The sequence below is a fragment of the Clinocottus analis genome, unplaced genomic scaffold (genome assembly GCF_023055335.1).
Source record: "Clinocottus analis isolate CAN_PGR_092001 unplaced genomic scaffold, fCliAna1.0.p SCAF_6, whole genome shotgun sequence".
NCBI classification, from domain to species: domain Eukaryota; kingdom Metazoa; phylum Chordata; class Actinopteri; order Perciformes; family Cottidae; genus Clinocottus; species Clinocottus analis.
The window spans coordinates 12914169-13055808 of NW_027176218.1; the positions used below are offsets into that span (position 1 = coordinate 12914169).

General features: G+C 39.8%; 11 protein-coding genes across 25 annotated transcripts in view; 4 read left to right on the plus strand and 7 right to left on the minus strand.

The window, feature by feature from the left end:
- si:dkey-103i16.6 (uncharacterized protein LOC557125 homolog) overlaps window positions 1-6966 on the plus strand; it is an 8965-nt gene extending 1999 nt beyond the window's left edge. The window contains exons 2-8 of the mRNA XM_068602907.1: window positions 2941-3169; window positions 4253-4471; window positions 4642-4874; window positions 5207-5307; window positions 5403-5564; window positions 5673-5885; window positions 6459-6966. Of these exons, the coding sequence (XP_068459008.1) occupies window positions 2949-3169; window positions 4253-4471; window positions 4642-4874; window positions 5207-5307; window positions 5403-5564; window positions 5673-5885; window positions 6459-6644 (1335 nt within the window). The 5' untranslated portion in view covers window positions 2941-2948 and the 3' untranslated portion in view covers window positions 6645-6966. The remainder of the gene's footprint in view (window positions 1-2940; window positions 3170-4252; window positions 4472-4641; window positions 4875-5206; window positions 5308-5402; window positions 5565-5672; window positions 5886-6458) is intronic.
- A 2930-nt stretch (window positions 6967-9896) lies between these two features.
- Window positions 9897-19502, minus strand: ric8b (RIC8 guanine nucleotide exchange factor B). Of its 2 annotated transcripts, none has more exons than XM_068603012.1 (10): window positions 19324-19502; window positions 18944-18991; window positions 18229-18858; window positions 16121-16212; window positions 14054-14204; window positions 13574-13669; window positions 13157-13301; window positions 12832-12976; window positions 12311-12430; window positions 9897-10229 (listed from the first exon to the last, which is right to left on the minus strand). In XM_068603012.1, exons 1-10 carry the CDS (start codon window positions 19405-19407, stop codon window positions 10124-10126), a joined length of 1617 nt encoding a protein of 538 aa, XP_068459113.1. In that variant the 5' UTR covers window positions 19408-19502; the 3' UTR covers window positions 9897-10123. The 2 variants fall into 2 exon arrangements, with proteins under 2 accessions (XP_068459113.1, XP_068459112.1); XM_068603011.1 differs by having other exon boundaries at window positions 13574-13672.
- Window positions 19503-22145: 2643 nt separating this feature from the next.
- rfx4 (regulatory factor X, 4) lies at window positions 22146-39903 on the minus strand. 3 transcript variants are annotated; one of them, XM_068603640.1, is made up of 19 exons: window positions 39642-39903; window positions 38843-39099; window positions 36336-36422; window positions 36029-36089; window positions 33039-33162; window positions 31737-31798; window positions 31067-31280; window positions 30517-30594; window positions 30153-30316; window positions 29305-29405; window positions 29126-29184; window positions 28872-29016; window positions 28421-28515; window positions 27804-27921; window positions 26028-26147; window positions 25672-25839; window positions 25396-25561; window positions 25175-25313; window positions 22146-23152 (listed from the first exon to the last, which is right to left on the minus strand). In XM_068603640.1, the coding sequence occupies exons 2-19, from the start codon at window positions 38883-38885 to the stop codon at window positions 22880-22882; spliced, it is 2217 nt and encodes a 738-aa protein (XP_068459741.1). In that variant the 5' UTR covers window positions 38886-39099; window positions 39642-39903; the 3' UTR covers window positions 22146-22879. The 3 variants fall into 3 exon arrangements, with proteins under 3 accessions (XP_068459741.1, XP_068459742.1, XP_068459743.1); XM_068603641.1 differs by lacking the exon at window positions 39642-39903 and having other exon boundaries at window positions 25672-25836; window positions 38843-39605; XM_068603642.1 differs by lacking the exon at window positions 39642-39903 and having other exon boundaries at window positions 25396-25522; window positions 38843-39602.
- A 2184-nt stretch (window positions 39904-42087) lies between these two features.
- On the minus strand, window positions 42088-64039 carry polr3b (polymerase (RNA) III (DNA directed) polypeptide B). The gene is made up of 28 exons (XM_068602733.1): window positions 63891-64039; window positions 63538-63570; window positions 63309-63365; window positions 63161-63225; window positions 62968-63043; window positions 62374-62474; window positions 61727-61818; window positions 61499-61616; window positions 60309-60417; window positions 59359-59481; window positions 56100-56216; window positions 55879-56013; window positions 54578-54739; window positions 53885-54085; window positions 53181-53343; window positions 52266-52419; window positions 51919-51993; window positions 51682-51780; window positions 51445-51572; window positions 49790-49999; window positions 49478-49636; window positions 48839-48956; window positions 48568-48710; window positions 46190-46293; window positions 44884-45050; window positions 43522-43635; window positions 43229-43402; window positions 42088-42595 (listed from the first exon to the last, which is right to left on the minus strand). The coding sequence occupies exons 1-28, from the start codon at window positions 63960-63962 to the stop codon at window positions 42466-42468; spliced, it is 3399 nt and encodes a 1132-aa protein (XP_068458834.1). The 5' UTR covers window positions 63963-64039; the 3' UTR covers window positions 42088-42465.
- Window positions 64040-65710: 1671 nt separating this feature from the next.
- endouc (endonuclease, polyU-specific C) lies at window positions 65711-68835 on the minus strand. Its single transcript, XM_068602562.1, has 8 exons — window positions 68740-68835; window positions 68456-68512; window positions 68265-68364; window positions 68078-68189; window positions 67863-67984; window positions 66653-66765; window positions 66313-66463; window positions 65711-66201 (listed from the first exon to the last, which is right to left on the minus strand). The coding sequence occupies exons 1-8, from the start codon at window positions 68748-68750 to the stop codon at window positions 65923-65925; spliced, it is 945 nt and encodes a 314-aa protein (XP_068458663.1). The 5' UTR covers window positions 68751-68835; the 3' UTR covers window positions 65711-65922.
- Window positions 68836-69693: 858 nt separating this feature from the next.
- ppfibp1b (PPFIA binding protein 1b) lies at window positions 69694-90461 on the minus strand. 7 transcript variants are annotated; one of them, XM_068602554.1, is made up of 28 exons: window positions 90229-90461; window positions 84753-84834; window positions 84135-84340; window positions 83089-83178; window positions 82866-82979; window positions 82174-82305; window positions 81199-81291; window positions 80588-80680; window positions 79792-79909; window positions 79554-79598; window positions 77939-78000; window positions 77753-77837; window positions 76992-77131; window positions 76427-76524; window positions 75932-75992; window positions 75449-75614; window positions 75001-75033; window positions 74245-74386; window positions 73875-74006; window positions 73492-73642; window positions 73257-73368; window positions 73005-73093; window positions 72589-72711; window positions 72340-72465; window positions 72065-72253; window positions 71121-71285; window positions 70754-70819; window positions 69694-70652 (listed from the first exon to the last, which is right to left on the minus strand). In XM_068602554.1, exons 2-28 carry the CDS (start codon window positions 84814-84816, stop codon window positions 70569-70571), a joined length of 2979 nt encoding a protein of 992 aa, XP_068458655.1. In that variant the 5' UTR covers window positions 84817-84834; window positions 90229-90461; the 3' UTR covers window positions 69694-70568. The 7 variants fall into 7 exon arrangements, with proteins under 7 accessions (XP_068458655.1, XP_068458659.1, XP_068458658.1 ...); XM_068602558.1 differs by lacking the exon at window positions 80588-80680; XM_068602557.1 differs by lacking the exon at window positions 79554-79598.
- A 3454-nt stretch (window positions 90462-93915) lies between these two features.
- Window positions 93916-107242, minus strand: bmal2 (basic helix-loop-helix ARNT like 2). Of its 3 annotated transcripts, none has more exons than XM_068602714.1 (17): window positions 106908-107242; window positions 103181-103307; window positions 103021-103080; window positions 102883-102924; window positions 102511-102668; window positions 101555-101634; window positions 101156-101248; window positions 100047-100164; window positions 99824-99973; window positions 99300-99543; window positions 98964-99070; window positions 98449-98599; window positions 98269-98339; window positions 98028-98142; window positions 97743-97833; window positions 96909-97008; window positions 93916-96808 (listed from the first exon to the last, which is right to left on the minus strand). In XM_068602714.1, the coding sequence occupies exons 1-17, from the start codon at window positions 106963-106965 to the stop codon at window positions 96651-96653; spliced, it is 1923 nt and encodes a 640-aa protein (XP_068458815.1). In that variant the 5' UTR covers window positions 106966-107242; the 3' UTR covers window positions 93916-96650. The 3 variants fall into 3 exon arrangements, with proteins under 3 accessions (XP_068458815.1, XP_068458816.1, XP_068458814.1); XM_068602715.1 differs by having other exon boundaries at window positions 98028-98139; window positions 103181-103310; XM_068602713.1 differs by having other exon boundaries at window positions 103181-103310.
- Window positions 107243-111158: 3916 nt separating this feature from the next.
- On the plus strand, window positions 111159-120399 carry slc17a8 (solute carrier family 17 member 8). Of its 3 annotated transcripts, none has more exons than XM_068603115.1 (12): window positions 111159-111294; window positions 112998-113253; window positions 113566-113684; window positions 114910-115024; window positions 115194-115281; window positions 115925-116011; window positions 116716-116858; window positions 117065-117214; window positions 117331-117463; window positions 117823-117933; window positions 118275-118402; window positions 119746-120399. In XM_068603115.1, the coding sequence occupies exons 1-12, from the start codon at window positions 111194-111196 to the stop codon at window positions 120073-120075; spliced, it is 1761 nt and encodes a 586-aa protein (XP_068459216.1). In that variant the 5' UTR covers window positions 111159-111193; the 3' UTR covers window positions 120076-120399. The 3 variants fall into 3 exon arrangements, with proteins under 3 accessions (XP_068459216.1, XP_068459217.1, XP_068459219.1); XM_068603116.1 differs by having other exon boundaries at window positions 116716-116849; XM_068603118.1 differs by lacking the exon at window positions 117065-117214 and having other exon boundaries at window positions 116716-116849.
- A 4622-nt stretch (window positions 120400-125021) lies between these two features.
- Window positions 125022-135669, plus strand: nr1h4 (nuclear receptor subfamily 1, group H, member 4). 2 transcript variants are annotated; one of them, XM_068603431.1, is made up of 9 exons: window positions 125022-125118; window positions 128166-128543; window positions 130876-131016; window positions 132119-132261; window positions 132378-132476; window positions 132760-132859; window positions 132954-133100; window positions 135201-135314; window positions 135431-135669. In XM_068603431.1, exons 1-9 carry the CDS (start codon window positions 125022-125024, stop codon window positions 135667-135669), a joined length of 1458 nt encoding a protein of 485 aa, XP_068459532.1. The 2 variants fall into 2 exon arrangements, with proteins under 2 accessions (XP_068459532.1, XP_068459533.1); XM_068603432.1 differs by lacking the exon at window positions 125022-125118 and adding an exon at window positions 126934-126964.
- Window positions 135670-137245: 1576 nt separating this feature from the next.
- On the minus strand, window positions 137246-139650 carry c1qtnf13 (C1q and TNF related 13). Its single transcript, XM_068603605.1, has 2 exons — window positions 139620-139650; window positions 137246-138318 (listed from the first exon to the last, which is right to left on the minus strand). Exons 1-2 carry the CDS (start codon window positions 139648-139650, stop codon window positions 137246-137248), a joined length of 1104 nt encoding a protein of 367 aa, XP_068459706.1.
- Window positions 139651-141516: 1866 nt separating this feature from the next.
- The window catches only part of ube2na (ubiquitin-conjugating enzyme E2Na), a 4617-nt gene continuing 4493 nt past the window's right edge, over window positions 141517-141640 (plus strand). The window contains exon 1 of the mRNA XM_068602716.1: window positions 141517-141640. This exon is cut by the window's right edge and continues 35 nt beyond it. The gene's annotated coding sequence lies outside the window, so the exon portion shown is untranslated.

The window sequence follows — 141640 nt, forward strand, 5'->3', positions numbered from 1 at the left end:
GGGAGGGACGACATCGAGCTGTCGGCTCTCCAACTATGAAGAGGTCCCCATGGCGACCGGGCTGCGTGTTGCCATTTCTGTGTCATTGGAGAGGAGAGCGGGATCAAAGTCTGCTGTCCTCAATGTCCCCGAGATGGAGGGTCAAATGCTGCGGCTGCAGGGGGAAAACAGACCGGATATAGACCCGATCTACGATAGACCTGATCTAGAATAGACCTGATCTGGAATAGACCTGATCTACAATGCACATAATCTATAATAGACATAATCTACAATAGACATAATCTATAATATACCTGATCTAGATTGCATTTATAAATCGTGAGAACTGCAAATTTGTCCATTTTTAATGAACATTCCTGAGCAGTTTTTACTGCTTGAATAGTTTTAAGAGATGCATGTTTGATAAATCACAAGCACGTTATTAAAAACATATGCACACGTTAAATACTTTATAAATGAGACCCAATACATGCATTTTGAGTTTTTTCCTCATCAGTTAAACACACAGAATGCATAATTCTTCATATTAGATGACATGTGATCAGAAGGCTACAAGTATCAGAACAATCAAACATTCAGGCTCTCTCACGTTGAATAAAAGACTCTTTTGAGTGTTTCAACTCTTTATTTTAATTTAGTTATACGTTGGATTTATAGCACTGGACCGAAAAGTGTAAACAACTCTCTAAAATATGGCTTTTGGTGTTAACAGAGAAAATTAACTGGATCACTACATTTCAAAATTCATATTTATTTTTAAAAATTTGGACCCAATAAAAAGTTCTTTGGATCATTTATTTAAGCAAAAATGTCAAATGAGCAAGTGGTCTTAATAAATAGACTGTGGGTTGGTACAAAACAAGTCATTTCATAATTTCAAGATGTTGCTTTGGAAAATTGTACAAGGCATTTTAATGGGTGCTGAAATTGAATTGAACTTCTTTTGCTTTGTGTTGAGCGGTGAACGTCAATGAGAAGCTGCTGTTGCTTTCTTGTTGTTTCAACACAAACGTTTCTCCTGCGGCTCCCAGCCTCTAAGGTTGTAAAAGGATTATCCATTAGCCTGACTTTTTGGTGTGGTAATAGCGAGCACCGAGGTGTGCCCAGTGTTGTCGGACTGTCCTAATGAGATAACTGTAACCCTCATATGAGCAGCTACACTCCTGGTGGTCCGGCACTGGGACACACTCATCTTTTCGACTGGGAGAGCTGCGAGACCAAGCGGCGTGAAAGGCCAAATAAAAGGGGCTCTCAAATCCTTTTTAAGCTCCTTGTCATTCATACAGGGATTTATTTGTCATTAAAGAATGACATTAGTATCACATCTAGACTGTTTTTGATCAGATACCAGAAGTGGACATTTAACACAAAAAGTAACATTATCAGCTTTAATTAGTTTTAGGTTGCTGCTGACCGTTTCTTATGACCGGTTGTAACCCGCTGCTTCCTCCACCTCGCTGCAGTTTTCACTGACACACACAGACTGCTGTGTTTTCTCTAGATATCTAAGTTTCTCTTATTTCTCATTTCTTTCCCACGACTCAGGTTTAATTCAGTAAATCCATAATATCCACGGAGGAATGCACCTGTCTTCTATATTTGTTGTTCTAGGTTTGTATTTGTATCTTTTCCTGCATGTGAAACTTTTCCGGATCCGATTAGAGGATCTGCTGCTACACCACAACTTGTGTGCGTGAGACCTTAATAACCGGGCCGGTGATTTATTGCCTGTTCTCAGCAGTCTCTCTTTGAGAGGAGTCCGGACAAAAGCAAAGACCCTCACCCCGCTGTGTTAATGGTTCTTTAGGATGTGCAGGGAGGGGAAAACAGAGGTAAAGTGGGGGCTTCAGCTTTTAAGGAGACAAAGTGAAAGAAGATTGAGTGGCTAAAATAAAAGTAGCCCAGAGAAGTTTAGATTTTTAACATGGTTTAAAGGGTTGTCTGTCGTTAGAAGTTTTAGTCCTGGTCATAACACCTTTTCTTAAAATGTTGATGGAGCAATTCAAGAAAAGCTTTGAGACATCAGCAGCCCAAAGGCTGGACGTTTTCAAAGGCTGGACGTTTTCATGATTGTTTTCTGACTGCTCTGTAAGCCTTCAGTGACCCCTCTCCTCGTCTCTTGTTCCCTCCGGAGGGCGATAAGGTGCTTCGGGAGAAAAGCTTGTCTTATCTCCCCGCTGCCCTCTGAAGCGGTCATGTTTTATGGGTTGTAGCTCTTTTGTTTCCTTGTTCGCGGCCTCGACCTGATCACTCACACTCATTCCTCATGGAAGTTGTTTGAAGGCCTAGAATAGCTTTGGAAAAGCCCCCCCTCCCCCCATCTCCTTTATTGAATCCCGCCTCTGTATCATTTATCTCTAGACCCCCTTCCTCCCCTTTTCCCTCAGTTTGAGGGGGCCGTTAGGGGGCATCCTCTTTTCTCACCCAGCTGGGTTTGTTGACACACAGTCAATCTACGGTTCCCTTTCACCTCTGCCACCACTCTTTTTAACTCCCCACCCCTCCGCTCTACCCTCCGCTTTCCCTCAACAGTAAAGCTGCCACAGCTGTGGACTGTATTAGCATAGCTGCTGAGGGGCACAGGGGGGTTGCTAGATATATTGCAGCCATTACCTTTTGTTCAACAGTTGGCAGTTTTAAAACATTTCAGCTCCTCTCTGTGCAAAGGGAGTGAAGAGAAAAGGATGATTTCAGTGTAACAGCTTTTTAAATACGGAAAGAGGGAGAGGAGGGAGACAAATGGAAAGCAAATCGTTGAAAACAAGTTAATATCTAATTAGTGGAGTAGAAAAAAAGGGTATTTAGAATATTTTTTTAATTTAAAAGACAGTTGGACGAATTTCACTTTGTGCTGGTAACGCAGAGGTAAGACATGTGTATATATGGCTCATAAATAATGTTTAATTTAGGCTGAATAATTTGTCTTGCTGTCAACAGGTGTTGGGATGAACAGGTCCAGATCCAGCTGGGATAAAAAAGCCCCCCAGCCTCCAGTCACTAGGATGACCCGCAGCTCCAGCTCCCAGACCAGGCCCACCGAGCCTGCTGAGACCCGGGACGCCGGGCCCGGTCCCTACGGGAAACAACGAAGGAAGCAGACAGACTCTGCTTTGGCCCAGGACCTCAGTCAGATGAGTGTGAGCAGACAGGACAGTTTACCTCCAAGGTGGGGACATGTTGCAGTAACCTTTACTTAGTTTTCTATTGATGTATAAATGATGAAGTTTAGGAAACATCACAGCAGTCAAATATGAGAACATGCATAAGAGCAGGTGGCCACACTGAATAATAAAGAGACACACATGCGCACTAATAAGCACATGCACATACATGTACATGAATACCCACAAACGTGTACATACATGCAACAAACCACAGGCATCTCGGGTACAAATCCCCAGGTAGAAGTGAAAGCAATGTCTATTCCAATATGTGTTCAAAATGGTCCCAGATGATTTTTAAAAGAACATAAGCTTTTGAACATATGTCAAGAAACCTACAGTATGTTCTCGTAAAACTTTGTGCCAGATAGCTAGACACGTGTTTAGTACATGTCTTCTTGTCCTCCTTAGTGTGACAACATTTGCCAGTTGGCACCAAACACAAAGAGCAGCTGAGACTTATGGGAATATCAATATTTGTGCAGCTATCTTGTTGGAGCCAGAGTATCAGACAAATCAAGTGTTGACCTGATGGTGGCGCTAGAGGGAAAGTCAGGGAACCACATTGGTTGCTAAGATTTATCATCTAGGAACCATGAATGTCTGGACAACATTTCGTCTTAGTTGTTTAGATATTTCACTTTGAATCAAAACGGTGGAAGAAATTTCCAAAACTGACATTCACTCCCTAAAACAACTGGAAATATATATATATATTTTTTTCTCAGCCCAGCATTTAAACCCAGGGTCTTGTTTAGTTCATTTGAGATCTCATGCTAGATTTCTTTGAATATATTTGAAGACAACAAGCAGTGCGTGAGGCTACAACTCTCTACTTCACTTTGAGGTCATTGACCTCGGTCCTATTAGAGACACTTTTATAGAAGTGGATTTCATTCAAGCATCAACAGGAAAAGAATAAAAAGAAATGTTCTACTCTTCTTTTTAACAGTACAATCCCTAATTGTCAAGTATCTGAAAAACAAATATTCCTTTGCCTCCGTTAATACATTAACAATTTAATATATGTCAGGGACTGTCCCATATGGAATCAATATGTCTTCATCTTCTCTTGTTCTTCTGGTCAGTAAAGGAAAGATACCCAAAAGCAGCAGTGACCCGATGCAGGCTGGTCAGTCCTCAGGGTCCAGATCTGGTCGGGGCTGTCCGTCTGCATTAGCTGCCAAGTCCTCATCCCAGGGCGGTCTAGCCTCCGTTGCTCGGCTGGTGAAGCTTGGCCGCTGTAAGAACGTGGTGGTGGTGGCCGGAGCTGGAATCAGCACCGCCAGTGGCATCCCAGACTTCAGGTTGGTCCTCTCTTCAACCGTCATCCTCACATTTCTCTTTCCTATTTAATGAGTCTTTCTACCTAATGTGTACAACCTGTGGATGTAGCGACTGTCCAGGAAAATATATACTGCTCTTTAATAAATACATCATCACAATGCCCAAAATGTCTGTATTTCCACATTTTCAGAACCCCGGGGACAGGTCTTTACGCCAACGTGGAGAAGTACAACATCCCTTACCCAGAAGCTATTTTCAACATTGATTACTTCTCCAACGACCCGCAGCCTTTCTTCTCCCTGGCCAAGGCTCTGTATCCCGGCAGCCACCGACCAAACTACATACACTACTTTGTCCGCATGCTTCATCACAAAGGCCTGCTGCTCCGAATGTACACCCAGAACATCGACGGACTGGAGAAACGTGAGTTTTAGTTTACGAAAACTAAAAACAAATGAAACTCCGGGCTCCTGGAAGTGCTTACGTTTTTCTTTACGGGTACAAACATCCAGAGTACAGTGTCACCGTAGATCAAAAGCATTGCCATCACTTCCTCGTACTTATCTACAGTGACATTGTTAACATACATGTAACCAAACAGAATTATTTACTGGATGTAAGCAATAATTTTCTTGCTCACATCCAGTAGTTGTGTAGTAGTGATAGCTGCTCTATCAGTCGGTTTTGCTTCTCAAAATGGATCTCCTCGTTTGCTCTTAACATCCGTTGTAAAAAATTAATAACTTTGTTCACAGTGTGCGGCATCCCAGATGACAAACTTGTGGAAGCTCATGGTAGTTTTGCTACGGCTGCCTGTCACCTGTGCTACACTACGTTCCCTGCTGAGGAGGCTAAGGTATGTCTGAGCACATTGCCCAACAAACATTCAAATTGAACACCGTAATTCACTGCATTTGATGGCGGAGTAATGCTTTTGTGTTTGTTTCGCAGCGTTCCATAATGAATGACAACATCCCGATATGCACTTTCTGTGCCGCAACAGTCAAACCTGACGTTGTATTTTTTGGAGAGGACCTTCCGCAGAAGTATTTCCTCCACACGGCAGACTTCCCCAAAGCAGACCTGCTAATCATTATGGGCACATCATTACAGGTCAACATTTTCTCATATGTATTTAGTACTTCAGAAGGGTTCTCGTACAATTGCCAAGCAGATAAAGTCTGAGCTCAGACATATCTTTCCAAAATATAATTGTTTCAGATTGAGCCATTTGCCAGCCTGGTGAACACGGTGCGCTCCACAGTGCCACGTCTCCTCCTGAACCGACACGCCGTGGGTCCCTTTGAGAAGGTCCCACTGCGGCGAGGAGACCACATGGAGCTTGGTGACCTGGAGGATACAGTGCGGAGGTTTGCCGAAATGCTCAGCTGGAATAATGAGATTGAGGAGCTGATGAGGAGCCAAGAAACATTGGTGGGTTACAGTTTAAACACATTGTTGCAGGTTTTGCAAGCAGTTAAAAAGTCTGTAGGTTCTTGATTAACCTTCAGCTTTTAGGAAATCCAAAGGACAAGTGGGGACCACAGCGCCCTGGTGATGTTTACATGTATAGAAACTTAAGAGTACCCCACTGATGTAGCATTACAATCCTTTAACATTGTCAGACTCGGTGCAGCAGAAACATTCTCTTTTTCATTCCACACATTTTTCCTTGGTGACGACATCACTCATACAAGTCCAATTTGGTCAGAGAGTCCACTGTGTCATGGTAGGAGTGGCCACTAAAGGCTCAAGCTAAGATGCGTGGGCTATAAAGAGCTTTTTTTTACCCCATTGTCAAACTTGTCGTCTTCAGGCTGAAATGTAAGTTACTGGAGGCAGAGTATGAGATTTGAACCAGATTTCACAGAAAGCGTTATACAACTTTGTTCACATGTGCATCAGTATTACCCAACAGCCTTTGATATGTATACATTTGTGGAGTGTCCCTTCTAATGTTCTCTAAGACAATTTTGCTGACTATGGCACTAATTTAACTTTCTGCAGAGCATCCCTACATTGATTAGCAGCCCGTCAGTGAGCGCACAAAACAGAGAAGCTCCAGAGCTTCCGGGTGAAATGGAAACATCCAAGTCCAGACCAGGAGGTCAACGAGCATCTAACAGCGGTGGCGAGGAGACGGACTCCGAGACGGACAGCAAGAGCTCTGCATCATCCTGCCAGAGCAACTGATGCTGCATGTTGAATAAACAATGGCACTGGAGAGGTTTGAGTTCTTCTCGCCTTAGTTCACACTCAGACCGATCTCCGGTAATTGTATACACACACGTTACTTTTCAATTGGTTATTTCCGGCTTGTGGCAAAATGTTTTTGTTTCGCATTGGAGTGAAAGTGCATCTTACCTCTACATCTGGAAGTGGCAGTGTGTCATGGTTATGTCTGTTCATATGTAGACCAAATAATCTGTTTATCAAGCTACAAATAAACATATTTAAAGCACTTATATTTTATTCTACGTCCCATCTCAGTAAACTTGTTAATGTTTTATATCAGCACAACACTGTATTTTAAACAATGTTTAATAAAAGTATTGTGTAAATTTAATATTATTTTGTCCTTGTTTTAATGAAGTATATGTAGTTTGGGCCCAAAACCATCAACTAATCATCTTCTCCCGTGTATTACAACACAGTTTAGTAGCCCACAAAGAAGTCATTATCATGTTATAAATGTCATACGAGAATAACCACCTCACAGCCTCCAGCAATCTAGTTTCAGGATGCATCTGAATGAATCTGCCCAGAATGTCATCACTTCATCATTTTTATCCTTTTATATATTTGTGTGAAATTGGCATATTCATTCTTGAGTTAAGGCCAAACATCTTTTTTGTTTTGTGACCTAAGCCACAATATTTCTACTCAGTTCACCTTTGAGTGCAAGTGGACAATCATGACTAGTTTTAGAATATTTTCGGAGATATTGCTTCCACAAGATCAGGCCTTGAGGTCACTGACCTTGATATTTGACCTCTGACGTCTAATCAGTTCATTGTTAAAACCAGACATTTGTGCCAAATTTGAAAAAGTTCAGTCCAGACGTTAGTGTCTAAATAAATAAACATATGGAAGTCACAATGGCATAAAAACATTTGAATAGTTGCAGTAAATCCTGAAATTCAAAATATTGCGTCAAAGTCTTTTCGAGAAGTCAACTCCAGATAATTTAAATGTTCCTGTCGTTCTACTGAACTGTGTATTGCATGTGTGAGTAGGTGATAGCTGGGATTCACAGGTCAGCTAATCTCTATTAAACGAATGACGTGGCATAGATTCTTGTAATAATTACACATTCTCTCTGGTAAAAGCAATATTTATTTTCTCTGGATTGTAATCAGCAATTTGTTATAATAGAACAAACTGTGACGTAACAAACATGCAGCTTTTACATTAAATTAAATTTAACCAACAAAAAGAAATATTAATCAGTTTATACAGACAGTGGGTTTGTGTAATATAAATACAGTTTATACCTGTGGATTTGTATAAAATTTGCAAAAAAGAAAATTAATCTAGAAAAAAAACCTGTCACTGAGAACTGATTTAACAGCATGCAGATTTGGCAAAGTTAAAATGGATTGGAAAACAATCATTGCCGTTTTTCGAGTCCACAACAGAAATTCAGCATTTGTGGTGTTTGATTAACAGATTGTTTCTGATCATACACATCACATGCTAAAATCTCTCTGTATATAGTCATCATTTTAAATGACAAAGCAGGAAACCAACAGGCCTGAATTCAGCAGGTTTGCGACTAACTGATAATTACACAACTAAACAACCAAACAACCAGCCCCGTTCCCATTTGCTGTAAAAAATAATAAAAAAAATGTCACAAGAAAGAGAAGAGCAAATCAAGCATTTCCATTACCTGGTTTGGAGCAAATAAACTCAGATACAGCATAGTTTAGTCAGACGTTGGCTGCAGAGGCGACACAAGGCATAACCTGCCAGTGAACTGAGTAGAAGAAGAGTTTTAAGAACCGGAAATCAAACAAGTCTCTTTGGCCATGTAACCCAACCACGAGAGAAAAGGGAGGACGAGAAACCGGAATTTGTTTCAATTGGTTTTTTAATTGTTCCATCATGTCAGCTACTACTGCCATATGTCCATATATAAAAATAAGTATTAACATGTTATGGGAATATCCAAGAAAACGCTGACAGTAGAAACAGCTCATCAGTCAATTGTGTTAAACGTCAATTATGTCCAAATTTATTCAGCAATAGTTTTTCAATGATCCGTTTACCAAATTGATTCTCCTCCGACAAAAAAGGTAGAAACAACCTCATGAAAGTGTAAAACTTGACTTTCCATCAGCTTTTCTAATGTGATAAATCAAGGTGTGCATACAAATATGTGAATGGAGACAAAACTGTGAGCTGTGAGTTCAATCTGTCCACAGGGACTCTGATCTCTAAATAACCTGTCCATCCATCCTTTGGTCCACACTGGACACAGGCCTCGTGACTTCAAAACAATTACTATGTGCGCTGTAAACAGTTTTCAATCATTTCATGTCTAAATGTGTGTGTATAGTGTGCTCTTCGGTCATCTAGATATACAGCGTGAAGAAAATCATCATGTAGCAGAAAGAATGTAACGTAGAAAAAGAAAAACTAAACCACGAGTAAAGGAATGATTTACAGACTGAGTGACACTTACCAACCCATTACAACAGTGCTTTCAGTGAGACGCATACGATCCAGCAAAGAATTATATTATTACCTCTTTTTTTTTTTACTTGGGAAGGTGCATGGAGGCCTCGTGTGCATCATGATGCCACTTTCTGTCACGCATCCAGTCCGCTTCAGACAATCTGTTACTGCTGCAACACGGCCCCTGAAGTGTCCTGGCACATGAGGAGCTGTGTCTCAGTTCAGAGCTGGATCACCAGAGGTTTTTTAGACTGAAGACGGAATAACGGGCCAACATATATTATAATTTTGCTTGAACTAGATCAGACTTAAACTCGCAGATAAATAGAAGTTACATGGACACATTTATCATCAACCTGATACGCTAATTGCTAGTTGTGCCACATTTTGTACACGCAAACTTTAAAATGCTGCATGTAGAATTGACGATGAGCGGCAATTGATAGACAGAGACAGAATTTTCGTTCCTAATTTCTTTTTCTACATTGAGGCAATCCACAGACAGAATTGCGAACACAGGGAAGTGAAGAGACGGTGAGCGAGCGAGAAACACGTACGGCTGTTTCTACAACTCTCATCCAGCTGATTTTAGAGAATTGTTTGTAGGTAATAGTGCTATATTCAGTTTTTTTATGAATGATTCTCTGATTCATTACCACATTTTCCCATCACTACGACGGCTCCAAGCTCCTTAAATCAAACGGTGGACTATTCGGGGTCACGCCTTGGATAGTCACGACTATAGATCCACACATTGAACTGATATTTGCATGTTTAAGTTAATATAAGATTTATTTTTTCCTTGGGAGGCATCGGTACAGCGTGTGGATCTTTTGTCTGACTTCTGCTACTTTTGCACAGTCACAGTAGACTGACCCACCGTCATGGGCACTTTCCTGCAAAAAAGTCCAATCTTGAAATGGGACACAGCTCCAGATGTGTTTGGGCCAAGAGGCTTTGGCCTGGAAAATGTGGCCTACATGTGAAGTGCACTAGTCAGAGTCTGATCCTGAGTCCTCAACGGGATCACAGAGAGTTTCTTCAAGAGGTGCTAACGTCCCGTCGGGCCTGACCCCCATTGGCCGGATCACGTTCTGCCTGTAGACACAAAAAGAAAAACATTGGATGTGCTGGAAAAGAAAAAGGTTGGATAGGAAGGTAAAACGTATAAATTATATATTTCCAACGTAAACAAAGCCCAACTTTGTTCAGGACCCTTTGTATCAACAAAGTTTTAGGAGGGCTTTTACTTTTACATCGAGAACTCAAGGACCACCCTATTCCCCTTCAAGGACACTTGCCCCGGTCTGGCCATCCTCACTGCCTCCCTCCTCCTCTCCAGCAGATTAATTACAGGATCAGCACTCAAACTAATCTCCTCAAAGCCGCAGCTACTCCTTCATCCTAATCCAATTATACCTGTTCTGTGTGTCACCACTTCTTCTAAGATGATTTATCAAAGAATTATTTACCACAAATATAAAAAAAGGACCCATTTACATTCATTTGTAAAGAGATTCAAAAATAAATGGCCATGTAATTCCCACTGATTCCTCCAATTACATTGAACTCATCCTTGGAAAACTGCAGGTTAAGTTCTACATTCTGGAGGAGACTTGTGGTGTGATTAAATCTGAAGATGTTTTAGCATTTAAAAAATAAAAATAATTCTGTGACAACACCTGCAGAGAAGCCCCAACAGTCCACAGCCTCATATGACTGGTTAAAGTCAGCAGGTAAAACAAGGACAAACAAAAACATGTAACTATCTCTCCCAATTAGCGCAAAAATATTCCCTCCTCTCGTACTCAGCAGTGACAGAGGACTGTCAGATGTGAGAGGGGGTGCAGAATATGTGCTAATTGGAGGACCAGTTAAGCAGTTACGGGAGCACATTCTTACAGGGCTCTGGCTGATCTCCTTAGAGCCGGTACTGAGGAAGCACCTCTCAGTCATCATCAGGAAGAGAAGAAAGAAGTTGCAGCCTCAGAAAGGAATCTTCCTCCTCTGGGCACACGTGCCTCATTACAGCTCAACCCTCTATTTGGCTTAACAATAACGAGGTCAGCTTACTTATGTCTGTACATTTGTTCACCCCTGTCCCTTCCTCTTTGTCCACGTTCCACCCAAACTGCTTTGTTGTTAGCTGTACCTCTGTCTCAGCCCACTCCCTGTCTGACTGGCTCCTCAGAAAGACACAATAAAGTCAGGACACGAGTGTCATCCAAAACCTGAACGTGGCAGATAAAGGAACCAGGACCATCAAGCCGACGTTGTGTCCCAATTAGGTGATAATTAACAGAGCTGTGGTAATGATGCTGCGGTGGCGTGCCGGCAGCTTCCATTTACTCCGGCTGAATGCTACGGCGTGCTGGAGGCCCAGGCCTAATTGAAGCTGCCGCTAACGGCAAGAGATTCTTCCTTTGATGAATCGGTTGGCAGGGAGCATGCTCACTGTTACCTTTGTACAGGCATTGTGACGAACGTGCGCCTCTGCTCAGGAAGGAAAGGTCAACACAAATACTGCAGCGCTCTTTGAGGAGGACACAAATAATAATATGAATAATTTGAGCAGAGGAAGTTGCTCAAACTGAAAAAGTTAATAATCTTAGTCGAGCCTCAGACAAATAATGAATTGTGTTTCTTGTCAAAGACTTCTGTGGTGTCTAAAGTTGTAAATACACTTTTTGGTTGTATAGAATGTTCATAAAGGTGTGTGTGTGTACACTTTGAATCCAGATATTCAGGATTGAGAAAATTCAATAAAATTCAGATTAAAATTCAGATTTAATTGAATGGTTAAATACTGTTAAATAGAGCAAAGAGCTGTCAATGTGTTAAACAGATTCAAATAAAAAAAGTAAATGTGTGTGACTCTAGATAAAACTAAACTCTTCCACCATTTTTGTCATAAACTACATTTATGATTTGAATATAAGAGTAGGATACTGGTGGGGGGGTTTAAGACACGGACCATGTTATCAAAACATCCCAGATTCGAGTCCAAGCGGGGAACTTTGTTGCGTTTCGTCCCTCCTTTCATTCTCCTCATTTCCTGTTAATTCTCTACTGTCCTCTCTCATATAATATTTACAAGAAATATTTACAGGATTATGACTGAAATCAATTCAGCAGTCCCTAAATAGGTATTTTCTCCCTTTTCTAGTTTGTTTGTTTACCTTGACAACTTGTCAAACATATTGACAAGTTTCTGGGCTTCGTACTCCTTCTGCTCTTCGGTCATCTCTTCAATGGGGTTTGGCATCGGCTCCTCCACATGACCGGTGATAGGATTGATGCTGGAACAAGCAGATGAGCAAGATTAAAAGGTGCGCAATCTGAGATTAGGAGCATTTTGATTGCCTCTCAACATGCAGCCGGGAGCAAACCAGTGGGGCGGGATCACATGCACTAACATGTACCAAATACACGGGCGACCGACAAAACAAAGAAAAGCTCAGATTACAACACATAGAGGGAGAGCAGCTTCGTTCTCTGCTCAGGTAGACACTACTCAACTATATCTTTACAAAGCAAATAGTTGTTTGCTGCTCTATTAATGTTAAGAATTTTAAATATAGCTCAATAATGAAGAGCTGCAAACAGATTCATACTCAATCAATGTATGCAGATTAATATATTTAACAAGTTGACACTGAATTGTCAATGCTTTATTCTCAGACCGGTGCAGAGCACTCACAATGGTTTAGCAGATTTGTATTCCTCTGTATCGGAGTCTTCATCGTCTGAGTACTGAGTCTCTCCTCTCCCTCCAGCGAGAAGTCCTCGAGCCACCAGGAGTCCTGCTGCGTTTCCATAGCCGGTGTACTTCAACAGGTTGTCCACTACAAGACACCACACCACACTGAAGGTTGTGCAGTTACAAATACATGTTCCTGTGTGATCACTCCATCATCATAAGCATCCAACTGAAGACGTCCTTCCTGCTCTCTCATTCTCTCTTTTTTCTTTTCTCTCTGATGCGCTGAACCCAATGTTCCTCCCATGACCTGACCACTGCTCACCGCTTTCTTTGCAGAGGACAAAGAGAAACTCTGCAGCCGTCTGCTTCACACCCATGTCAACGTGCGTCATGAGGCGAACCAGCTTGTTTCTGGTGGTGGTGCCGATCTCTGGCCTGATCTTTACATCTTTCAGTGGGGGAAGAACCTGTAGGTGTACATCATGAAAAGTTCAGATTATTGGTTTTCTGTCACATTAACCAACCTCTCAAACATAGTAACTGGCTAATGAACACACACATCACTAAATAGCAAGAAAGTAACACAAATCTGGTTAAGATTCCTATGAGCTGTCAGTGCTTTCCTCAAACACTTCAAGGGGGCAGATGCTGGCCTTCCACATCAAAAGAGCAACTCCATAAGAAATGTCAGACATTGTTTGATAATGACCTCTTTTAAATATGTCTGAAGCTACTGTACCTGAGCTTTGATATATCTGCGGATCTCCCTGTGGTGTCTGGATCCTTCAGTCAAAAGGCTGAGCACCGGAGTCAAACCTTCTTTGTAGTTGGAGCCCTGCTTGGAGTGACACAAACCACAAACACTTCACAAGCTGCACAAACTGTGGATAGGTTTTATTCAGCGGAGCACTAATAGGTAACGAATAAGGAGGTAAAGATGAGATGTGAGTGAAAAACTGAATGACATGCAGTAACGCGTTGTGTCATGTTGTGCTATGCTACACTAGTTAGCCAAGCTAGCTAGGCCAAGGAGCCTATATGTCTATGTGTGCATCTTCTTAATTTATATGTACGCTTGTCCTGAAGTGTCAATTACAACAAGTAAATGTACTCCACTTGTATCACTATATTGCAAAATATATCTTTTTTTAAATAATGTAATTTTCAGTGTTTACCAGCCAGCTCTCTCTATGTATTTGCTGCAGAGGATGAACTTTACCTTGTCCATCCTTTTCGCCATGAAGTCTATTAGCATCTGGACTGCATCCATATTTTTCCCACCATATATTTCTAGTCCGCCCTGGACAGGCACGTCGATTAACACATCCAGGCAGGACACAGGCAGATTATTCAGCAGGTTGATGGCATGGCTGGAAATACATTCAGAAAAATTCTAATTATGTAGATCTTTACAAAAATATTCAATATTTAACAGTTGAGTGATTAAAAGGCACTCAGAAATCAGCAGTTACTGAGATGAGAGAAAGGCCAACGTTTAGTGAAGAAGTGGAGATGATGATTTAAAAAATAAGACTTGGAATGTTTTGCTTGCGACAAGTTGTTCCAAAGTCAATAACCCCTAAAGTAAAGGACCAAATTCAAATAAATTCAATCCAGTTTATTTTGTATAGCCCAAAATCACAAATGCAAGATTTGCCTCGGAGGGCTTTATAATCTGTAGACATAACATCCCTGTCCCAGGACCTCACATTGGATCAGTAAAAACTCCCCAAATAAAGATAGTAAACTCCCTCTAACAGGGAAACAAATCTTGTTTGTTTCTTCTTGTTTTTGATCTACATGTTGGAACAGCTGACGGGGAACTATGCGATCTGGCTCACAGCTGGTAAAAGTTGTTTTCAAGTAAAGATTGATTACATTTTACGTCCATCTGTGCCACACTGCTCTCCTGAAAATAGAGATGAGTGTAGTTTTTACAATGTACAGGAAATAAAGGTGTATAATTGAAGTGTTCACCACCACCAAAATCTCCAGCTGTGTTTAGTAACTAGAAATGTCTACCTTCATGAATAAAACTTGCAACAGCCAACTAGCAACAAAGAAAGACAGATTTTAGAGGAGAACTCTGAAACAGTGAATTTGAGAGGACAAAAAGATGGTGTCTGTAAAAGCTGGACGGCACCGATGGAGTAAAAATCTCATATGGTGACTGGTGCCAACGCCAAATATCTTCTAATGCGCATAACTAGAATTGTGAGGAGAACAAAGTGGTGTGTTGCTCCGCCTTAAAAGAAGATCTCAATAATTGGAAACATCTTCTTACTTGTTCAATGCATGCGAACCGATATTAAAGTTAGTTTCTTAATTTTAGGGCGGCACCTACCTATTGATGATTCTTATTTTTTCTTATTTTAATTATTGGTCGATCAAGTCAATATTTTATTTTTATTCCGAAGTAACAGAACAATTAATTTGCCCAAAATAAACATAAAAAAGTTGTCTGATCAATATTTCAATATTGTATTCAATGATATTTTTTATTAAAACAACCAAATGTAACCATACAGAAGGTGTAAGGTTACCTCACCATCACAGCAGCGGTGCAGAAAGTACTACTAAGTACACATGGAGCGATAAAGAAACAGTTTAAAAATCAAGTTTAAAAACACGTGCTGTGTGTTTGTAATCCTAACGCAACAATGTCTGATGAAATTGAGATTGAAATTGAACACCTCAAACCCTCCTTAAAGTGTTTTTTTTTTAATTTTCTCTAAAAATACAACTTTAACCCTTCACACTCCCCTTAAACCGGTTCTGTCAGATCATCACATTCACAGATAACACTAGTTAGGTTGATCAATAGCCCAAATACCCATGACCAGTTTAGCCAGTGACTTGACAGGTCAAGAGAAACATCAGTCTCTTTTAGATAACACTGCATAAATTTCCATCTATGAATTCTTGGCATTCCTGCATTAAATTAACATGAAAAGAAGATACTGCCGCAGTATTGCGACAGCTAAGAGCATCGATCAACCACCCAGAAAGGCTACAGAGGCTCCGTTTTTCCCACGACACCCCGGTCTGCTAACGGACCTAACGAATGTGCTCTCAGTCTTAATTTGCAGGGGCAGCTCTCTCATTCAGTGCTAACATGCAAATCACAGGAGAAACTTGGACACAAGTGATTTGACGGATTGGTGGAAGAACTTTGTCAGTATGTAGAAATGTTCTATGCAATTCACAGGTAGCAGCGCCTTCAATCAATGTTAACGGTGTAGCTTTCTAAAAGAGTTCAAATAAGAGTGAAGGACAGACTTCTCACCTGTGTGCTTCCTCTGTTTTCTCCTCGGTCTCAGTCTTCAGCATCAACAGATGGCGCAAGATGGCAGCGATCAGTCTGAAATGGTGGACATCCTATTTAAATCAAGGACGGACAAAAAGTTAATTCCAATGCAGAACGTTCAATTGTTTAGAGGTAAAGAAAACAATGAGACAGAAAACCTCAAACTACAAGGACAGGGACCTGGAAGCAAAGGCCTACCTGAAAAATTAGCTGCCTTAAAATGTTGTGAGGAATCACAACCAGAGTGTGAAATACTCGATCAAAACCCGACAAACCCCTGAAAGTTACATTTTGGGGGCGTTTCAGGAATAAACTTTTTACAAATATTTGTCATATGCAAGATTGTGACTAAAAATGACTTTTAAAGCAATTCTTTCACAATTATTCATTATTCAAAGGGCTTTCTTATTGTCTCGGTATTGTCTTTGGTAATGTGTGTGCAAAATGTGTACAGCCTAGTTGATCGCCTCGATTTATATCCATGAAATCCTGTAGGTCTATATTGAGTCTGTCTACCAGTTCAGCGTAACCCTGGAACACAACCCCCGATTTCACACACTGGTCACATCCAGTCTGAGCAAAAAGAGGAGAGCTAGATGGAGTGACTTCAACGCTTTAAGTCTAGATTTGAAAAAACAGAGGAGGAGGAGGAAGTTTGGATTTCTAGAGTCAAAGAGGAGAGCAGGGTTTTACTTGAAACTAATAACTAAATATAGTGTCATTAAGACTTACACTTTGTCAGATGCTGTCCTCGCAGTCATGTGTCCCCTTCAGTCAAAATTGCATTAAATGTTTGACAATATCTTTTTAGAATCAGCCTTAGATACAAACTATTACATGATAAGTACATCATGAATGACATCAATCACAACCAAATGTAATACTTGACACATGGTCTAAAAGTGTATGTACCAAATATCTTCCCATTGCATTCACAGCCTAAGATTATACCGTTTTGGCATGTGAGAAGTCGATGAAAGAGATACATGTTGGCACAGTAGGAAAAGAAAAGGTGTGAATACTTAAATTATTAATGGCTCAATGCTGATAGACACTACGCTATGGGTGAAACATATTTTTGCTTAACTAGATTCCTAAGTAAAATGACCCGGAAGAATTAAGTGACAGCAATGATATGTGCTGTTTTAATTATTTAAATGCTAAGGAAAGGTGCTTCAATGCTACATTTCTTATTTTTGCCTTTAGCCTACGGTACACTGGACAGACGTTGACGAAAGGAGATAATGTCGCCTATGCAGCAGCAACATTTAAAGCAATGCGCAATTCAGCTTTCAAAACTTTCACCGTTTAATTGTACACTATGGATACGTTTCAATAAAACATCCTTCTTCAGGAGGTGTGATCCTGTGTTGACAGGAATCCTTCCTTGAGTTGTCCAGCCATGAGTTTGTCACTGTACCCTAGTCATCATCTATGTGTTATACTTAAAGATGCTAGCAAAAAACTAAAATATTAGTCCACCATCATGTAATTGGAGTTGGAGTAGCATTGCGGTTGTCTTTTCCTGAAACCTTATGAATTCTCCTTCACATCTTTATTAACTTCATGATGTTTTCCATCATGGAAAAGTGGTTAGGAACAGATTTGGATGAAATTCTTGACACTTCGATCACAGCCATGGGCGTGGCCAAAACTCAAACGGACATCTTGACTTGTCTTGCGCTGGCCCTTTAAATGCCGCTAGTCACAGGTCATAACAAATTGCATTTGTGTTTCTGATAGTGTAAATTGATGCGGTTGATTTATGTTGACAATCAAGATACTATTTATATTATGTCACATTTACACTGAAATTGTTTATATATATATATATATATAGAGAGAGAGAGAGAGAGAGAGAGAGAGAGAGAGAGAGAGAGAGAGAGAGAGAGAGAGAGAGAGAGAGAGAGAGAGACATAATTTGCCTTTAGTGGAACAGTCTGATCGAAAATTCATCAATTGACCCTAGCTAGAAACATTTTCATCAATGCACAGGTTTCTGCTAATGCAGTTGCAAGATAACAAGAAAGAAAACAAACCAAAATGACTAACTTGCAACAGACAACACATAAGCTGAACACACTCACCTCACCACCAGTGTCAGACAGTGTGAGGTTGAACAGGGCTTTGAGCGCCTCCATTGCTCTCTCATTGTCCTCTGCAGGCATGGGCAGAGCCTGTGGATCTGGACTGGCAGCTTCATACGGACCAACCCAGCTCACATCCAGGGTGTGCTCCAGAACCTCCGTCAGTAGTCTCACAGCATGTCTTTCTCTCCTTAAAACCCCTCTCACATCAGGTCTTAGTGCAGACACCAAGAAGAGAAGGCGCAGTGTGAAGAGGCCCACCTCATGGTGCCATGTACGGGCTGTACGCAGGGTGGCACAAAGGCCATGAACCAGCTGCATGTCTACACTAACCTGCTGAGCAGCAGGACTATTGTACACCACATTGCAAAGGCACTTCAAGGCTTCCACCACCACCCTTTCCTGCTCCTCTGACAGGGTGTCCTCCTGAGAGATGTTTTGGTTGTCATCGCCTTCCTCTCCAGCACTCAGCCTCGCCAGTCCTCCCAGGATCAGCATGCCCTCAGTGGTGGCTACAGGTGCAAGGACACGCTTGTCTCTGGACAGGATGCGCAGTGTCTCGAGACATGTCTTCTGACAGCTAGGCTTCGCCAGCCTCCCGAGGACTGACAACACACTCTGGCACAGCTTCTGAAATGAAACAAGTATTGATAATAACGTAACTAGGCCACCCTGAATGCATGATGACAGGACTGCTCAGGTAACTAGTACTTACACTGCGCAGGGGTTCTTCCTTCTGGTCAAAACTGAAGGTGTGACTGTTCTGAAACAGATAAGATGCTCATTGTGGACACCAAACAACTCAGCCAGACATGTCACACATATACCTCACTATGAATAAACCCCGGTCCTCACTATGAATAAACCCCGGTCTCTTTAAAATGATTTAATTAGTTCCCAAATACCGCCAACAAAAGGCTAAAGTGTGCTTATAGTGTTATTTAAAGTGCAGTCACGTGATTTGTGAGCAGCAGTCGGCTGTCGGATGTTCAGCTAATTCCAACGCTAGTTGTTTAGCTAGCTCGCCAGCTAACTGACGTTAGCATGGCAATTTGTTGTGGGTGACGTAAAAAAACGAGCAGAGCCGCGATTTACCTCTCGAATATATTGCCGCAGAAACCTCTCGACGTCCTCCTCGTCGGCAGTTTCGAGCTGTGGCAACATAGTGTTCAAATCCATGGTGGATATCGGAGGAAAGAGGAGTTAGCTTGGTTGGGACGCGACCAATGGTTGCAGCTATCTAGCTAACAGCTAGTTGGCAGCAGGCAGCAGGCTCAGTGTCAGCGAGCTCTGCTTCTGTCAACAGGGAAACTCCCCTCACTCGCTCACTGGCTCACTGGCTCCATCACTTCAGGGCTGCTCTTCGCTGCGTTTTTGGGACAGTACAAATATACAGTGTTATAATATAGATTTATATATACGCCTGTTGAGGAACTACATGTCAGTTGTGTGTGTGAAACATTTATATTATATTGAATGTGTAGATATGTAATTGTAGCAACATTTTTGAACAATGTATTTGACAGGAAACAAACCTTTAACTTGTATGCGATATATGTATATGAGATTGAAGTAAATTAACATAGTAGTGACTATAATGCTCATTTTTAATACTTTGCAGTCAATAATTGCCAGAAGTTGTACACCCACAATCATCACCACACGCTGAGTTTCCTTTCTTGAGATTCTTTGCCAGGCCTTTACTGCAGCCTCCTTCAGTTGCTGATTGTTTGTTTCTGCTTTCAGTTTTGTCTGAAGGAAATGAAAACCATGCTCTCTTGGGTTGAGATTAGGTGACTGACTTGGCCATTGAAGAATAATCCATGTATTTGCCTTGAGAAGCTAGGGCCATTTTCACATTATGCTTTGGGTCATTATCCATCTGCACTGAGAAGCGCCATCCAGTCAGTTTTGCAGGATTTGGCTGAATCTGAGCAGATAGTATCACCATAAACATCTCAAAACTCCTCCTGGTACTTGACACAGCTGTTACATCATCAATAAACACTAGTGACCCAGTTCCATTGGTAGCCATACAAGTCCAAACTACAGCACGGCCTCCACCATGTTAGACAGATGATGTGGTCTGCTTCGGATCAGGAGCCGTTCCTTTCCTTCTCACCACTTTTCTCTTATCACCATTCTGGTACAAGTTAATCTTGGTTTCATCTTCTAAATAAGATCTAAAAGTGATCAGGCTTATTCAGTTTTCTGGCAGTCTAATCTGACCATCCCGTTCTTCAGTGTTACCAGTAGTTTGCACCTTGTTGTGAACCTTCTGTATTCAAACTCAAGAAGACATTGACAATGACATTCCTTCATTCAGAGTATTCCTGATTTTGTGTGGTTTGTCAGCCTTTTAGTGACCTCCTTCACTTGCATTGCCACTGTTTGCTGAGAGTTCCTTGGATCAGCTACCAAATGCACATTTAAAATGTATAATGACCCCCAGCCCTTTTTATCTGCTTAGTTTGTCATGAAATAAAGAGGGAACAGGCCACACCTGCCATCAAACCATTTGTAAAACGTGTCAAATTACTTTTGAGCCTCTGAAAATGTGGTTGGGTACTGTGTAAAAATGGTTGTGATTCCTAAATAATTGTGATTCGGTTGTGACTCCTAAACAGCTGAAAGTCTACACTTCAACCACATATTGACATAATTTCAAATCTGTGTTAACCGGGTTTGTAAGTTGAAATGTAATTGTTCAATACATTTTTTCTTTCTTAGTTTCATTTATAAACACTTGGATTATTAGTGAATATAGACATATTTTGAAACCCATAATAAGGAGCTACTTGTTGTAACCATTGAGTAGGCAGGTTGGCATACGTTAGTGTAAGCAGTGTGTTGGTTATGTCAGAGATGAGATCTTCAGGTCATGCAGCAGGTTTCTCACAGCAAAAAGGGACTTCCTTGGCCATACACCCAGGATCACCAATCTTCCTCTGAAATATTCAGTAGATATTGGCACTCAGGTGAGATGATTAAACCACTATAGTGGGTTGCCATTATTGTTCTTATTAGGTTTTTATGAATTCCATGTCTCGGTTGTGAGTCTTGCAGGATTTTTTGAGACGTAACTCAAAGGATCTATGTTCCAATAAAAACAAATCTCGGCAGGGGTCAGAGGTCAAAGGTTATTGGACCGAGGTACAATGACCCCAGCCCACCAGGACATTCTCACTATACAAATGCCCTTCTTTCTGCAGTGTGGCTCTTGTGCGACTGGCCCAACCTCCCACTGTGTTGTCACTGCATGCATATAGAAGTAACAATCAGCTTAGACTACTTCAGAAAATGATTTTTCTTTTCCAAAACGTAAACAGGAGATTCGATGGAGTGATGCCTTTTCTGAAAGTACATATATCAGTAGTTATAAAGTCAACCTATTTTTTCCAAATGAATTAAAACATTTTAAAAACTTTTACCACATAGAAAGTAAAGAAAGTGCAGGACTTAATTGATCAATGAGCAGACTTTGCTCCAGTGTGGACACTAATTATAAATATTGAATAGATAGAATAATATGTTAAATTAACTTGTGTTAATATTTAACACATGAAGAAATAAATACTGAGCTGAAAAAGGAAGACAATTTGACAAAGACTTTAAATTGTCACCACAGACGGTTTCCAGTGCTTTTATTTACAGAAAAGTGACTAGACTTCATGTTACTGTACACTTTGATAATTTCCCTTTTTATAAATACCCATAGGGTAATAGGTCCTCAGTAGCTTTGAGTGCATTATAAAACACAACCCTAGGTTAATGCGTGTTTCACTAACCATACAAAACAGAGAACAAAGTACCAATTGTAACATAGAAAATAAAGGATACACCATGTTACAAAGTTACAGAAAATACATCCTATATATATATATATATATATATATATATATATATATATACTCACAGTAAAACAGCAAAACATCTTGCAACAGAATGCACACGCACAGTTGTTTTTGAGTCACTGCATTCAGTCATTAAAAAAACTATCAAGATGGAGACACCTTAACACACCAATCAAGGAGTTTACATTTGACTCGTGTTTTGGCTTTGTGCCACTGTATGCAACTGGTGTCCCAAAAGAACTTTAAGGCAGCACAGTTCATCCATTCCAAATCCTGCAGCAAACAAAGCTGCTGGTTCATGACAAGATGCTGCACAATGCTGAGCAACAAGAGGAGACAGTGGTGTCACTGAGATTGTACTAGTGTCAGTGAAGGCTGACAGCACACTGATCCGTCAGTCACCGACCAAACTGAGGGTTGGTTGGTTGATCTGTGTGCTGACTTGTGAGACTGACAAGGGAAAGAGAGGTGTAGTACATTCCTTAAAACAAAGGCACAGCTTGGCAGCAGCATTGCACTCCTAACATGATTTTGCTGCAAGTTCATTCTATATGATTTGAATTTTTCCCTTCAGCAGTGAGTAAAAACATATATTTTAATAAACCTCTGCACAACTTACATCACATTCATCAGTGATTCAGAGACTTTTCAAATTGTCAGTACGTCCATACCATGATTCCTATTACCATGTACTCTCTGCTCCTCCGTTTCCATGTGCTTGATTGGAAGTGTTCAGACACTTTGCATCCACCAGTTTGGCAGGCTTGGAGCTTTTACCCAGGTGTCCAGAGCATTGTTTATTTTGCCCAGCCTGTGGTGGCCTCTCCGTTGATGTAGGCAAAGCCGGGGAAATGCTGCGAGTGTTCGTACTCTGAGTTCCTGCGGGGGCCTAAGGGAGAGTATAAGTCCCCAGAGGTGGCATAGCGGGATGAATGCATAGGTGGGCTGGTGTAACAGGTGTTAGCTGGCGACACATCTGGCCACCGGGGGGCACCGGGTGCAGGGTGTAACCGGGGAGTGCTGCCCATCAAGCAAGGCTCCATTCGAGACATCTGGCCGTTGAGCTGGTACTGGGGAAGGGAAGAAAAAGAGGAAATAAGTTTTAGTGATGCAGCAATACAAACCATTTAGAGAAATATCATATTTACATATAAAACATTGTTAATTAATCAGCTAATTATTGTCTTTAAATCTAAAATCTTTAAATATATTCAGTTTACTATCATTTAAGTCTTAAGACAAAGTAAACGCATACAATCAGCATTTAGAAGGCAGAACTGATTCATGTATTTTTTTAATTTTATTTTTTTAAAGTGACTCAAACGATGAATCAGGTATCAGTTTTCACAATAGTTTCAGATTATCATAAATACATTATTAAAGAAGAAGGAAAATAATTTGCTTTCTTTTTGAGAATTAGAAGACAGGTTCAAAACCATTCTCAAATCTGTTTGTTAAATATGAGGCTCACTCAGTCAGTTAGCTTAGCTTAGCACAAAGGCTAGAAACAATTATGGTGCAAGTAATGGAGAAAACTGAATAATGTATTGACTAATTGAGCTAAAAGTAATCAAACCCTAACATGCTGATTCTAAAATACTGTTATTGACAGTTCTCAATCAGCGTATATAAAATACCCATGTGTAACTTTTTAACTGTAGTATCTGACTCTAAGAGACTGAACCAAACACATTTCCAGAACACAGACAGAGGACATGACCTTGGTGTCCTCAAAGGTAGTTATAACCCTCCTGATAGCATATTTGATACTGCGTTAGCGGTGTATTGTGTGAACTGACCCTGCCGATGGTAATTTCCTGTCAGGGGATATTGCTTCACAAGTTGAACCACAATGGTCAAAATAGAAAATTAAGTCACTTAAGAAAATTAGACATCAGTGATTTTCTTGTGTTATTTTTGTTGCCTATGGTGACTGAACACAAACCGCTCTGACTAAATCTGCTTGTTGACAGAAATATTTTGGACAGATGGGGATCCGACAATGTTTTGTGTTGGTCTCAGCTCCATCCCCAACCACTCACACGGACAAAGCACAGGCATTGTGCCCAATTTAAGCTCAGACGGGCTTAAAAAAAAGAAGTGGAAGTAGGACCCTATTTCCCTTTTCTCACTAAATATAAACATGACAGTCGATTCCATTATGAGGGACCACGGCATGGAAAAAAACAGTCAGTGCAGGTCAGAGAGCAGAACGGACAGCTCAGCTGCCTCTTGTTCACAAGCAGAAAAGAGACCATTGAAAAACAATATTTTAATAAACGCCCCCTTGCCCTGCTCTGTGGCTACTGGCTCAAACAGATGAAGAGACTATTGAGAGCTGGAAAGAGGAGTAACAGAGCAGGGCCTCTCTTGGCCCCGGCCGAGCCACCTTTCACTGTCTGCTTCCGCTGTGTGGAGAGGGTGATTCTGGGACTTTTAGAAACACAGCGACTGCTGAGGCCCAGCTGATCTCCTCCCACTATAAAGGCAGCAGCGGCTGGAGGGTCCTTGACAGGAAATTACCATCAGAAGAGTAAACTCACACCAGTCGCGACACAAGCTGTAACATCAGTGACTCCGTCTCATCCTCACAATCATGTTTTCCTCAAATTTAAGTCTTTAGACTTATACTTACTTTGCTACAAAGTGCACCAAGACGTGCGTCAAACATCTCACACATAGCCTATTAACTGAGTACTACATATTCATGCTCTTTTTCTGGGCACATTAATGCACACATGCACAGTTGCGCACAGACACAAACACACCCACACTCAGCATAATCTGATCTCTCCAGTGAAAAGTTATTTTGCAGATAAAAATGTTACATACAAAATATATGATTTTATAAACTGTTGTGGATGAAGCTACCCAACAGTATGTCAAGTAGTTCAAACTTAGTCCACCTCGACCAACTGCAACATTAAATTACAATTCATGTTATTTATTTTATGTATCAACAATACTAACACGCATAACGACATTTTATTCTAAAAAGGGCTCATTTTGCGTGAACTTTTGAATGTTAATTTTGAATGATTTTCATCAATTAAAAAAAAGCTATTAAACCTCAGTTCTTGACTGGGACTGACCTGTGCAGACGACCGGTGGTAGGCTGAGTAGTGAAGGGGGGCCGTGATCGACGGATCGTGGGCCAGGCTGGGATACTGGCTCTGGATAGAGTGAGGATGCTGGTTGGCATAGCTGCCATAGTTGTAGCTACCAGTATACCTAGAATGGAGGAGGTAGAAACCCCATCAAAGAAGGTTTCCAACAAAAAGAAAATTAATCTTAATACCAAAATCAGAATTACCCATGCTCCTCTCTGTAGACAGGCAATCGGTGGGTGGAGGACGGTGATGGTGGTGGGACTGGAGCACTGCTCCTCATACAAGACAGCTGCTGTCCGGCCTCTGGAGTGGAGCCGCCGGCTGTTGTCACTGTGTATGTAAGGGACCAGGTATATGACTGAACAGCGCCTGGTAGACACATATATGGACACAAAGAGAATGTGTTGGCTCAAAGAAACTATGTGCAGTGAGAGTTCTGCTTATTTAGGATGTCTGTGTGGCTGTGAGGCATGCCTTACCTGTGGTGGTGGTGGTGGTGGCTCCGGTGTACTCCGGCGACACGGCTGCTGTGGGGGAGCTGGCCGAGGAAACGCCCACAGAGTGGACTGACCGAGCGGGAGAGTAGGATCCTGGAGACGGAGAGGTTGGGATGGTTTCGGTCTGCGTGAATTCCTCCTCTCTCTCTGCTGAAGGTGTAAAAAGAGGACAGATCATCATTATTTATTGAAAAAAAAGAAACAAAATAGCAACTATAGATTATTTCCATCACTGATTATTTTGCTGCTGATGTTCTCAATCAACTGAATACTGACGGTGCAAAGAAAAGAGGTAAAACTACTTATAAAGTTAAATGACCCCCAGGTAGCAGTCTCACCTGTGCTGCCCTCTGCCTTCATGGCCCTCATGAGGTCGTTGGATCTCTCCTGGCAGTGCAGGGACTCCAGCAGGTAAAGCACATAATCATCAAACATGAGGTGGATCAGGTGGAAAGACCCTGCGTACGGATAAGACAGGATGAGTTCTCCTCAGATAAAGAAAACTCAGAGGTGATATGGAAGTTATTGGAAGTAAAAACATAGACAGTGAGACTTGGTTATGTGGAAAATGCCAAAGGGCTATTTAGGTTTGGGGATGAGACATACATAATGATGACATCACATCCTGCAGATTGACAGGAAGGTTGCTGTTATCAAAAAGAAGTGAGTGCGCTTGTTTCCGTGTACCGAGTCAGTGCCAGAAATATGTCAGCTGAACCCGGGGTCGCACGGAAGATGAGACCGTGGCATGTGAGGAAGTGTCACAATTGTGTCATTGTGCGGGTCGCTGTTGCCGCCGTGTGCACAATAAACACTTGTGGCTATTCAAGGGAGCGGGTTGTAACACTGACCGGTTATAAAATGGAAAAGACAGGCAAACGCATGAAGAGAGGGGAGGAGAAGGGAGGGGAGGCTTTTGTTAATTAGCTGTTTGTGCACAGAGACCTGCTTTATCAAAACACTGCAACCAGCTGTGTCTTTGATATTCACAGACAGGGCCAAAGGACACAAGTAGAGGAAAGAGAAGCCATTTTCTTTTCTTTCATTTTTACAACTCTTGCAAACCTTGGGGGTGCACAACAATCTATTAAAGTGGCCATTTTACTTGTTTTTCTGCTCTTTTTAGATATGAGATCAATACTTAAGAGGAATCAATAAATGGTTATTTGATTGCACTAAACCCTGTATTGAGTTTATAAACCAGTTTTCTGTTCAGTGATATGGACATCAATGTCAGATGATTTTATGAACCGGTCTGAATCACACTGCACTAGAATATCTTTAACCTGAACATTTCACATGAACATCTCTGGATTAGCAAATCTTTATTTTGGTATGATTTTATTGATTACCTTAATGTGTGTATTATTCGTTATGCTCAGTGCAAAATATTCCTAAAGTTAAAAACAACTAAATTCTGTCTTTTGTGAAGCAGGAATTAACAAAAAGTTCCAGTGTGCACAGTTACCTATAGCTGTGGCAGTTAAAGAAACAGGCAGATTAAATGATAGATAGATACTTTATTCATCCTCAAGGTGGGCTTTGTTTGTTTATTAATATACAATATTAATAAGTATGAAAAATACTCAATATATACCATACAATAAAATAGCAGAACGTATTGAATTTAAGAAAATTAAATTATAAAGAAAGTGCAAAAAGTATATACAGTGTATGTAGTGAAATAGAAGTATATACAGAAGTATAGCCGGCGAAAGCGGTGCTAGGGTTATTGATGTTTATTCAATTAAAGGAGGATCTGACCAGAGGTGACTTATTATAAAGTCTTATAGAAGTTGATTCACGTTTTTAAAATTGTATTGTTATTTAAGGGCAACATTTGGAAGATGAGTTCATCTGAATGGAGAATAAGAAGTAGCTTGAGTTGCAGGTTATTTTTTTGTTTGCAATGTAAGAAGTTGTGTTTTTATCAAATGTTTCACCACTGCAATGTCATCGGTGGTATCTTAAAAGTCTGTGTGAACCATTGTATGTGCAGGACACAACAAACTACAGTAAATAACTTTTCCTTATACTCATGAATCAATGTGGAAGTTGTGTATTTCCGCCTCTGTGTCGCATTAAGGGATGATGACAAAGCATTAGCAGCTCACCAAAGCTGGGCGCGCTGTGGAGGGTCATATCCCGGATGACTCTGGTCCCAAAACACGACCACATCAGCAGGAACTGTTGGGCCACCTTCTTCAGGCACCCGGGCCTCTTCCCTGCCACCTAGAGAGAACATTTCCATGTGAAAAGAGGGGGAAGGGTTGGGATTCTGGCGTAGAATTAACCCCTGGGTCCACATTGGGGCTTAACCCTCAGGAACGAAAAACATGTCAACAAGTCAACTATTTAATTTGCCCCCAGAGACACGCCCTCCTATTGAACTATTGTCTGGGCAGTCCAAGACGTTGTCAGGGCAACCAAATTTTACAAGCCCATATCTGGCTCATAATGGACGCAAATGGGAAGCTTGAAGACATCATTAACTAAGAGGATTGCACCGTAAGTACCTCTGTGTGAGAAAGACACGCAGAGACCAGCTTTAAGCCGCAGGTGTTTTTATAAGAGAAAAATAACTTGAAACATTTAGTTAAAATCACCTCTAAGCATCAAACATAGAAAATACATAAACTTTATCGGTGCAAAGTCGACAAAGACACAGTTATGCGTCAGATCAGGTTTAAAGACCTATTTTTTCCCGAAATGAGAGTAAATGCTGTCTGACCTTGACGACACAGCGATCCACCATCAAGTCCAGCCACTCGATATACGCCTCGATTGGAGACTGCTCCTCCAACAGACGGTCAAACTCCTGATACACTGCGGCAGGAGGGAGAATGTCAGGTTATCTTGTACTTTGCATCACTTGAAAACAAAGAAACAGAAAATTATCAAGGCGAATGCCGTCTTTGTGTGACGACTGCAACGTATCAGTGACCTCTGATCCTGTCAGGACGGATTCAGAGGAGTGAGAGAGGAGTGAATTGAAGATACACGGCAGGGTGTTTCAGAGGAGTGTGAACTTGTTTAACCTCTTGGTCTGCATCATTAATGCTTTGACTCTGCTGGTCGTGGGAATGATTGTCCCTCGTTGGGTCGTTTGCGTGGCAGTAAAGTGTAATTCTCCCTCTGGCTGGGTGTGTTTGAGTGGAATCAGTGTAAAAGAAAGGACTTACAGTTGATAATAAGCTGCCTATGCTCCTCTTGTGAGTCCTCCATGGTGTAAAGTGTCTGCTTGGTGATGCTGTTCAAGTCCACATTCCTCCAGTCCTCCAGCATTTGAAAGGTGATGTCGGCACTGTTTATCACAGTCCTTGACGCCTAGGGAAAGATAAATTGACAATATTACAAGAGCAAACCCATATCCCTTATCAGCTGTGTTTGTTCATATGGATTTTATTAAAAAAAACATTCAGTCCACGATAGGCACCTGACATAGATGGTTTAATGATGTTTGCCGCTTTAGAATCTGAGAAAATCTTCTGGATACTGGAAACAAAAAAGGAGAATGAATACGGTCAGTCCTGTGAGTGTCATCGTTCAAACTTTGATTAAAGTAGCATTCCCAAGAGGTAAGCTTTTATGGCGGGATATGGATTTTATACTTACATTCGAATTTGATATTCCTAAGGTTTTCAGGAAGATCATGAAGTGCTATTTTGAGCCACTCATCAAGCTGTTTGGCAAATTTTCGAATAACCTGAGTTAAACTGTGTGGGTGAGAGAAAACAGTAGCCTACAGTATCAGTATCAGTAGTAAACAGTTTCCTACTACACAAATACATCTTTTAGTCTATAAAAAATGCCAAGTTCCCAGCAACTACATTTTTAAATTACTAAGCAATTGAGCATTATTGACAAAGCAACCTCAATCTGAAATATGGTCGACAAGTAAGTGGATCAAAAATACTGTTTCCAAGCACAAAAATGAACTTTTACATGAACCAGATATTCATAATGGTGTGTTTGGGAAGCTGGAACCAGATCAATCAATCTGTTTCTGCCCAATAAACTATAGGACGACTAGCTGATTTTTCATCTGACTGAGAAATGGACCTATCATTTCAGTCTTACATTTAAATTACATGAATAAAAGCTACTTTTTAAATTGTGCTTGAAGATCCAGAACACAGCAAATACTTTTACCTATTTTTTAATGCTAATTTAGACTCTATATAGGTAAAATAGGTAAAAGTTAACGTATATTAACGTATATGGTTTTATTAATAAGAAAATAACTTACAAGAGTAGCCTAACGTTTGGTAAACAGCTTAGTTCACTGAACTAAATGATAACTTTGACAGTGTTCATTCACACTGCAAAAATTAACATCTGTTGTAATTTCAATAAAAACAAAACATGTTTTTTTTTTTTCTTTTGTAATTTCATCAACAAAAGAGAAGAAAATGATGTAATTCAATCATTCAGCAAGAGTGAGGGCTACTACAGGTGCTCACCTGTCAGGCAGTGCTTGCAGGACGGTGGGCATCAGCACCCCAGAGATGGCCTTGTAGAGGATGGAGTCGCAAACCCCGACTATGTCTACCACGGTGGAGGAGCCGAGGACAGGCAGCATGTGGGGGGGCATGCCCTGCCAGAAGTGCAGCAAGAAGCTTTGGACCTGAAAACGCACACACCCACACATCCCCCCCCCCCCCCCCCCACACACACACACACACACACACATCAATTAATGTCACAGGAAATGAAATGAATTTGTTTAATATTTTAAAAGCAATAGTAGCTAGTTAGATGCCAAACTTTTTGTTTAGTAAAAGAGGAATTAATCTGTAAAAATGGTCAAAAACAAAAGAAACTTGCCTCATCAAAGTTGGCTCGGATAACAGTGTCCAGTATCCTCTGACAGTGCGTTCTGTACATCATGATGAAGGTTGACACCTGTGGGCAACAACAGTATTAATGTAATTACATCCCAAACGTAACTGTTTTTTTTTCTGTTTTGGGGAAAGTAAAAAACAACTAAGTGGCACAAAAACAAGAGAATAAATCTTGTACAAAGCATGTGAACCAATAAATTCATGTTACAGGTCTAGGCAAGAGCGGAGTAATATAAAACAAGCTTTAGAGATCAGCAAAACACAAACCATTTAAAATCATGGCCCCTCTTTAAGAGCCGGACAGCTAGTGCCTGTCCTTTGTCCATTGCTAGATCTTATTATCTCCCCCAAAAGATTAAGAGTTAGTGAAGAGCCAGCATATAAATCCTCAAGGTCCTTCTCTAAATGCAAACCCAGTGAAGGTCCCAGGCAGATAAAAGGCTGGAGCCAGAGGGGGCGCAGAGATGGTGAGATGGCAGGGAGAGACGGGAGGGGGGTGGCAGTAAGGATGGACTTTTAAAACTTCTGTTTACCCTCTCTTCTGACAGGCTGGCAGGCAAATTTAGGTCTTTGACATTTGGAAACTCTGGCAGGAGCGTTCCCAGTTTGGAGCGCGGTGAATACGCCACTGTCTGTTTCGTGACCTCTTTCTTCCCCGTCTCGTTCACCCACGCCGCTCCCTTTTTGGAGTACATCACATCATAATACTGAGAGGTCTCCTTCACGGCTATGCCGTAGTAGTGGTACCTGAGGAGAGCAAAGGGCAAATGGGTGAATAACGTCTTTTAGGTACAAACACATGAAACTAAAGCTATAGAAAACTGTGAAAGCTAAACTTGGAATGATTAAAAAAATACATATTTTATGAAGACATTGCTTAAAACATTAGTTCAATCAGATTGTAACATGTTTTTCTCTGATTTTGTGTTTTGTTTATATATACTTTTTTGATAAAAACTAAAAAGTCTTAAGAACTCAGGACCACAATAGAATTAAGTATTTTTAACTTTTAGCGTTTTATGCTTCAATCTCTTTGTGATATATTCTGTTTATAGGTTGCTTCATTTAGTGTCATCTTTTTCTGCATGGCCATGCTCAATGTTTGCCTAAATTTCTTTTTTGTTTGGTTTGTTTTGGGGGTTGAGGCTTTGTGAATGTGTGCGCAACATGTAGGTAGTTTACGAAAGAATAAACCAAACTTACTTCGACTGCCCTCTCGTCCCGAGTCTTCTCGTAGTTAACGCTGGAAATTGTTGCCTTATGATCTGTTCATTGTAGGAGAGAAAACATTAGTCCGTATTCTGAAACTTTTGAGGTGTTGTTTCAAATATATATCAGCATTTCATAGCAATTAATTTGAGTAAAGAGGAAAACAAATAAATGTTAACAGGTTACCCCAAGAACCAAATAAGATTTCTGTAAAATATTAACTTGTGTGTACTTTTCAGGGGGAAAAAAGAACAACACAGAAGTCTCACAGCCGTTTTCACAGGGAGGTCTTTGAGGGATAAAAAAAGAAGCTTTGAGAGCCATCCATTTATGACATCCAGTAGTATTACTTTTTTTTTTTTCCTATATCAACAGCCCCCCTCATCTATCCACCCACCCATCCTCTCTCCTTCTCACTCTTTCTCCCCTCCACTCCCTCCTTCTTCCTTTCCTCTCTTTTTGTCCAAAGAGATTGGCTCCTTGGTCCAACTCCTGGTGCAGAAACTTTAGCAAACAGTGTAGCTCTCCATTGTGTGGGATGAAAAAAGAGGCCAAGCTGTGAAGTTTCTGTCAGGCCCCGCTTGATAAATGAGCAGACAGGGAGGCAGTCCGGGCCCTCTCTCGTTTTTTTGTCCTGAATCAATGAAGCCTTCCTAAAGGACACCCCACACTGCTCCAGCCACTGATCTAACATTCCGCAACATCTCACCCTTCCAAATTTCCTTTAATTACACATTAATCCAGGCCCCTTCTCTTTTTCAATATCTTCCGACAGGAGCTGCGGAGGGGTGGGGGTGGGCCGGGTTGGGGGTTGGGGCCGCAGTCCAGGGTACAGGGGATGGCTGGGGGTAGGAAAGCTGACCAACTTCTTGGGGTTGTGGGAACAGACGAAAGCACATCTCCTTTGGCTGTAGATTATGTGTTCAGTGAACGGCCGCAGAGCTTTGCTCGCTTCACACTGAGCTGCAGTTGATATTACTTCAACAGCAGGCAGAGCTGCAGCACAAAAAAAAACTACCCAGGCATGAAATGGTCAGACTAATGCTGATTTAGTGCATGAGATTATTGCTTTCATACAACACCCACATGTTGTTGCATCTTCTTCTGTCGAGTCATTTGGCTTTGGTTACTTTAAACCTACCCTGCATGTATGAACGTAAACTTAAACCCTAAAAATACTACAGATGTAGCATGTGTTTTCAAAACAATTCAAGATTATTTGGAGATAAATTGGATTTTGGAGGGAATGGAAAATTCCCTGTTTAACCTTCACTTCCACTGATGTTTAAATCTTACCTTTCCGAAGCTGGCTGCGTTCACAGGCTGCGTGTCATGCTTTTCACTGAAGTCTAGGTAATGCATGTAGAGGGCACTTCGTGGGATGCACACACCTTCAGCTATCTCATAGTTCTCTTCTAGCCTGCGGGTGATAACAGGAATTATCAGTGTATGTATGGTTGTGATGTATCTGGGGAAAAAACTAAAAGTGAAAAATGAGCAGTAATGAATGGTGTAAATGTTTAGGTAGCCAGATTATATTGATGTCAGATAAATTAATACATTTAGTGAATTCAGACTATTTGATCATATTAAATGATATGATGCTGAAGCGTCCATCAATCAGCAGTTGTACTGCAGCACACAACTTTACATGTGTAATATTTACCCGACACTAAGCGTGACATCACAGATACCACTGTTAATCACGTGTGTAACAGATAAAACATCCAGAAGATCATTTTCCTTATGATAGAAAGCGATCTTGAGAACTGCAACAATCATGACAAACACAAAATGTTTGATGTTATTTGGAATCATCAGTTATATGGATGCACGTCACCATTCGGCTACCAAGTGCTCCACATACCTACATTCTTGTGTAATTTTCCCAACATAAGTGGTTGTATTTCATTAAAGTTATACATTGATTTGTTTAACTTTGATCTGTTTTCAGTTCTAGTGTATAAAGGGTTGCGTTGGTTTTAGTGTAGTCTTGCATGACTGTGTCCTCTTGGTTGAAGTAATTTGAGAGGAAAAACCTGAGTAAATGGTTTCCGATGGACATCATATGTCATGTTGCTGATTTTCATTTAAATACTTAGATTATGGATTATTTAAATTGCAATAAAGCATTTTATTTGAATTTAAAAGGAATCAAATTACTGACTGTGAGTAATGTGATATGATAGCTGGTACTGGAGACCTCACTGAAAATCAAAACACAGCTTTCTATATTTGTCAGTGTTTTAAAATTGCATTTTGCTTTCTCTGCTGGTCGTGTAATGAAGGCTACTGTTTGCTAACACATTAGCTGTCATCAGTTGTCTGAAAGACCATGTTGGCATCAGTGTGGCCAACAGGTCCCTCTATTTAACCTTAGAAAACCCTTTCTCTTTTGTGGGTTGCCCCAGGGGTCTATTCTGGGTCTGTTTTTTTTTTTGTACAATGTGCAAGTCATGCAAATATATATCATTGCTAACTGGAGGATACACAAATATTGTCCCAATAAAGTAATGTAGAATATAGTTTGCTAATACAAATCTACACATTGTAATCACATCGGGTACAACTGATAAACAGCAAAAGGTCAAATGACTAAATAAGAATGGACCTACGACTGAGCCTCGAGGTACACCAGCATCATTTCCAGGTAATGGGAAATATATAGTATTTATATTTAATATATAGTGCCAATAGCCCCATAGGTGTTATTGATGACTATAATGTGGCAGCCATATTGGAAAAATAGTGTATTGACTACTTTCCAAATATTTGGAACAACTCCTTCACTAATTAAATAACAGCAGAAACCATCATGTGCCTTTTGAACGAGGTCTCTTCTCTGATGGTTTGTAAAAACAGACAGATTATAAAAAGGTCCGGATTAATTTCCAGAGTCAACAAACTACATATTGAATCCTGCTGCAACCTGCCCCGCATCATTACTAAAATAAATATATATTTTCTATTCATAAAACACTGACACATTCTCTGTTGATTTCTTCAGTTGTTATCACATAGATTTAGTTTGTACTCACTGCGTCAGTTATAATGTTGACTTATTTACCTTTTGTAACCTTATTTCTCAGTTATAAATTAATGCCTCTTATATTGAACATTATTCTTGAAGAGTGTATGTGGCTACTGTGTGAGCCTGGTCCTGTTGTTTTACGAGCCTGGCTGTATTGTTTCAGTGAGCCGTGGGAGAGGATCTCTATGACCTGACCGACATTTCCTTTCACTCAGAAAGCTGTTGTCTCAATAACATTTATAAAAGAATTGTGGCCATTTCATTTTCAGTGAAATAACAACCATTCAACTTTCTTTAGAAGTAACTGCGTTTTCAAGGCTGTATAGTTCACTACTGGCTGTTCTGTGCCGCTCTGGTTTAAATATAAACATCTAACTAATAAGTAGTAACTTCCCTGAAAATCAAATGCAGATTGTGGCCAAGCAGTGCTATGACCAAATGCCATCTTCCTGGTTTAACAATGAAAAACAAATTATCAATACAAAATGCATAATTATGGTTACTTTTAGTGTCACATTGTGCTTTTTGTAAATTTTCCTGGTAAGAAAAAAGTCTCCATATGCACAGTGAAATTATTACAGAGGCCAATTAGATTATCATTTATGTCTATAATGCTTTTCTTTAAAATAGTACATTGACCCAACTAATGTTCCTCCCACTAGGTTTCAGCCCCCCACAGTGCAGCTTAAATCAGCATAAATATTCATTTAAGATAATGTTGAATGCTATTAAGTGAATGGGGTCATTGGTCATGAGGCGGTGCAATAGGCATGCAATTCATAACTAGAGGTATGTGTGGGGCTGGAATTTTATACATGTGGAGGATATTAAAGATCTGTTGCATGTCGAAGCTGCACCACTTTTTAAATCTGTCTGTGTTGGATGTCTCTATTGTGTGGAGTCCAAATCTAACTTCCCCGTCACTTACATCTGTGTTTGTGGCTCAACGGCAAATAAAGTAAATCTTCCATTTATGTAATAAGAGAAGGAAAGGTAACCAGTGTAGAAACTGCTGTTCATGTAGAACTAATCAAATAAATGCAATTTTTATGTCAAATGTGAACCAATAAAGGAAACTATAGACTTGATATTAATATCAATGTTTTAGGATCCACATGGCGAGTGGGTCAATAATGATTTGGGCTTTTTTTTTTAGATCACTGGCAAAATAGTTTTTTACCTTATTCTCATTCTTGGCATTTGATTAGACTGCAATGAATACAAATAAAAATAAAATATATTTAAGATAACTTACCATTCCAGAGTAGCCGGTGTCGAATGTGGTTTAGAGGCTCTGTTGTTTTCTTTTTCTTCATCTGTAACATACAACACATTTTGGATTTTAGGGGGAAAAACTATGTGATTCAGCTAAAATGACACATCCAAATGTGGAACCACTGAAAGTTGATACAATCGACACAATAATGGGCAAACCCTTTTTTGAAAAACTGCCACCATTAAATTACATTTATTAAACTAAAGCCATTGACTATAAGATTGCTAAATGATGTTCAACAACAGTTAGGTCAGTAGGTTTAGTGTAACAGTGCTCGCCTGCTTACGTTCATCGTTGGACATGTTCCCCAGAGACGTGTGACTGGAATATCGCTTGCTCTCACTCTCGTTGAGGCATCTTTCAATCCAACTCTCTAAAAAAGACATGATGGACCACAGATCACAGAGCTGGACAAACCCTTTTAGTACAATTCAGAAAAAAATATAGATTTATGTCGGACAGAAGTGATTATGAAAGAATCTGATTCTTAAATATGTAACCTGGGCCTTTTAATTGTCCTTTAGGAAACGTAGTTTGTAACATTTTGGGTCCATTTCTTTGTATTCACTTTCATTGAAACAGAATCTGTGGATTTAAAAACTCACTTTCTGAAGTGAACTCATTATGTTCTGCAGCATAAGCTGTATTTACATAAACAGTGAAAATCACCGCCTATACAGGGCACATTAAATGTCACTAATGTGACAAGGCGAGCGGATTACAATCGATTGTGCGGGCAGCGATGCAGCCATGGCTCTATTTGAGATGTTTTCACCAGGACGGCAGGAATCCAGCATTGGAGGAGACTACAAGCGTACACACTCGCTTAAAAGAGCCTGTGCACATTACTGAAGCATTCTGGTGGAATAGAGGCCATTGTCCTGCTGTAATTTCTACTTAGAAATAGCTCAACATGTGTGCTTTCTGTGACCGAGCAGCAGCAAAGCAGCAAAGCTTTCATGTAGAAACAGCCTGATACGTAGAGTGGAGATCCATTTAAAATGCTTGTATTTCTTTCAAGAAAGGTATTCAGTATTTGATGAATGTAATTAAGAAAGATGTTGCACATTATTGATGTTTATCTTATTTGTTTTCTAAATTTTAATAACAAGCTACATCTTCTATAGCCACTAAATGTCCTTAGCAGAGCAACTGAATATAAAGTTAAATATTTTCCTAGAAATCTGGTGAATAAAAACTTTGTGGAACCTCAAATAGAAATGAGCAGTCAAAAGTAAGTCTGAGAAGTCCACACAGTATGAAGGTAAAACTTCTTAACCAGTTACTTTTAAACAAAAAAAAAAACTCAACTAAATATTTATTTAAAATGTGTAAATCTTTATTTTCCTGCATGAGAACTGACAACAATCAGCAGCCATAGCAGCTGTTCGGACAGACTGCTGGCAGGACGACCTGTTGGTGCAGCTCATGAGGGGATTGAGAGGAGGTCACAGATAATCAAAAGTTTTAAAAGTCTTCAGGCGATGAGGAATCTACACCTCCGCGTTCGTCACATGATCATGATAGTGAACGTCCGACTGGAGTCCCATCATGGCTGCAGACTCACGGCCCTCCGAATGGACGAGGAAGGACTTTTATTTTCTACGCTGGAGAATATCATCGTCAGAAGCTCTTTAATGGTCTCAACTGCTGTGATTATAATTAGCATCGCCTTTAAGAATACCAACTGAGGAATAACACTCCACATGTCAATTATTATGCTTGTTACATAATAAAAACATTGCCTGTAAATTTTGATTTCAACTCTGAATAAAATAATCCCGGTGTCACTAACGGCTTTCTGACGTGACTCATTATTTATGAGACAGGTATCTAGTTTTTATTTAACTAAAAAACAAACAAAAAAACAGGAAATGAAAAAGTGAATCCACTGAAGTGAAGATAATTCTCCACAGAGGCTCAGATCTCAAGCTTCATTTGCCACAGGGACAGATAAATTGGGGCTCTAAATAATTGGATTAAATTTGATCAACACTCATTTATTTACACACACGCAGGGCCAAACTAGTCTGCAGTCCACAAATACATATATATAGAATTCTTTAACCAATGATTTGAGTCTATTAATCAGATTTACTTATTTTAATAACTTAAGATAAAAAGAACTGTCGCACAATTTGTTTTTTTTTAATCTTTTAATCAGATTAGACTGTAATCATTTGTTTTGGAAAAACAAATAAAGCTACGCTCACCAGAAAAAAATAGTAATATTTTACTTAGTAAAGTCTCAGTAAAGTTCGGTTTTGAAGTTAAATAAAAGCTTTAGTTTTCCAATTTTATACTAAAAACAAACAGAAAAGATGCATTGCGGGCTGCAAGAGCAGATACACAATACTTTAAAGGCCACCAAGATGCACTTTGTTATTTCTACTCTCCGAAAGATAAATCCAGAATTTTGCAATTTGTTTATCTGAAAACAGCACGAAGCTACTTGACCGAGCCAATCATGAAACGTGTGACTTTTCTTAAATCAGTAAATATGTGACACAGTTGTGACATAACAGCACTCCTCATACATGTGCATGACCAAAAACATACATTCATAAGCATGACTTCATGAATAAAAGAAGAAAAAAAAATTGATGAAAAGGTTAAAAAAAATAAAAAATGAACGGCCGAGCATCCAGACACTTCCTCTGTATGACCCAAGAGAAAGTTTGGGGCTTCCTGAGCAGCAGCAGAATCAGAAGCTCACACAGTGTTTGTGACCAGAAGCTGGTTTTCTCAACACATCCAGACAAAGCAAAGAGAGCAGAGATTAACAGGACTGACCTGTGGAATCCATATCAGGCTCCTCCAGCAGCCCGCAATGCATCCTCTTCCCATCAACGACACTGGTTCCTCCAAGAAAATGGCTTAGTGCACGTTTCCCCCTCCTCGGCGGCTCTCCCCTTGTCTCGCTCAGTGTTTCCGTGACCACTGCCCGTCACAGGAGATGTTGAGGATCTGAGGTTCGCCCAGAGAGGGGTGGTGTTGGCGGAGGAGGAGAAGGGGGGAGGTGGGAATAAGGGAGGAAAGGGGGGTAGAGACTCCAGAAATCCAGCGGGGGGAAAGCCAGACCCGTCAAAATGTTTGCTGATGTTTCATGGGAAAGGGGCTGATTTTATAGGAGCCCTGATGGGGACATGTCATTGATAGGCTTGGAAGGCTGATGAATGGCCCCAAGTCAGATGGGGATGTGGCAAGGCTCACTGGAAGTCTTTTGTGGGGCTGTTTTGAATAAGAAAAGCTCCCTCCCAACGAAAAAAAAAGAGGCTTAGATCTACGCAGTCCTAACACTGTGGCCTCCCCGTCTCCCATTATGGCATTTAATACGTTTTTATACACCCCAGAGCTCCATATAAACATACATCCCTACACAACCACCTCTCCTGCCTCTGCTCCTCATTTTTTACTCCCATTTCACATCGCACAGACACTTGTTGCCGCATTTGGTGTACTTATCGCCTCACTTCACCATTAAAGCATCTTTGTGGTAACTTCGTCAGAGATTTGACACGTTGTGCACCAAGACACACACTCAAACACGCAAAAAAATGCACCAGTGTGGGTGTTTTGGTGCATTTCTCACCTGTTTTTTGCTCAATCTTTCGCTGTGGCAACCTTATTTTTGGTGTGCCTCTGAGAAGAGGGAACGGTCACAAAGGGGGGGAAGTAAAACTGCAAAGCCCGAGGCTGGGAGGGCTCTGATGGAGTGCCTGAGAGCTGGAGAAGCGAAAGCTGTGATTAGAATATGAATGGAACCACGGGAGAGGGGGAGAGGAGAGGGGAAAGAAGAGGGGAGAGGAGAAAGGCGGATTATGGCTGAATTACTCACCACACCATGGATAGCAAAGGAGGACTTTCTCCACCAGTGCGCAGGCGTGGGCACCACTGCTACTACTCAGCGACGGACACCGTGCAGATACCTGGGAGCATGTGTGGGACGCTGTGCACAGCCACACTTTGTTAGAGCAGGTCTGTGCATCCATTTAGACTCATGCGGGAAGTAAGAAGCTGCTTGGATGAATGAAAGGTCAAAAGGAATTTGGAAATATATATTTTTAAAAAGAAGCAAAAAGAAACCCAGCATCTTCACAACATTTGATTTATTTTTGACTCGTCTGCAAAGACTCTTCATGCTTCAGATTAAACAATAAATACACTTTAACCCATTAATGACGTACTATTCCAAGGCCTACATGGTGGCTACTGCCGAGCCGTGACCTCAAAAGGAGAATCTAATTAATTTCAGTCAAATAAGGAGGTGGAGTCTCCATCTCCCTCAGTGGATGACATCCTTTTTTTCCACCCTGTTATCTGCTTATTAGAGCCTCATAAAAAAGGACAGGTGCAGCCACCAAAAGAGCCTCTTCCACCCTTCCCATTCTCACAGGCTCTGCCGCACAAACGGATGTGTACTGCTTTTGTTCAGTGAAAAGGCCCCAATTGAGTTGTGTGTATGTGTGAGTGGGGGGTATGGTTACGCTACATACTACATGTTGGTGGTATTAAGGCTTCAGTTTAAAAGAGGAAACCATACGACTCAAAGAGACGTTCTCTTTTCTATTGACATGAATGACTGTCGCTCTGCATATTTCTATTTGTCCTCACTGAATATCACGTTGGCTCATCACATGAAATCTACAGAGAGAGAGAACTATCTTCTGTGAAACTAAAATGATCTCAAGTTGTAAATACAAACTCATTACATGTTTTATGATGGTTTTATGAGCATTTGATCAGTTTCTAATGGACTTGTTTAGAAAGAAATATGTGGAAATATTTTAGCTGAGTAGTTTGATGAGCTGGCTGATAATTCATTATTATTGCTCATTGATATTAAGGAGATTCATATCATGATGATGTTTTCTATTGTTATAGCAAGATGTAAGATAAACAAATAAATAAAGTGCTGCAATAATTAGCTGATTAATCTATTAGGCAACAACTTTAACAATCGCGTCCAGTCTTTTTAAACATTTCAGCTTCTCAAATGTAAATATTTACTGTTTCCGTTGTTTGTTCTTCCACAATTTTAAATTCAGTATCTAAAAAACTACGACCTAAATACTAATAAATGAATCACGAAAATAAACAACACATTAAATGCTCATGAAAATTATCGTTAGTAGCCACAAACAAAAATGAGGTACTCAAATGTTTGTTGTACTGGATCATCATGGGACACATTCATGCCATTTGCCTGCTAAATCGTTACATGAATCAATCGATATCAGAAAACAGATTTATATTTGTTATTTCTTGACTAAGATAACAAATTTCAAGCATGTCGCTGATCCCCTGGTTTGACATTTCACCATAATATTGTGCATTTTTAACTTTCAAGACCAAAGATTTACGTGTGTTTTCTCACCATAATCACTTTTTATATTCCATGAGGTCAATTTATATTTTCTATGTTGAAAAAAAATAAAATAATTTGTGTTTTTACACTGTTGACATTGATACGGTTGCTCCTGTTGGGATCTTCTACCCATTCTCCCATCATGTGGTACAAAACAACATTTGACGGCTGAACAGACAAAATAACTGCTTTATCCGCACATGAATCGCACCTGAAGTGACCCCAAACACTTTTACTTTGAGTTTCTAGTTTACGAAGCTGTATTATCACCTAATGATTTCTTTCTTTTTTTTCAAGGATTACTTCTTTTTTTTTTTTGCCAATTTGCATTAGAAGCAGAGAAGCAGACAGGAAATACCATGAAACGAAGATCTGAGGCTGGATTAGAAGTGTGTGTGACGGCCGGGGGGTCGTCATGTTGACGTCCCAACATGAAGATGACTTTGGAAAACAAGACACAACCTCTTTGCTACAAAACAGTTTGTGCCTGAAAACACATTGAACAATTTAAAAAAATACTTATTTTAAGATTGACTTTTCACTACTGAATTTGTAGCGTTAAACACGCAAAAGCAATTATTTAGTTTTCGAAGAAACAAAATAAAAAGAAGTGTTTATGAACTGTAGCTGTTTTTTTTAATTATATATATATAAACTATGTCTTATTATTCATGCTTGATCAGAAGTTGTGTTTAGATTTTTTTCTCTCCAAAAAGTGCCCTTGTAAATATTTGGAATCAAACAGGAAATGCTGAGTTAAAAGTAACCAAATAGCAGCAAACACAGCAGCTGATTGTGAAATAATCCTTTTTTGTTTATTATATACAGATAGAAAAACACAATGGTGAGAAAGTATAAACATAAATGATAAACTTCTCACTGTTTTGGTTTGTAAACATCAACAAAAATATCAATAAACTAGTTCCTTAAAGGCTTTAAAGTGTTACTTCTCATTCACAGCTCTAACAGCTTTAACAATCACAGTTTCAGACCATGTAAATGAAACCTCTAAACCCTTCACTCACACAGACAGGTGTTTCTGTCCTGGTCAGTCGTTGTAGCGCGACAGTTTCAGTCGGGGGATGATGTTCATGGACTGCATCTCCTGGAACAGCAGCTTGCAGGCGTACGGGATACGCAGGGAGGAAACGTGGCAGGAAGACTTACAGTAGTGACACCTGGAAGATTCAAACTGAGAGTCAGACTGTGGACAAACTAGAGGACTCACAACTGAACTTCCATCAGATCTGAAGACGAGAGCCGGTCAGAGATTTATCAAGAAACGCCCCAGTTTTAGTTTCGATATTTAATCTGTATCCCCTCCTGTAACTATGTCAGACATTTTAGATGTCTGACATAGTTGTCTGACAAACCAACATCCAGGCTCCACGGCGGCTTCTGGTCTGCATTACAATATGTGCTAAAACATCTTGTTTTACGTATGCTGAACTATTTAAACCTCATTGCTTTTTATCAAGAAAATTATATCAGTCCTAAAATTAAACTTCTAACTTCTCAGTTTGCTGTCCAGCTTCACATTGTTGTGACCAAAAGATCACAGCTTCAACCCAAAAGTGATGAGTCATTAAAAAAAAAAGGTTAATGTAAATTATTATTCACGTTAAACGTTTTACTGAAAACAACGATGCTCCGTGACGTTTCTTGCTCTTTCAGTACACAGTAATGTACACCGGTCCATGAGAGGGACACAAGCTGACGTCCATTGACGTGCAATAGCTTAACCTATATATTGGCTTCCAGCAGAAACAGATCAACAGATCTGCAGTTGTTGACAGAAGTGTTCAACTTACCACCCGGAGTATCCCAACAGGCCGCATTTCCCGCACACGTCCACCTCAAAGGCGTCACTGGAGATCATGAGGCGCTCCAGCAGCAACATGCTCGCTCCGTAGCCGATCAGACAGTCACGTTCCATCTCGCCCAGACGCAGACCTCCGTCTCTGGAGCGGCCCTCCGTAGGCTGTCTGATAACGAAACAGATGCGGAATAATATTGCCAGAGTTATAGAGGTATTGGTAAAAGAGAGCAGCACGGTTTCATTGATGTTATTTCTATGCGTTTACAGTGGGAATGTTGATTTTACCTGGTGAGAACGGCTCTGGGGCCTCGGGCTCTGGCGTGCATTTTGTCAAGCACCATGTGTTTCAGTTTCTGATAATACACCGGTCCAAAGTAGATATAAGCCTCCAGAGGTTCCCTGAGGAAAATACGCAGATATCAGCTAATGCATCTGTAAAGGTCTACATCACTACAGTACAGAATACCTCAATTAGCACTCAATTCAATAACATAAACCATTTATGTTATAAACACCAAGTACAAACATTTTGCGGTTGCAAAATAGACATTTGTGGGGATTCTGATTGTTGGTTCAACCATTTGAATAATGTTGTGGTCTGTGAAATTGTGAGTCGCATTTGTCATGAGTGTTTCTACGTTTATTAATAAAAGTTGCATTATTGTCTTGATGCAGGAGAGAGCAGAAGCTGCTTTAAAGGGACTTGATGCTAAAAACATGATGGTGCATTCAGGTGTCTCTGGGAAGCTCAGGCATCCTGCATTTGACAGTTAGCTGCCATAATGATATACTTTGACAGCAAGGTCTGAACTGTAGTCGTACAAATCAAACAGCCCATGATTTGAGCATTTTCTGAAGCTGTTAGGTGTAAACTCAAATCCAATGCTTATCAATGAAGAGACTAGCTTCAGCTAAGCAAAGATCAACTTGTCGGCCTGTTTATTTTTGCAGCAGTTGCTCAATGGAGTTAATCCTAATTTGAACAGTTGAAAAATTACTTTGATAGATTTCTTTAGATACTGAAGGCTAAAAACTTTCCTGACGACCCACAAGGAGTGAACCAATTCATAAATCTACTCCCATGGGACATCTCTTCATCATAGTTTGTATTTATGAATCCTCATCATTTCCTACAGATAAAGTAAAGATGGGAAGCAGAAACAAAGCTGACACCTGCTTTGAGGAGGTGTGCACTGAGACACCTGGTTAAAAACACATGACTTTAAGGAGCGCTGGTGAGGACTGTGCCCCAGCTCACTTTTACATTTCATGGATACACATCACACTATAATTAATAAATAAATAAATAAATATATTTGTGACAGCATATTCATATTCAGGTCATGGATTTTTCCCAGTGAGATAAACAATCACCACTTTTTTGTTTAATACTTAAATATTATGTGTAAAATGTGTGTGTGTGTGTGTGTGTGTGTGTATATATATATATATATATATATATATATTATTGTTGATGCAAACTCAATACAAATTTAAATTGCTCTGAGAAAAGGGTTTTAATATTTATCAAATATGATGATTTTCGATTACTTTATTCCTCTGAGTAAAAAAAACAAAAACAAAAAAAAACACTTAGAAAGCAGCCGGTAATGTGAGTTGTGTTACAGGGGTTGAGCTCTTTATTACCCAGTGATTCCTGAGGTGACGTAATCTTTGCCCTGGTAGTTGTATCCATAGCGGATGAGATCCTCGCACACATCCTTCACCTTGCTGCCTCCGAACGCCGTACCGTAGTGAAACCGTCCGTCCAGGACTCCGGCTTTCCCAGCCAGCAGCTCAATCAACTTTCCCACCTGGCAGAATCAGACACAATGGCTCTGTTCATAACATACATCTTTTGTGTTTTACACTCTCTCCTGGCACCAAATGTTGATATTGTGGGTGAGAATAGATTACACATGTACCCCATGGGGTGGGACCGGCAGTCTAAGGATGACTGATTTCAACAATTCCCTCAAAGGTCCCACCCAGAGGACCCCTGACCCCATCACATAAAAGGAAACACCTACTCTCATTTCACTCTCAGGCCACAGAGACATCTTCCCGAGCCAAACATTTCTGAGTCTTTTCCATGACAACCACAGTGCGCAAACACACTGGCACTGACAACTTCAGCAGTAAAGATCATTCAAGTTTTTACAGTGCAAGGGACAAAAAGCTGGTGGAAACGGGGCCAAGTTCCATGTCATTCACATTCAGCACCATCCTGCAGTTTAGATGTACTGTGCATGTTTGATAAAACTTCCACACGCTGCTACAGGCGGCCGTCTCCACAGCAACAAATATCTGTTCGTGAACAGTTAGATTGCTGCTTAGTGCCGTCAATGGTCGTGTGCTCTGGAAGCCAACGATAACCCCGAGAGCAGGGGAGCAGGGAGGATGACGGTTTCGTCTGAGAAGAGCCGATACAAACTTATGAAGAGCAACCAGCGGTCAACGCTGAGACGGAGGTGATTCAGACTGAACTCAGCTGTCGACGGATCAAGTTACAGAACCTTCGGCCAAATAAAAGTTGATTTGATCAATCGGACAAACATTTCACAGAATTAGAGATGAAATAATTATAATAATAAAGAACAATACTGGTTCCAGCAGTTCAAGAGTGATTATTTGTTTCTGTTCTAGTAAACTGAATACTTTCAAATTTTGGATTGTAGGTCAGACAAAGGAAGACGTTTGAAGACGTCACCTTGAGCTGTGGCAAAGTATAAAAGTGAAAATACAAAATAATAATAAAAGCAATCTAATATACAGACCAAACACCTGATGGATTAATAAAGAGTAAAACAAATCATTATTTGCAAACCTAATTACATCACCTTTTAATTATTTAAACAATGAAATGACCTGTTGCGAAAATACAGTAATGTAGTTTCTCCACAGGTCATTGTTAGATTAAAACCAACAAAATATGTTCTTCACCAGTTCGTACCGTCATTCTGGAGGGATATCCGTGAGGGTTCATGATAATATCTGGACAGATGCCTGTGTCACAGAACGGCATATCCTCCTGTGGAACGATGAGGCCACAAACCCCTGATAGACACAGAAAAACAACAACATATTAAAGTCAATGCGCACATCTGGACACACAGCAGAATGACTATACTGGTCTAGAAAATGCAGATGAAGCACAACGAGCATTTTAAAGTGATTTATCTTAAATTAATGTTGCAAGATTTTGTTCTAATAAAGAATCATTCAATCAAGAAAAGTCAACTAAAAAAATGTAAACATTTACTTGATTGTTTGGGTCATTTATCAATCAAAAATGTCTTTCATTTTAGGATCAGATTATCTTCTGAATTTATCATCATTGTAAATCTCATAACTTTGGGCTGTTGGGTGGACAAAAAAAGTATTTTAAAGACGCCATTTTGGGCTCTAGGAACTCATGATGAGCATTTTTCATTAAGACTTAATGATTCATCTTAAAAATAGTCAATAAAAAAAGTCAGGAATATAATTGTTAGTTTTAGCACCATCTTCAAACGTTACCAACAAGTCAAACCAGCTTTGGCCAAAGTAAAAATACAAGAAGACTTCCAGTTAAACCTTTTGCTGCAACAAGGCCCGGAGTGGACCTCTGACAGAATGACATTTCCATACTCATGTGGACAGACAGGGTGCTCTTTTGATTCACATGATGTGAGGGACAAGCGCTCTGCTAGCCAGGAGTTTAAGTGTGAGTGCAAATGTTTGCTGAGGGGCCGAGGCACTCTTCCCTGGCCAGGGTAAACAGATTGTAGGCCCATTTGCAAATGTAAAAAGGAGAAAAAAGAGAGGAGAGAAGAGAAGGAGCGCAGGAAGTAGAGAAAGGTGCTTAGCTTGACAGGGAGACCGGGATTACACACCCATGACTTTCAGTTTAACTCTGAGGAAGTGGAAGGGATCAACTGGAGAGGAGAAATTGAATCCGTGCACGTGGGGAAAATTCACTATTAGCCGACCAGTCAGCAACACAGCAGACTGTTGATGCCATACAGGATGTCGTTGCAGGATGTTGACTGGGAACAAGTACAGCGATTTGCTGGAAAGTCATCCAAGAGCAGGAAGAAGGTGAAAAGAAAAATAAAAAAGGCGAGTACGGCTGAGCCAGAAGAAAAGGTAAAAGGGGAAAAGAAAGAAAGAAAGAAAGAAAGAAAAAGCAGTAAAAGGAAAGGTTTGAAAATCAGGGTAAAAGTAGGATAAAAGAGCAAAGAGAAGAGGAGGAAAGAAAGTGGAAAATGCAGGAGAAGGTGATTAGAAAGATTCAGAGAGACACTAGTTCCCATAGCAGACATCCTCGGTGTTGTTTGTTTTGTGTGAAAGTGAATGATAAAAGAGGCATGAAATCAGCAGAGAAAGGCAAGACAACAGCAAGGGTCCAGAGCCCTCCATCACAGCTCATACAGCCCCACGCTGGCGGCTCGCACAATGGGCCCCTACTACTGACAACCCCTTCACCGCCTCCCCCACCTCCACAGCTGTGTGTGTGTGTGTGTGTGTGTGTGTAAATAATTAACTTATTCTGCTCTGCTGACCAGGACTTATGAGACTAGTCATGAGTAGCTGTAAGATCTATTGCTACAGCCAAATTCTAATAAAATAATAAAATTCAGTTTGAAATATTTAGGTGGCTACATACAAATACAAGTCCACTGGAGCAAAGAAAAAAGCTTCCCATTTCTTAATTGTGTAGTGTCCGTGAACACCTCAACATGACAGTAGGGAGCTCCGATTGACCCGACTAGCCGTACATCAGTTGCACATCTGGGAGTTTCCATCCAGGTCTCCAGCTAACCCCACGACGACCCCTCTCTCTTCGTCACTATCTGAGACAGAAGACATTGTCCCACCCCGAGCTGACCGCTCAGTGGCCACTGCGTTAATGAGGAGAGTAAATTATGCATGGCGCCAGTTAGCTTTTTGATTAAAACATCATACAAACCCTCAATAGGGGAGGTGCTGCAAAACAATGGAGGTTGTAAACACTTTTTCTCCAGCAGCAGCAGAATACTGCAGGGGTGTAATAAATTTGCATAGTCTGGCACAGGACAAAGAGCCAATTAATTGAAAAGAGCTCTTGAAAGATGAGGACAGGGGGGCAGTGACAGAGCAACAGCTACTGGGACTTGACTCAACAAATGCTCCGGCACAGAGACGACCAAAGTTCTTTCCACCCAGTCATTTACAGTCTCTCATGACAGGTTTAACTTTGGTGCTTTAAGTGGTGGATATTAGCGCAGTGCTCTTTATTCTTCACATTTAGGTTTCAACTCAACACCTAAATGTGTTGAGATTTCGGTCCGGCAGTGCTGAGGTTGGCACCTTTCTGTCCGTGTCGACTGCTGAATTTGTCTCCTATCTCCGGCCTCCTAGTCTGCCTGAGGAGGATTTTGATGAGGAAAGCATCTTCGGCGTTGGATGAAATCATGACCTTCTCGATGTATGAGTCTGTTGAGCCCTTGTAGCTGCAGCAAAAAAAAGGAAGAATACATGGTTTTCTTTACAGCAAGAAATCAAAAGAAAGTTGAACTGTTTCTGGTTACATACAAAGGCTGAAAAGTGGGTGTGAAGTTGGCAGCAGAAGGGCACTCACCTGATGGGCACGTCTCTGTACTGGGGCTGGCCTGGCTGGGTACTGCCCTCCAGTGGTGCCTGGGTGACGGTTGGCATGGACTTGTTCACCAACACCTGCTTGTTCTCCACTTTCTCACCTGTGCCCCACACAAGACACATTATAGGTTTACGATCGCCTGCACAGATGAGCTTACAGTCTAAAATCTAGACCAAGTTTTGAATGACGAGAAGAATAGACATGCACCAGGATGTGCATCACATTTTTATTAAAATTATTTGTTGACTGTTTATTTATACAATGAATATGTGCCCCTTATTTATTTCCAAACAATTCCATCTACAAAAGCACATTAAGTGTGCCAATCAACTACCACCTCAACATGTTTGAACAGCAATTAAATCACATCAAGTCATGTGATAATTTTCACGAGGCCTTAAACAAAAATTACTTATTGAGTAAAACATCATTAACAAGCCAATGCCAGCAAAATAGACTGATATCCTGTAAAATACTGCACATCGAATCATCCCTCAAAGGAGTTTAGTTCAAGATGAGGTTGTATTATTAATAATATAGTCAATCATATTATTGGAGCAGTGGAGCCTGGTAAAGAGCAGCAATGCATGCTGGGTCTCTATCAGTCCTGCTGGTACTCACCAGGGGAGCAGATGCCGTCAGCATCCAGGATGCTGTGCCTCCAGATTGGCTTTCGTGTGACAGCGTCCAGCATGGGCCCCATCACCTTGTCAAAGGTCTGGTTGGTGTAACGTCGCAACGTGCACTTAGCGTTTTTATAGACGAGGCACCTGCCAAACCCTGGAGGGAAACATCAGGATGTCTTGAGACCTGAACAGGTTGTTGTTACACAAATATATTGTAATAGAGATATTTTTAAAGTAAAATCCAATTGATAATTTAGATTAAAAAAAAAAAAAAAAATCCTGTGAAACGGACAACATGCACCGTCACCTCTGTCAAGCGAGGCTTTGTTGAGGACCAGAGCGTCCTCAATGTCGTAGCCGCTGTAGCTCATCACGGCCACGGTGGCGTTCTGACCGGCAGGCAGCTTCTCAAAGTCAATCAGCTCGATGGTTTTTGTTTTGACCATGGGCTTCTGAGGGTACGCCAGCAGGTACATTAGTGTGTCGATACGGTTCCTCTGGTTGTAGCCGATAGTACCTGAAGAGAGTAGACAAGGAGAATTTATCTCTGCGACTCGCTGTATGGATATATTTATGGATATATGGACCTATCTTGTTAGCGTTTACTGCATATTTATCAATATTTTGAAAGTTCCCGTGTCAATGTAGTGCTGGGCAATAATCAAATATAATAATTGATTATCTTTAAATATAATCATATTTTGATTAAATATATATCGCGACACATCATTAAGTGGTCTAAATTGATAACAACCACATACTAACAAAAGGCTCCTAAATAATTTTGCACTAAAGTTCATAATTAAATGAGAAACCTACTCTGTACCTTTTATTTTTCAGTATTACATTAGACTATACAAAACCATCTGGTTATCTCTTATAGACTATTTATTGAATTACTAGAAAACATGCCACGCAGTGATACATATCATTATTGACAGATATAACCTGTATTCTGATGTCCAGGGCTATGTCAATGCACACAATTTGTAACTGTCTATAAATCAATTATGAGTGGATTATACGAGTTAAATCCTCCTGTTGGGTGGGTCGTGGGTCGGGGCTGGGTCTGGTTAGCACCATCACAGGGCAGCGGAGTGGAGGAGCGGGCTGTGTTACGGTATAAAGCCCGGCCTCCCTGGAAGCCTTGACATTTGTCAGATGCTATTACTTCACAATCAGGCTACAAGCACAGTCTGTGATAATAGGCCCGAGCCACACAAGCAGATTTGCACATGTATAGGGCTGCCCACACAAAACAGACAAGGCAGAGGATATTGGGCCAAATATAGTTCCAGTCTGTGTTTTTGTAATAACGGGGGGAAGGGAGGAGGTGACGGACGGAGGTAAAGCGCTGGGGTGGGGGTGACCGCAGCTCTTACGAATGTTAGCAGGGCCGTTTGGGGAAGTTTTGGTTACCAAGGAGCCGCGGGTGCGCACTCTGTGGTCTTTCGCAGCTGAGCACACTGACCCCCTGAGCACAGCCAGAGCAGACACAATGAATTGCTAATGACACTCTGGGTGACTGGCAGGGAAAGGGCCTCCGCACACACACAGTACAATAGAAGACCTACGCAAGCGCCCCATGTTTGATGTCCATGCGCATACACAGACACACACATACACATAAGACAAATACTCAATCACACATACAAATGTATTCTGACAAGAAGTAGAGCAGGAGCAAAGTTTTGGGGGAGACGAACCAGCAGGCTGCTTGTATCTATCCCGTTTGTTATTCTAATGTCCTTTTGAGATTTTAACTTGTGCAAATAAAACTCTAAACTCTGAACCAGCAGATTTAGGAGGCTGAAGAATAGTCTTGATACAAGATTAAATTACTGTCAGTATCTGTGCTTGCGAGTATGCATGCACAGAAGTAAACACTGTCGCTGTGTGGAGGATGTGTGAAAAAGGATTTGAGATCTCTACAGTTTAAAGACCTGCTCAGCTGAGTCTTACCCATGGCCTGCTTGCCCATAGCACACTGGTATGTGTTCCTAGGTGACTGGTTGTGGTGCGGGTAGGGAATGAGGCCGGCACACACCCCGAGCAACGTGAAGGGCTCGATCTCCAAGTGTGTTGTGGCTCTGAAGAAAACAAACGGATATGGGCGGCAGTGAAACCAGAGCGTTGAATGACTGAAAGAAAATCAGGAGAACCCTTTCCCATTTTCTGAGTGTGTCAGGTGCTGCTCACTTGCTAATCATGTGTTCATAAAGGGCGATCTGACAGTCATTCTCCTCATTGACATCCAAGTACTCAACCAGGCCCTCGTGCAGAAAGTCTTCAAAGGTTCTGGAGGGAAGAAAAGTGTTTAAGTCATATATAAATTAGTTCTTTATATTATTATTATTATTATTATTATTATTATTATTATATTTTTATCTGCAAGTAAATAGGCTCCTAAAAACTCCTCCTGACTCCCAGCCTCACCTGTAGCCCTGTGACAGGTCTTCAATGTGTTTGTTTTTCACCGTGGGCTGTCCCCTCTTCACGATGATGTACGGCCTGATGGAGAACACAGAACGAAGCAGAACGCTGTCAAACTACTAAGGAGACAGCTTTTGCATATTGTGTGTTATTAAAAACCATCACATTGTTAAGAAAGGTATATTTTTCCATTTTAAATGAATAAAAAATTAAAACTTCCTGTGATTGTGCTGTACAAACGTCTGGCTGATGGAGACTCATTTAGTATTACAGAATGTGTACCGCAGCAGTTATTTGTCAGGCTTTTTGAATGCATTGTGTTGCATCAGTCCAGGTTGAAAGTTTCCCACCTGCAGAGACGTCCTCCATCAGAAGAGATGTAGACGCAGCGGTCGGTCAAGTTGGTGGAGATTGAAACAAACTCGTTGATAAAACCGGCCCTGCGCATCAGTCTGAAGGTGTTGATCAGCTTGTGATTATCTCGAATCACACCGAGAATGTTACCTGTTGACATGATGCAGACAGACACAGATAATGCACAAACTTTAACTACACAAACACTCAAGTACCCACCATCACCTTTCAACATAACCTGGTATCAGTCTTAGACATGAAGATCATTTTTTTTTCCTGCAACATCCTTTTTTATAAGTCCAAAAGTTGCAGCAGATAACTTGAAATGCACAGTGAACAAATTCTACTTATGGTTTAAAGTCTGAACTCCCATTCGCAAACTTTAAATGGAAAGAAAAAGAGAAACAGCATGTGTATACAGTGGTGTACTCGGCTGGTGAAAGCAGAGCTCCGGCTGCCTGCAGGGGTTTGCTCATATCAAGTCTGACAGACAAATGGGTGGAGAACAGAGGAGGCACTGTGCTCTGCCTCTGTGTGAGGGCACATTTGCAGTGAACACACTCTAAAAGGCTTTGACACCTGCTGCTACCAACTAATTAAATGGTATGGCAGCTAATATAATTTGACAGTTATCAGTGGTGAGACAAACATATACAGTAATTAAGGGGCCAAGTTCTGACTCAAGAATATTACCTACTGCTGCCATGAAATTAATGACTTATCAGCCTCCCTGCAAAATACAAAATTGCTTTCTGTAAACTAAACAGAATATTTCCCCTTCATGTTCAAAAGCAATGCATTCAAAACAGGAAGGATTAAACTTTCTTTTCAATTGATCCAAAGCAACAGCATCCACTGTTAGTTCTCTTTGTGTTTATTTATTGGGCTGCACTGGTGCAGAGGAGTTTTACCGTTGAGGAAGACAAGGAAGACGCTCGGGTAGGAGAGCTCCTCTCCACACAGCAGGTTGACGTCCTCGACTCCCAGGTTGAAGGCCAGTTTGACGATCGGACCGTCCTCCATGTCGGTGGTGATGTGGGTCATCAGAGCCAAGTTCTTCACCAGACCACAGGCCTACAAACCAAAACCAGGATAGAAACACTTGCTGTATTATACAGACGGTTACGCTTATTTGTATTCCCACTAGGGACGGCTAATATATAAAAAAATATTCTTTCATGATATAGGTAGTTTTCTAGTAATTCAATAAATAAAAAGTGTATAAAACAAAAAACTTGATTTGTCTACTCTTACTTCACAAATTAATTATTTTCTTATTAAATAAAAAAAAAATCTGATCTCATATTTAATTACGACAAAGTAATTGTGTAGCACAATATCTTGATGTATGATTTCATCATACATTTTCATTAATTAACATATTTCATTATTAACCTAATTAACATGTTACGCACAAAACAACACTGAACCACACATCTTTGTGAGGACCACACCAAATCAATCTAGAACAATATTGAGTGGACACCTAATGCTGTTAGTACAACGCTATGCTCCACAACAAGAGCTGCAACACGGTCCCTTGTGGCTCATTTCAGCTCTGCATGTTCCATAATAACTCTGATTTCAGCATTTAGACGATATTCAGCTCCCTCACCTCTCCCTCAGGTGTGTCAGACGGACACAACATGCCCCACTGGGACGGCTGCAGGGAGCGCGGCCCGCTGACCTTCCTGGTCTTCTCAAACTGGGAGGAGATCCTCGTCATCATACCGAGGGCCGAGATAAAAGAGAGACGAGACAAGACCTGCGTGACACCCTGACGGTCCATCTTGAATCTCTTCAGAGACCAGTTTCCCTGTGGACAGAGATTTATATATTATTAATAACCTTCCTAATAGTACATTTTTAATTAACAAACATGCAATGACTCAGCCTCAACACTGCGTTGGGTGGAGGTGTGCGGTCTCAGCTCAGATGATGCCTGTTTACATTTTAACAGACTACGTTTCTTTTTTGTAAGTATAATCCCCTTCTTATATATAATTCAATTTTTGTCTACATTGTGTATTTAAAAAACAAACACAGTTACAAAACCAAAAGAAAATGTAAAAGTTACATTTATTTTAATCATTAAAGTAAAAGTATGTGATTATGGTTTGTAGTAGTAGTCTGAGCATTATGTGTTCATAAGGAAGGAGCAGACAGGACTCTGTTGCTTACAGACTCTTTCCAGAGGCCAGATGTTTGTTGGCAAAATGTTTTAAATCTGGTTCATCCGGTTGTGAGGCGCTTCCTTCTTACTTCATGGTTGCTCTATAATTATGGCCTCTGACTGGCGGACACTCACAGTGGATATGGCATTGACCATGCCGTTGGTGATCTGATCCTGCCGCATGTGCTTCACCACGTCAAACTGAGCGGCTCTCTGCTTGGGGATGATCTGGTCAGCGATTTTCTTCAACTCAGAGTTAAACTTCTTAAACAGATCTTCAAACAGCAGAGACAGGAGCTGAGACAAAGGTAGAGAAAGAGAGAGACCATCATCAGTCAGAACATTTTTGAATGATTTTATTCCCTTGTCACATCCCCAGCCAGGATGTTGAGTTTGAACAGTGACTTCAGAGAGTTGTCATTGTATCTTCATAGTCAGATTCTCAGATCTACTGGCACCTCGCATATGTTCCTGCCTTTAATCAGTACTGATGTGTGTTTACAGTCAGATTTAATAACCAGGTGTGCCGGCTCACTGATAAGCCTGACCCTGGCCTCCGTCCCAGGTCCCTGTCCTCTCACAACCCCCTCCCACCCTTTGCATTAGCATACATCAAAAACAAGCAGGCAGCGCTGCTTAAAATTAATAAAGAAATTAAGCTTCCGTTGCGCAGCCAGGCCAATTAGTTGAATGTCAGGGAACCATAATTGGAGAGTGAGGAGAGATTGCTGGCGTTGTTAGTGTGTAAGCCCCCTATTGAAAGAGGGGTCTGTGCACCCTCCCTCCTACATCTCCTGCTCCTTATACAGAGAAGGTTGGGGGGGAAATTAAAGGCCTTAAGACAGCAGTAATTACATTATCAGAGCCGGGCCTGCGGATTAGCTCAATCGCTCCAGTCAAGGCAGCAATTCTATTGTCACGGTGCTGAAAAATCCCCATGCTTCCACAGCCTCTGGATTTTGGTGCCGCTGCATATCTCTCTCCTGACAAAGCCAGGCTGAAATACAGGCGGTAGGTGGGGGGCGGGGTTGAAAACAAAACAGGGAAAAACAAAGCTGAATAGAAATAATGAGCGTCTTATTAAAAGAAGGCGGCAGGAACAAAGATGCAGGTGAGAGATCGGGGCTGTCCTCTGGTCCAGCGCTGAGACCCATTTGCACGGGAACATGCAAGTGATATTTGTTCTTTTCTACGCATGTATTATTAATTAGCACCAAGCCTGTTTTGTTTTCTAGTGAGTAAAGAAAAAGGTAGAAAACACCTTTCAGATAGAAACACACAGTTCAACAGGGTGCCTTTTAATGTCAGAACTGATTTCCTGTTGATTCGTTGACAAATTAACAAATAAAATGAACTAAATGGACCTGCATGTCTTTGGCAGATTAAATACGGCGTCAACCCAACAGTAAATGACACCACATGGAGCAGAGGCTTACCTGTCCAGCCAACTCCAGACGTTTGTTGCCATAGTAATCTCTGTCGTCCACTTTGTGTTCCCCTTGAGCCAGGATCACCCTCCGAACCATCACAGCCAGGTAAATACACTTTGCCCGAAAGTTAAACTCTTTGACCTGCAGACAAAATGCACAATGATAACACTCTGTGGTATTTTCAGAGAATACTCTGTGACTCTTGTTTTGTCAGTTAACAAACATACAGGCACATGTGTGAGGATGAGAGACGCCAGAAGCTCTCTGGCCTCCTCCATCTTGGTCTTCTTGGGGCCTCCCCACATGCGCTGTCTCCGCACTTTATTCCCCAGGTACCTGAGAGCCTGAAACACAGAGCGGCAGATACAGGAAGGTCAGGAAGAGCCGAGTGCTGATCTAACAACAATATTGCTTTATTTTTTATAACACATTTTATCTCAAATGTTCATATAATCTCACTCTTACACACACAAATTTAAATAAATAAACAAAAAGGTCAAAACATCAACAAATAACCATTAGGGAAGGGAAGCAGATGTGTCAGGTATTATACAAGTTATACTTATTTTGAAATATAAAATGCATTAAGATTTGCTTAAATTATTTTCTAGAAAAAGAGCGAAGAAAAAAAAACATGTACGCCCCCTCCCTCTGGAGCCATCTACTGAACTATAGAAAAGGTCAAAGCATAATGAGGCTGACGACTTTTTGCAAGACCACCCACCCTGGTGTCCACAATGCAATATATACATGTATTGATACATAAAAATTAACTGATTGATCGTAAGTTTTTTCTGCGATTAATCGCATTTTGCTCCAAATTCAATAATTAAATAAAAACTAGTGTATTGTACTCTTTTATTTTTAAGTAATGTTATTAGAACAATATAACAGGCACTCTGGAGCAACAGCAAGTTAACATACAAACATATGTATTTTATAAATTTGTCCATGTTCAGTCTGTTGTTTACGTTAAAGATGTATGTTTATGTTAAAGACCAGCAATTGATTCACTTAAAAAAAAAGCAATGAATGCTTTTCATATTTGTAAGTTCAGTTTTTTTTCCTCAGTGAGAAAAGTCCAGTCTGTGTTGTCTTGAACAAGTATGTGTGTATATATGTGAACATTAAATTGCGCATGTGCAAAGCCACCGCTGATACCTGTCAGCTGTGTCCTTCACATTTCCACCTCATTCAACCAGACGTCAGTGCACTCACCATATACTCACAAAACTTGGCGCATAATGCGATTAATCGCAGAAAAATCATGCGATTAATCGTGATTCATTTTTTTTCAACTTTATATATATATATATATATATATATATATATATATATATATATATATATATATATATATATATATATATATATACACACAAATATAGTTTAAGCAGATTACTTATCATAATCTGATAACAATGTTTCTTAAGCCTTATCTGCCTTTAATTATATAGATTTAGGCCTCATTGTGCACATTACAGAGACCCAATGAATACCATGAAAAGACATCACGGAGGCTGGCAGACTGAGGAACATGAGAGCTGCGGAGACCGGTTGCTAGGAAGCAAATATGGCCTCATCAATGCATCACCGGTTCCTCTAACAACATAATCTTTATAAAAAACAAATTGGGCGATTGCATTCATCTGTAGATGTCAAAGAAAACATGCGAGCCTCCTGAATAAACCACCCAAAGCATTACTTGACTGGCTGGTAAGACAAAACCTTCGTCATCTGATCACAGGGACACAAAGAAAATACCTTCTGTCAGCAGACATGAGCTGCTCGTTTGTGTCTGAACAATAACATCCTCCGATGGACTTAATGGGCATATTAGGGCTGGCTGATAATTCAATAACGCCTTTTATTGACTTCCAGCTTGATCATACTGTAATGATGTTATCGTTATAGCTATTATGTTGTCCAATTTAATTATACTGAGCACACTGTAACTTAAACCTCAGTGAAATATGTTTGTTTTACACAAAACCCTCACTCGCTGGAGAGTCCCATATAATGCGTAACAGAGGGACAGTTATTGCTTTCCAATGTCTGTTCAATCCATTGAGTCATGATCTGTACTTTTTTATTTTTATAATCCTCAATAATTTTGACATTTTCAGAAACATGCTTATTCATTTTCTTGCTGAGTCAGATGATGAGGTGACCATTGTACGCTAAACATGATAGCAGTTAGCTTAGCATACAACTCGCTCTGCTATGTCCAAAGGTAACATTGTCTACCAACACTAGCTCACAAATCAACCCACTACATCTGGTTTATAGATTAATACAAAAACTAAAGAGTGAGAACGACAAGTAGTGGATTTAATGGGCTAATGTGACTTCCTGAGTCTTGTTGTCCCTGTGTGATCTCCAGGCAACGAGCAGAGACTCCAATTAGCAAGCGTTATGCTGCGTTTACACTTTACAAGGGCGACTAAACGGGCTACAAGTCATTTTTAATGGAAGCCGTCAACACAAAGCTACAAAATGACGTCCAACACTTATAGGTGTGTGACGGGCGACGAAACGATGCTGTGGTAAAGCATCAACCAATCACGTTTTTGGTAAATCTTGTTCCGTTCCATATCCAGAAATGCCTTTATCCCACTGCTATTCAACGACGTCAAAGAGCACTTGAGTGTCGCTCAAGTGCCCACCAACAATGTAGCTCGCCACACTTGGCCGTTTTGTTGCTTTTGTCGCTTGTAGTGTGAACACCATTAGAGGTGCTGAGAGGCTGATTTTCTAATTGTTTCCAGTCTTTTTGTAATACTAAATTCATCAGCTGTAAGTTTATATTTACAGCACACACATAAGTGGTATCTCTTTATCTGGCTCTCGGCAAGAAGAAGACATAACTGTATTTTTTAAATATGTCGAACAACTACTTTCATAAACAGTTTTAAAAAGAGATAAAAAGGTCAAAATCAATGCAGCCGCAGTCGAGATTCAACGATGGATCCTACATTTCCCATAATGCAACAGACTGCATCCATTTACTTGACCATCCTGCCGGTTAAAAGCACACGCCCCTCAAACGCCACATCCACAGTTTGTTGCCTAAAGACTTGGTTGATATTTCAAGTTCAAGCGGAGAAAAAACAAACGCCATAACGTCGGGTTAATCTATTTTGATAGTGAACTGAAAATAATAAAGTAAACCATAAAGTTCTGGTTCTACTCAGAATTTGTTTTTTAAATCATGCGCTGTATGTACTTAGTGGCCTCTCTTTTTTATATTTGTATTTCTATGTAGATGAATATTTTTTATTGTAATTTCATAATTTGCTCGTTTGTTGTGTAAACAATTCTTAATTATGGCATATCTTTTGTTTGCTTTGCAAATCTAAATTAAAAACAGTTAAAAACTAAAAAAGATTCCCTTGAACTAGTGAATTGACTATTACATGTAACATCTGTGTAGTGTTTCTATAATTTTATGACAGTGATTTCACCGCGCATGGACCACTGAGGTACCTGAGTCTGTGTGAAGATCTGGGCCTTCTGACACTCCTCCAGGCTTGGGGCAAAGCTGGCCATGACATGCTCCTCCGTACCGATCATCTGCACTATCTCCTGGTCACTCTCTACGCCCATACCCTGTGTGAACGACCAGCAGAGACTGTGTTAAGGGAAGTGAGATTAGACGAACAAGTGTGGACTAATCAACATGTCATTTATGCAACTGTATAAAAACCTTAGGAACTAGATGAAATATACACAAAGTAGACTGCATCTAGTAACTGAATCAAGAGCTGAGTCAAAAGGCATAAGGAGGAGCAGTGTGTGTGCACAGAAGGAGGCGTGGACTGGAAGTCATAAGGTTGTCTGACATTTGTTTATGGAAATGTGAAGCTGTGGGAACTGATCCGTCTGTCGCAACACTTCATCGAAGGTTGTTTCTGCAGCCAAACACAGGGAGGGACGGGGAAGAAGTCACCCAGGATTTACAAAAGAACTGCAAACAGAGCGAGCATGCAACCGGTGTCTTGCGGATAATGACTTCAGGTCCAAACACGCGGCACTCACAAGTGGACATGTTTGGAGAGATTTGTCCTCAGTGGGGAAAGGAGTTAATGATTGCCAACTGGCTGGCTGACATTTTCATTGAGAGCAAATGGCGACACATGAAAATGAATCTGATGAAGAATTACTGAAACTACTGACTTCTAACTGCACATTAACCTGCAAATAAACCTCTCACAAAATGTCATATGCATAGTTTAAGTGTTGTGAAATCCTCTATTGCAGATAATTCAGGAGGCTGCAGAGCAAAAGTTATTTCATCTGATGAAGTTGCTTTGGGAACAAACTGTTTTTGCCTCAAGCAACAACACCAGTAAAAACTCCTCTAGCTGTACTGTAGCACCCCCTACTGAAGTCTTTGTATCACTTAGCTGTGTCATTTTAATTAACAACTCTTTCACCTTGAAAATGATGGCAATGGGGGCGTCCTCTGACAGCGTGTTGTGTTTCAGGTAGAACCTGCCTTGTTTGACAATCATATTAGTTCTGCTTTTCTTCTCATGAGTGGAGCTGAAATTGAAGACAAGATTAAAAAAATAAAATCAGAACGGATGAAGAAGAACCAGAAGGTTCGACAAACAACATAAGAAATGGAAACAAAAGTAACATATAATATGTAATTCCATCTTTTTTGTAACTGCAAAAAGTAACAGTTTCAGATATTAAAAGATGTTATGTGGAATATTTGACCTTTGGAGAAGCCTTTTATGATGGGATCATGCTTTGTCGTTCACAGTCTCGGGTGTCTGACACACGTTCCTCCCAAAGCTTTCACCATTACGCCACTGAACTACAGACATGGAAATGGCGGCTATTGCAATAAACAACTTTGTTAGACCTCAAAGACACACACAATGTGTTTGAAGCACTGCATCTATACAGACACATGTTGTTTGTTGACATACAAGTTGGGCCTAACTTGAGTTTTCCTGGATCATAAAGCCAGAGTGCATCACTAGGGTAACATTTGCTGCATGGCTGTAAACATAAAAGAATTAGATCAAAACCTGCCAACAGCCTGACCACTGACCTAATACATCACTGGAAAAAATGAAACACTGACTTCATAGCGGTGACAAGTAACACAGGACTATTTTAAGAAGTCTGAATCATCTCTTTGTAGTTCCAGGCCTTTCATTTAACTTTTAACAAACTAAGGGAAAGTTTATGACACTAAATACATACTGGCAGAGAGATTTATGTTAAATGCTCCTGACAGTGTTGATGCGGTTACACTCTTCAACTTTAAGCATAACTATTTATTTATTGTTGGTAAATTTACACACAACTCACACAATCTGCCTCTTGGGACTGTGAAAAAATCTATTCTGATTTCTGTTAACATTTACAGAGATTTTTTGGATTGAGCGAATGGAGCAAATGAATGACCACATTTCAAGAACTCATTCGACATTCAAGACTGATATTGTCTGTGGACTTGTTTTGTCTGTGTCATGTTTTTGTGTGTTCCACAAGCAGTTGCATATAAATCCTGTAATCTGCACTAGTATTAATAATGGCAGGGTTTTTAAAAAAAACAAACTCTGTCCCTGCACTGACTGGATGATGAGGGGAGAAGTGGTGACATTACCTGGTGACTGAGGCTCCAACTGCACCCTTCCTGTCCTGCTCCACAATGATTCGATTCTTTGACAGCTGTTCCTGGATCAGAATGACTTTCTCCTGACCTTTTACAATGAAATAACCCCCTGTAAAGAAATGCCACATGGAGCATATAAACCACTAATACAAAAATAAAACTGTATTGATAATTGTGAAGGTGTGTTATTGCTCTCCTTCTGTGTCATCCTGTGTGTACCTGGATCTAGAGGACATTCGTTGAGTTTAGAAACCTCCATGGGCGTCTTTCCTGTGAGAACACAGTTTGAGCTTCGCAGCATGATTGGCATTCTGAGAAAAGCAGAGTTAAATATATTAACACACAGAGCTTTGTATACTTTTTGTACTATTTGTAACCATTGTAAAAGAAAACTGAGAAATAACAGTTTAACATCATAAAACTCAAACCATTTGTATATAAATTACTACTCACCCTGTGTTACCTAAAAGAAAACTTGTCGAATGACCCCACGGTGAACAATGAATTAAAAAAAACGAGATACATCTTGATGAAATTAAGTAAATGGAGGATGTGTTCAACAGCAGCAAAACTATCCAAAACATTGGTTTTCAAACTCTCAAACACATGCAAGGTAATCCAAGTCATATTTACATGCATTTTTGCTAAGGCCATACTATTTAAAACACATCCACACAGTCCGCAGGTGCTCTCCTCGCACTTACAAGAAATTCATCAAAACTTTTCTTAGTTTTTGGATTCTTTGTTCACTGTGAAAGCATGCGAGAAAAACTTTCAAGGTAACACAGGATGAGTGAGTGATGTACAAATGATCATTTTTAGAGGGGACGTAAACATTTAAGATTAATTAAATGACACTATGATACCTTCCGATGGGCAGTGCATTGCGGATGATTCTTTGGCTGCCACGAGTGTACTCTATGTCCACCGTGATAGGAGCTGAATAGGTCATGTCTCTGAGACGACACTGTAGAAACAACAGAAACAATGAGGGAAATGTTCTGACCCTTGATGTCCTCGTAGGACAATATATTTTTGCATTATTTCCAAAAATACCAATGAGGGATTTTAAATAATCAATTCATCACAGAATCCATAAAATATCAAAACATAGTGAAAAATGTGCATCATACTTTAAGTTTCTAATGTGTAATCACATTACTTTTTTGCATGTCTGAATGTTCAAATACAGAAATGTTATTAATAATTAAATGAAACAGAGAAAGTTCTCACATGAAAAGCTGCAACTTGCAAATATTTGACATTTTTGCAATTTGCTCTAAGTGTTGCAAAGACACTGATTGGATTTTGTTTGTTTTTGAGTGTCAACACTCAAAAATGAACAAATTGCCTCTGATTAGCAAAAGCCTAACCAAGATGTTGAACTGCAGCGGCACAATCCTTTCTGCTAAGAAAGGTTCAGAATATTCTCTTAGTATTACACAACAAACAAAGCTCACTTCATGAGGAGACACTGGTCTGGTCACATTGAAGCTTTCTTCAACATCAGGCATGCCAACGTAGATATTGAGGTATCTGCAAGGAAAACATTTATAAATAAACCATCATTCGATAGTCTCAACACAAGTTGCTTCATACACGTTTGTGGTGAAACTGTCGGTTCCTCCAAACGAAGATGATCATGTGACTTACTTGAGGTACCACATTGGATCAGCATCACTTGTGATCTTCTCGTTCGCTTTCATTATTTTCTTTATCTGGAAAACAATACATGAACAATGTGAAAATATTGACATAAAGATACAGCCGTACACACATTCAAATTGGAGTTGTGTTTTACCTCAACGTTGATAAAGTAGTTAAACGAGTCGATGTGCTGCTTCACCAGTCCTTTCACCTGGAAAACAGATTGAACAAGTACAATAAATGACAGGGAAGCTTAACATTCTCACAACATAAATTATGCTACATCATATATCATGAAAGAGGATTTATAGACTACATATAGCATACAATTCAATATGGGATATTTGGGGTACACAGCAGGTGGATGGCGGTTGGCATTTTACCTTTAGAAAGGCTGGTAACAGTTTCCATTTTTCCTGTAAATAAAAAAAGACATTAAAAAACATAAGGTTTTACTCATTACTCTTGTCATCATCCAGCAGTGAGAGCAAATTGCTTGAAACTTATATTCTCCAACCACAAATGATCAAAATATCTTCAATTTGCCAACTGACAGTTCCCCCGACCACATGCGGATACGTGTGGCTCTCCAGCGGACACACTGCCTGGGGTTTAGGTTCACACAGCGCTCCAAAAGCTGGTGGTTGTGTTCCGTCTGTCGTGATAGCCGCCGTGCTAACGCTCGCTTTTCCACTCGTGGTGTGAAACTTTCGGTCTTTACGTCCTCGTGACTCACCGCTATCGTGTTGACAGGAGCCGCCAGCTCCTGAGGAGTCATTTTCCCAAACTCTCCTCCAAGTACCTCCATGGTTATCTCTACTGTTCAACAGTAACCACCTAATACTCTGCTCATACTGTCAATGTTGATAATATTGTGTCGTCGGAAGTCGCTCCAGCGTGCGTCCCTCTCGTGTTACACTGAAGGAATGTCCGTGCGTGCGGGCGGAACTAAATAAAGTGTTCCGCCTTTCGTATTTTTTTTTCTGCTGAAAAAACATCGGACAATCTTCTGCAATAATCGGCTATAGAAATCTATGTATGCATGTTTATTGGTATGATTATCTGGCACGTGTCTGTGAATATCAGTATAAACTCATCGCACAAACTATTTGGGTAAATCTAAGCACATTTAGACAGGCATTGTGGATTCAAAGTACCCGTCGTTTATGTGTGTACCTATCTACTAGGACATAAGGCTCACAAGTTATCAACATATTTGCAGAACATAAAAGCCAATATATTTTATTAAAAATATGTCTACAATATTTTTTGAGGATTTCATTCTTCTTGCAGCACATGTTTGTAGTCTTTTTGCAATCATGACAATATAAAGTATATCATATGCCAATCTTTTACTTCACTTTACTTCATGATCGTGGCCAAATTCTTGAGTTTGACTCTGCTGTTTAATCCACAGAGGCAACCATGCTCACTGGTCCTACAGAACCCACAACCATCGGCTCAGGATGTGTCTGGTCCACAGCCGTGACATCTCTCCCTACAAACAGACAAACAAACATGGTCAGATTTATGTGCATTATATGCAAAAACGGGAAGATGGAAAAGCATTTCCGTTTTTGTTGTCTGAATCAAAAAATGAAAAAAAAGATAAACCAAACTCAAAAGAGGATCTGATTTTGTTTTTTTTGCAAATCCTTCTTTTCATGTCAAAATAAAATCCAGTGATATATATTCTTGTTCAGTCTTCTATAATATAATACATATAATAATAAATAAACCTGGATATGTTAGCAACAGTAGTGACTACAGGCAGTTTAATATCCATGTCTACGAACACATCAAGAATCAACTTTTCAATTAATCGTTGCATTAATGCAACAGTTTATAATATATTTTAATCAAAGATGTTTGTGTGTCTAGAGTTGTTGCTGTTAGCATCATATTTATTTTTTCCATCTTAATGTGCTGTTTCCTGAGTAAACCCAGAGCAGAGCCTGTAGAGTGAAGGGTTTTCCCTTTCTACCAGTAGATGGCAGTATATGTGTGTAAACCATACATTTAGTTAAATTGGTGTCTTTGATAATTAACTAGGTTATTAATACAGATGTAATTAATGACGTTTATTTCCTCTTACATTTAATGTTACTGGTTAATTTGATCCAATAAAAGTAAAATATAAAATTAGTTGCCAGCGAGCGAGGACTTGCCACTTGTGTTGCGATTTGTTTATGAAGACTTGTGACAAACCTCAAAAGACAAAGCAGCTCTCTCTGACTAATCCACAGACCTCGCTGTCAAAAGTATTCATTAGAATTGCAGTATAACAAAGAAATGGTCGCTTTTTTAAAATTGTACACATAACTGCAGCATTAAAATTTTGCTCAAATGATAATACGTCAATAATGTCACTCTTTCTCCCAATACCTCCTTAAAAATGTATAATTTGTTGGTATATAATAATACTGTAAACCAATTATTTACAATAATATAATTTAGAGTACTTCATCATGCTATTGGCGCTTTGACAGAAGAAAAGCATCCAAGTGTTTCATCCACATACTTGCTAAACAACTAAATTCATTAAAACTAGTTGACTTTCAAAAACCATCAGTTACTTTTATTGAAATGTATGACAAAGTAATCAAGTTTACAGTGATCTTGATACAAAATTACAGATGTTTATACATATCTATGTCCTATACGAGGAAGGTCTGTGGCGTCTCTACTCAACCACAGTTCATTTCTGCGTAAGCTTATTGGGCATGAACATTATAATGCGAGTATGACTTTGTGTAAGATATTCCACATCAGTGTGAGTGCTGTGGCCGAACATGTCTGCTGTTGCTGCTGAGCAGTTTTGGGTACGCCGTCCCGAGGGAGCGTCCTTGTCGGATGACCACCAGCTCCAGCCGACACTGGTCGATGTTGACCAGCACCGTGGTGCTCCTCTCTGTGTTGATGAGGAAAACGATGGTGAAGATCGCCATCTCAAACTCAGGGCTTGTCCCGATGAAGGCGCTGCCAACGGGCTTCACCAAACCGTGCCAGCTGAACTGGAGGTTCAGGACGTGGTCGTCTTGATCGGGCTGAGGGCAGAAGCACACAAACGTTAATTTCGTAGGATAAAGAATTATTTAGCCGGTTATGTTGCGACAGAAAGAAAGGCCTCTCTTTGGATGATGAACTGGTATACTCACTAAGTCATGGTCCCTGGCCTTGTATCCTTTGTAGTCCAAGTGACTGTTTTTTTCTTGCAGGTAGAACTGGATCCAGTTGTGGAAACCAATGATTTCAGATCCAGATTTTGTCTCCCCAACAAACACATGCTCGAATCCACTGGAGTCCAGGCTGGCGAATGTTTTAGATTAGAGATACCAACAACAACAAAAAACAAAACAAAAATTACTTAGAAACGATTACATAACTTTTTACACAATCAGAGTAAATCTCTTGATTGCTTCCTGTACACACACACACAGATTATCTGATGAACTCAGCAAACACACTGGATTATCTGCTGCTGTTTGGGCCTCTCACCCTGTGTTTCTCTTCCGGTGGTAGAGGTGGAACCAGATCAAAAACAGCTGACTCTTGAAGCGCCTCAGGTCAGAGCTGGACTGACCTTTGCTCACCAGGTACCGATGAGCCCTCTGTGGACAAATCACAATTATGACGTGCAGCTCCATTAAGCTGACCCAATGCAGAGAACAAGCAGGCACGGGCAAAAACATAATCCATATTTAGACATATTTTTATATTTAAATATTTCTAACCTTATAATACACTTTTTAACTTCGCTCTTCAAAAGTCACAGGATTTAAAAATGTAGTGAACTTTAGTATTTGTTGAAATTGTTTTTTAATGAACAAGAAACAGACGAACTGACACTCACTGAGGAAATACTTCAGAGTCTATTTAACAGTATTTAGACACAATACTACTCTACTACTGGTATATACAGCACCAGAGCTATTATCACTCTAATTCAATATTTGTATATTTACTGTCTGTCCATTATCTTTTTTTAAATGTTCTCTTTAAAATATTTGTACACAATATACTGTGTGTGTGTGTGTGTGTATATATATATATATATATATATATATATATATATATATATATATATATATATATATATATATATATATATATATATATTTTTTTTCTCTCTCTCTCTTAGGTTAGACCTGCTTTATACACAGACTCTAAACTTCCTAGTTACTACTTACTAAGTACTCCAATGCACACTGTACTGTCCATGATTGTGTATGTGACAAACATTGTTGTTGTGAGATGATTTTTATTTTTTGATTAATACTAAAATATGTTATTGTCCTCTGCAAAAAAAAGTTAAGTCCTGATGTCATCTACAGCCTTCAGGCCCATCTAACAAGTACAGCATGTTTTTCACAACCGATCCTCATTGGGGAGCCCAGCCGAGGCCAAACAGCATTCCACAGCTGCACACAGATGTTTTTCCTCTCTCTCACATGCTGAAGTAATGTGTTCACTGCTGAACTATGGCTCAACGCCACAAAATGTGGGGGAGCAACACACTGGAAAGAGTCAGTGGGGAACAAAACTACAGAGAATGTATTATATACATTATGTGCTACTCCGAGAAGACATCCACACAAACAAACAAAAAAGATGCAAGGAATAAGGTGTTGTGCAATAGAAACTAGCAAAAGAATTGTCAAAACATGTGGCTGGGTAGATGCAACTGGTCGTAACATGCAAAATATACCTTCATGACTTCTGTCTCTAAGACAGCATCCAGGAAGAGATTAATCTCTGCCAGCTCCTCTGTTGTGACTCGTTCAGCCACGCCTGTGGACCGCTCATAGTTGTCCAGGAGTTTTATCAACACTGCAGGGAAAGAAGTTCAATTCAACACAATAAAGTCTGCAAAGGAGCTGAGTTTTTATGCCCAGAAAGAGAACATAGCGTTGAGACACTCACGGGAGAAGGTGGTTGTGTTCATGAGTATGCTCTCGTTAACGTTAGAGAACAGAGGCTGTGCAGCCCGATCCTGCGCAACATGGCTGCCTGGGCTCACAAAACCGGCTCTGCCCTGTACAGTTGAAACACAGAAAACATCTGTCAGCAGAGGAGCTTAGTGTTGTCAGAGTAAGAATGCGCTTCGTACCTGAACAGAGATCGTGTAGTCGGTCTCTGGCGTCAGGCGATTCACATCCAACGTCCACAGCTCATTGAAAATAGTGGACAGCTCCTGGTTCACAGCTGGCCTGTGACACAAAAGTGACACAACAACTGACAAATACCAGCAAACTCAATTAAGATAGTAACTCATGAGAATGTTCTGTTTGGCCCCTGTACCTCGATGCGTCCAGTCCACTGAGACACACAGCCAGAAGGGCGAGAAGTCCACAAAACCTGAACCACAGGTTTAAATTGTATTATTATTATTATTATTATTAATATGCATTTCCTATGAATACATCAGAGCGAAAATAAAGGAACATTTAGCTAATCAAATGTAGTCTATTGGCTATAAAAAAGAACACATATTGTTATTTCAGACATAAAATAACTTAAGAAATTAAACTGGACTATAGCGATGAAATGAATTGAATTAATAATTGTTCAAAACAACAACACACCTTGCAGCCATGATGCTCCTTGCGGTCCTTGAGCTCAGACTGCAGAGCGCTCTCTGGTCTGTTTCATTAATCCTCTCGTCTCAAGCCGCTCCTCATATCCCGCGGGGTTGTACCGTGTCCAATAAATGCGCATGGGCCAATCTGAACCAACGCGCTCTGATGCAAAGGTTTTGACTTTCTAGCCGCCAGAGGGCGCTCTCTCGTTGATTTGATGCACTTCTGCCAAACGTGTTCATAGACTACAAATGTAGGCTGCAGCTGGTGCTGCAATGAACACATCTTTAACAAGATAAAGTGAATGATCTTCTGTTTTTACACAGGTTTCTTACACGGCTGGCACATAGAAAGCACGGTTTTGACATCAATCTGCGTCAATGAATCGGTTTCTCTGGAGTTCAAATGCAGGGAGGGAGAGCATTCACAACTTTAATTCAGGCTCTTATTAAACACATAAAACAATGCAGTAAACTGGAAGCCAGCAGGGCCTGATGCTGCCCCTCTATGGCAGTAGTTCTCAAACTTTTATCTGTCATGCCCCCCAAAAAATGTAACAAAATGGTCCTTGCTGGATTTCTATTGAAATAACTTTTTGAAAGAAATTCCATCCATGCTTTTTCAAATAATAAAATAAATAGAATTGAAAACCCTTGTAAGTAAACCAGATTGCTATATCAGACAAAAACAAATGAAGTTATATTTGTGAAAAAAACATGCAAAAAAAAGAGACAACTTTGAGGTTAAAAATGTTTTCAAGAAGGACAGGATTATTCCAGTCATTGCTATTTCTTGGCTACAGGTGCATCATTTAGAAATGATTGATAATAGTTTAACTTAAATATTGTGTAACAGTTTGATAATCAGAATATTTCTACTTCCGCTCAACGATTTCTGTGAGACAAACACCAACCAGCGATTCTTTGCAGCTGGACCGCTATTGTTAACAAAAATACAAACTGATTTAAATAACTTTATTGATCTAAGAAATGAATAAACGATTAAAAAAAAAAAAAAACAGAACATTATAACATTATTATTTTGAATACATCTGACATGTTAGATTACAAATCTGAATTTGCAACAACACTTTTCCAAAAATACAGGTTCAGTTACAAAACATTTTATAGTAAAAAATTAATAAACAAGAACGTATATACTGTAAATGTGTTTCATTCAAATACCATGCAATGGTATTCTTTAGGCGTTGTATGATATGCATTGGTGCAAATACATGTAGAATATTACTGTTGAGTGAAAACCTGAAAAATGTTCAGTGTAGTATAAAATATATGACAATTCCCATGTAATTAGCAGGGTTTAGTTCTTTAGAAAACATAGCAGCTGTTTCGGAGTTATTATTTTACACCAACTTCTAAAAATGGGAAAATCTTCTCAGCAAATATCACTTATTTTTTCAATATTCCTACAGTCAAAAAGAAATTTTAAAGACATATATTAAAATCTATATTGGCATATTTCTTCCGCTGGTTGACACTTGCTTCTATCATAAATAGAAATGTGCCTGTACACAACAAGTACAAAATATCTCCAGAAACCAGCTGGCGGGCAAGCAGTGGTGTTGCCCTAAATGTTCCCTAGCTGTCCTCAGACGACAAAGTTCAGGAGTGATAGTGGCTACTGGACTGTAGGCTATCACAACACCATCGTTAAAAAAAAATAAAAAATAAAAGAAGAAATGCTGTAATACTTTTGGCTCATCTTTGAATGTAACACAAAGAAAAATGTGGGGGCGTTGTTGGGGTTTGTTGAGACGAGTCTGTGTGCGAGTGGAGAGGATCGGCACAGAGCTTCATTCACAGCACGACCAGGTCTCACGCGTTGGAGTCCTCGTCTGTTACACTGAGGTTTGGTGAGTTTGAAGCCTCTTGAAAGAATTCATCATCTTTCAGCATGCTCTGATAAAAGGCACAATAAATAAATATATATATATGCATGTGAAACAATATTATCAATGACTACAGTGTGCCATGTGACCTGGTCACTGTTCAATACTTACCGTCAGGTTTTGAATACCCTCAGAGAAAGCTCCGATCTGTCTCACAGTTCCCTCAGAGTCCTCCATCTGTGAAACAAGAAGCAGCTTTCAAAGTCAATTAACTGAAACGCCCAATAGAGTATGGAAAGTTAAGTTGTGTAGACTACTGAGAAATATCTCCTGGGTGTGGAAAACACTTTTTAAGCAACATTGATGACAATTTACACACAATAAAAAAAAGACAGAAGAGCAAACCGGATTAAAATTTGGAGGTTTTTTTTCTCTCCATCTAATGCACAAAATACATGTCTTTGACATATATTTCAGATATACTGTACGTGCAATTAGTTACATCATTGTTTACAGTCCCTTTGAAGAACCAGCTCACCTGTTCTAGCCTGTCAAGGTCATCCTCGTAGATTTGGAGCTCGAAGCCTTTCTGAAAGCTTCGTCCCTTTGGCATCTCCACATCCATTGGACACACGTACTCCTCTGTCTCCTCCTGCTTTTTCCTCCTCAGACTGCCAAAGTTACCAAATGACAGTTTTCTTGGCTGGTATGAGCGAGGAGAGAGAAGACAGAAAAAGTACATATGTTTTGTAAAGCTACACTCCTTTTAGACAATTCAAATCTTAAACCTTTCAATAACTAAGTTACCAGGTTTTTGTGAATACCCAATTGCAGTTTAATAAAAACAAACTTTTTAAATTCAAAGAGAAAATGTGTCACCTTTTGTATGCATGTCCAACCGGTGTTGATTGTAAATGTATTTAATTGAAACAATAAATCCCTCCTTATGGTGCTATGTTGCCGGCAGTGCTTAGATGTACCAAAGTGGATTGGAGGGGTCTTGCCATCATATGCTCTGGCACAGCTCACTCTCACATGCTTTTCATTAGCTGCATAACCTGGCTCAATGACTGAATATACTGACTGTACCACTGTGAAATGTATCCACCATAACATCTTCTGCACTCATATTTTGGGAAGCCATTTTTGTTGTTGAAAACCTTGCTAGTTTGCAATACAAGCTGAGAGAACAAAGTTCTGTTGTACCATCAAAACAGATTGAACATCCACTGAACAGACGCTGTCTTGTTAGGTTTAGAGTTTAAGGAAGTATACAGTTTAAAGAGCCAGTAAGGTCTTTAGGTAGTCTTTTGTATTTCTATTTGAATTTACCATTCATAAGATGTTTCTTGTCATGTCAAAAATCTTAAATCATTATGTAAAATCGAAAATTGGGATTTTGATGGATATTACAAGGTAACCTGTGAAAACCACTGGAAGAAAAGTTCCAGCAGTACTGTTTCGAAAGCAGTCTTGCATTACCTTGACCTTAGTGGTGGCAGTTAACAGAGTGTAGTCTGGGTTTTCTAGACACTCCTGTTTGAGCTGCTGGGCCTCTGAGCCAATGAGCAGGTGGAAATGTGTGGCGAGGTGACGGCGTAGCAAAGTCTTGTTGGGGGGGATGTTCAGCAGTAAAGCCATGGTCTCCACGTTGAACCGTGGCTCCAGAACCTGGAGAGAGAGGAAATTATTAGGAGTGGATATTTTCAGAAGAGAATCTCTGTTCCTCAGGAAGGCTGAACACCAGACCCTCTCACCATCAGGCCTCCGTGCACGCCGCTGCCTCTCAGGTTGGGAGCATATTCAGCAAGGTCTGCAGATCGCAGCCACTCCATAACCCTATGGTTGGTCCATTGGGAAATCTCTGCTGGAGAAATGTTGTTCTGCGGAAAAGGGAGAAAAAAAAGAAGAAAAAAAATTAAATAGAGCTGGCGTATGATCACACAGCTATGCAATACAGAACAGGCTGCTTATTACTCATGTGATATTAAACTAAGTGAATGCACCTCGTCAGACGGCCTACGACGCAAGCAGTTGGGCTCATAGTTGTTGAGTCGGAGCACTTGGATAGCTCTCTTGATACTGAGGTGATGCAGGACACTTCCCACTTTCAGAGAGAGCAGGTCATCCTGAGGAACAAAGACAGACATTAATGACTTAGTGTAAAATTAAAACAATGAAAGCAAAGTTCAGGTTAAACATTTTAAAACCACGTTATGAACTTGTGCAGTAGAATTAACATTTCCAGAAATCTCTGAATAATCACAATTTATTTGAACAGAGGTTTACACTGTGGTGTGACTTTGTCCCAAAGAGGGAGGGAGACACCAGGCTGTCCCCAGTGGAGCTCATCCGACTCTGAATGCAGTAACCCTAATGCAAGATATCAGACCTTCTACTAAGTCTGTGCAGAGACACTCACCACTGTCATGTAGTGCAGCATGCGACCATCCACCCTCCCCTCATCAAATTGGGTCTTATACTGAGGCAAACCAATGTCATCCAGCCATCCTGACAGTGAACAGAAAGAGCAAAATGTCGTAAGGAAGAAGTCAAGCAGTCAAATATAATTTGACGTAAAATTTGTTGAGAAGAAAAAAAGAAGAAAAATAGCCCAAAAATGGTTTCAAAGTTCCTCTGACGAGGAGATCATTGGTAACTCGCTGGTACTCACTCGTTACCCAGTTGTAGTCCAGCTTTCCCTTATTATCCTCCTCCTCTGAGCCGAGGGCCTGCAGAGCCAGCTGCAGCTTCTTCCTGTGCAGCGGATGTTTGATGCCAAGCTCCTGAACATCCACAAGAAGGCAAGTAAAGATTACACAGACATCATCTGAGGGACTTTGTTCTGTAGCAAGTTCAACAACAAGAATGCTTTGCTAAACTTATTAAACTCTTCTGCTTCATCTCACCCTCTCCAGGTCATGCTGTGAGGCCTGCAGCAGCGTCTGTCCAGAGGAGATCCATACACGAGCCATGTTCACATAAAGGCCGAGACCCTGACCCTGCAGCCAGTCGCACACCTGATCCTTTGACCAGCGTGCAAAAGGAGCATCAACATCACTGGTAAATGAAGAAAAGAAAAATAGAAAGTCAAAACTTTAAAAAAAGGCATGCCCATGTAGTGGTCAAAAAAGGAAACAAAGAAATGCATACAAGTCTAAATTGTGTGCGTACTGCGTAGTATATGCATTTTGTTACCAAACAAAAATCATCTGCTGGTTTCTGGATTCCAGCAGTTTGAACAAGCAAACCACACTGTGTCTCATCATTCAGGCTGAATGCACAGACTTACTTGTTTGCCGTTTTGAGGTCACGAGACCAACCCAATCTGGGTCCTGCTGTGGCTCGCACTCCACCTCTCTTGAAATCACCTTCTGGGAGGTTGTCATCCAGGTTAAATGTGGTAGACTGACTCCTTTTTAGCCTTAAAAGATACAGCATTCAATGTTACATCCTCAAAGATCAAATTATGGCCTTTGAGACAGAATTATCTGCATATTTCTTATGTTTCCAACTGAATCTGAAAGTGTTATATATACGTAGTATAGACACATCTATAGGCATTATTCTAAATGCATTCCAAAAAGTTATTTTTATTACTTAATAAAATAGTTATTCTTAAAATTAAGAGTTAAAGATCATATATGTTATTTTCTACTCACTTCCCAAAGAATTTCTTTATTCCTTTGGACTTCTTCCTGCTCTCTGGGGTCGTGGACAACGTGTTGGTGCTGTCGCTGTTAGCCGACCTCTGTGGCAGCCCGGCCAGATCCAGATGGTCAGTGCCCCGTTGCTCGGTTTCAGCTGTACAAACAAATGCCCACAGAAAATAATCAGCATCATGAGAATCCATGAGGGAGATGGAGCTGCTGCACAGGGTCAGTGTAGAGACCTGGAAAACTCAGACAGACACATGATGTCTCCTAGACCTAGACCGAAAGAGAGGTTATGGTGGTGGGCATCAAAAGCAGTACCCTCTCTAGTATGCATGCATCAGACACACCTGATGTCTGAATAAGTCTGGAATAAAAAAGTCTTCATTTATAAGATTAAAAAGTGGCTCATTAGTTTTGTTTTAGATTGTTTTATTGGAGGCCTTCAAGATCCAAATAAATCATTTGATCTGATAATTTGGATCTTGAAACAGATAAGTGTTTGGGAAAAGGTTTGCCGCAAAAAAAAAAGAGAAAAAAAGAGTGTAAACAAATACATGCAGGCACACAGGCAAATGAACACATTCTCTCTCTGTGTTGGGCATTTGTGCAACAATGGGTAGTGAGCAGGGTGTGGCTGTTGAAGCACTGAGCCAGGATGATACAAATAGGTCAGTTGGATGGATGAGTTATAGCAATATAGGATATATTTAGTGTGTCCTTTGTCGTCTTCAACCCTTCAACGACCTGTGGTCTATACTGTACCTAGCATAGGCGCACTTGCACTCCGGCTGCGGTCTTCATGTGTTACAAAGCACACATAACACACGACCCAACAGAAAAAGAACAAGACAAAGGGAAAACATTATGATCGAAATGAGAACCGGATTGTAGCGGTGGAACAAACACAAACAGACATACATGTGTAAAGGACACATAAAAAACACATGAAGGAGGAAGGGCTTCCATCAGCACAGAAACAGACTTCCAGAGTTAAATAGGGACCACAGTTTGTGTGGGCTGCAAATTATGGTCTTGGTCCATACACTACGTTCCATGGGTGTGGCTTGGGAAAATAAAAAGTTGTTCATGGTGGAAGAAAATCACAGTCACTCGATGTTGCATGCCCGTTATCTTAAACGTCAAAAAGACATCAAATACAGGGCGAGTCATCTTTGGAACTTGTCTGCTGTATTATGTGCTTTGGGCTTACCGAGGTTCGGGGTACTGGTTGTCTTCTTGCCCCCACGGATCTTAAAGAAGCCCTTTCCAAAGGATGAACGAGCCTTTCTCGAGCCAAAGCTGTCATCGTCTGTGGTGGCAGGCAAGGTGGATGAGGGACTCATGGGCGGCTTTTCCCTTGTCTCTTCACTAGCATTCTTGCAGAGGACAAAAAAAAAACATTTCATAAATACTGCCCTTCAAGTACTGATGGAACATTTACTGTAAAGAAACAGAAGTAAGTAAGTGGACTGCACACAACATGTAGAATAGTCTCACACGTTACGGTGCATATTAAAGACTAAAAGAACAAACAGTATGAGGCAAAGAGAAGGGAGAGGATGAGTAAGACATGTAACAAAGATACATTTTGAAGAAGGTGAAGGCTACTTGTATTTGTTATAAATCAACAACTTCCTTGGAAGTAATGCCACAAACGAAGGACTTTGTTTGGTTCAAGATTAGTAATGTTTACCTTCTGATTATTGCTCCTATCCAGCTGGTCCTGGCTGCCAGTCTTTGTAGCATCTTGGCTGCTGAAATGCCAAACCATAAAAATATACATTTCACTCATGGCAGTGTGGTAGATTTGCCCATTAGAAGCAGCAGCAATACGTTTTCAAATATTTACAATCTTAGGTCTAATTCTGTTAAAATCTTATCTAGGAAGTAAATAATTGTGTGCAGAGCAGAACAATGGGCGAACCTCTGCCTTAAGGGCTGTGATTACTTGTCATGCAAGTGCACACTACTCTGCCTGACACTGATGCATGGATACCTTTGTATTCATTGCACGACACCACATGTGCATGTTACTCGCCCCAAATCAAATGAATATGAGTCAGTAATTGTCACCGACTATACTGAAAAGCCTTCAGGTCATATTTATCAGTCAAACCATCAATGATAGAAACTTGAACTGCAGTTAATAAATACATGTGAAAGAGGGTACAAGTCTCTTATTTTTAACCTTTCAACATCTGTTGGAGCCGACTCCGATACTCCTTCTGGACCTAGAGGGCTCGGTGTGGGTGAAGACTCTTCATTCAGTCCATTGAGGATCTCCAACTACACACAGATCAGAGTGAGGAAAGACAACAGAAATATACACTTTTAAAAATCAAAGTCTTACAAATTAACTTGCATATTCTTCTGCGGCCATGGGACTACAGCAGCCTACTCGTCTCCACACATGCTTAGAGAACTGACAGCTGATGTTATTCATTTAATGATGTCAAACCTGTCAACACTCATTTCGCAAGTGCGAAATCTATGTGAGCTATTAGGGTTTTTATTGAGCATTTTAGAGTTTGATGATATTTGAAGTTGCTCGAGGGAACAAATGGAAAAACCTACATTACAAGAGTCACTATCAACCTTAACAATACATTAGAAAGATAACAATCTTGGGTTTCTAGTACAAAGTTTAGCATCTTGCATCTCTTCATCAACAATGACTTCTTGTGATATTAGCGACTGTTAGGATGGGTTTTTAGATGCTAGCATTTGTGTCACACACATTATGGCACACAAACCTCATCTGGGCTCCTCCTTTTTAGTTGTTCAACATCTGTAACTTGATACTTTTCTGACTCCGCTAACACAGGGATGGTTGAGAAGAATGCAATGGATTCATCACCATGACTCTCGATGTGCTCGCCATCTTTGCTTTTCTCTGGAGTAGACATTGATTAAGATGCAGATGAAAACATGTACAACATCAGAATCAGCAGTTTTATTTAGCATTGATCAAACCTCAAAACTCAAAAAAAGCCTATCTGATGAGGAGTCTAACTGTGTTTATTATCTCCAGATGAAATGTTTCGCAGAAAGATGATTAAACCAGTGTATCATCAAACAGCAAGCTCAGGGCAATACAAATGCACCCATAGGAAAAAAAGCAGACAAATAGATTTATGAAAATAAAGGTTGCCGTTTGGCTGCCGTTTCAAATTTCAAATGTTAAAGTGTCCTTCAACACACCAACTGGAGCAGTTTTCAAAGCACTCGACCAAATAGACTTGAGAAAAATAAGGCTAACCAGATGTTTCCTGTCTTGGATTATCTCTCGCTAAAGTCTGTGCAAGATGATTTCTATCATATCGTACTGAAATACATCCAGTGACCACCTAGATTGGATATCCAAATAAAAAATATGATATGCTGTGAAAAATACCCTGCAGTACTGTTAAGTATCCATAAAAGGCAGTTAATGGGCTAAACGATGCAAAATAAACAACATAGCATTATAGCCTTTGAGTACACTATTTACGTCGCTCATTTACAGATATCTCACCTTTCTTCCCTTGCACTGACATCACCATCTCTTGAACTTTCTTATACCGCAGTAGCGATTGCTTTAGTTCATCAATCTTTCGATCCTTAAAGTCAAAGACAATTAAAAAGCACAGTGAGGCAAATGTTCCAGGAGAGTTGAATCACTCAATTTGGCACAAAGCGAATCACAACTTCTCAAACGTACCTTCTCTTCATTGGCTGCCATCAACGACTCAACTGCCTTTTTCATTCTCTGCACTTCCACATCTAGTGAGGATAGAAAATTATTCAAGACAAAGAACTGTAGAGTTGACAGTGTGAAGTTTGAGGAGGGGACAAAGAGGATATGGATAGTGAACCTGAACACACAGGGTACAATCAGACCATACAGGCCGCAACATTGCTGACCGTCTTTCCAGTAACATCATAGCCAGATTCTTTGTTTTTACAGAGTTTTCTAAATGAATGAATCAAATCCTTGAGTGAGCAGATTTTTCACCTTGGTAGAACATTTTTGCTTTTCAGAACACACACACACACACACACACACACACACACACACACACACACACACACACACACACACACACACACACACACACACACACACACTTCTCTAAATTTGGATGTATTGCACAGCTATGTTTTAAATCAGATAGCAGTGTGAACAGGTTACCGTCCTAAACTCTAAACTGACCTGCATGTGCAAATGAACAGTAACTTGCAGAACGCTGCTGTACGGAATTGAACATGGAGGCTGATGTTTCATTTATAAGCTGATAAGTTAAGTGCAAGACAAGACATTTTTGAGCAGATGATAATGAGAAAGATGGTGAGGGGATAGAGAGTCAAATTATAAACTATAGCTTGTTTTGGAGCAATGGCTGCCACTTCTATATGTAGGGTGTAGATGTGGAGTCTGAGCCAGATCTGTCAGGACTTCTCGCTGCAAGACATGTCATGTCTTCCACGTTTGCATTCACAAAGTGACAAGTGCCAGAGCAGAACTGTGACAAATGTCGATGTCAAGTGACATAAAAGTCTCAAGAATTCCGATATGATCGAGGTTGAATAGCAAAAGGATAAAAATGTAAAAAAAAGAAGAAAAAAAAAGGATCAGATTTCATGTAATTTGTGCCATTCACATTGTTATGATGATTTTTTTTAAAAAAGAAATCACATATGCGCAAAAAAGAAGAAGATTTGTTTTTTAAGCCTTGACCATTGAACTGTATGTGTGGTCATGTTGAGGAGTACAGTACTAAATGAAAAATGAAATTGTTTTACATATGTGAACGATCACTGATAGGGTATGGCACAGATGCGAAGGCAGCGCTTATGATAATGAACTCAAACAACATTGAACTTAACATGACAGGTTAGCAGGACACACGCTGGTTGTGGTGTGAGCAAAGGAAAGTTGAGAGGAGTTTGAGGAGAGACATTAAGGGGTACAGGAGGTGATTATTGTTGAAGAACATGAGGCAGGAGGATGAGTGAGCAGCCTGAATGGTTATGACAAACAACACAGTTCATTCCTCATTCCTGTTGAAAACACAAAGCAGACATTCCTTGTTGCCGTTTGAGGTTGGGCATTAAAAACACAGCTTTTGGATGACTTTGGTCTTCAGTTCAAAGTCCTCAAACGTTGACAAAAGTTTAACAGATTGGTGATGTGATGCTTTGTGGTCTGGCATTAGCACTCCAATGGGTTACAATGGACAAGCTGAGTTCAGATGGCTCATGCTCGTTCATGCAAACAGGGGTTGAGAGGGGTGCAGTAATAAAGTGCAATAATAAAGTATAAAAACCCCCCTTACGTTTTTCTTTCAGCCTCTTTCTAAGAGTTTCATCTGGATGAGAGACTAAACAGGACAAAAAATGATGAAACAAAAACTGGTTGGCTGCAGATTCTGACTTCTTGCCAAACTAAGCCTACTGCTTTGCCAACTATACATAGATAGTATAACTCAATCATATGACCAGGTTGAACATGAGTGTAAAATTCATGCACGCTGACATCTTCTGTAACGACTGTGATTCGACTGGGTTTCCCACCTCTCTCTGTGGGATCTGAACTGCTCGAGGCAACGTTTTTGAAGCCTGTCTCATCCTGTAGTCTCCTCATATCTCCGTCTTTGCCCTCCAGCTGCCTCCTCAGTATGGCTAGCTCCTCCTGTCCAACAGAGGACAACAGTGAGGGTATTTCCTCCACACACAGACACAACCTCCCCCACCCCCACACTACAAACAAACCACAACACAGAGTTTCAAAGATGCCGACGTGGTGCACAGACACACAGGACACACCTGCCCTGGAGGGGGACATGTGTGAGGTGGGTGGATGGGCACTTATGACTGGGCGGGCTGAGGTAATAACAAATACAGGCCATTACATAAAATGAAAAAGACATGTTTAGGTGACCACAATAGGAAGCAAGCTTAGAGACAGAAAAATTAAACTGTAAGGTTTTAATAAAGATGATCAGAAAACCAGAAACGAATGCAAAGAGGGATGAAGAAAGACAGAGAAATAGATTACTGCCAAGTCTAAAAACAGAAAAGAAATGAAAGAATGCCTGTGGTTTGAAAAATGTGGATATTTTCTTTAGGTGGTCCCCTGTAGAGGTAGAGTTAAATAAGTGGTATTTTTTGACTAATCCTGACTTTGTACATTTTACTGTTCTGCATGGTTTAGTAAATCAAGAGATTTCACTGTTTACAAAAAGTGACATCATTTTGCTGAAAATAATACTGCAAACCCTCAAAAATAAAAACAGAAGGGGAGCCAAAGGGAGAGGTCAAAAACCATAATCATACAGCAAGCAAAACAGTTGTCCTGACAAAAGCCAACCTTCATAGCCTGGAGTTTGTGCTCCTTCTTCTGTTTCTCAAACTGCATCTGCCCCATTTTGATTTTCAGGCTAGAAAGCTTGGCCATTAGCGACTAGCAGTTGAGAGACAAGCCAAGGAAAGGAGAGAATATTGAGATGCAAGACGTGAAAGATAAAAGAGGTCAAGAAGACGGAATAACCGAGATTCAACCGAAGATTTTTACAGAACAAAAAGTAGACACTGCTGACCAACAGGCGGGAACCTTAAAGCTTTGATTGCAAAGGTGCAATTTGTCAACCAAGATCAGACAGAAAATCCAACACCCTTATATTCAAAGAAAAAGGTCTTGAAAACAGCCACCAAAATCTCCAGAAAAAATATGAATAAATTTAATAAATCATACTGGGAGACATTAATAGAAGCAGGAAGCTATCATGACATATACCATGTCAACCTTCTGTCAGGTTAAACTGTGAATTGTCCACAGTTTGAATTATTTTGACAGTCATGCAAGTTGATTGCGAAAAAGTGTGTTTAGCTGGAGGATTCATAAACAGCTAGCAAATAATGAGATGTAAGCCATGAAGAGTTTTTCATATGCACAGAGAAAACTTTCTTGTGACAACTCACCTTTGTGGATTTAAGTTTCATTTCATACTGTAGTTTTTCACTCTCCAGCTCTGTCAATCTGTACCGCAGTTCATTAATTTCCAGAATAAAATCCTGAAAATAAAAAGTGCATATCACATAATTGTAGTAGAATAGCAAGCATAATCTTACAATATGTTTATCTTAAAAGTGAAAATGCACATTAACATGAGCCATAAAGGCTAATTTTGATCTCTAGTCCCTGGCAGATTTATGGCATGAAAGAAAAGAAAAGATACACTAGTAACACATTATTTTCAATCGTCTTTTCATTTTCCAGTTTCATTATGGAAGTACTCAAATTCAACAATTTTAGTTCAAAGTTCCATGAAGTATATGGCAACTCTAGATAAGTTTGAAGGGACTGAATTCCTTGGCGAGTTAACGCTTCAAAAGAAGCAGCGGCCGTAAAACAAAAGAAAGCTGCTTGCAGATGAGAAGTGATTTATGTGCTGTGAGGCGGAACATTGACAGCAGCCTTTTTGTTCCAGCGGGGTGAAGACGACCTCGCTGCTACAACAATAACATCACGTGTTTGAAAGCTTTCCAAGTATTCTGCATGGTTCCTCTGGGAACAGAAAACGCTATAAACTTGTAAACAACCAATTGACATCTTAATGTTTGTCTAGCTTATGACCGAATGGCAGATATTCAAATTAGGGAAAAATAAAATAAAAAAGGTTATCCACACATTTTCAAAGGATGGTTCAGCGAATGATGATGTTTCCTCTAAGATTATTCATCAGAGTTTTTTCTTTTTACTCAAAACACAGATGTTTTGAGACTGACTGAATGAAAGGAGATGTTCCTCCCCCACACAGGTGTCAGATCACATGAATGAGGGCTAGTTTGCTGTGTGTGGTCAAGTGTGTGTGTGTATTGAGGTGAGCGAGAGAAAGGAGAAAGGACAAAGGCAGAAACAAAGAGAATTCCTGTCCTGAGAAAAAGCTCACATACCTCACTATCCCTGAAGCTATCGTCAAAATCAAGTCGGTCCTTCTGGATGCTATTCAGCTTCAGCTTCAGGTTGGACACTTCAGAGATCAGTTCTAGCTTCTGGTTCTCCAGTGCAGTTCTGCACCGAAGCTCCTACAATGACAAAAGAGGGAAGGTTACAAAGAATGTTGGTTGCTGTGTGGTCAATATGCAGCACAAACAACATTGACAGTATAGGCATTCTTGTTGTTGTAAATGTTTAAAATAATAATAGTGAATATTTAGTGCTTTTTGCTAAAGTTAAACATGAAAACTAGACCGCATTACTTCAGTAGCTGACAACAAGCACAAAGAGAAGGCATCCAACACAAGTAAATATGTATTTATCAAACACAGCAGATCTTTGTCTACACAAAAGTTGTGAACTCAGATCTTAAAGATAAAAAAAGTAAGTGTCCGCTCTACACGTGAACTGACGATAGCTTTCCCTACAGGGTGGCTGTTGGTAATGAGCTATATTACAGATGAAACGCACACAAATGCACACACACAAATGCACACACACAAATGCACACACACACACACACACACACACACACACACACACACACACACACACACACACACACACACACACACACACACACACACACACACACACACACACACACACACACACACACACACACACACACACACACACACACACACACCTGTTGTAGCATCTCCTCGGTGGCGTTGAGTTTGTCCCTGTGCTCATCCAAACACAAGTCCAGGTCTCGAATCTTCTCTCCCTGAGCCTCCACCTGGTCTGTCAGCACGCTCACCTGCAAGAAACCAAGAAGTCATTTTTTTTTATTTAAGTAGATTTTATTTCCATTTAAAATATGTCTTTGTGATACTGGTAAGATTATTTAAGAATTGTTGGATGGATACCTGAAGAACCAGTGACTCCTTATCACTTTCTATTCGAGAAAGCCTTTCCTGGTAGTGGTCAGCCCCACTAAGAGAGATGTGCCCGTTGGACTACGCAGACAGTAGAAAATATGGATTAGGCAAAGAAAAAGAACTGACCTTTGACCTTTTAAAGTGCAGACCTGGTTAAGCGGCACAGGCAAGTTATTTATTCTGCTGATCTTAAAAACCTTTGAGGTTGCAGCACCTAATCATGATCTCAGATGAAATGCTTTGGATCAAAGTGTGACTGGCTGCGTTAAGATGCACTAACAAAACCGTACATGGCTGAGAAGGCGGCTCACATTCAGACAGCAGTGCACAGGGTGAGTTACTGCGTTATACAAAAACTCTGGGAGAGCGATGGGCTGCAGGTCTGATAAACGCCAAACACTACTACGGTTCTCAGGAAATACCTGTTTCTTGCAGCACACTGGCTGAGACATTGACCCCCCCCCCCTCCCTACACACACACACACCATCATTTCATTGTCTATTCTCAGAGAACAGTCATGTTTTTGCTTTGCAAACAAGTCTGTCGTCTACTTTTACACAGGACTCTTGGCCCATGCTTGTTTGCATTCATAGAGTTTTATTGCAGAACACAGAGTGAGCACAATCAGAAGCAACCCAGATGTGCTAAAGTTTGTTTGCAGAACATTCTGTCCCTCCATCACAGACTAAACCTCCTCCATGGTGGCACAACTGAAACCGAGTAAAACATCGCAAGTGTTCCTTCCTTTACGTCTAACTTTTTCATCATCTACATTTAGATAAACCAGTTACGCGACATTGCCAGTGAAACTGATCTGATCCCAAGACTACAGAAATGTGATGAGGCGAGAAAGAAAATGAATGTTAATATATTTTACGATCTTCAGTTCCCGTTATTAAACTAAAAGAATAACAAGAAAACATATTATTGATCTCAACTGATGCTTGTATCTGTTTAATATTTTAAACACTGTGTATATATATCTTAGAGTATCTTGTAGCATGTATGGGTCTTTCCTAAATCTACATCTTACCAAGTGACCATGGAGCCACTCGACCAGACTGTCAGCTGTGGAGTCAGGGATCTGGCAGCGTAGACTCTCCCTTTCCTCTGTGTCCATTAACTCCAGGACACTCCTCAGGTCTTCCAACAGGTGAAGCGCCCGCAGGCTGCCCATGAAAGGAGAGGTGGGTGACTGGCAGTCATACATCCCGTTGGAGTAGTCCATTGCCTTGGAGCCTGAGGTAAAGAAGCACAACAAAGGCACAAACACTAGGACTCAGGCTCAGGTTCTGAGGAAATTCACTGTACATACAAATAAAACAACTTTCAACACGTCCTTGTGTAACTCCTTAACTAAATGGCAGTGTGCCTGCCATCACATGAGATGAATAATGATAATAATAAAAATCATGTTATTAGGATATGACCAATAATGGCGCTTGTTTGACATCTGATCCTCTGGAGCCACATCTGGTGATCCTTGCAACAACAAAGTATGGGGAAACTTAAATCAAATGGTCCACTGAGACACAATGAGAGCACAACGCTCACTTTTAAAAGTGACTGCCTGTTTGTTTTCAAATTGATTTTAAGATTTTCCTGATCACTTGTGATGTATGTGATGCTGGATGCAATAGGAGAACTATACCTGCTATAATGCCATCCATCTGCTCCAGGGCAGCTGCCAACATATCACTAGCATCAGCCATCATCTTCAGTCGCTGATGAACCTGGAAGAATAATGATACCATGAAAAAAAAGCTCTTTAGTAGAGAAGCTTAAAAAAAATACAACACTTGCATGGTACCAGGCAGTAACACACAAAACGACAACAAGGAATCTCACATTAAACTGAAAGAAAATACTCAAAACATCCCCAATTATTGTGATTATTGACCCAGCAGCGTGGTGCAATGAATCACAGGTTAGTCGATGGAATAAAGAAACATTATGACAGTTGTAATGTGTGCTCAAGATCTGAATATCAACTGTGCAGAAACAGGACATATCTGGTAGTGGTCAGCTCTCTCGGGAAGAAACACAGTGATGTTGAAGTGGTTACAAAAGGTTCCCACCCAGGAATTATGCTGTGAATGCAGCACATTCTCAACAACCCTCCATGCCTAAACGGGACATTACCTGCTAAAATACAATGTTTGTGAGATGGATTTGAGTGTTCTGAGCAAAATTACAGAAAAGCAACCAACTAAACAGTTGAAATGAAAACTTCTGAAATAAAATGATATCTGCTCTGCTGATTTGTTCTAGTTTCCTGAGCAGGTGATGACTAATGCACTTTTTTAAATTTTGATAAATCAATCAGCCTTTTACCTAAAATATCGGCCAAATAAAAGCCCTGTCATAAGACACTAGACACTCTGTTTGGGTCGGAGTTACATTTTAGTGTCCCAGTCTCGGACATCTGCCCCAGCAGCACAACAGACCCTTTATCTTTGTGCATTTAATTAAAAGGCTCTGCTGTATATTAACACGTGCTTAAAAACGCACACACGCACCTTCCTTTAATCATCAATCTGGGAGTGCCCGTCACTGGGACATAGCACCATTTACAAACTTTATGGAAACCACCCACACACCTAACACTGTTATTTCAGCATTTCTGTGGGCACATTTTCCATTATGTGTAAAATTAGCATGCCCTTAAACACAAGAATCCCCACGCGCGCACACACACCCACGCGCGCGCACTGAGAAGACATGAGAGGAACCAGCATGCCACCAGTCAGCTCTCTAGTAAACTGCTGAGTGGTTTTCAACAGTAAAACTCTGAATGAGGGTAAAAATGCTCCTCTCAGACTGTCTCAGTTATACCAATGGCACAAGCAGAACGCAGAGCAGAAAACAGGATATAACAGTTATCTCCTAAAAAAGGCAATAACAATGTTCTGCTAGCATTTTAAAATGTTTTTTTTCTTAGGTTAGAGAACGATGTACTTACGCAGAAAAAAGAAAAAAAAATATCACAATAAAAACAACATATTTGTGAAAACATTGATAAATTCTGATGCGAACATATTACAAAACAGAATAGGTTATTATGTAAACATTATTTTTCCATACTGGCATTATGTATTTCAAGTACACTTCACAGCTGATTTACGGCGGAGTTCCATTACTTTTCTTGAAATGAAAATTTAAAAAAAAGAGAACAAAATAATAAATAAGTACCTAATAATAAACATTATTCATAAAAAATGATGGATCTCAACGGATGTACTGATGTATACAGCTTTTTGTGGTCTATATGATTAAATATCCTCCGGAGGGAAAAGGGGTAACTGGCATAACTTTAAGTCAAAGCTGAATCCCGTATGGAGAAGCATTAGTCTCTAAACCCAGTATTCTACATGCAAGCATTGTTGTAAAAAGTGTCGCAATTATGTTTTTACAAGTGTTTTCTATCTGCGATAGCAAAGATGGATGATGCGTTGGGTTGGAAATCAATATTTAGTGCCTCTGATGGTGTTTTCCAGATTCTAGACCAGCGAGTTGCAGGAGAATGACCAAAATATATGGGTTGAGTTGGCGAGGGGTTTTACGACATCTGTCGCAACTTGGGTTGGTTTTTGTATCAATTTCAGTTAGTCTTGCTTTGGACAACGTGAGCTTGATGTTGGTCTTTAAATTGTTTTACTTAGTTGTGCAGAGGAAGTACTGTCATTCACTCGCACAGTTCAAAATGTCTTCATCCATGCCCTTTTCAAACTTAACCTCCTGATCAGAGGTCAAAACCAGCAACACCATTGGTAATGAGAAAAAGCTTAAAAACTCACAAGAGTTCAACAACAAATGCAAAGCAGAAAGTCAGTCCTTAACAGACAGAGTTTGGATTACTGTGACTCAAAGTGGAATGAAGGCCTGCAGGGCATGCCCCTAAAAAACCTGAGTCAGCTCTTTTCTCACAGCAGAGAAACAAATGCAGGTAAGGTTAATGGCTTTTAGCAAACAGACTTCAAACACATCAGGTCAAGACCAGACATGCTGCTCAGAAACCTGCTGTCCATGTGTCATATGCTAAACAAGTGTAAAGACCGTCTCTGGGCACTTACACAGCATCATCCTGGGTTCAGTGGACATACGCCTCCAGAAAGATCTCTGCCAAAAGAAAGCCTATTTACAGAAGAGCACTGTGTCCACAGGTCCTGGGATGCCTCCATGGTATGTCAGTCATAACAAAAGAGGGTTGTCTCGCAAGCAGCAGGGTGACTTTGACTACTTTCTCTTTCCTAAACAAAAGCAGTGGATCAGAGGGTTTTAGGCTGCAATAAATTATTTTCTTCATAAATACATTAATTGTTTGTCCATAAAATAAAAAGACAGTTACAGCAGATGCTGTTTTTTCTTCTTCTTTCAATCCACTAATCATTTAAATGTATTTTAGGATACATTATGAAGGAAATATCTGCACATGCATTTAATCTGTTCAAGCTTGCTGTCCAAGGGGACATCTCAAAAATCCCAACAAGCAAGCATCAGTCTCAAAAACAAAGTCTCACTGTCTACTCCTCGAAGCACCATTTACACCAAACATAAGACACAGAGGGGGCTATTGTTCATGACAGTGAGGTATTTTGACTGAGACGCATGAGAGGACAAAAACATAGGAGGAAAAAAAAGCCATGCTCCCGCTACAGTACACACTGCATTTGCAACAACACCTGCCTGCATACTCTTTTCAGACACACAGTGCCTCAAAACCAAAAGAAGAAAAAACGCATTAAAAAAGCAATCTTGCCTTTTGGTGCAAACAGCCATATAATTCATTGAGACATGCAGAGAATAATGAATACAAGGGGGAGAGTGGATCACAATAATGGCTTTTCATATCCTTGAGCTCTTGTCCCTTCAGGCAAGAAGAACCATACCCCATCCTCACAGAACACTACAGAACGCTGAAATGTTCCTAAGGGAAAAGTCCTGAATGACCAGTCAACTAATACTTTTGCACACACAGAAAATAGAAAAACTAAATATAAGCCTGAGGGCTGCTTGTCTTTGATGGGAGAACGTGTTTACAGTGGCCATGCAACTGGCTCCAACAGCTAGTATTCCAGTAGTAAAAGAAATCCCAGAGAGAAGAATTTACAATGCAAGCATATATCATACAGTGGTTTGCTTTACTTGTTCTTTGTATATCCAGGTAATATAAAGAAAATATATGGGCACAAGGAGATGGATCCAAGTATCACCACATGACACAATGACACTTTCCACGTCTTGAGTCATGCAGGCCTTGACTCAGTCTTTACCTTCCCACAATGTTTCCATGAGAAAAGCTTGATGAATGCTCTATTCAGCTCCGAAAAACCTTAGAAAAGGCTCAAGTGTAACAAAGCTTTTCATTAAACGTCATCTAAGTGTGTTTGGGCACTAACCATGTAGGGTGTTGTGCCACACCATAAAACGTGCTTAAAATAGTTATAGTATGAGCGAACTGCCTGCTGTGATTTCCTCTCGTGAGTCGTGACAGAGCTTTTGTTATTGTCTCCAGGTTTAAGGGCACATGAGTGGTGGTGCAGTAAGCAGACCGTGTGTCCGCTGATGCACCAGCCGGCGGCAGGGCGCTGCTCTCGTATAACCTGCAGCTATTTACAACCTGAGTGAGCAGGCAGAATACATCATCACTAATTTTATACCATCGAAACAACGTGGCTTGTATAAAAACCGGGGTGGGTGCAAATCTGAAGAAGCCTTTTCTCTCTCGTTGGACCAGCTGGAAGTAAAAGTAAGAAACCAAGTAGGTACATGGGCAATGCAGTGTTTACACACTGAACAAAAGGTGGAAAATTTTGTTTTTGCAATAAAGATCTACCATGTGATAAAATCTTCAAGAGTTGTATGCATTGGAGCATAGCTGCAATTAATTTATGTTGGACTGCAGCACACATTCTTTTCATATTATTTATGGCTGCACTACTTGAAATTATTTGTCTTAAACCTGATACCCAAAAAAAAACACTGCGCACATCAAAACAGCTTAAAGGTTCACATACACATCTGATGTTTTGTTGTGTGTGTGTGTGTGTGTGTGTGTGTGTGTGTGTGTGTGTGTGTGTGTGTGTGTGTGTGTGTGTGTGTGCCTACCCAGCATCACTGTAGAATGGTGAAATGCAGTGACATGGGGGTGGGTTCCCCAAAACTAAACAATAATCAACATTTTGAAGGAAAACCAGAGTAAAATTACAAAGTTTGACACAACTTCATAAACCCTCTCAAACCAGGCCTAACATAAGCTCAAAATTATTAGACTGACAAGTGTATGTAGGTTCCACAGCAGAGTAATTACCTTGGCATTATCTAGTATGTAGTTTGTTTTGTAAAGCATTTCAGACAGGAGGCCAAACGGTTTAAAGAAGTCAACTGAAGGGCATTACAACAGCTGATCAAATTTCATAGCTTAAAAAAAAGTAGAGTCTGGGACAATTCACCTTGTACAACTCCATTCTTTCTGTACCAAAGTACGTTTATGTCGCCTGCAGTCAGCACCACCTCAGGGTCATAATAAATCATATCAGTGTAGTCTGTGCAAAGAGAGGTGGCCTGAGGCTGTGAGAGTCACGAACTAACCACAACGTCTGTCAGAGTCTGGCGCTGAGGCAAAGTCACAAAGCAACGTGAGACCGACTCTCACACGTCAGAAACCTTTAACCCCGTTAGATGGTCTGGTTCTCTGAAAGCCACGGATGTAATGACGTCACAGTGAAGATGAGACCCCGCCGCTGTGGCGGTTATTTAATATGTTGGTGTAAATTAAAACGTTACTGTTACTTCCAGCTTAAACTCCCATCACTATAAAGTTAGGCTGAGGAGTCACAGTAAACCTAGTTAACGTTGGCTGAATTAGATGAAAATACAAGAACATTGACGATCAACCTTTTTTTTCAATGCAACAAGAGATATACGATTGAAAAAGAACTGGCTCAGCTGAACCAGTCAACTTGTCCCAGGACCCCGGTAACACCAGTAATCTCACGGTAGGAACAAACCAAAACGTGTCTGTGAACGCCACAACAGCAGATTGTTCCGACTAGCTAAGTTAAACGTTAGCAACTTATAAACCTATGTTAAAAGAAATAATAAATCACAGCCAAACATCAACTTACCGAAAGCCCGCTCGAGGTTAATTCGAAATGTCCGTTAGTTTGTTGATTGTTTACAATAATTCCGCTACAACGCTTCTTGGTTTCTGAACTTCTCCGTGCCGACCAGTACTGCCCCCGTCCATCCACATTGCTACGCCATGATGTACCGAAGTGACGACGGGATTGTTGGATATGGAAGTTGGAAAACTTGGGACGTCGTGGCAGGAAAACCCCGCCCCGCTGCTGCCGGGATTGGCCCGGGAGCAGGAATGTATTAAACGATGGGAGTTCTGATGCCTTCCATGTACCATGGGGAAAGTGGGAAATGAGAGAGTCGCGCAGTATATACCACTCACTGTTGACATCAGCAATACACAGGGCGCGAAACTTATTAAAAACCTATTCGTCTTTATTAGTCTGTTTACCACAGGGGGACGATTATATTATATACCAGGAACAAACACAATCAACAGTCGTTTAACGTCCCTAAACGCGTTATACTCAATAACGAAGCAAACATTACATGTTTTAGCCGAAAATTGAAAGCAGCATATTCCTCAAAGTATGGGAGGAGCCTGTGTGTCAGTTTCAGAAGCACCGGCGACATCAAGTGGTCTTCAGTGTCATAAGCAGAATGAGTATATTCTTTACTTCCTCGTGCAAAAACTGTCCAGTTCCAAGTACAATTTACAAATGAAACGTTTTATTTCAATAAAAGTACTGAAGCATTAAGATCAATATGTATTTAATATGCTGAATGCTCCTTTGGCGATTGTTATGTTGCATAATATATTACTAGATTATTGTTCCTGATGCATACATCTAAATTGCAACTTAATGTTATGTAGCTGATATAGGTAGAGCTAGTATTAGGAACTTACATTTGAAGAACATTGCATCATATATATATTTTTTTTTAAATCTAGTGGTATATGGAAAGTTCTGTGTCTGCAAAGTAATTAGTAACTATAGCTATTTGGTCAATGTGGTGGAATAAAAAGCACAATATTTCCATCTGAAATGAAGTGGAGTAAAAGTATTAAGTGATATGAAAATATAATTACTACGCCTGTTTAGGCTGAGAGGCGCAGTAAACATTACAATAGTGTAATGCATTACACCCAAAAGGTTATTTCTCGAAAGTGCAACAATTCATCATTAAATTATAGAGTTTTACAGCCTCTTAGTTCAGACCGCTCTTTAACATATGCCATACAAAGACTTGGTATTCAACACATTTGTGTGGTAATTATGTTTTCATATCACTTAATACTTTGACTCCATTTCATTTCCAATGGAAATATTGTGCTTTTTACTCCACCAAATTTAGCAAATATCTATAGTATTTACCTAGAATTGATTTCAAATATGTAGCCTAGGAAAAGTTAATCTTGCCACAAGGACTGGATATGTAATAATATCAAATGAGAAAGACAAATAGAATTTCATTGTCACATGATGGCCATGTGTTAGAAAAAAAAAAAGAAACATACACTTTTATTAATCCCTTTGGGGAAATTCTTCTACAAGAGAGATGCAATCACATACAGAAATGATCAAAACTACAATCAAATAATGCAGCAAATAAAAATAACAAAACATTGATTCAAAATACAGTTTAAAAAAACATGGCAGAAATGAATGTTCATCGTATTGTGATAACTTAACAAAACAATATATAAAATGTCTAGTGTTCCTCAACTCTATCTCTAAGGTATTGTAATGTAATTTGTCACAGGTAATAGAAGAAGTGATGCTGTAACGAGTACTCGAAATTTCAGTCCAAACATTGACTGGGTAATTCCTCTGCTCCCAGTGAATAGAAAAACCCACTCTGGGTCCCCCATGCGCCCTCAAAGCAGTGTCCCTCCTCAGCGGCCTCTCCACTTTCAGTATGCTAGGGTCACATTCCAGCATCTCCCGGAGCCAATCATCATCCAACGCTCCCTCTATGAACTCCTCCAGACCAATAATGGCTACAGACATAACAAGGACAGACAGTGATTACAGACAAAGAGCAGAGGACAATGTGGTTCACTTCCCAACCTAATATTTCTGCAACACGTGTTGGTATTGGTGAGCCAGATCAAAATGCTTTTAATGTTAGTCTGCCAATCATTATTATATAACGTGTGTAGGAAGAATATTAGTTGTCTTCAATGTTTTTCTAAATGTAGCAGTATGTGGAGGCATATTTACACAATTTACAACCTAAACTGTATCCTTTATTGATTTGCAAGATTATAGGGAACAAGTACACAACCCATTCTGAGGCCCTCACTATGCTTAAGCATACATGCTAAATGTTTTGAACTTGATACCTTTTAGCTTCAGGATTCATCTCAAATATGTTTAGTGGATTCAGCATTATTAAACATTTATCCTCAATTAGATACATTTGTTTGCTTTATTATTTTTTTTAACTCATAAATGAAATATTAGAGTCTTAGACTTGTCCCAACTCATAACACTGTTTCTTTAGCTTTGCGTCACATAATTGACATAAGGGCTTTAATGAAAACTTCATGAAATCAATTATAGTTTTACAGTTTCTATTTTTCTTAAAAAGTGTGTGGGGTACTTTTAAGGTATATTTATCCTAGCCATTATCTTCATGAGTTCAGTTTATTGATAGAAAATCATAGAAAGTGCCCTAACACTATGACAGTAAGTGTTATAGCTTCATACATTTGTTTCCATGCTAAAATAACACAACATAATTTCAAGCATTTTACTGTCATTGTCTTTATCTAACCGCACAAACATCCTGTTGGCACGTTCCTCAGAAGTAAGAGGTGTTTGTGTGTTTGGTCTTGCTCATCTTATACACTGCCTGTCAAAAACAGGAAATACACATCCGTTAGAGTAAAATGTGGCACCATCTCATGATCAGTATTAGTAGTATATGTACCTGCATGATCTCCAGCATTTCATCCCTTGAAATGGCTCCGTCTCTATCTTTGGCAAACAATGTCAGTTGCTGTAATACATGCGCAAGCATAGGAAACTTTGGGTAAACGGTCACCTCTGAGAAGCATGTCCTGTGATATAAAGATAATTAAGATCAACTTTTCCTCTCTCTGTGGGGATTACACAAGTTAATCACAACCTAGAGTGCTAAGATAATTATGCCAAATGATTTTTAACCACTTCACTACAACACGGCAAAGTGAAGCTAATCAGCGGTGTGTAGTCACGGAAGTCTCTGAACTTTAATTTACTTGAACCAGCATCTTCTACCTGAATACACACGGAGCATAGGGTTAATTAACAGCATCTTTGTAGTCCATTTTAAAAGCCAAATTAAAATCGTACCTGAGCCACCCGTCCAGCTCAGTAACACAAGACCTCACTACCAGGCAGAGTAGCAGCTTGGCCCATTCTGGAAAGCAGCAACCGCTTTGTATTCACCACTGACTTCATATGTCTGACAAATCCCAGCTTATGCCACACTTTCTTAATTACACATACCATTGTCTTACCACATTTGGTAAATTACTCTAAGCTATTTCTCATCAGAGGGGAGAACATAAAGGAAGGTTGTAAGTAGGGTCAGTATAAGGCAAATGTGATTACTTATAAAGCAGGCTGCTGCTTCTCAATGGGCTTCAGGTTTTGAATTCAGAGAGGCTGCTCACCAAGCGCGCTATCTGTTTAATCCAAATACTATAGGTATCTAAAAAAGATGTCCCACAGTCCTGTTGATGGTTTGGTAAAGTAATATTTATTAACAACATGATAACAAGAAAGCCCAGACATGTTGACAGAATAGCAGCAATATACATATACAGTAGAGCTTTCTCTAGGGCACAAAAATGAAACATGAATGAACTTATAGAGCGGCAGGAAGCTGCCAACAGCCCAATAGAAGATTAATGTCCTTCTTACTGTGCAGTGATAGCTGCCTGTGTCATCAGTCTGTTTCTACCTTCCAGGTCTGATGCAACTAATAATAAATTGTTCAAAGCGTCATGCAACTAGTAAAAAAGCCGGGTAATCAAATCAAAACATAATGTTCCCATTTTTTAAAACTCTACTGTTGTATTTCAAACAGAGACAGGAAGGAAAATGTGACCGCTCAACAAGGTTTATCACTCAGTCACCATCAATTTAGCTGAAGTGAAAGCAATTTTTTATATTTCAAGGGGAAATTATAGCTACAATAGCACAATAATTGACCAAGAACAGGGAGGAAATAACAATGCAAAATGGACTTGTTGCCTTTAAAAGGATCAGCCTGTGTCTATAGCACGACTCCGTAGCTCTGCATGTTTGGTTAGGTTGTGAGTGAGTGCTGACATGTACGACGCAATTCCTGTTTTATCTGTTAACAGGATTCTCCTTCTTCCATGATGTGCACAGTATGCATCAAGTCAATCCAATGAAACATTTTAGCCCTCCTTTAGGTTGCCAGGCTTGACGCGGTCTCCATAAGCAACACAGCTTTATCATATGTCCGAGAAGACATGTCCAAAGGCACTTCGGACACAGGCAGGAGGGTCCTCGTGAGCTCAGCTTGTCCATCCACTGGCTCATTATTCAAGCATTAGATAAAAGAAGACAGTTTTTGTCAATTCACAACATTGTCTTCAAGAGTTCTTGTTGAAAAGCCTCAACAGTCCTCATGAGGTGGTTATAAATCGTGATGAATACAACAAAACAGTCACAAAGGTATCAAACAAGCCCAACGTCAAATAATTTTAGCCAAAACAATAAATTTCTTCAACTGAAACTATGTATATCATGTTTGCATTATTTGGCATCTGCAAGACCGACGTGACAATAATGTGACATACTTGGGTAATTCTACATTTGTACCTTCTGGCTCCCATGTGATACTAACGTGTTAATGATGTGATGACTGTCAAGGTTTAGTTAGTAAAATCCAAGCTTTGCAATTGTAAAAATGAGCAAAAGAAAATTCTGCAAGAGGTAAATTGCAAAGGGATCCACACAACTCAGTGACACATCCACGTTCACCAAATGTGATATTTCAAGTAGCATATACAATCATCTACCTTTGAGAGTTTGCATGATATAGGATGAACAATTCCATGGAGTTAGAAAGTAACAGACCATAACATTTTGAATTTATGGAACGAAAGCATAACAAAATCCCTTTATAGATGTATGCAGGACAACATTGTGTGTCTCTGACAAGCAAATACAAATGACCATTTCTTTTGAAACTTTTCAACGCGTAGTATGAAAAAAAGAGAAAAGGCTAAAGTTATGGCTTACCTGCAATATTATAAAGCTGACAATAAGTGTAAGAAGACACACAGATAAATAAGTACAGCGTCTTTAAACTGGAGAACAAAATACTGCTATAATGTGGTTACTCTGTTTCCATCAATTCCTGAGTTCTCACTTCTACCATCAGACTCAGCGATCAACCTCAAACATGTATTGATGACATTTCACAATTGTGGAAGGGGTTTGATGCCAAATTTCAGCACCTCTGAAGGTGAAGTAGTACTGTCGTGCCCAGAAAGCCATATCCATTAATACATGTTCAACCACCAAAACTGGCGGCTCTCTGACAAATGTATGGAGGTGGATGATCTCTGCCAATACATATTTTATGTTGAGAGTCTATAAAAAAATCCAATCAATGGCAGCCGACATTGAGGGTTTAATGTCTATACAAGTGTACATACTGAAATAGTCCTTCCACACAAACTATCCCTTCGAGACAGATATAGTTTGAGGACATGGTGTTTGTAATCATACCAAATCCAAACATACAGTTTTTTTCAAGTGAGTGTACAAGATAGGAAGGAGGTTGTTGTTTTTTTCACAGAGAATGTTCAGATACTGACAAGAGGAAATCTCTGAGCGGCACATCATTCAGTGACTCAAAGTTAGAGGTTATGGAAGTGTGGTCTGCTGCGGTCTACCAGCAGCTTGGATCCTGAGGGGTAACACACATGGGCCTGGTAGTGAAGGGGTCTTCCTCACATTTGAATTAAACATATAGTATAATCAAAATCAACCCTTTAAAAAAAACATTAAATCAATTCAGTGCAATTCTTTTTTTTTTTTTGCATCATCACACTAACCCGTGCAATTATATGTGGAGGAGACAGTCCCGAGCCATCATGCCACTGTCATTTGCGTTTATGGGTTCTTCAACCTTGTGAGGCCTCCTCAGTTAAACAGAGGCTGAGAGTACATGTGAGGAGAGCAGTGAAGAACAGCGTTTCAGGGCAGGCAAACCGCTGAAAGGCTTTAGAGGCACATCCTCCTTCCGACAACGAGGTGTCTCTTGTTGTTGTCCCTGTTAGAGCAGCCACACGAAGACTGCACAGCTTAAGTGGAAAAAATGTTACGAATCATTTAATTAGGAATGCTGTCTGAGAGAAAAGCATTGAAGTAGTTCTCATCACAAAAATGATGTTGTTTTTTTGCAGGGCTATGGCATCACACTGTAAGAGCAGATTCTATAAAGACCAGTGCATCTCTTCAAAGTCCACAGGCTCGCCCAAGTTTGTGTCCGTCTCCAGGAGGCTCATGATCACTGCCATGGCTGCTTCGTCATTGCTCAGGCTACTAAGGCCCGGTCCGACCACGCTGTCCAAATCCAGCTGGGAGTTCTCTTCTGAGGTGAGATGGGAAAGAAGTGAAAGAGAAGAAGATAACTAAATATGATCCTTTCTCAAATGTATAAATTAGGTCATCAAGAGGAGCAGCAAGAGTACCTATGAGTGATTCTGCCCCTGAGCATGCAGCTCCCTGGGGCTCATCCTCTGAGATGGACTTTCCTGGAATCTCCATAGCTGTTGCCTCTCCATTTGGCACCTCACAACCAAAAGAGGAACAAATTATAGCCCGAGCAGGAACATGGCAGGAGTTAAGTCATGACATGAAAAAAGAGGAAAAAAAAATTAACCTTAACTTAATTAACCTTTGGAAGATATTCATCATAATTTCCCAGTACATACAGGGGTGATTGTCTGACTTTTTTTTTGTTTTGTTTTAACTTTTCTTACTTACATTTTTTATTATGACCGTAAAATGGTTAAATGCCAAAATCAGAATATCAATTTGAAACATGTTTTTCTGCTTGATTTTTATACATTTTCTAAATAATTATCAGCTACGTAAACTAACAGTGAATAAATCATTGCTGGGGATTCAGTTTGTATTTCGGCATTTCATATCAAATCTTTGGCATGTCATGCAAATTACTACCCAGTCTACGTGAAAATCTCTTTCCAATATAATTAAGACCTTATTCAAGTAGTAAGAGGGACTGTATTGCTCTCTAAAATTGCATTTTGCTAAAATAAATTAGGAAAAAACAATAATGGTCCCATTAATTTTGTGTCATTTCAACTTCAGTTGTTTGACTTAACTTGAATTCAGGTGGATATCCACCAAGTAGCTATGTCCAAATTATACTCAAATGTAGGCCTAAACCCCTACACTTAGATATATATTGTTTCTTTATTTAATAATTTACACTTACACTCACTACAACACATATGAGACAGATGCACCAATAATTGAGATATGTGTGTACATTAAATTACATTTTTGCTGATTTGATTGTGAGTTTGCGGACACTTATCGTGTGGTAGACTGAACGGGCTGACACTACCACTGGAAGGAGATGAGTTCATCCTGAAGAAACACGGACACAGGTCAACTTAAAAACTGTAGTAGTAAAATAAGTAACATCGTCAACAACTTCTAAGCAAGCAATTGTAGCAAAAGAAGACTTGTTTAATTACTCTCTTTTTAATTGTCAATGAGATTTACTTATCTCTTTCACTGTTACAAATAGTAAGAGGGCTTGCTCTCTTGTGAGGCCACACCTGTTGTAATCCAGCAGTTCATTGGCAATCTGGGTCCCAATGCTTCCAGCATAAATCAATGTTCCAGATGTGGTGGAGATGCCTGGAATAACTGGAGGGGACCTTTTGCCATCTTCTAGCAGAAAAGATAGTGAAGAGTAAAATGAACAGACATGTGCTTTACAGTGTGCAATGGCTTCACCATCTGTATTTACAACTATAACTGGGCAAAAGATCTTTGTCTTTCTTCATTTTAACTGACCGTCAGAAGTCTTGCAATTGCTCGACAGTTCAGACTTGTTTCCTGATCGACCAGTTTGACTGTGATCACTCCTTGTTGTGGGATGAAAAAACAGATGAAGTACCGATACATGGACAATGTATTTATCTTGGGTACAAAGATATGTAGGTAATGCACAAAGGGACTGAAGCATATACTCACGATACAACCGTGTTAGTTGAAACTATGTATTCTACTTCTTTGGTCCAGGGATTAACAAAACTAAACCACTGACTTTGCAGAGTGACAAAAGAGCCATATTTAGTTTTGAACTTATAGCAGTTTGTTTCTATTTTGTCTTTACTGCGCAGCACTGTGAAAGAAAACAACGAGAGGATGAGTTAGAGGAATAAATAGAGCGTAAAGCATCTGTATGATCTGCTTCAGGCAAGAACATCAATAGTAAAGGCACCAGCGGACAGAGATGTGGGGAACCATCACAATTTTGCAGCATGCTGAACTACTGGAGTAAACATCAGATGTGTAGAAATTCAACAAGTGATTTGCCTCAGCATCAAGACATCTGCTAAATTATAAATTCTAATTTAACCTAAATAGACCTAGGTAACTGAAGAATGTAGGTATCATCTCGGCAGACATTTAAAAAAATAATAATAAAGGATCCAAGGCCATTACAAAAAAGATTAACAGTACGAGGTCAATGAAGTGTTATTTGCCTTTTCGATGCCTGTCGGCTAAATGCAGTAAATCATCTTGATGGAAGTACTCATAGCATGATGTCCCAAGCAATTCTTGAGGAAGATAACCAAGAATGGTTGTGGCTCTGCAGGAGGAAATATAAATGTAAGTGTTAAAGAGAATACAAGTGTTTCATGCTTTTAAAACAACCATTATATTATTCTAGAATACTCAAATTATTTTCATTTTGGCATCAGTTTGAAAGACATTTAGATGTGTAAATAGAAGACATTTAAATTTCTCTCAATAATTGTACATGTTATTAAAGCTGTGCACCAAGACAATACAACCCAGTAATTGAAATTTAATTTGACCTTTGATCGACAAAGGTGAATTTGCCGTCCATGGCACAACGTGTGAAGAACTCCGTGGGTTTAACGCTGAATTCTCCATTAACCTGTGGAGATGAGTGGGAGTGGATGCGTCCCATCGCCACCAGGCAGCTGAAGTGAGAGCTATCATGCTTGTCTGCCTCGCCCTCCCCCTCTGCTCCCAACTGACTGGTGGGCCAGCTGCGCATGTAGCCTGTGCAGTGGACTGTGCAGTACTTCTGCAACTCTGTTGCCACATGCAGAAACAAATCACAATACATACAGTATGTTATGTATATAAACATATATCTTTTCATTCTTCTAATTTCTTACTTCTATTAAGGGGGCTACAACTTTACGTTTTGTAACTACAGTTCCCATAATGCTTTGGAAGATCTTAAAAGGAAATATAATGTTGCCATGGAATGTGGGAGTCACTGTATTTGCTCATATTAGCAGTCAACCATAAAACCAAATAACTTGACTGTACCAAAGTATGTGAATAAACCACAGGATAGTTTCCCCACCTTTCTTTTTAGAGGTGCTCGCTTGGAATTCCTTCTCCTCCACTTTGACAGAAATGTTGTTGTACTTCATGCGGCAGAAGAACGAGCGCCGCGCACCTGAAGACAGCCGCGCTACACCGACCGGGAGGTCAGCCTGGACCTGCAGGCCCGCTGGAGACATGACAGGAGTGTTACACTCTCTCTCCCACACAATACAAACAGACAGTAGAAATTATTCCTTTACTTTTAGCATCTATCAGGCGTTCACGAGGGTATAATTCAGAAGCTGACAGCTGCTCCTTCACTTTTTCCATGTCCTTTGGGTGTATATAATCAAACAGGCTCTGTCCAATCAGCTCCACCTGTAGGAAGAACAAACAGCCCTAAATATGGCACCCAAGCTGATGAAAAGAAATGTCGAAAAGCATTCTGCATGTAAGGTAATTCCTGCTGGAAAATACAGTACAACACTACTATATGATAACTGTTGTCCCCGGAGCACACCAGATACAGGGTGTAGCAGATTTAGATTTAAGTAAGAGTTAGGGAGAAAAAACAACAGCTCACTCAAAGCTTTCCACGGCCAAAAAAAAAGTCTCCACCTGGATTTACCTACTACTGCCTACTGTACAGGCCTGTGGGGGCATTGCTATGATCTGGGGTTGCTGCAGTTGCTCAGGTCTTGGTTCAGCAACGACCAGGTTATTCCGTCAATGGATTTGTTCTTCCCTGATGGCACGGGCGTATTCCAAGATGACAATGCCAGGATTCATCGGGCTTAAATTATGAAAGAGTGGTTCAGGGAGCATGAGATGTAATTTTCATACATGGAGTCCAGAAATAACCCCATTGAGAATCTTTGGGATGTGCTGGAGAAGACTTTGCGCAGCGGTCAGACTCTACCATCATCAACACAAGATCTTGGTGAGAAATGAATGCAACACTGGATGGAAATAAATCTTGTGACATTGCAGAAGCCTATCGGAACAATGCCACAGCGAATGCGTGTCGTAATCCAAGCTAAAGGCGGTCCAATGGAATATTAGTGTGTAACCTTTTTTTTGGTGGCGACTTTTTTTTTGGCCAGGCAGTGTATAATATCCTTAAGTAATAAAAAAATAGGGTGTATACTGTGCTCTTGTGCCCAACACCTTTGTTTTTCAGTCAGGTGTGTCTGAAGAGGGCTACTTTCACACACCGCTAAATGTCAGGCGCGCATCCTGGTAATAATGATAATAACCCTGGTGGGTTCCAGTTTGTTACAGGTTGTGTCGCAACAACACAATCCATCTGGTGGGTCCTGGGTTTTACATAAAGATGTTGTTGATAAAGAAACAAATGTAAAAATGTTACCTGACTATAATTTAATATCTTCGTGATGGACTCTGAGGCAAAAACTATTTTCCCACGATCACAGCCCACGACAAACAGGAACCCATCTGCAGCCTGCACAACAAAAACATGGAACAATAAGGAGATCCAACGTGATGACAATGTCAAGACAAATGTACGTTGTAATTGTGTTTACATTTCTGTTCTATTTATATATTAAGTTGTATTTAATAACGTTTTTAAACTAAAAACAGTATAGTATGAAAGTATTATCATAAAAAATCACTGCATCAAATGTAAAGAGTCGACACAGTTATTAAAACAAAAAATGAAATACATGTTAAGAATTTTTATAATCTCTAGCTATCAATATCCTTATTAGATGAGCAGAAGCCTCAGTGAAGCAGGGCAGTTGTTTACCTTCAGGACGAGGTGTTTGAGCTCCTCGTTTGGGAGAAATGACGGCTTGCAGCTGGCTTCAGAAAAAGAACCCGATGAACCTGAAAACATGGACACATTGTTACACAGCCAGTCCAACGTGAGATTACTATTTAACAGTTAGGCATTGGATATGAGTTCATTACAAAGTTGTAATAGTTTATAGATATAACTGTCAACGCAATCGGTAAATAGAGCTCACTAAATCGACCGTTGAGATTCAGAAACATTATGAAATTGCTGAAAACATGTCAGACAGGTCAAGAAACCCTAAGACAAAGAATTAATGATTACCCAAACTGTCAAGTCACTGTTTACAGACACACTTCTTAATCAACTTGAACCTGCCATTTTTGCCTAAGTTTTCCTGCTCAGTCGGGGATAAAATGTGTGCTCACTTTCAAATCGTCCTCCAAATAGAGTTGTCAAGTCTAAGAGCTTCAACTGCTTGTATTTTATGCAAACTAGCTAACCTCGGTCTCGGCGCTACTGTAAACGAACTGGAGCAAACTATTGCTTTCAGCGAAGCAGAGCGGAAAGCCGCTTTTAGGCTGCTTCTGAAATGTCGGGTCAACATTTGACTGTTTTGGCTGAGTTGGATATTCAGCCAACAACATCTACACCAAGAGACACAGCAAAGTAATAAAACATATCCTCAAATGTGATTCAAGGCCCTTTTCATGTGTCATCCTTCTAGTCGCTGATGGATGTGGAACTGTAAAATCATCTGATTGCCACTTTGCAGCTGCTGAATGTTGCCAAATATCAACATTGTCAAAATTGTTAAAAGTGCTCAACTGGAAGAACAAACACAAATGCATTCAAACCAGAAGGAAACAATGGGCGGGGCAGCATAAGGTGAATATAGCACACACAGGGGAATTCATTATTTTACAATAACCTACATTTATAATGCACACAAAGTGTTTGAGAGATACCTTTGAGTGATTTGAGGTGCTGCACTGCCATTCTGAGCACAGTCAGTTTGTCCACTTTACGGGACAAGGGGTTACAAGAAGGGATCATGGCTGAGAGTTTGTCAATAAGGTTGTTCATTTTGTCCCGTCTCCTCTTCTCAATTTGGCTATGTGGCTCTCTGCAGAGAGAATAAATAAGAAATAATTCCCACAATCAAAGGGGATTTCTCTTTTAAATGTACAGACCATCTTCACCTGTAAAATATAGCATATTATATAGCATAGAGAGATTATATAAACATATAATATTTTAGGATTAATGACAATATTATAAGACAATAGGATTATTGGTTATAATAGGTTATTAATATGATTGTGTCAAATTTAACTGACCTGAAGCATTTCATTTTCAGATGTCGGTCCTCTCCATCTGATCTGTAGAAATGTTGAAAGCTGTTTATGCAAAGCAGCAATATGCAAATAAAGAAAAGCCCTCAATAAACACTTCAGTCCCAAATGAGCACACAGTACCCATTTTGCTCATCTTCCATATCTTCCATATCCATATCCATTGAAACAGATTTTGCATCCCTAGGAAGAAAATAATGCATCAATAACAACTTGCAACAATTTAGGTCACCCGATTCAAGAGATCTTCTGTCAGTCAAATGAAAGCCATCACACTACTCACTGGTTGTCCATGCTGCCCTTGCGCTTCCGGGGTATCTCCATGCTGAAGGACATGCCCACAGCAGAGGAGGGGGTCATCGCGCTGGGCAAAGAAACAGAGCCACTTTGGTTTTCTTTAACCAGCACTTCTTCTGAAACACACAAGACACAATGAGCTGCATGACTTTGCAATTTGCAAACACATTGATACATTCCTGCCTAGCAAGTAAACATGTAACACTCCTTTCTCTTTATAACTACGATCAAAGCACTCTTAGCGTAAAGTAGGAAATTCCCATCAGTTTATTGAGCACAAGCACACATGAGCAGCCTCTGAGCAACTCCATGGCCAGAACTGGTTGTTCAGGTATAGCTGTGTAATATTAGGTTTCACTGCACAAGAGGGGTGGTTAAGTTCATCACTGCACTTTCTTTTTGCAGGTGAAATTTACAGGTGTGCCTGCTATGGATGTGCAAACTACTGCTGCAATGGGTTATTAACTGGTGTTGCTCCTTATGGCTAACTTGGCTGAAGCAAACCCCATCAGGTTTTCTGAATTGCCCCCTCACCTCAACCCACCCTCCCCCTCCTCATCTTTGATTATTAACTAATGCAGACACTTTTACTTATGTGACATAGCAGTGGATTTTACGGATGGGGTTAGAATCAAGAAAATCAGCTGTTGTCATCTCAGCTGCGATGGAAACTTGTACACACTTAACCCTCCTTGACTCATGAATGAAAAGCCTTTGACTAACCCATTAATCAACTAATCCTTTCAGCCCTACGTCTCAACCAAGCTCAAAACAATCCATCTACGCTACAAAATGCTTGTCCAAGCTGCTGTGGTGGAGCTGTACATAATCTACAGACAAGATATCGCAGCTCTACGGCCTCCTTTACTGTACTGTACTGTGTATTCTGATCAAATGTGTAGCTGCCATGACGGTGGCCTCAGAAGTATCCAAGGGAAAGAAACTCGAGAGAACGGCACGAGACAGACCAAATACAGCTAATGCCAATGACACCTATTTTCTCTGCTCCACAGACCCTGTGACCTAAATAGCCATTAACAGATCAGCAACAACCTGATTTTTAATCCATCTCCCCCTGTCAAGATCTGTTGGATTACAGGCTTTGGCTTTGTTTATACTGGCGCTTGGCACTGCAGCGCGAGCCTCTGCAGACGACGCAGAACTCATACGCGATGTGCTGCAATATTCTCAGAAATGGTAGAGGTCATTCACAGATGAACTGTGAGGAATCAAAAAGACAACAAATGTAACCTATAGATATGCTTTAGGTGTAACCCACAAAAAGCCATGAATCAACGTCCACAATGCTGGGGGGTGATTGTAATGACCTGCTACTTTATTGCCTTTGTACAAGGCCTATCAAGAAAATAAGTCAAGTACTATATGTATTAGAAAAGTTATTACATAATTTTCACTACGCTGAGTGTAAACTAATCTTTACAGTGAAAGCAACTAGAAGACAACTCCCATAATCCTTTTCCCCTGTTCTCCCCAGCTTTCTCATTCACCCAATCCATCAATGAGCATCTGCTGCACTTGAATAAGCCCATGAGCTGTGCCGTATGTGTCACACAGTGACAGCATCACAAGAAAAAAGGGATGTCTAGTTTACCATGTAAAAAATGTCTATTTATTTAGGTATTAATATTTAAGCATCAGACGAGGGACCAGGTGTGCGCACTTCCAGGCAAAGATTCACAGGTTTATTTATATTCATGCAGCGATGATCCACTGAGCTCTCAGACTCGGTCATGAGCTACGCTGTGCCATCCTACTTCACGTTCATAAAGTGAATTATACACACAAACATCTGGAATCCGCACACTAAGACCCCAGTGTTTCATGGTTGCCAACACAATAGCTTGATTCTATAACACGCAAGTGATCATAACACAGTTATGCTATTGTAACACACAGCTGACCTAATGCTAAGTTAATGCCAATTAGTGTTTGTTAGGCAGAGAAAACCATGTTGTATGGAAAAACCATCTCAATAGGGACAAGGAGGAGAATCAACTAGATTCTTCTTTTCAGTTGACAGATTGTTAGCATGGTATACTGCTCATATGACAATTTAAATTAGGATCCTCTTTAGAATACGAGGTCCACTGTGGCATCCTGACTGGGCACTTTCAATGAGCACGCCCTACGAATCCTTCTCTAATTCACAGTCGCTTTCAAAAGGGCAGCCTTTTATTACTTTAACAGCAAAGCTTCCTCACCACTTGCTTGTGAGCAATGGCATGCTAAAAACCTAAACTGAAATTGAGTATCCTAAACAATAAATACATTTTCCAAATGCCTGGACAAAATTGACAAACATGAATTGATTCCAGCTTCTCAATTTTGAGGATTTGTTGCTTTTTATTGTCTGTTTGCTGATGTTCCAGTAGTTTCCCAGAAGGTTACTGAAAGCAGAAATACTTTATTCACCTCTCTGAGGAAAGACCACTACTCAAAATTGTTTGTAATCATTTTCCTGAACCTAATGTTTAGTAAACTGGTCTTTATCTTTGGACATTTTGTCAAATGAAACTAATATGTTGTAAAGTATTTCAGCAGTCTCCATATTATTAAAACTAATTACTTGTTTTGTAGTTTTACAATATCATATTTACAAAAAGCGAAGCTTAACTCAACAATACATTTACACACATTGACCTTCAAAAAAACCTTCACTATTCATTCCAGCATGTTTAGCCAAAAACAGAGGTATAACAAATTAGCAGTAGTATACAAAAAGTAACCATTTGAGCAAATATCCAATTAAAGTTAAAGATCCTTTTTTGTTGGATCAACACATTTGTAACAACCATTAAACCTATAATCACTGTCTTAATGCAAAATGCAGCATCTTACCCTTTTGGAGCATGAATAATATTGTGATATTGAATGTAACATGTATGTCTAAAACATGCATAATGGCTCAGATTGCTGATCGTTGTCACAGGTCATCGAAAATGATCAAAAACCTTAAACCCATAGTTTTGATTGAGCCCTGTGTTAACCTGAGGTCTATGGTCCTTCCACAGTTAACCATGTTTTTGTTTCCAAGGATAATTCGTCTATATTTCGACAGGTGACATATAGTTGGTCTTGGACTTGTTCATTTCAGTGGCATTAAATGGCAGAAGAATATGTGTTGACAAGTACAGACATAACGTTGCAGTCGCGAACTGACAACAAGGACTTGACATTGGTCCATAAAATCTGTCGGACCGATAACTTTACGCTCGGCCTAAAAGTCACGGAGCACTGACGCTAGTTTAAACTAGTCCGGGTCGCAAGGCACGAGCTGTCAAAGAGCCAAAGACATTCACGGTGACACACGATCATGGCCTGTAACACCGCCTCTGACTGAGTAAACAGGTCTCGCTGCCAGATAGCGCTCCATAAAAACATGGACATGCCATTCATGTTGCCATTGAAGACAAGCCGAGCTGCATGTAACCGTCGTCATATTGTGCACAATACGCAGATGAAGGGGATACACATCGGGCAGTGTTACATAAATGGCGTAGATGGCGAGTTTGCTCTACTGATCTACTGACCTAGTTTCGGGAATAGCGCGGAGTTGCGGTCAACCGACGACGCAGATTGCCAAATACGTAAACACGCCGCTGCGCTTCGCTCCTTTGCCGATGTATGCCAATGCCGCGCGCATGTGAGTGAATATCCATACGGGTGAATATCTGAAGAAGTGTTTGAATTACCTGCCGAGTCGCCTCCGGATCTGTCACCGCCGCCGGCCGCTGTATTCCAGGCCGACATGGCCGGAGCCGGAGCGCTGGGGCCCGGGACTCCAATGCATGGAGAGGACACTCGACCAGTGTTACTGCGGGACGTCGCTGTGTTAATAGGACATATTGTGGGGGTGTTGAGAAGGCGGCAGAACAACTGCCTTATACATCTATTTATATATGCAGAAAAGAAGAGGGAGAGGGCGCACAGACGAGCACCGAAGAGTCCGAGAGCGGTGCCAACAGGACAGAGTGGAGAACTGGGGAATAGTCTCCTCCTATCGCCGCATCGAAATCACAGTTGCAGCTCCATGAATCGCTCTGCTTCTTCTTTATGTTTTAGAAAGGTTGGTGAAAAATATAGGTGGTGCATTACCGCCACCAACTGGTATGAAGTATGCATCTGGGTCTATACGTTCAATTATTCTAAAAATGAAGAAAATACAATGGGAACCAATGCATAAAATAGTTGAGTAGGTAAGCAAGATTAATGCATTCTGTCATGTCAAGTTTGTTCTTATTATTAGAATACAATGTGTTGAATTTACCCACCTCAGGCGTTTTTCAGACATTGCAGAGGCGCCTCTCCAGAGAAGGGATGCACTGACGCCACTTTGTTCAAAGATCAAGTATAAGTGATATGAGTTACTTTGAATTGTTTGATTTTAATTTTAATCAGATGTTCCTCACTAAAGCAAATTGTATACACAACATGATGCCGTTGCTGACATTTCAATATTCAACATTGTGTTTTCCCAATACAAAAACAACAGAGTTCCTTCCAGAAGTCATGTTAATAATTAAAGTCTAGCCTTGTTGTGATTAAACAGTTTAAAGAAACATGGAAAATAACAAACCCAGAGAAGTGTGGTTCGTCACAAAGGAGAATAGCGGGTCAGCCCACATTAAGTGTGACGGAGCAGCCAAAGTTGTTCCTAACTCCGGGGCTAAATCCCTTCACTTAAATGAGCAGGTGGCTGAGAAGCAAGACAGGAAAGACTAAGCAAGACTAGCTGACAGCTAAGCACTTGCTAAATCCTTCCTGAATGTGCAGGAAAGATTCAAATACTCCCCTTAAAAAAAGACGAGTTACTAGAAGACTTCAAAGATAAATCATATATTGTGTTTTGCAAAAGAAGGATGAAAAAGATAACTTTTCTTTTTAACAACTTGACTGCAATATCTGTAGTGCAACATATGTAACAGACATTTTAGTGGAGCAAGGGCACAGACATCCTTCATTTGTGTTGTGAGGATAAAGTGGAGGAGCAGAGTCTTACTGCTTAAAGACTCAACTACCCAAACTCCCCCCTCAGCTAAATTCATATGACAATTTGAGGTAAGACATTGTATAAAATAAATGTAATTGATGTTACGTATGTGCCCAAATCTATTAAAGAATGTATAACAAACTGCATTTGTAGTTTAAGGAATTAATGAAACGATTCTTCGTCTTTGAGCCACTTGCTGGTATAACGTTACATGTTTTTTGACTTGAGTGAAGTCTGACGACGCTTTACAGCAATGGCTGTGTTAATTTAATCTCACAATACACCAGTGGTGGTTGCAGACACACCTGGCAGAGATCTGTACCCGGTCATAGAAAATCATAGAATTCTATAAATTCTGGGTTTTTCACTGATCAATCTCTTTAAATTCATAGTGTTGTGTTTAATCCCACCTTCATCTTGCATAACAAAGTCATCCAGATTAGATTGCTGACGATTTCACATTCATTTGGATTTGTTTGTTTTTTTCAAAACTGGTTTAAATTGATCTGGTAACGTTGTTTTAGCAGCAAGTTCTTAAGCCCAGCAGTGCAGGCATATTGATAATTATCTGGAATGTGATCAATTCAACATTTAATGTGAAACCCACAGTTAAACTCACTTCTATGACATATACCTAAGCAGTGTTCATGTTGCATCACTTTCAAGTCTCCTGTACAATCATGCACCATTGACATAACTTACAGTTTAACGATATACATCGGTAATAACTCATGTTTAACAGTAGACATATTGTGGAGCAAAATGTAAAACATACAATTAGACTTATATTGCGTCAGTGCATGCTGGGAGTGTTATCAACGCACCTAATTTGTGTAACTGCAATCCAACTATCAATACCCACTTACCTTCATCTTATCACTGCATCCTCCCCTTAGCAAGGATGACATGCCCGAGGTAATCCACTTGTGTGGAAAACAAGTTACACTTGGATGGATGAACTTTGGCATCCACTCTCATGTAAACCGGTATCCTTCTGAATAAAAACAGCTGTGCCAGTGAAGTAACTGTAATTGCGTTTAGCCTTTCTCTTCCATCTCAAACTGCCAAAGCCTAATCTCTTCCCATGTTAACTTTAGTTTCACATTGTGTAGATGACAGAGTTGTACGCAGTGTATTGATCTATGTGTCTCTATGCAGAATCCCCTGATGATCACATGTGTTACTTCCACCTCCAAACACTAGATGGTAGACATGACTCACTCAGAAATGGAAAGACTTAAGGACTATGTTCAAAACATCCTTGGCTTCATGTTCAGATATTACGTTGAGAAATAATCTTGCATCACATGGCATTAGATTACTTTAAACAAACTGTTTACCAAATTCAGTAATTACTTTCCTGGTAATCTTACAATATCTGGGAAGCAGTAGAGTCAAACAGCAACAGGAAGGCTATCAACTTGAATATACATATATACAGCGTTTATTGCTCCTGTTTGCCATTGTAATGCACGTCTGAGCCTTTCTGCCCCACTGCCACTAAGGTTCTTTGCCCACTTCTGGCCACCTTTCTCTAGCACCCTTTAAACTCTGCCTTAATTTTGATCTCAGCTCCACACCTTTAAAATTTGTGACTGCTCCTTTACGGTTGCGACGCTATTGCGTCGACAAAATCTATCCGCAGACAGACAGCAATTTAAACATTTAAGCTCTGTGGTAGTTCCTGCTACAGTAGGTGTCTCCAGGACCACATCTTTATATGATGACACACACTGATTCTCAAAGCAATACCAGTGGTGCTGTCGTGGCTGGTAAATACACACCTGATAACGTACCTATTTAGTTTGCACGAGTGTATACTTTTACTTACATAATCTTGTAATCTGTGTATCTTGGCCAGGTCTCCCTTGAAACAGAGCTTTTTGTCTCAACAGATTTCCTTGGTTGAATAGATTAAGTATACAAGATGAAAACATACCTAATTTGAATCATTTTTGGTGTATCTGATGCCATACTCAGATACACTTATTTACTTACATTGTATTCATGTTTTTAGGAGCTGTAATATTTCTGGCACAAAGAACTTTCTTTATTAAAAGTGTACTGGGGCCCAGGCCCGCACCAGCACCTCTACTGTTTGAATCTCCCTTAAATGGTGAATATTTGATTATCTGGAATGACGAAAACTCACTGTGAAAAAATGGCGAGTTTCCGCGTGCTGGCAAAACAGTGTCAAATGGAAAGAGATTGGTGTTGTTTGTAAGTCCAAGAACTATACATATCATGGCAGCAGTTATGATTTACCTCATACACCCAGAAAAATACTCCTCATAGAAAAGTGGGAGTCTTAACCTGGACCCTGATGGTGTTCCAGGTGTCTTAGGTTTCACCTGTTCCCATTTTACACCGCAGCAGTCGGCTTCTCCTGTCTCTCCATCAATGTCGCTTGTCAAGCTCATGCATATTTCACCATTCGGGCTATCAGATGAACCTAACTTGCTGAAGGGGTGGAGCTGGGGAGAGGACGATGATGTGTTAAGCGAGGGGGCTGGGTTTTGTAAAACCAGCTACACCTGCCCCTCCTCACCACGAAGGGATGCGTTATGAGATGGAGAGGAGATCTAGTCAGTTTGTTCAGATCAGCTGCAGACAAGAGGGGGATCACATGCCTAGAGACTCAAGCCTGGATTCTACACTTTCTTTAACTGGATCTTTAGAAGATGAAAATAGTTCCAGAGGCTCTGGCTGAACGGTACTTTGGACATTGAGGAATACTTCAACATCATCTCCCACTCCTCTTTGACACTGAATCCTCACACGAGGTGCAAAGTGGAGAGGACAAGTCTGTCCTCTGAGGGACCCGTGGCACCACTGAACGGTGGAGTCAAGCCCCGGTGCCGCAAACTCAGGATGATGAACAGCTTGTAGTGGATTTATTTTTCTCTTTGTCTGAACAGTGTGTTAGTGAGGCAACAAGACACTGTCTTCAGATTTCGTTGGAGAGAAAACAAAAACACAGAGAAAAAAATGCCTTTTGGTGGGTTAGCGGGTTTGAAGGAACAGGTGCTTAAACCTGGGAAGGAGGAAGTGAAAAGCACAGTGGGGGACTCTCTAGGAAAACTGCAAAGGTGAGAGGGTTTGTATGGAAAGAGGTGGGATGGAGGCATGAAGACTGTGTGTGCAGGTTGCTTGATCCACTTCACAGCTTCTTCAGATGTTGTTGGACTGCATGGGATAAGCGTGTCACTCTTATTGTTTTCATTTTTTTTATATTGCTCTGTAACTAAGAGAGAAACATTTTTCCCAGCCCAGCGTGTTCATAGAGATCCTGTCGATAAATACATATTTGATTCTTCTGCTTGCAGCTAGGCAATGCTAGTGATGCAACCACAGATTATATTTTAAGACCTTAATATATATTTCATATCTGATACATCCTTAACAGAGAGATGTAGGTAGAGTGTTGAAGACCCCATTCTGTAAAGAAGATTATGACTAAGTAGGCAATTTCCTGGAAAAATGTTAATGTACATGTACTTTTGTCATGTACGTATAATAGGCATTCCTTGACTGACACTATAGTTAAATGGAAAAATTGCTATTTAGATATTTTTATTCATATTATATTTGTATACTTATATAGTATGTGTGTGGGGGTTCACAAATAACATCTTGGTCACGATCCAGTTACCTAATAAACCTACATGTTAAAAGGTTTGGGTGGACTTGTCGCTATAACAACATTTTCAGATGAATTTGATCCCAGTTTCAAAGAACAAAAAAATCCAATTAATGTAAAATGGTCAACAATCAAATCTGGATAAGTCGGTTGATAATTCGTCGATATTTTACTTTTTTGTCATCATGCCACACCAAACACTTATTTAATATGAATTTAAAAATTAAACAACATCCTTGAGAATCAAACTTCCATAGAGGACTAAGAACTTATTTTACGTTGTGTCGGCCTTTTTTAGTTAGTGAAAGTTTTATGTCACTTTTTATCTATGGAATTAGTGACCAGACATTGAACTTGTAACCATTTGTTGTTTCTTGTTTCCTTTTTTCTTACAACCAATACATTTGAGATTGGTTGCATACGTAACGGTGAAAGGATTTGAAATGTGGCTTTTGTATCTTGGAGATCAGGATGTTTGATGGAGCTGTGAGACACCTACCAACCGTGTTAACTATTCTTTCAAGACATGACGCATGTCCACAATAGGACTTTGTATTCATTTATTATTTTATTAAATAAATAAATCATTAAATACTCTGTTTTCCAGAGCAGTGTAATCTTTTGTAATACATATTATAATAAGATACACATGTGTTCCAACTGTAAACACATGAGCCACACCTTGCTCAAAAAAAGGGACAATTTAAGTGCTTGATATCAAAAGCAGATCCATGTTTCTAGTTAGTTTGTGTCTTGTTGGAAATTAACTGCAGTAGAAATCTGCTGCAGGCAGATGAAAGCAGTTCATGGGTTTGGGGAGACAGCGAGACAGAAGTGGATTCTGGGTAGTGAAACAGGTGTGGAGAGTGATGCACCTGAAAGCAAACTGATAACTGCACGGCTGTGACGTTTTTAAGTTGTGTCTTGGCTTCCCCTTCTGCCCTCTGTAAGAGAGCAGACAGACTTATGTTACTCCTGCCACAGTTTTTACAAACTTACAGAGAAAAGTAGGCAAACTGTAAAATGACAAACATGCTGTATACATTTGTATGACTTCCCTACTACAGCCTACATCTTCATATATCGTGGATAGAAGAATAAAGAAAGAACATGCTCTTATTGTGATTTATTTTGCTGCTATTTGCGTCATAGGAAAATAGATGGTAGTAATGTAGAAGAAGAGGACAACATTGAACTGACAGAGGATGGCCGTCCGGTGGCATACGCTCCACGACCAGCCCCACTGCTGGACTGCAGCTGCGGCGGCCTGCCCAAGCGCTACATCATCGCCATCCTCAGCGGCCTGGGCTTCTGCATCTCCTTTGGCATACGTTGCAACCTTGGTGTGGCCATTGTGGAGATGGTGAACAACAACACCGTCTATATCAATGGGACTCCTGTGCTTCAGGTATATATATCGGTATCAAATCAGACAGGACTCATGGGATATTGACGTTTCAGGAGTTGACATGTATCTATTTTCTTGTTGCTCATAAGATAGTCAGGCCGAACAGAAGAAAACTAGATTGGCGTTTAACCATTTCAATCAACTCTTTAAGGGTTGAACTGATGCAACCTTGTAGATTATACCAAAATAATAATGTAGTTTAGTGGTTAAGGTTTGTTCTCTCTCTCTCTCTCTCTCTCTCTCTCTCTCTCTCTCTCTCTCTCTCTCTCTCTCTCTCTCTCTCTCTCTCTCTCTCTCTCTCTCTCTCTCCAGCAAGCTCAGTTTAACTGGAACCCAGAGACAGTGGGGCTGATCCACGGCTCCTTCTTCTGGGGCTACATTGTCACTCAAATCCCTGGTGGTTTCATCTCCAACAAGCTGTTTGCCAACAGGTGACATGCACTTCATGGCTAGTTCCACAGTGACCCTGTAATCTCTGTTTTATGCTTATGGTTTTAGGAAAGAAAAGCAATTTGATGTTTTTTTCTGATAGCCACTTTTAACCTTTCTCTTTTATTTTATTAAAAACAAAAAGATAAATCAATAACAGAGATAATCATTGGTAGCCCAAACACAGTGCAGAGACAACAGATGATGTGGCCCGTGAGAGAGAAGCTGTTCGATGTGATGCACTTGAAGGGATTAGATTTTTTTGTCTTTTGACGTTTTTTCCTTGAGTTGACTGTCAGCGACTGTCATGTATGTTAAGAAAGGATCACAAGAAAGACAAAAAAAAGAGGATAGGAAAAGAAAGGTTTTGCGGCAGCGTGTGTGGTTAAAGGGTTAAAGCTGTATGCTGTGGAGAGCGGTGCTGATGGAGCAGATAGTAGTCCTGTAATAAAAGCTTCACAGGAAAAGAGGACACACCACTGACAGAGTTAATAATGAAAGATCCTGCCTCTGATTTCTTTCTGAAACACCAGTCACTGGAATATTACAAGTGTCACTTACACACTGTTTTGGAAAAAAAGAAGGAAGGAGGGGATGAGGTGACTGAGAAAATAGATGAAACATAAGCGGCACGGTGGTGATGAAGCAGAAACTTGCAGACTGAATGGGATGTCTTTATCTCAGTGTGTGAAAGGCAGAGGCGTGAGATCTGTCTCATTATAAGGCTGACTGAGATGCTTTGACCGGCAGATATTTGGAGATATACTGCCTAACAATATTAGACATCCAGCTTCCAGACACTGTGTGTTTGTTGTCTTCTTACCTGTTGCAGACAGATATTAGGACAATTCAAAATATTAGTAGTTTTCATGGTGTATAATTCTGCAGTTTGGTTCTATTTATTTACAAAATAGGAACTTCTTAGAAAGAACGGATCCATTTAATTTAAAATAAATGATGACGTTCACATAACAAGCTGTGCACTGACTAAAATACGGTTGGTTACATTCGAAACTAATTGGAATTAATCAAATAAAAGTATAGTATTTTACAGTGTCTGTATTTACCCATTATTTACCTTTTTCACAAGAAAATACTTTACGTCTGTAAGTGCTTCAGGTGGACATACACACACACACACACACACACACACACACACACACACTTGACACACACACACACACACACACACACACACAATATGATGACATTGCAGTATTTCTACAGGGTTTTTGGGGCTGCCATCTTCCTGACGTCAGTGCTCAACATGTTCATCCCATCAGCAGCACGGGTGCACTACGGTTGTGTCATGTTTGTGCGCATCCTGCAGGGCTTAGTGGAGGTAAGAAAACACACGGTGTACATAAAGCAATACTATAGAAAAATAGTAAAATGTGCTCATTTAATTTCTTGTTGAGTTAGATCAGAGATAAATCAAACATCTCATTTGTCAGATCAATCCCAAGTTTCCTCTTGGATCAATATTTGACCTTTGACATCTTCCCCGCTAGGGTGTCACCTACCCAGCATGTCATGGGATGTGGTCCAAATGGGCGCCACCACTTGAGCGGAGTCGACTGGCCACAACTTCATTCTGTGGTGAGCAACGCCTCTAGTTTATACTCCCAAACTGACCACAACACAAGGCTATTCACTGATCCAATCCAGCGTACACAACCTGATAAGTCATAGTGGGGCTGGTCAGTAAATGAACATGAGAGAGGTCATTTTATTTTGCAGATTTATACTGTTGTCCCTCCCAAATTAAAATAACCACATTGCACTTTAAACTGGTACCATGACAACCCACACATCAAAACCCTCTTGACATTGTCTGTAAATGAAGGCAGGCTCACCTGCACACTCACAAGGAGCTTCTCCCTCCATTCACCTAGATGAAGCCTCACAGTGCTTTCCATCCAAAAGCACTCTCATGCTCCCTGCTCTATTCAAAACAACAGTGTTCATGAATCCATCTGATAATAGAAAACACATTAAAACACCTGCTCTGTATAGGCACTGCCAACGAATGAAATGAAACTAATGTCTTTCTTTGATGGGGTTGTTTTTATTAGGACACATTTTCACTATATGAAGTAGTTTTTTTGTGTGAAACTGAAAAATGATGCATTGTAACTACATGAAGTTAATCATTTCGGTTGTATAATACATTAAATAAAAGACAACAGTCCCAATGGTACTGCTTGTGTAATCATACCTTGACACTGAGATTTGTTCCCAGGATCCTACGCAGGAGCAGTGATCGCCATGCCTTTAGCTGGAGTGCTCGTTCAATATGTCGGATGGCCTTCGGTCTTCTATATCTACGGTAAGGCTCATAACAAACACTTCAGTCACTCTATCTTATCAACAACAATAAGCACATAAGTAATAATATATATATATATATATATATATATATATATATATATATATATATATATATATATATATATATATATATATATATGTCTGTTGAACCCTGAAAAGGATAAATGGTTAATAAAAGGATATATATCACTCATATATATATATATATATATATATATATATATATATATATATATATATATATATATATATATATATATATATATATAAACACGGTGTGAATTTACCGAAATGCAAAGTGTTTTTGTAATCCTTGAATGGCCAACTACTCTAGCGATTGTACTTTGTATGCTTTGCACACTAAGTGTTATCTGAATTGCTTTAGTGTTTGATTAAAATGATTAACATTGACATAAAATTCATGCTTTGCCAAATCTGTTTTAATAAAAATCTACTCTGGTTCTGTCTGCTGTGATATAATCTCATGATTTATTGATGTAAATTAGCATTTTCCTGTCTGGGCTCTGTGACTCATACCTTGTTCATTTCATTTTAATAATGAAAATTCTTGTGGTCCATAGGAGGTCGAGCTTGTTTTAATAAGGCTATCCAGTCCCTTACAAAGCCTTCAATACAAATATAAACATCTATAAGTGTATATGTATAAAGGCATGCATTAAATTGTTGTTATTTCATTAAAAGGTGTTTTTGGGATCATGTGGTATGTCATGTGGCTGCTGCTGGCATATGGAAGTCCTGCTGAACATCCCACAATCACAGACGAGGAGAGGATGTACATCGAGACCACCATCGGCGAAACAACGCGCCAACTGAGTGTGACTGAGGTGTGTTTACCTAATGCTAACTTTCAACCAAGTCTCCACCCTATAATGCAGCGGTTTGTATTATCCCCAAAAGGAAGGCAAGTCCCCACAATGGGACTGTGTAAAACAGATTTACGTCCCAAAAACATGAGTAACACATGCTTACACACAAATACACTCACACACACAATAAATAACATACACTGGCTTCTGTCTCCCAATCACAGAAATTTAAGACACCGTGGCGTCGTTTCTTTACCTCCATGCCCGTCTATGCCATCATTGTGGCCAACTTCTGCCGCAGCTGGACCTTCTACCTGCTCCTCATCAGCCAGCCGGCATATTTTGAGGAAGTATTTGGCTTCCCCATCAGCAAGGTTTGCCTCAGTTTCATTAGTTATTCAACGGGCGATGACAAATATCCATAAAGACAGAGGATTAAACACATGACTGATTTACATGATGGCATCCTGATTGCATCATGTCCCAACAGGTGGGGATCCTGTCCGCTGTCCCCCACATGGTGATGACAATAGTAGTTCCCATTGGAGGACAGCTTGCTGACTACTTACGCATCAACAAAATCTTGTCTACTACAAATGTGAGGAAAATCATGAACTGTGGAGGTACGTTGTGGTAAACTTGAAGCAATTTGTTTTGTATTTTTTTGTATTTTTTACAATGAATAATCTTTGGTTTTACCGTTACTGTGCACAAAAATGGTCCTGAACCATTCTTACGTTAGCAGTAGTAGTAAAATGTTAATTGTTTCTACTGTAAACAGTAAAGTAAAGTGTTTAAAAACTTTACATTTCCATTGAGCTCCAAATAAGTATTTGAAATATGGAAGTGTAAAAGGTCCTTTTAGAATAATGCAGGTATTGTGCGGGACAATGAACTCAGTCATTTATTACAGTTCCTTGGAACGCATTGAAAGTGTTTTACATGAACCACTGAGTCATTCTCTGGTCCTGTATTTTGACAGGGTTTGGTATGGAGGCCACTCTGCTGTTGGTGGTCGGGTTCTCTCACACTCGAGGGGTTGCCATCACCTTCCTAGTTTTGGCTGTCGGGTTCAGTGGATTTGCCATCTCAGGTATTTATTTCTCCTGATGTATAAGACTTTGTTTTGCATCCTACTCAACCTAAAAACATGAGACTTTTGGCAGAAACATTTCAGTATATAGCTTTATCCTTTTGTGCCTTTTTCTCTGTGTTCTCCTTTTGATTATGAAGAATTGTTCTACAAACTGGTGTGATACCATTTACACGCACTAGTTTGCCAAAAAATCCCACAGGCATTCCTTTTGAAAATGTCATAGCTTCTTTTCAATACATCCAACAACTAAACGTACAAGTGGATCGAGCCATGTGCACTCTGGGAGAATGTATTTGTAACGGTGTCCCTCTCCACTTCTGTGTGTTCTGTGTCTTCAGGTTTTAATGTCAATCATTTGGATATTGCACCTCGCTACGCCAGCATCCTGATGGGCATTTCTAATGGCGTGGGAACGCTATCAGGAATGGTGTGTCCTCTGATTGTTGGAGCACTCACTAAAAACAAGGTATAACAAGTTGATGTGTAACACTTCTGCTTATGTAACCGAGGTAAAAGTGAAGAGGCTACTGGGGCCTCAAGGATAGACAACTCCATCTGGGGCTGAAATCCCCAGGAAAACTAGATAAACAGGTTGGCATGGGTTTCCCACAAAGAGTAACAAAACAGAGACAAGGCTACGACTTTGAATGGACATTTACTAAACAAATTAGTTACTAGATAAAAATCAGGTTAGGGACAGTTTGATCAATACAGTCACACAACGCAACAGTAAAAACAATGTTAAAGCCAACTTGCCAGAGATGCTTCAGAAAATGATACAATCGGCTCATGATAAACTTTTGTCTTATCACTCAGTTGTAAAGAATTTTCTGCCGTCCATACCTTTAATAGCATCGACACAATCTAGGAGCCTAGTTAATCTAAAAGCGTTACTGGGTTTGAAGGAAAGATGGAGTTAGATGAGAAGCAACGTTATACGTTTTAATAATCTTTCCCAAAAGTAACAAATATAAAGAAAATAACAGAGACCCCAGGACCGAGCCCTGTAGTATCCCACAAGACAGTGGAGAGGTGTCTGACACAAATTCTTCCAAATAAACTTTTATGATGATGTCATTCTATGATGAAAACCACTCCAACGCTGTGCCAGATATCACCACCCAATCCCGTAGCCTCTTCATCAACATGTTATGGTCTTTGGTGTCGAATGCAGAACTGAGGTCGAGGAGCAAGGGACAGAACAGTCACCTGCGTCAGAGGACATTGATATGTAATCAGAAACATTTGAGGATACACGCAAAACAGCAGTGGCTAGAACAACCCTCTATTGCTCCCTTCATATGCCAGGTCCTAATGAAACAAGTGTCTTCAGCTGTGTTTGTGTCTGCCAGTGACAGACGCAGACGGTGGAATTAACATGGAGAGGAAACACTGAGCCTACCCATCACACTTATATTTTAACAAGCGTACATTGATTAGTTCATCTCAGAAATGTTCCTGTTACCTTGCCTTAACTTCAGTCCTTCAAAGTCATATTCTGATGAAATTATTTTATACTTAATCAGGATTCTACAAAACATAACAGGAAACTCAGAAACAGTGTCCTTCACTAAGGCCTTCCCTCATGGTACATATAAAACATAGCAGGTTTGCTTCTTCGTCAAACACAGAATAGCTGTATGTAATTTTGCACCTATCAATGTATGTTGTTAATAATTAATAACCCTGTAGAATGTATTATATATGTTGTAGTTAATAGTTCTTCCGGTGCCGTGCCGTGAGTAAGGCAGTGCATTTACAGCGTTACCTCAGGCAGGAAATCCATTCACTCTGTTCATCTCCCCACAGACTCGTCTGGAGTGGCAGAACGTCTTTGTTATTGCGTCCATGGTGCATTACTCAGGGGTCATTTTCTACGCTATCTTTGCTTCTGGAGAACAGCAGGACTGGGCCAACCCTGAGAGCACCAGCGAGGATAAATGTGGCATTATTGATGAGGATGAGCTGGCTGAAGAATCAGAGCTCAACATGGAGAACACAGAGGTTCCCAAAAAGAGTTATGGAACCACAGACAATTCCTCTGGTGGAAAACGGGGCTGGAAAAAGAAGAGAGGGGTGACTATGCAAGAGGAAGAGGAACATTTTGGGAATGGCGACCACCAGGACCGGTACCAGTGAGACACGTTTTGGGGCAAAGGACTTCCAAAACAGTCAAGTCTGGTCGAGGCTTCAAGTGTCATTACAAACCTGTGGAAAATTTAAGAAACATTGGAAAAGTGACGAGGAGCAGCAACATTATATGTACCACAAGATGTTTTTCCTTTTTTTGTCAGTACTCCAGTTAAACTGTGATATCCTGGAATGTCATAAATCACAGGGGAACATGGTACAACAAAGTAAAACTGCTAAAATCAACCATAGTTTTTCTTAGAAATTCACGGAGGCAAAATTAGAAAACAAAAATAAGAACAAATACATATTATAATCAGGATTTAAACAATATAACTACACTGGCAATTTAGTTTTGACTAGTATTTTTTGTTTAATGGAAATTTAACCACAGACAAACATTTATGAACCAACTAGTGCTGTGTTAAAAGAACATCAGAAAACACAGATCAACTTTCAAATCTGACTTTTCCTGCAAACTGCATTGATCATACTTCGTCTGTGTCGGCAAACGTTGACTGAACTTTGTGTAGCTTATTTTTAACAGTTTTTGAAATGTTTTGTGTCTGCTATGCAACGTGAAAAAATATGTGCTTTTGGAACTTAGTAATGCGTGTTAATGTTATGAGCCTTATTTATTTTTGCTTGTATGTATTTGCTGTTGTTGAATGATTGCACTTTGCACCGCTTAACCCGCTCCCTGGACGCAGCAGGTCTTTAGCATTATATACTTTTCGTTATTTATACTGCTTTGAGCTGATAATGGGATGCAATGGATGAGGAGTTCAGTGACGACGTTACTCCATGATGCATTCAGTGTAACTATATATTCTCCTGGTGTTTGTCTTTTTTTGCAGTTTATCAATGTTTGATACATAGAGACCCAGTTTGTTTCTAAAAATAATGTACTGTATTGCTTAGAGTATGGGAAATTTACACTCACCATCATTACTGCTAAAGAAGAGACATCGATTTTGTACTGTAAGTTAGTATCTTATTGTTTGAGACAGTATTGATTTGATTTGCACTTTACTTGAGATGTAATACTTCTGTATTAAGATTGTTTAGAAACATAAAATCCTGTAAAGGTTCTGAATTATTGATTTTGTTTGAGAATATTTAACATTCATGTTACTTTGTGTATTCAAAGAATTTATAAAAATAATTAGAAAAGTGCACTTAGTAAAGATAGTGTGTGTGCAGCTACCATACACACTATTGTGTGATTGAAATAATCCAACCAGTGCTGTAAAGCGTTGTCCAACAGACTTTGTTCAAACTAAAAAAACAAGCAGCGATGTAAAGTTTTGCAAGCAATGGACTTGAAGACATTGTATAATACATTTCCTACATTTGTGCCAAAACATAAATTCAAACTCATTAAGCAACAGCTGACTGGTGGCGAGGTACAGCAATGTGTGTATTGGTATTTCCGTTAGCTGTTAGCAGTTAGCCTGTTTCCCCAACTGTGTCTCTGGGCGCAGAGTAGCAGTTTGTGGTTGGCTGAGAGTTGTTAGGAGTAAGCAGGCAGTCAATGGCAGTATAAAGAGTCAATACAAGAGTCAATACATTCACAAGAGGTCCTTGAGCATGCAGCCATAACTCGCCACCAAATATATTGTGCAGTTTTGCTCTTACACAGTCACATGCATATTTTGTTCCCAGGTTTTTGTCTGGCGGAAAAAACTATAACAAAGTTGCACACAGTGTATGATGAAAAACAAGACTTAGCATCTGCAGTCATGCTAGTAGCTCTGCGGGGCGGTACTGAGGCACAGCAGTGTCTAAATGCTGATGCTAGAGTGACAATATAATCCAAATTTAAATTTGATCCATGATAACGTGCAGATTTTTAGCAGGTATAGTGTTGGCCATGTTCATTGCACCTATTTATCATGGTAGCATGCGAACATTTGCTAATTAGCACCAAAAAGCTGAAGCTGATGGAAATGTTGTTTTAATGCAGTTTTGCTGCTTTTTGATTTTCTGCTTTCGTAAAGTATATGAATAATGAAAAATGTTGCAATTCATCTTGAGACCAATATGATTATCATGGACCAAATTTGATTTCAGTCTGTCTCAAGAGCTTTTATTCAAAATAGAAATGGCAACCTGATTCTCACCAAAGTCCTCTGGGAACCATGAATGTCCTGGCAATCCATCCAATAATTGTTGAGATATTTGGGATAATCTGGATCAAAGAGGTGGACTGATGAACTGATCAACCAACACTGCCACCTAGCTGTATTGCTAGCATGACCAAAATAAAGAAATAAACAGTGTTTAAAAATGAGAGGAAGTAGCAGAACATGTTTGTGTCTTCTCTCGATATTGCTGCTTTGTTTCTATCGCTCCAGCTCATTTTCTATATTTAAATCTTTAATATAAAGCCGCTTAAAGGAACAAAGTGCAGTGTCAATTTTTGTTATTTTCTGTAACTACTTGACAGAATAGACTGTCCTTAATGCTGTCTGTTTATGCTAGAGACCTTAAATTAGGCATTTTTAAGTATTTCAAAGACAGCTCTGTTTCCCATCACGCTGTGGTAAACATCCTCTTTCTTATCTGTCTTTATCCGCTTGCTTCATTTTCACCACGAAGATAATTACTGGACAGGATATTCCTCTTCAGTGTCAGACTGGCCTTTGCAAAACTACTGCCACGTTAGTAAAGGACGGTAGTTCGTGGGAGTCTTTATAAAAGGAAATATACACATACATTCAAATATTTAACACTCAAGGTTATAGACTTTGTGCTGTCCTTGTTATGTCACTCTTCAGGGTGTGTCATTTATGTTATTAAACACTAAAGTGAAAAGAAACAGACTAATCTTTTGTCATTCTCTTTAACCCACATTAAGATAGGTATTTAGAACAGATTTAAATCAACCCCATCCATACTTGTGAGAGCGTTGACTGCTGTACACGTAACTTCTAAATTATATCAGTGTTGTCTTGTCCGTCCTTTTTCTCGAGGCCATAGCTGCCGGCTCATTCCCCACATGCTCTTAAACACAGGCCAGATAGTCCACAAACAGCCGGCAGCCAATGGCAAAGGTTCTGTTTATTTCCGAGAGACTGTCTGTTGACTCAGAAGGGCCTCTTTTGGATGGAGCAACAACCCATCAATGATTGAACAATTTGTTTTTGGGGACAAATTAAGGATGATAAAGACAAGAAGAATGAGATTTCCAGCTTGCGTGTCAATCTTAGAGACAACAAAACACGAGGGCAGGTACGCTGAGGTATGAAAGTGCCAATATAAACAAATCTGGTGTAGACTGACATGATGAAATGACTTTGATTGGTTCAAGGTCGGATGGCAACGATTGCTACAATCTGCTTACAGGGGTTTTCTATGAAAACCTTTATCTGTGCTTTAGCAAAATTATTATAGAAACATTCACAACATATGCACGTACAAGGAATTAAACTTAGTTTTTTATATCTCTCAGTGTGAAGAAACAACAGCTATAGGGTCAAGGACAACAAAGCTTGACAGATGAAGGTAAAGAATAGAAAGGACTGTTGTTTACACTAGTAGTGAAAAAATTATTTAAATATTAATATATGAATGAAAAAAAATATAATTCAAATAGAGCAAATACATAATAACTAAATGGATATATGGGGGACTGAATGATTGTGTACAGCTTGTACAAGTAAAGACATCTATAGCATAGAGAGTAAGTATAATGTGTATTGACAGTGGCGAATGATTTACGGTGTCCAACAGTTGCAGTGAAAAAAAGAAAACACCATGATGTTCTGCTTATAATCAAAGATAAACAATATACACTTTAGGGGGGAATTCTGGTTTGCTGGAGAATTCATGAGGCAGCCTCTTGTCTTAGTGAGAGATGGATTTTTTTGGTGTGTGTGATTGGCGGGGGGGTTGGCCGAGGGCGGAGGGGAAGTGTGTTGGGAGGGGGGATGACATGGACAGGAATGGACAGTTTAATTAATAACTACTATCCATTTCTCCCTGACCTCAACTGGTCAAACATGCTCTCAGTGCCCAGACACAAGCAGCTAAATGTTCATTAGCAAATATTGATTGAGCTGTAGCTCACAGAGTGGATATCAGAAAAAAGGCAGGAAAAGAGGAAAGTACGCAGGCAGGAATTTCACATCAACTGACTGGGAAAAGGTAAGAACTTTGATATGAGTCTGAACATATTTCATGTTCACTGGTGAGCAGGTGACTCCTTATTAGTCCGTGCCATTGTGTGTGAGGTATGTTTGGATGTTGTGTGGGTTTTTAAAGTGGACTGCGGGGTCTCTGACTCCTTGTGGGTTGCTCTTGGATCTCAGGGGAAATTACACTGAGTTAATTAAAACAAAATGTGGCGGATGAAAGTAATGTTTCCCATGTAACGATGTTTGGTCTTGACACCATAAAGGAAAGGTCACAGACAAGTTTAAAAACATGTCTGATATTCATCAGACACCTTCGAGCTGTTTTACCATTTTATTAAATGAGCCTCTATGTAAGACGGAAGGCTTCTATACAGTTTGCTGAGGTTACATTAAGAAAGACAACATGAATCTTCTGACAAATCTGAATGTCTACTTAAGTTGGTGATCAAATTAATGCTTTGATAAAGGTTAGAAAGGAAAGACTCTTTCCATGACTCGTTCCACAGCTGGCCTTGTTGTGGCCTGAGCTACGTCCCCCACCTCCATGCAGGCAGAGCTCTACTGAACATCTCATCCCTGAGTGGGAGAGGAGACCTGTCAGGAGTGTTGATGTAGAGACCCCCAGGCTGATGTTTAATTACATGGTGGTGCAGGTTTCAGAGGATTATGCAGCCCTATAAAGGTGTTCAGGAGATCCTCTCCGTAGATAACAAATCCCACCGTTGTTATGATTGTCACAGGAGTAAACCAAGACTTACTACGACCACTACCCTGCGCAACCTGGATTTCTAAGTTGGTGCCCAACGACCCTCCTAAATGAATGAGTGGGTGGGCCCTGACATTAATGTGGTGGGACCGCTGCCAATCCCCCCCTGCGATGAATTCTCCATCTCAGAGAGCTCCCACTTGTTTGGTAAGTCAACTTCGCAGGAGCCAGCTCACAGAAAGAATGAAGTGTACAGCCACATATAGTGGTGCTTTGAGCTAAGTGCTAACATTAGTATGCTAACATTCTCACAGTCAACATGCTGATGTTTCAGCCCGGTGTCACAGAAACATGAGAAAAGGCTACGATCTTTTAACAATGTGTTACACAACCAGCACAAAAACATTGCCAATGGAAAGTTAAATAGGATCCTTTTTGTGGTGGGCAAGCAAATACAATGCATGTGTGTGACTGTGTGTGTGAGAAAGACTACTTACTGGGGAGGTGGATGAGCCAAAAAACAACACAACACAGAACTTTCAACATCGAAGTGTACCCAAAGAGCCCAATATATATATATATATATATATATATATATATATATATATATATATATATATATATATATATATATATATATATATGTATATATATATATATATGTATATATATATATATATATATATATATATACATATATATATATATATATATATATATATATATATATATATATATGTATATATATATATATATATATATATATATATATATATATATATACATATGACGGATTCATGTCATTTTTCACAAACCTAATTAAGTTGTTTTGTGGCAAGTACAAATTTTAACATGTTCTCAATCATAGTTTATTTTATTTTTGCATGTATTTGCTCATAAATCAAGGTAGTGAACAAATTTAACCTGCTGGTTACCAAAAATGATCTTCCTCTGGAAAAGATAAAGATGTGTGCACTCCTGTACACATAACTGTGAGCTATGATGCCATGTCACACATCAACTGTGAATTGACTAATTATAATAACAAGATTCACAAAAGAACAGTTAGCCCAAACTGGGAAAGAGAGAAGATACCAACAGAATAAAATTAATTTGTAGGTGTTGTAGATTGAGTATAAATAGTGTGGTGTGAGGCTGATCTGTACGTTTACTGTCACAACAACAAATCAACTACCTGCTATTATAGGCTGACAGCACAAGACACACCTCTAACCTGTCTGAGTGAGTTGTACCACCAAAACACAACGTGCTGCACTCAAGAGTGAGTGAAAACTAATTTGCAAGCAAGTATAAAAGTAAGAAAAGAAAGCAAAAGAATATTGAAATCTCCATCTTCTTTCATTTCAAGTACTTGGAGAAAAATTCAAACTCAGCTTAAATGAATATTGTCACAGTATGTACTTTTTTTATAAAACATTTTCTAAATCAGTTAACCTTTACACATTGGGAACATGGTGGTTGGTGGTGATGGAGGGGTACGGTGCATACAGTGCAGTGTTTCTGACAAAGATTGGATCACATCAATTGCAACCAATGATATCTTAGAAAGAAATTCTTCGAAAGAATCTTTTGAAAGAAACAGACAAAAATGATTACACTGTACACTTGTAAACAAAAAAAAAAAGATGGACACACATGTCTTCTAGTAGCATGAACCAGCTCACAGCCATCTGACCACACAATGACGGTCAGCTGGTACCATTGTCCAGACTTGGAAATGACTTCACACATTAGCCAGTGATATGAGAAAAAATGTAACTGTGTGGTTAATGAATAGCCAGTGGCAACCTTTGCTCCCCTTGGGATTTCTCAAGCAAACGTCAAGGAGTTCAGTACTTGAGCTGCTGTTCTCCTGATCTCCTGTTAAGGAAGGTTTCCCCAAAAAAGAAACACATGGATGTGTAAGTTAGACAAAAAGGAAGGATCGATCTACTAAAGAGCTGGACTGTTGGGATCAGAGAGTATGGTCTCTGAAGAGTTTGTGTGTTTGGTAGCACGGAGATGACCATGGTCCAGACCAAGTCTTCAAGAGGTCAGCATTACACTTTACAGCTGTTGCTTTAGCGTTGGTGTGGCAGTTTGCGTTAATGACTGATTTGATTTGAGGGATTATCTTTGAGACAGCACCAACTCCTGTTTTAATTAATCTTATATTGTGCATAACGGGACATTTGTTCTCCAAATCAACACTGTATCACACTCACTATCCTTGTATCTGTTTAAAAAGTGCCAACTCGTTTGAAGTGGAGGTTAAATGTCATTCTGAAAGACACAGTGTGCTTTGTGAAGCGAGTTGTTAATCATTTATGGGTTTATAATATCTGTTGTAAGGGTTACCGACTACTGCTGAGCCACTGCCTATTCTAACAAGCTTCTGCAGGTAAGCAATTTAAATAAAACTGTCTCGTGGAGTTTATGACAGAGGTTTTTATTATGAAGGGTATATTGCAGACTGTAAAGCCTCTGAGAAAAATACCTGACTTCTGGGTGTAAAAATAAAAGTATTTCGACTTGACTTGACATTACTCAAAATTGATTAAGTTTGTAGCTATTTGTCTGACACTTGAGCTTCATCATTGTTGTTCAAGGAACCTTATTATTAAAAGCTGCACTAATTAATTCATACGAACAATGGGTGGGTCACGACTTGTTGTGTGAAAGGTGTCTCTGGTAGTGATAATCCCAGAGACTATTTATAGCCAGTCTCTGTACCCCACAGTTCAAATGAGTGTTTTAGCATCTTTCAGCTCATTGTTTTGATTTTCTGGTCCACAACTCCACTGTTAGCACTTACTCTAATCATTCTTATTGGCGTCTGTCCCAGATGCAACCGGCAGCGTTTTTTTTAGCAAAAAAAGCTACGATAACCCACTGCAAAATACCCGCCTTGCACCAAGCGGCAGACAAAGTTATCAACGAGCTGGTACCGGTGGAATATTTAGCAGTTAGCATCAGATATTTTCCTTCGGAAAAAAAAACTGCGAAAAATGTTGAATATTTGACTTACGTGACTCAAATCAATTTCACTTAGTGTCAAAGGGATTTCTTGATGAGGTAGGTAGTTTCTATTTTAAGTCGAGGTCCATTTGCAAGCTTTTCAAAAGCTATTCATCACAACAAAGCTACCTCCATTTACAAAAAAACTCCACAAGAGGCAGCTAAAATCTAAGAAAAATGGGCTAAAGATTTTGTTTTTTTCAGCACTTTTATAATCCCTCTCTTACTTCTCTTAGATATCCTGGCAGATCAGGGCAGTCCCCTCCTGCAGGATCCCGATATCTTACCCTTCACCGGCTATCACAGCATGCAGTATCAGTCCATGGAGCCTAACATGTCTTCCACACCATACTACTCCAGTCAGAACTACTACCCTCAGTACCATGGAGACGAATGGTTCTCACATACGGGGATATATGAACTGAGGAAAGAACCCTTGGAGGTCAGCTATGATGCTGAGATGGAGGAGGTGTCCACTGTGATGCCCGCTGTGTGCAAGAGGACCCGGCACATGTCGCAGGCTGGAAGGGTCAAAGGAGAGGAACTGTGTGTGGTGTGTGGAGACAAGGCCTCTGGATACCACTATAACGCTCTCACCTGTGAGGGATGTAAAGGTGAGGGAAGCTGTGCTATAGTGACACAAGTTCGCTGGATTTTAGTTATTGACAAGCAAACAGGGATTTTATGAATTCCTTCAAGCAGATTTCCAAGCATTTGCTTGTAAAATACAGGGTGTCTAGTTGTAAATTGTTTAACGTGTTAATTTCTTAGCACATAAGGCTGCGGTTGTGTAAAACATTTGTTCACATTGTGACATGTCATTTTCTTTCACTGTTGCCTTTAGCGGCCATGGCCTCCAATTACAGGGCTGATCATATCAACAGACCAAACAGTCACTGGTGAGGAGTTATTGATACATGAGCACAATTTGTAATTAATGGACTAATTCATTCTTTTGACAGACAGATTGTCAGTAATACGCTTTAGTGCTGCGTCTCATTGACTGTTTGGGTGCTGTTTAATCACACTATACAACTAGTACTACCACTGCTGGACACTGTGCATAAAGTTGTTGATTCATTATTTGATTACATGCACGGGAAAGGCAATGAATTCATGCAATCAAATAGTACATCGAGGTTAGCTGTGACTTCTTGAGCTGAAGAAAAGATCAAGGCTGATATAATGAGAGCAAAGAATTTATGAGGAAATATGACAGTAACTTTACAACTCTTGTCCATGTAAAAACCATCAACTTGGTGACATTGGAGTCGTGGCCTTTAGCTGCTCCTCCCCTTGTTTCCCTGTGAATTTGCTGTGATTCCAGCCAAACCACTGGGTGAATGGATATGAGTGTAATTCCACACTATGAGGTTGGACAATGCCAGCAGTGCAGCAGCTCAGAGAATAGGCTCAGGTCTACCCGGTACTGCTGCCAGATTGGGTTCCCTCTCAGCTTTCTGTTGTACAATGCAGGAGCAACCTGAGCTCAGTTACGCTAATGCATGTCATTCAGCTTAATGTTCTGTGTCAGAATGTCTAATAACTGTTCCAAAGTTATTCTTTGTGTGTGTGTGTGTGTGTGTGTGTGTGTGTGTGTGTGTGTGTGTGTGTGTGTGTGTGTGTGTGTGTGTGTGTGTGCCTGCCTTTCTGGGACATTGCCAGCCGGGTTCACAGGATTCTCTTGGTGACATTAATAGAACGGTGTATAACCTACAAATTTTATTTACATCACATTTTCTATAAATCTTCCTCGTTGAATGAACTGAAATCTACATGAAATGTATTTGAAAATGGATATATCGCAATGAAACAAAAATCCTAAAAGTCCTGATTTCAAAACAGTTCTGAAAGCAGCTACAGTATCGCAGATGTTCTCAACCTTTTTGTTCAGTGATGTGCCCCTTGTGAAATAGTGTTTCAGCCGAGTACCCCATGAGCAGTGCAAAATTATTTTTGATTGACAAAAATATTCAATACACACTGTGCCATCAGTATCTGATGTAATATAGAAAAAAAAATCTAATTATCTTCATGTACTTATACTTATATTTTATTTAATAAACATTTAATGAAATATATTTTTCAAGGAATTTTGAATGGATGCAAATGTTTTTCATACATATGTTTTGAATCTCACGTACCCCCTGGAGTGCCTCCACGTACCCCAAGCGGTGCACGTACCCCCATTTGAGAACCACGAGTCTATTTAGTCCATTTATATTAACAATGACTCAAATGACAATGTGGAAGGTGTTGCTTGTTGTGAGAGAATTATCACTTAAGTCTGCAGTTCCCCCAACTCCAGAGAGCATTTTAGAGTTGTTTAATCTAAACAAAAATAGAGCCATTGTTTCTCCGTTCTGGGCTCCCGTAGAAACATGGAGACGCAACATGGCTGACTGTGAAGCGCTCATTCAAAACTTACTTACAGGTGATAATACACTAATGAAAACATCATTATGAATATTCTATTCCATTCCTGACAATATATACCCGTAAATCCTACACACTGCTTTAGGTATCAAAATCACGAGCACTCGACAGAATGGGTTCCTTCAAAGAGTTGTATTACAATATATATTTAGCATTGTGTTATTATTATTCATGATACATTTGTTGCACCATTTACTGTTGGTTGGCATAGAAATAATTTGGATTGCATCATATCTAGAAAATAAATGCAATTATCTAGCAACTACAACTGGCATTACATGTATTTAGAAACATGAATTACAAGTATAATCTAAAATATAATCTGCATTGGAGCAGAGGTATAACGTAGTATTACATGGTATTAACTCAAAAAGAGTACTGAGAAGAATGTGCACTTTAGTGTGGCCCAACAGAACATACTGTAAGTAGTCCATAATGTACACAATGTCTTGGTTTTGTATCAACATCTTCTGTACCTGGATCACAATAATAACTTGTTTTATCGATCAGGTTTCTTCAGAAGAAGCATAACCAAGAACGCTGTGTACAAATGCAAGAGTGGCGGAAACTGTGAAATGGACATGTACATGCGCAGGAAATGCCAGGAGTGCCGGCTAAGAAAGTGCAAGGAGATGGGCATGCTGGCTGAATGTGAGTATCGCTGGTCGTGAAGGGACTCTGGTTCCTGTTCATTCTGACAGGATGCAAAACACCATTAATGGGATGATAAATGTAAGAATTGGAGACACATTTTCGTTTACTATCAACTATCAATTCAAACAGATTTGCACCATCCACATGCACACAGTGACGGTGTATTTAGTCGAGTGAGACCAGGCTGTCAAAGGTTGCTGCGATGAGCCTTTATTTCCCATTCTGACCAAGCCTGTTGGATTTAACTGGAGGATCGGGTGTAACATATCACACAATAGACAAGTCCAGCCTGTGTTACGGTTACAGGAATAGAAGCAGTTAAACAGACACCTTAAGACTCATTTCGAGAAGTGAACGCCTACAAAGTGGCCGCTGTCATTAGAAGAAAACCATGTTCTATTTGGGAATTTAATTTTCTGTATTTTCACGAGCTGAACGTCCCTTAACGTGAAGACGGAACTTATGTGAACATTAATTAAATTAATTATTGGGTCTAATAAGAGTTGTCGGTCAAAAAACAGCCGGAGGACGGCTGCTCATGAATAGTGCAGGCAAGTTGTGATGAATATTGCAGGGTGGCAGGCATTCATGACTCTACCTGTCGGAGCTCGACAAATTAGATTTGTACTGCTCATAGTGGGAAAAAACGGATATTATTTTACTGGAAAAACTGCTTTTGTACTCACTCAGTCCAGAGAGAAATTATTTTCTGATTGAACCTAGAAAGTCAAATAGAAAGATAGGTTGCGACAGTTCAAAAATAAAAAAAACATCAAATAAATACATTATTAGATTATAAAGCAGAAGTTAGAATAGTAGAATTGATTAAAACAAGACATTACATAAATATAAGGAATAGAAACATGGAATGACGTAAATGCAGCTGTGACGTATGACTCACTGACATGTATGGATTTCCTACACTGGATATAATATATGACGTTATCATGTAAGTTAAGACTCTCGCTTTATTATGCAGTATTGGTACTAATGCCACTATGGCCTCAGCACAGATGAAAATGAACATTTACCAATGCTGTTGAAGAAAGAGCTGTGAAGTGTTTAACACACATAGTGAAGCCTTCATCGCCATTGGCAGGCCTGCTGACAGAGATCCAGTGTAAGTCTAAAAGACTGCGGAAGAACACCAAGGCCTCCCCGGGACAGTCGACCGGAGACGAGACAGAAGGAGCGGACAACGCAGACAACAAACAGGTCTCCTCAACCACCAAACTGTCAAGGGTAATCACAGCCCCAGCCATGTCCTGGGCAATTTGTCTCTCCAAGATTCTGTCACATAAACTGTGAAAAATAAAGTATCCCTCACCAGTTAATGATGTGTTTGGTTTTCTCTTCAGGAAAAAGTCGAAATGACCAAAGAGCAGCTGGTTCTCATGAAAGCCATCGTAGATGCTTACAACAGACATCAAATTCCTCAAGACGTGGCCAAAAAACTGGTACATCCTCAATATCACTTTAAACTTTATATTTCTTTTTAACCATTAAGATTTGATGATCCAATGGATGAGTTCCTGAAGTCGGCACCAGAGAGTGCAATTCAAATACACAAAGCCAGTACTCGGACCATTTGGCTGACATCTAAATTTCAGATACTGAAAGTCACATGACATACTACAACATAGTAGTTTCCTGCTGCTGGGGTTTATGCAGCTTGGTGTGTTTTTCTTTGTTGATCTGATGTTTTTGTCAATGCTGTTTACTCTTGTTTTGTCCCTCCAGCTGCAAGAACAGTACAGCGCAGAGGAAAACTTTCTTTTATTGACAGAAATGGCAACAAGTCAAGTTCAAGTTTTGGTGGAATTTACAAAAAATATTCCAGGTATTATTCAATATAGCCTTGCATAATATATACGCTATAAATGATAACAGCAGGATTCTTTGCTGGATGTAATGTGTTTTGTTGCCTTTGGCAGGCTTTCTCTCTCTGGATCGTGAGGACCAGATCGCTCTGCTGAAGGGTTCGACTGTAGAGGCCATGTTTCTACGCTCAGCTCAGGTTTTCAGCAGAAAGATGCCCAACGGACACACAGTAGTTTTGGAAGAGAGGATACGCAAGAGTGGTGAGTCAAATGAAGTGGTCCCTAAAAATATAAGGCACTTTCTGGGACAGCATGGTGTACTTTTGGACTAAACAGCTCCCTCAAAAAGCAAATGGTGCAACCCAGAGAATCCTTGAAATTGTTACACTTTTCAGAATAATGCTAGTAATTTCAGTGTCAAACCATAACATCTTCGCTCTTCATTTTTTAACCTTCAAGACTTTTTAGTGCTTCGCTCTAACAGCATGCTGCACATGCAGCATCATGACATTTGTAGTTCCACCTGCAGCCAAGAAGCCAGATCTCATCAGATCATCCTTTAATAATTGATCTGCCTGATCTGTCTGATGTGGCTTGGAGATGTGTGCTGACCTGTTGATCTCTGGCTGGGTGTAGGTTACACAAGCACACACACCCTCAGTGGGTACAGTTTCACTGTGAGGGCGAGGGAACCCAGCTCCTCAGTGGCATTGAGACACATTTATTAAAATAGACGCACATACAGAGGGCTGTTTTTGCAGCCTCTGTTTACACGTGACTCCCATATCAAATAGTTTACTAGCTTGGTGGGTTTATGTATGCAAGGTGTCATTATGTCAACCTGGTTGGACAGTTAGACAGAGAGTGACGGCAGTAGTGTGTGTGTGTGTGTGTGTGTGTGTGTGTGTGTGTGTGTGTGTGTGTGTGTGTGTGTGTGTGTGTGTGTGTGTGTGTGCGTGTGTGTGTGAGAGAGAGAGAGAGTCACTGGGTCCCTCAGTGCAGCTGTGGTGTGAATGGCGGGGATAAGAGACATTCACACTAAAGGCCAGTCTGGGAGAATAAGGGAGCAAAGCTGTCTGAAGAGACCATTGTTCCTTATCAAAACATCAAGAGTGCCATTGTCCACTTTTCTCCCTTTGAGCCCCACTGGCATTTCTGAATGCTTGATGATGTGTCTGAACAGACACACACACTTTTCTGGAATGAAGACCGTCGGAAGTTAGAACTGTTGCAAGTGTGCAAAAACAAACTGGATGCAAACATTTAAAATGATCTATAGAGCAGTTTGTAAGAATCATCTGTATTTATTATTGAATCATTCCGTAAAGACGAAAGCAGAGTATTTTTTATATATGATAAAGGTGACATGAGGGAAGAGAGTAAGGGGAAGACATGCAGCATATTGCCAGGGGCTGCTGCAGTAAGAACTCACATACATATGACCAGGAATTATAAGCTGAGTTAGGACATAGTGCATTTGAAGTATTCTTGTGGAATAATGTACATTACAACACTGATCCAACCCCTCATTTTACAGTTTGGATATTACGATTGAAATTACTTTAATGCCTTTAAAATTGACTTTATAGTATACATTGGGATCCCACTCAGGTTCATAAATAAATTGTGCAGCATATATTTTAAACAATCTCTTCTTTATCCTCTTACATTTCTTCCTCTTTGTCTCTTCTTATCAAGTTCTGTTTGAATTATTTGGGTACAAGAAATGTGTCCTGTCTGCTGAATACTTACTTTACTTGGGATATGACTTGCTTTCCCTTTATGCAAGCTTGAGTTTATTTTCCTTGTGATCATATAACCGGCGAAGAGTACTACAGAGTAGGAAGGACTGTTGGTTGAATGTCCTGCCTCAAAGGGCACTGTTATGTAAGAAAATACATCTGTTCTTAGCATTGTTTTGATTGTGTTACCTGATCGCTGTCTTGCTCCAATTTTGATACAATTAACATTTGCACCATCATTTTTCAGTTTAGTTCATCGCATGAGCAATATACAGACCAACATGATCTGCATACAGATACAGATCACTTTGTTTTATTACACTTTGAGAAATTTATAAAGAAAGTTCATGGTGACTAACAACAAAAGGGGCCGCTGAATTTAACATTTTTGCACCTACTTTTTTATGTTGTATGTGTTGTAACCACTTATCCGTGAGCCAGTCTAAAACATTACAAATGTAGTACTGTGACTGTACTAAGATGAGTGCAAGTCATCAAACCAGGGCTTGATAGACAGCTCATTGTGTTATCACTCACCTAAAGTCTGTCTGACTCCACCTTATCATAACGTTTTGAAGGGGAGCTTGATTTTGAAAATGGCGTACATTTCTTTCTGCAGGTATACCAAATGAATTCATGACACCCATGTTCAATTTCTACAAAAGCATCGGTGAACTCCACATGGTGCAGGAGGAGCAGGCTATACTCACTGCCATAACCATCTTAACGCCAGGTGAGCCAGCATCAATGGCTATCAATGATCCATAAGTCTTTTGTAATAACTATGTAAGGTATTTGATTTTTAATTTTTTTTTATATTCTAAAATGCCAATGTATCATCCTCTCCAGATCGACCTTACGTCAAGGACCATCAGGCAGTGGAGAGGCTTCAGGAGACCATGCTGAACGTGCTGAGGAAGCTGTGTGTCCTGCAGCACCCACAGGAGCCGCAGTACTTTGCTCGTCTCCTGGGCCGTCTGACGGAGCTGAGAACACTCAGCCACTACCATGCAGAGATGCTCACGTCCTGGAAAATGAACGACCATAAATTTACGCCGCTGCTCTGTGAAATATGGGACGTGCAGTGACACACCAGGAGAGGCGGAGAAAACAGTACCATATGAAAACATGAACATTTCAACTTGCAAGACAAGTCATGGTGCATATTTATTTTGGATGTGGAAATAAATCCCTGCACCACCTGTTGATGACATATGTTATGATTCAGGGAATTGTTTAGAGTATTGTGTGTGTTTATTCTGCTCACAGCCCCAACATCTTCATGTCTATTTCCTGTGTGATGCGGTCAACTCATAGTTGTCCCACTGTTGAGATGTTATGAATTGTTATGACAGGGGTTTTCAGTACAAACACTGAAACGGATTCACAGCCAAGATGGTGCTCATAAGAAATGTAAAGTTAAGATAAGTCCCTTCTGCCTCAATAAACAAAGTTTACGTTGGTACATTTCATGTCTGTTATATTACTATTTAGGAGTTCACATACAGACATAACATGTGGTACATCAGAAAATGATATCTTTCTCAAGTTATAAGAATAAAAAAAACAAAAAACAATTGAATAAATATTAGAATAAGAATGTTTAATAATTTCCATGATGAAGTGTTGTCTTCATTGCGCCCACATTAAACTGTTTTTTAACGCTAATATTTCATTTCAGTGGGGTATCAGAACAAATACCGTAACTGTGTTTTTGCATGTTTTAGACATTTAAAAATATATATAATTAAAGAATATCCAACACAGACTTCTATCTATATTTATTTCATGGTATACTGCTATTATTGATGTAGATGTTATTAATTGTGATACATAGGAGCAATGATGATTTAGCAGAAGCTTTTACAGTCGGAGAAGCAACACCACCTGCACCACCTGTACACAGTAGAAGTGAGGATCCATGTTTTCAGAACTGTGCTCGAGGAATGAAGACGTCATCAGTTCAATCAACTAACTTTGCTTTTGAGTTCAGACAACATGAATTTAACTGACAGTGATTGTGTGTCAACAAGATGTACTATCAGCGTTAGATTTAGAAACAAACAAGACCTTTTCATTGTATGAATTTATTTCGTTACCTGAAATGCATATTAAACATCATAAGAGACAGAGATATATATCTACAATATAAAAGTTCCATAACATGACTATCACCACTCATGCCCATGATGTGTTTGTAAATATCATGTTTACAGGAAGTGGATTTTGATAAACTATACATGATTTACATAGTATTCCTTGGCATGCAATATTGTATAAAACATGCCTTTTAAAACATTTAAAAACAAATTATTTTCAAGGTAAATATATTTATGAAGTAAACTCAAATTGCATGATTGTGACGTTTCTATACAAACACAGATTTTTGTGTGTGCTTTCTTACAGCTAATTGCACAAAAAATAACCACGTTGCATGCTGATTAGTGTTCATAATTGTATCATAGCACCATCTGGTGGAGTAATTTAGGAACAAATGTTATACCTGGAGTTACACTATTTACTGAGAATAAAATAAACAAAGCATTAAATGTAGTTACACTGACTATAGTGATCATGGTATATTTTTGTCTGCACCATCAACATAGAAATAATCTACAGATTTTCTACAAAAACATCAGATTGTGTTATGAAGGGTGAAGACATTCAGAGGGGAGTTCTGTCTTGAGTGGTGGGAGGTGGGAGTGTTTCTGCTTCAAGATAAACCAGGAAGCCAGAAAAGGTGGTGTACCTCCCCTGGTTGCTGTAGACTGCGTAACGCTCATCCTGCTGACTGTACAGCCACACACTGTCACCCCGGCGGAGAGACAGCAGCAAGCTTTGACTTTGCATTTCCCTTCTCTTCGATGTGTCCTCATCAAACACCATCGCCTGCACCTCGCCCTTCCCGGTCATCAACTTCACGGAAACAGCCTTACGAGGATGCTTCCCCACTGTGAAGGCGAAGAAGTAAGCGCCTGGGAAGTGGCAGGTGAACACACCTGAGGTTTTGTTGAAATGGCCCCCGATGTTGACGTATTCCACATCAAAGGTCAAAGGAGGCTTGTCCGGCTGTCTGGTGCTCTGACCCATGAGTGTGGATGTCCGTGCCACAGAGAAGGCAGACTGTGACTGCTCTGACGTCTGACCTCTGGCCAAGGGTTCAGACTGAGGGGGGCAGTTTGGGTAGGACAGTCCTGATGGGGACAGGTGGTTGCTGACGTAGCTGGTTGGGGAAATGTCCGGAAAGACAAGGTAACCAGAGAAGGTGATGTAAGGGCCGACATTGCTGTACAAAGCATATTGAGGACTCTGCTGTAAAAGCAGCCACACTGTGTCCATCTCCTTCAAGCTGATCATTATGCTTTGGCTTTGAACTTTCCTCCCTTTCTTGCGGTAGTCATCATACGCTATGGCCTGCACCTCCTCTCCATTCTTCACCAGTATCACAGAAAGCATTTTCTTTGGAAACTTACCCACAGAGAAAGAGAAGTAGTAAGCCCCAGGGACGCGGCAGCGGAAGTGACCAGTGTCTGGATTGAAATCCCCTCCAATGTTGACCTTGAGCCTGTTGAAGGTCACAGCCTTCTGCTTGCCTCCCACGACACTGTTGGTTCGCGTGGCAGAGAAAGCAGAGCGGAGACCTGTCGTCACTGGAGGGGCATGAAAAGGTGAAGCTGGTCCGGAGCAGGCGATCATAATGAATACACATGCCAGGTAGCACTGTGTGCTCCACAGAGCTAAAACAAAGAAATAATAAGAAAGAAAGAAAATAAAATCAATTACATTACATTTACAAATGACAAACAAAGGTCCTTAACATATTATAGGGTTGAATAGTTCAGATGTTTTTGCTGTAGAAAATAAAAGTATAGTCTTATCGTTCTCAACATGGTGGTCAGGACTTATAAAGGGCTCAGAAGAAATATCTGAGGGAATATATATATATATTTTTTTTAAAATATCACCGTACAAGTTTTTTTCAGAATAGATTAAAGTACATTTATTTTAGTACTAGCTCGTGTCTCAAACAAAGCATCTGTATAAAATACTCCAGGTTGATAAGAAAGTCTCCTTAAGCCCTGTCAAGATAGATCTTGCCACTCAGATCAGACACTGTGGGAGCAGAGCAGCCGCTGTAATGTGGCTGATATTGTCTGTTCTCTCTGTGCACTGAGAGAAAGGACTAGATTAGCTGCTGGTTCATCTGTTCCTGTGTGTGTTGAACAATGGACAACTTTGGAGGATTGGTGAGGTCGGGGCAGGGCAGAATGCTAAAAGATACCGCCTTAATCATTTGCTGAATAATAGCTGTTATTATTACTATTATGTGAAAATCAATATGGAAATTACAATTTTTTAATATTTTGTGGGACTTTGTTTACATTGATAAAATTCAGCTATTTTACCTTCACATGCATTGCTGAGCATGCCATATTCAGATTCAGATAGAAATGTATCATCTGCCTTGAAAAAAAATACTATTACATAGAATATTTTTAAACTTCTGCATGCAATCTGTAATCCCATGAGCTCCAATTAGTCTGGAAATCTGATGGTGATAACAACAATACAATGCAATATAACAAAAAATTATGTAATTGCAAAAACCTTGCACCTGTAAGGTGACAGACAAGAGTAGTAATTAGAGGGTCAGATTTTCCCTTGTTGCCATGTAATAAACATATTGACCAAAACACTAATGATAGATATTTAGTCCTAAGCTGCGGGGTTTATGCAGTGTCAGAAAATTAGTGAGTTGGCAAAAGAATAGCTATATTAGCCTTCAGGCTGCAAGACAATTCGAAAAATAAGATTTTAAAATTTTAACAATCTCCAGTATAACACATTGTATTCTCATCGAGCTTAATCCACATCTAAGAAATAAACACAACTTGAATACAATGAACTAGAGCAGAGTATCATGTGACAGAAAAAAGTATCCGGAGACTAAAATAATTTACTTTACCCTTGCCAACACAAATAAAAAACACAAACAATTCATACTCAAAAAAGTAACCAACAGAAATATTAAACATACCTGTTGGGCTATGGTGGGGCAGAAATTGCATCGTGGATTTTCTTTTCTTCAACAGTTTTTTATTATAGTTCCTCTTAGTTTGCTCCACTGCTAATGCTCATGCAACAGGCCTGACACCCAAAGGAACAAAGCTGCTGTCCATACAGACAAGTCAGGAGGAGGAGCTCCAAGTCCGCTCCAATCTATAGCTCCTGTTCATCCTGCAGGGCAAAACAAAAGTGAAAATACTGCTGTACCGTATCAGCTTTTTGGCCCGTGGAAGTGGAAGGTCTAATTTGTGCTTTGTTGGGTCTATGACAGATAGAGTGGCTGGACACAAAGTTTGGCTTATCAACAGCTGTAGGAAAAGCATTTAAATTATTCATTAAAATTATCAATATCGCAGTGTAAAGATACTCAGTAAAGTCCAATAATACTTACATAATAAATTAAAATTATACCAATTGGTTAAAGCAATTTTAAAAGTCTCAAACAAAAGGACTTTCTAACTCTGCTTTTCAAATTATTGTATTATGTGTTAAATAGAACACTACTTTAATGTTGCAAATATGATGCTATGTTATTATTGCAATTTGTGTGACGTTACAATCTGCTCTCCCGCTTTATTTGGTTCAACTAAAGTCTCACAAAAGCGTGAAGGTTAAATAAGAAGAAGAAAAATTAACTTAAAAAAGGGTTTTGAGGCACTGTACATTACAGCGTTGTGTTTATAATGAGAAGATGAATAAACATACAACTTCTTTCAATATCAGAAAATCTTTAAAATGTTCTCCAAAATATCTTTGTTCCGCTTTTTATTAAAAACAAATTAATTAACAATTAATTTAGCCAAAGTTACGAGGAGGAGTTGCAGATTGTATGTTAATTCAACAAGCGATGCTATCTGCAGGCATAATCTGATTTATCTGCTGGTAAATTACTGTACTCCTTATTAATAAATATAAAATATATGTTGTTAGAAAAATTCACTCAACACATCAGAGTAAAATTATTAAAACAAGTACATTTATTCTTCGAAGGAGCAGAGACAGAAATACAATATGTTGCTTTACTAGTTGTATATCCAAGGCTGCTCAACAATCTCTCAAAGGACCACCTCTTAAATAAACATCATGACCCACTAACAAAAACCCTCATGACGTCTTTGGCCTAATCGTGAACCTTTCCCCCATCAACCCATGGAGTTTGCAAGAAATGGTCACATGACAACAAAATAATTGCACAACAGAGACAATTCAATGATAAGTCTGAATATAACAGTGAAACAGTAACTGATTAAGAGTAAATACGTTTTTCTTTCAACATATGTACAATTGCAGACTTGCTCTATCTGATTGTATTCTATTATTTAAAATGGTATGTCAGATTGTTTGTAAAATTGTTTTAAATGTAGAAACCATCCGACACCATTTCAAATAACAGGAAGAAAATCAGCTACATCAGAAGGTTATAATAATAATAATATTAATAATTATAACAATACTAATAATAATCAAAATAAGACACATAACAATGAAAAATATGAATAATTTTTCAACAAGATGGTGTTGAATCAGGAAAATTAAACGTATCACACTCAAAGTAGGTTATGATATATTATTTATAATTTTTTTTAATTTTTTTTTTTACCTTTAATCCTGATTGCATGTGTTGTTTTGCCCAATTTATATGTCCTAGTCTTTCAAAAATGTAATGCAATATGAGCCATCAAACATATAAATGATTCCCTCTTGTTCAGTCTTGCTGGAATTAGTTAGTTATTCTCTGAATTCTAGTTATTCTCTGAAAAAAAAAGTGTTTTTATATTTTGTGTAATGTTTTTCAGGTGTATTTCTCTCATTTGTTTCTAATGCAGGCTCGATAATGATGTTATGTCTTTTCATAAACGAGCTTTTCTCCATCATCATCGTCGTCGTCATACACTGTCATGATGTAGACGAGAGAACCCGGAAGACGTGAGTTTGCTGTCAATGCTAGCGACAGAGAGAAGGTACTGAGAGCTAAACAACCCCGCATTTAAG

What these genes read in the sequence shown, in the direction of transcription:
- ric8b (XM_068603011.1), bottom strand. Translation starts at nt 19,407, where the DNA reads ATGGATTTGAACACTATGTTGCCACAGCTCGAAACTGCCGACGAGGAG. An exon ending in AGGAAGAACCCCTGCGCAGT is followed by an intron (nt 18,859 to 18,943) that starts GTAAGTACTAGT and finishes GTTTCATTTCAG; the next exon opens with AAGCTGTGCCAGAGTGTGTT. An exon ending in TGTCTGACACTGGTGGTGAG is followed by an intron (nt 16,213 to 18,228) that starts GTGAGTGTGTTC and finishes TGATTTAAATAG; the next exon opens with GATGTCCACCATTTCAGACT.
- rfx4 (XM_068603640.1), bottom strand. Translation starts at nt 38,885, where the DNA reads ATGCATTGCGGGCTGCTGGAGGAGCCTGATATGGATTCCACAG. An exon ending in GGGACGAGAGGGCAGTCGAA is followed by an intron (nt 31,281 to 31,736) that starts GTAAGTTTGGTT and finishes TGCTCTCCTCAG; the next exon opens with GTACCACTACTACGGCATAG. An exon ending in TAGGAATATCAAATTCGAAT is followed by an intron (nt 29,185 to 29,304) that starts GTAAGTATAAAA and finishes TTTTGTTTCCAG; the next exon opens with TATCCAGAAGATTTTCTCAG.
- polr3b (XM_068602733.1), bottom strand. Translation starts at nt 63,962, where the DNA reads ATGGAGGTACTTGGAGGAGAGTTTGGGAAAATGACTCCTCAGGAGCTG. An exon ending in TGTTACCAGCCTTTCTAAAG is followed by an intron (nt 63,366 to 63,537) that starts GTAAAATGCCAA and finishes TCTGTTTTCCAG; the next exon opens with GTGAAAGGACTGGTGAAGCA. An exon ending in CCCAGAGCCGTTCTCACCAG is followed by an intron (nt 43,403 to 43,521) that starts GTAAAATCAACA and finishes TTTCGTTATCAG; the next exon opens with ACAGCCTACGGAGGGCCGCT.
- endouc (XM_068602562.1), bottom strand. An exon ending in ACTACACGATCTCTGTTCAG is followed by an intron (nt 68,190 to 68,264) that starts GTACGAAGCGCA and finishes TCAACTGTACAG; the next exon opens with GGCAGAGCCGGTTTTGTGAG. An exon ending in GAACACAACCACCTTCTCCC is followed by an intron (nt 67,985 to 68,077) that starts GTGAGTGTCTCA and finishes CTTTCCCTGCAG; the next exon opens with TGTTGATAAAACTCCTGGAC.
- ppfibp1b (XM_068602554.1), bottom strand. Translation starts at nt 84,816, where the DNA reads ATGATGGCTGATGCTAGTGATATGTTGGCAGCTGCCCTGGAGCAGATG. An exon ending in AGGAGTCACTGGTTCTTCAG is followed by an intron (nt 82,980 to 83,088) that starts GTATCCATCCAA and finishes GGTTTCTTGCAG; the next exon opens with GTGAGCGTGCTGACAGACCA. An exon ending in AAAGAGGCTGAAAGAAAAAC is followed by an intron (nt 78,001 to 79,553) that starts GTAAGGGGGGTT and finishes TATCCTCACTAG; the next exon opens with ATGTGGAAGTGCAGAGAATG.
- bmal2 (XM_068602713.1), bottom strand. Translation starts at nt 106,965, where the DNA reads ATGTCGGCCTGGAATACAGCGGCCGGCGGCGGTGACAGATCCGGAGGC. An exon ending in CTGAAAATGAAATGCTTCAG is followed by an intron (nt 102,669 to 102,882) that starts GTCAGTTAAATT and finishes TTCTCTCTGCAG; the next exon opens with AGAGCCACATAGCCAAATTG. An exon ending in AGGGGCAGAATCACTCATAG is followed by an intron (nt 96,809 to 96,908) that starts GTACTCTTGCTG and finishes ATCTCACCTCAG; the next exon opens with AAGAGAACTCCCAGCTGGAT.
- slc17a8 (XM_068603115.1), top strand. Translation starts at nt 111,194, where the DNA reads ATGCCTTTTGGTGGGTTAGCGGGTTTGAAGGAACAGGTGCTTAAACCT. An exon ending in TCTCTAGGAAAACTGCAAAG is followed by an intron (nt 111,295 to 112,997) that starts GTGAGAGGGTTT and finishes TTTGCGTCATAG; the next exon opens with GAAAATAGATGGTAGTAATG. An exon ending in CAGTGGATTTGCCATCTCAG is followed by an intron (nt 117,934 to 118,274) that starts GTATTTATTTCT and finishes CTGTGTCTTCAG; the next exon opens with GTTTTAATGTCAATCATTTG.
- nr1h4 (XM_068603431.1), top strand. Translation starts at nt 125,022, where the DNA reads ATGAATGAGTGGGTGGGCCCTGACATTAATGTGGTGGGACCGCTGCCA. An exon ending in AGAGAGCTCCCACTTGTTTG is followed by an intron (nt 125,119 to 128,165) that starts GTAAGTCAACTT and finishes TACTTCTCTTAG; the next exon opens with ATATCCTGGCAGATCAGGGC. An exon ending in AGAGAGGATACGCAAGAGTG is followed by an intron (nt 133,101 to 135,200) that starts GTGAGTCAAATG and finishes TTCTTTCTGCAG; the next exon opens with GTATACCAAATGAATTCATG.
- c1qtnf13 (XM_068603605.1), bottom strand. Translation starts at nt 139,650, where the DNA reads ATGCAATTTCTGCCCCACCATAGCCCAACAG. An exon ending in GCCCCACCATAGCCCAACAG is followed by an intron (nt 138,319 to 139,619) that starts GTATGTTTAATA and finishes TCTTTGTTTTAG; the next exon opens with CTCTGTGGAGCACACAGTGC.